The 102236-nt window shown below is 39.1% G+C and overlaps 3 protein-coding genes across 11 annotated transcripts in view; all 3 read left to right on the forward strand.

Moving 5' to 3' along the window:
• gtf3c3 (general transcription factor IIIC, polypeptide 3) overlaps positions 1-7052 on the forward strand; it is an 18001-nt gene extending 10949 nt beyond the window's left edge. Inside the window, exons 14-20 of one of the 5 annotated variants that reach the window (XR_011685330.1) lie at positions 1724-1949; positions 3187-3241; positions 3347-3482; positions 4104-4228; positions 4333-4485; positions 6163-6350; positions 6636-7052. Coding sequence is in view for 3 of the 5 variants with exons in the window: in XM_071464572.1 (XP_071320673.1) it covers positions 1724-1949; positions 3187-3241; positions 3347-3482; positions 4104-4228; positions 4333-4485; positions 6163-6285 (818 nt within the window). In the remaining 2 variants the exon portion in view is untranslated. Of the gene's footprint in view, positions 1-1723; positions 1950-3186; positions 3242-3346; positions 3483-4103; positions 4229-4332; positions 4486-6162; positions 6560-6635 lie in introns of those variants that run through there. The other 4 variants (XR_011685329.1, XM_071464574.1, XM_071464572.1 and 1 more) reach the window with 4 other exon arrangements.
• A 1188-nt stretch (positions 7053-8240) lies between these two features.
• Positions 8241-53960, forward strand: hecw2b (HECT, C2 and WW domain containing E3 ubiquitin protein ligase 2b). Of its 4 annotated transcripts, XM_071464566.1 has the most exons (32): positions 8241-8756; positions 19421-19537; positions 20397-21739; positions 26104-26211; positions 26423-26517; positions 28767-28842; positions 28933-29102; positions 29914-30056; positions 31135-31235; positions 32865-33802; positions 33887-34028; positions 37793-37912; positions 38352-38453; positions 39532-39682; positions 39949-40052; positions 40141-40265; positions 40534-40719; positions 41633-41785; positions 42050-42152; positions 42245-42341; positions 42446-42529; positions 42820-42929; positions 44413-44533; positions 44639-44752; positions 45169-45321; positions 45739-45837; positions 46042-46171; positions 46967-47113; positions 47330-47444; positions 49741-49826; positions 49962-50074; positions 51141-53960. In XM_071464566.1, the coding sequence occupies exons 3-32, from the start codon at positions 21331-21333 to the stop codon at positions 51250-51252; spliced, it is 4707 nt and encodes a 1568-aa protein (XP_071320667.1). In that variant the 5' UTR covers positions 8241-8756; positions 19421-19537; positions 20397-21330; the 3' UTR covers positions 51253-53960. The 4 variants fall into 4 exon arrangements, with proteins under 4 accessions (XP_071320667.1, XP_071320665.1, XP_071320668.1 ...); XM_071464564.1 differs by lacking the exon at positions 19421-19537; XM_071464567.1 differs by lacking the exon at positions 19421-19537 and having other exon boundaries at positions 32868-33802.
• A 1781-nt stretch (positions 53961-55741) lies between these two features.
• On the forward strand, positions 55742-92867 carry LOC139609697 (protein SON). Of its 2 annotated transcripts, XM_071464571.1 has the most exons (20): positions 55749-55961; positions 56810-57025; positions 60466-60500; positions 60881-61080; positions 63178-63374; positions 64329-64549; positions 70808-71096; positions 72723-72916; positions 73574-73726; positions 74372-74547; positions 76913-77047; positions 78146-78232; positions 80124-80339; positions 81394-81504; positions 84021-84137; positions 85018-85165; positions 87526-87594; positions 90215-90330; positions 90649-90750; positions 92103-92867. In XM_071464571.1, the coding sequence occupies exons 1-20, from the start codon at positions 55879-55881 to the stop codon at positions 92178-92180; spliced, it is 2943 nt and encodes a 980-aa protein (XP_071320672.1). In that variant the 5' UTR covers positions 55749-55878; the 3' UTR covers positions 92181-92867. The 2 variants fall into 2 exon arrangements, 1 of the variants encoding a protein (XP_071320672.1); XR_011685328.1 differs by lacking the exons at positions 85018-85165; positions 90649-90750; positions 92103-92867 and having other exon boundaries at positions 55742-55961; positions 90215-90245.
• The last annotated feature ends 9369 nt before the right edge of the window (positions 92868-102236 follow it).

Genomic DNA, 102236 nt, shown 5'->3' on the forward strand with positions numbered 1-102236 from the left:
GGTGCACAGAGCCTGTAGTTGGCGAGATATCATTCACTGTCATCACTTATTAACATTTGCCATATGTGGAGAAAAGGCTGTATATTGCTCTCTTAAAGATCAGGTGGGTTTTCTGATGCTGCCAACTTCAGTCATAAAAATTTAAAGACTGTTTTGCTGAAATTACACCAATATGTCATTACATCCAGACTGTTGCTGCTAATATAAGAGTGCTCACTTTCACACTTACAACTGTATGTATGTTCTGCCCTCACCAAGCACTTTATTAGGAATGCCACACGAACACTGGGTAGTTCCTCCCTTTGTTCTCAAAACAGCCTTTGTTCTTCATGGAATGCATTCCACAAAATGTTGGAAACTTTCCTTTAAGATTCTGCTCCAAGTCAGCATGATGCATCACATAATTTCTGCAGATTTGTCAGCTGCACATTCATGGTTCCAATCTCCCGTTCTACCACATCCCAGAGGTGTTCTACTGGGAAGGTCAGTGAAGTTCACTGAACTCATTGTCATTTTCATGAGAATAGTTTGAGATGACTGTTACTTGGTGACATTAAGCATGCTGGAAATAGCCATTAGAAGATGTAAACTGTGGCCATAAACGGATGAACATGGTCAGCCACAATATTCAGATACACTGTAGCATTCAAACCATGATTGATTAGTATTTAGGGGCACACAATGTCTCGTTAATGCATTCCCCACACCAAACCGGTGTGCAGTCTGAGAAGCTTTTCTTTTCACCACGCTTGTAAATAGTGGTTATCTGAGTTACCTGATCCTTTCTGTCAACTCCAACCAGTCTGACACTAACAAGTCACTCATTCTGATGTTTGATGTAACTATTAACTGAACCTGTATCTGCAGGATTTGATTGGCTGATTGGATAACTGCAAGAATAAGAAGGTGTACAGATGTTCCTAATAAAGTGCAGGGTCAGTATGTTCCACTGGGGTCCATGAGAAACAACATTTTGTTTCCCCGTATATATATCAAGCATGTGTGGAAATAAATCTCAACCTGATCCTACTGTTGGTGGATTAGCTGATTAATTTTTGCATTCACATTATTGATTTTTTTTCATTATTGATTAAACTGCCAATCATTTTCTTAAGCATTTAGTTGTTTTGTCTATAAAATGATAAACATTTTGAAATATATAAACATTGTAATTTCCCACTGCAAGTTGATGTCTTCAAATGTTTGTCTGACCCACTGTCCAAAACCCAATGTATTCGGTGTACAGTCATGCATGACTAAGAAAATAATTAAATCTGAGAATCTAATGTTGAGCCAATTAATGTTTGTATTTTTATGTTTAAAAAAATGTCACAATTGATTATCAAAATAGTTTCTGATAAATTTTCTGTGGATTGATTAATTAAGTAATCATTGCAGCTCTATTCACAAGCTATTTAGGCCGTTACACCTGGAAGACAAACGTAGTCATAAATGGCCCATGAATGTAAATTTGATGGTTTCTTGCATTAAAAAGATTGATGTTTGAAAAGCTGACTTTCAGGATTTCATGTTGTTGTGGTTTTGGATATGTTTTAAAAAATCTACATGTAAAGTCTAATTATGATGGTTAAAATAACTCAAACAAGATCTACTGGGCAATTTAAAAAAAAAAATAGCTGAAACTAATTTTATTCCATTCTGTACCCCTATAAGTAATGAGACATATGCTATACTGATGGTATAATCTTGTCCCCATGCCCAGGTAAAACCAATGTTCTGTCCAAAGAGGACTGGTGGCAGCTGCTTGTGAGCTGTGTGCTGACGCTGTGTGAGGTGCAGCGCTATGCAGAGGCTGAGCTCCTGGTGGAGTCCGCCATGGAGTTCTACTCCTTTTATGACAATAAGCCCAGGAGGAAGGAGCTGGAGTTCTTCGGCCTGTCTGCCACCATCCTGGACCACAACCACTACAAGGCCTACAACTACATCAGGTAGACTCACATGTACAGGTCCATCAAGTGAAGACAAAGTTGTTAACTTGTATGCTTGTGGGGTTTTTTTTATTTTTTTTGTCAATAGTTTTTGTAACATCAAAATATACACTCACTTAGTACATTAATAGGAACACCTGTACTGGTGCTTATTCATGCAGCTATCCAATCATGGTTTGGCAGTGTAATGTATAAAATCATGCAGATACAGGTCAGGAGCTTCCAATAATGTTTACATCAAACATCAGAATAAGGAAAAATGTGATCTCAGTGACTTCAACTGTGGCATTTTTTTGGCTGGTTTGAATATTTCTGAAATTGCTGATCTCCTGGATTTTCATATACAACAGTCTCTACAGTTTTTACCCAGAATGGAGTCAGCAAAAAAACTTAGAATAAGCAGCAGGTCTGTGGAGGAAACACCTTGTTGATGAGAGGAAAGGTCAGAGAATAGACTAACTGGTTGGAGCTGACAGAATGGCTTTAGTCACTATTTTTACAGCTGTGATGAGCAAAAAAGCTTCTCAGAATGAACAACACAGCCACCCATGAGGCAGATGGAGAGATGGACTACAACAGCAAAAGTTGACATCAGGTTCCACTCCTGTCACCAAGACCAGAAACCTGAGGCTGAAGTGGACACATGCTCACCAACACTGGACAGTTGAATACTGGGAAAATTTAGTCTGGTTTGGTGGATCAAGTTTTCTGCTGAGGCAGCAGATGGTAGGGTTTGGGTTTGTCCAGGCTGGTGATGGTAGTGTAATGGTGTGGGGAAAGTTTCCTTGACTCACTTAGGCCCTTAATACCAATCAGTCATACTGAATGGTGTTCATCCCTTTATGATCACAGTTTACCATCTTCTAATGGCCACTTCCAGCAGGATAATGCTCCATGTCACACAGCTAAAGATGCCTCAAACTGGTTTTATGAACATGACAATGAGTTCAGTGAACTTCAGTGGCCTCCCCAGTCTCCAGATCTGAATTCAGTAGAACACCTTTGGGACGTTGTAAAACAGGTGATTGGCAGCATGAATGTCAAGCTAACAGTTCTGCAGAACTGATGTGATACAATCATGTCAACGTGCAGCAGAGTCTCAAAGGAAAGTTTCCAATATCTTGTCAAATCTATGCCACCATGGATTGAGGCTGATTTGAGAGCAAAGTATTAGTATTCTGTTCCTAATAAAGTGCTCTGTGAGAGTGAGTTTGTTTTTTTTTTCTCTACTCAATAGATTAATGCTGATGGAAAACGTGGATCTGCCTCAGCTTTGGAATATTTTCAACCAGGTGTGCTTAGGTGTCTCAAAATATACCTTTTCATATATCACCAAGTCAAAAATGGGCCTGTTTTGTGAACAAATCTTACTAATGATTGTCTTTTATCTTCCTCAGTTGACGATAACCTCTCAGCACCAGCGTCACCATCGGTTCTGTCTACGTCTGCTGTTAAAACACCCTGACAACCATGCCTTGTGTGTCCTCTGTGGTCATAACGCCATGGTGTCCGGCAGCTTCAAACATGCTCTGGGTACATAGACTCATACTGAATGCACTGGTCATTCTGCATGTTTTAGCCACTTATTCTCAATACTGCAGTTTTTGGTTGGATTTTCAAGCATTTGGAAAGTGTTCAGGCCCCCTCACTTTTTCCACACTTTGTTGTGTTGCAACCTTATGCTATAATCAAAAAGCCCTCACTGAGGAGAGGCTTCTGGCTGCTCACTCTGCAGGCCCAGATTGATGGAATGCTGCCATGATGGTTGCACTTGTGGAATTTTCCCATCTATACACAGGATCTCTGGACCGATTGCTCAGTTTGGCTGGGCAGCAAGCTCTAGAAAGAGTCCTGGTTGTTCCAAACTTTCTCCATTTAAGTGAGTGTAGAATGATGAAGGATTTTTTTTTAAATTTTAGCATAAGGTGTAGCATAACAAAATGTGAAAAAGTGAAGGGTTCTGAATACATAAATGTGTCAAAACATTAGTTATAAAACGAAAACCTTAAGTCCAAAATGTCATCAATCTGACCAAAAAACACGTCAAGAGTTTTCAGTTGGTGTCCACACTTCCTCCACCAGGCTCCTGTTTTTAATTTTTCAGTTTGAATTTAGAAAATATTTGTTGATAACCTCTAATTTGTGTATCTTTAGGCCAATATGTTCAGGCCTTCCAGACTCACCCCAATAATCCACTGCACAGCCTGTGTGTGGGTCTCACCTTCTTTCACATGGCATCTCAGAAGTATGTAGCCAAACGACATACGCTGGTGCTGCAGGTAAAGTGTTTTAAACCCGCTAGGTTTTTTTTTTTTTCAAGGTTGTGTTTTAAAACACAGTGTACCATTGTCCAAACACTTTAAACAGACGTGTGTGTTCTCAGGGTTTCTCCTTCCTGTGGCGGTACGTGGAGCTGCGTGGAGAATGTCAGGAGAGCATGTACAACCTTGGCAGAGCATTACATCAGATGGGTCTCATGCATTTGGCCATACATTATTACCAGAAGGCACTTAGGTTGCCTACACAGAAACTGGAGGTAAATACACACACACATCACACTCAGATCACCTAACATATTTCTTCATGTTAACTTTCACTCACTTAGCACTTAATTAGGAACACCATACGAATACTGGGTAGAGTTGGTCATTGTCTATCAAACTGGCATATATGTATATATGATGTGAACAGTGAAACATTGTGATGGATGATGACATCATCAGGTAGGGGGAATCTGCAATTGATTATAATCAAGGTGGTGTGTTTTTAACAGAATGACATCCAAAAGCAATTCATAGACATAAAAAGCAAATAAATTTGAATATTTTTCCACAGCAAAATTAACATTTAGCAATACTCAATACTTACGAAAATGCTCAAAATAACACTTTGCAGGTATTTTTCCAGTTTAATTCAGAAGAAAGTACTTAAATACCAGATCCTTTGTTTTTGTGTTTTGCTGATTATCCATTTAAGTCTTCACCATTTAACTGACATGATATGCAAGTAAGACAACAGTGTGTGTGGCATTCTGTTTAACTTTATTTGATCTAGAATATAGCACTTGGTTTATTTTGGTTAACTCCTTGGTACAAGCAATGTAACCAACCCCACTGGGTAGTTCCTACCTTTGCTCTCAGATAAGCCTCAGTTCTCTGTGGCATGGATCCCACCAGATGTTGGAAACTTCTCCATGAGATTCTTCTCCATGTTGATATGATTGCAATCATGTCATTCTGTGGAATTGTTAGCTGGACATTCACGCTGCCAGTCTCCTGTTCTACCACATCCCAAAGTTGTTCTACTGGATTCACGGCTGGAGAATGGGGAGGCCACTGAAGTACATTTACTTCATTGTCATGTTAGTGAAACCAGTTTGAGACGACTTTTGCTTTGTAACATGGAGCATTGCCCTGCTGGAAGTAGCAATATAAGGTGGTAAACTGTGGCCATAAAGGATGAGCATTGGTCAGCAATAGTACTCAGGCTGTGGCATTCAAACCATGATTGATTGGTATTAGGGGCCTGAAGAGTGCCAAGAAAACATTACAGACACCATTACATCACCACCACAAGGCAGGTTGGATCCATGGATTTATGCTATTGATGCCAAACTCTGACCCTACCATCTGCTGCCTCAGCAGAAATTGAGATTCATCAGACCAGGCTACAATTTTTTCCAGTTTTCAACTGAGTCTTTGCCCGTTGCAGCCTCAGGTTTCTGTTCTTGGCTGACAGTGAAACCTGTTGTTGGTCATCCAGCACATGGTCAAGGTGCATTCTGAGATGCTTCTCAGCTCACCACAGTTGTAAAGAGTGATTATCTGAGTTACTGAAAACTTTCTTCAGCTCAAACCATTCTTCGGCCAGAGAACTGCTGCTCACTGGGTTTTTTGTTTTTCGCACCATTCTGAGTAAACACACATTTTGTGTGCGGAAAGCCCAGAAGATCAACAGAAATACTCAATCCAGCCTGTCTTCCATCAACAATCATGCCACAGTCAAGGTCACTGAGATCCCATTTTTTTCCCAGTCTGATGTTTGATCTGAACATTAACTGAGGCTCCTGAATTGCATGGTTTTATGCACTACACTGCTGCCACATGATTTGCTGATTGCATGAATAAGTAGTTTTGCAGTTATTCCTACTAAACTGCTGTTGCTCTTTTGTCTATCCCTCTTTCTATCCTTTCACCACCCATCCTGCCTGCAGGGTATCGCTGATGATCAGGTGGATCTAAAGAAGGAGACCGCCTTCAACCTGTCACTCATATACCAGGCCAGCGGCAACATGGAGATAGCTCGGCAACTCATCAACACACACTGCATAGTTTGAAGATGCCTCAAATAAATAAACAAATAAATAAAAGATGAAATTTAGGAGTTTTCAAACTAAAACAGGTCCAGCTGCATTTCCAAATGTCTCTGTTTTAGCAGCCAGCCCTACTGGTACACCTAGCTCTGATTAAAGATAGCTGCAAGATCTGTAACTTCTGCCTCCAGTCGTGCTTTACAGTGAGAATTGTGCTATCTACTGTATCATGCTGACACAGGAATACACAGATAAATACCTTTGTAGAAATAAAGACATTTATTTATGTTATGATTAATTACAAGCATTCATTACTTCCGGCAAGGAGGTTCTGTTTTCACCCATGTCTGTTTTTTGGTTTGTTTGTTTCTCAGCAGGACTTTGCAAAAGTACTGAACTGATTTCCACCAATATTGTGGAGGGATGGGATCAGGGAACAACCCATTAAGTTTCAGTGGAGATCTGGAAAATCCTGGAATTTTTCACTAAGCACTGCAAGATCTGGCATTTTTCGACATTTTCATCAGTTTCTCAGGAAACAATGAGAAATATTTATGGTATTGACTTCTATGAGTTTGTACAATTTGGTGTATATAATAATCTGGATCTGCACTAGTTGTAGCCTTCTTATTACTAATAGTAAACAACAGTGCATATGTCACCAGGAGTATTTAGGAATGGTTACATGAGTATTTCATTCAACATGCAATTAGAATTACAGAATAACAATAGCTGTTGCGACATAACAATGTGACAGTTCACATTGCTATATGATTTGTAAAATGCTGACATCATCATTTCACACAGCAGGTAATAAAATCATATAGCTGTCTTGTGTAAAGATTACAGACAAAAAATAAACAGACATGCTTTAGAGCAAGAGCTGTAGTATCATTTTGCCTTGGCAGGGGTAAAATGATAGACATTTGCTCTGAGTGCCATTCTAGTTTATGCAGTCATTTAATTTTACATTTAATTATTTATGTATTCATTTCAGCTTTTGTATATTTGAAGATTGTTTATTGAATTACATCAAATATGTTTATACATTTATTCTTTTGTCTTCCATGTGAAAATGACTTGCCTACAAATTAATGTAATATATCATTTCTGTACATTTCATTACATTACATTTCTGTTCTTCATCATCTGGGCACAGCTGGTGAAGAATATAGATTAGTTATCATTTCAACAAATACAAATAATAACAACCTTATGCAGTCAAGTACAGTAGCTGATCAGTATTTCTGACAGTATTTTCATCCAGTCCCATGCCAACAGATATTGTGTGTTCTTGTGTATTATTTGTAAATGTATATACTTCAGAAAAGATTCAGACCAATCTTTTCATAGGTCTTTATGCAATTGTGAAAATTCCACATTTCAAACAAGCAATGCCATTATAACCCATTTTGTTAAAACATGTTCAGTGTAATAATTAATATATTCTTTGTTATATTTATATATATATATATATATATATATATATACATACATATACATATAGGGATTTTTTTTTTTTTTTTTTACAATAATATGACAAAAATGGATGGACAGACAATTTCTTTTGTTGTTGCAGGGATTAAGGCAGTGGAATTACTTGCCAAATCCACCCTTTCTCCTTTCCTAACCATCTGTTTCCATCATATTTCCTCCCTGGGTCACCGTTCCATCTAGGCCAGTATGCATCTCAAGTATTTCTTTTTCACAAACCCCTTAATAGATATTATCCCCACCCACCTCTGGATGCTTTTATTATATGCATCTCTGTCTACATGTGAAAGTGTCATGAAAATAGTAATCTTCCTATGTTGTCTAATTGAAATCAATTCTAAGAAATAAATAACTGTAATTTTGTCAAGGACCTCAGGGAGCCCTTTCAATGAGCATATGAACGCCCCCGAACCTCAGTTTGGACAGTGGTGTTTGGTGATTGAGTGGAAGGAAGGGGTCGAAACAGTTATTTTGATGCTGTGCTCAGACATGGTGGACTCTGACAAGGCCTTGCTAATAAAAACAAGTTCCTACCCCGCGCTTTAAACAAAAATATCTCATAATCAGAATGCGGTTGTGTCCATTTCTCTCCATAAAGACCGTAAAAACAACGGAGAAACAAGTGTGAAACAGCGGAAACGGGGAGGCGGATGTGGAGTGGTCCAGCCAAATAAATAAGATATGAATTCGTCTTTTTATCTAGTCTGGCAGCATCACGGACAACTACACGACGATGCGGAGAGAAATAAGTTGGGAATGTGATTTAAAAACTGGACAATTTAAAAGGAGACATTTTCAAAGGGAGGTGTCCCTTTGACCGGAGGTTGGATTACAGAGAGTCAGCGGCGCTGCGCACGGGCCAGATCCCGCTTGGAAGCCGATGAAGGGTCGGTGGTGGCTGGGCCGTGTGGAGGTCTGTCGTCCATGATTAAGCGACTTGTTTGGGGATTTTTCGGCATGCAGATGGCGGTGTAAACAACGTTTCTATCGCCGTAGCAAAGGTAAGTAATATGTACCAGCTGTAAAATGATTGTTATTTGGTTTATTTTTGTACGTCGTGGGTTGCTTCGATGTGGAGCTGGCAGCCTTGTTTGCTACCATAAAGCCATTCATTGACGTTTTCTGTGCACACAGATGTATTTCATCACATATTTTTAAGATCATCAGTCTATCCAGTGCTCTGAAGGGCTACCCCGACAGAGCTGGTATTGTGAGCTGACGAAGTCATGTTTTTTATGTTCCTCGCTGGCAGCAGCAGTGAAGAATAAAGGTCGAATACAAAAAACAACAAAGTCAAAATAAAATCTTTGTCCTGCAGCGTCGTGTATTGTCAAAATTAAAAGAAGCTTCTGGCAAAAAGCGAAAGTCAACAGTGATTTCAACCTGCTCACACACATACATGCTGTTAAGAAAGTCAGTAAATTATATCAGAGCTGTAGTGTGCTCGCATAACCAGATCAGTCCAAGAATAGCAAGACAGCTCATCTTCTGTTTCCTCCCTAATAGCGTCATGGAGGATCTGACCCTGATTGTAATCTATATATCATAAATTACAGTATAGATTGAGTGTAAATTTAATATTGGCATCTGTGGGCTCCTCATTGTGTTTGCCTCATATCTGTGGATAACAATGAGGACGTGTATTTCTTTAGTATGCACCAGTAGTCACATGCACATGTGTGTTTATCAGGTCTGATACAAGTCTGAACAAACATTTTAGTTCGGACATTACTGAATATTGCATATTTTCACTCCTGCAATCAGTGTAAAACATAACATTCATGCTAGAGGAATATCAGTTATTCTTTTTCTCATTAGCATTACAGGGTTCTAGTGTCTTGCTCAAGGACACTTCTGCAAGGCAGGAGATGGGTCCAGTTGAAGTTGAGTCTGTATCTTGGATTACATCCCAATACAGGGAAGATTCATTACTAGGCCTTATTGACCTGATATACTTTTCCCTGATCTACATCCTAAAAGATCTTTAAATTTGCTCCTGGGCAAAACTGGCAGCCATATGTAACCTTACCAGTACTGTATCAGTAAGTGAAAACCTCTACACAACTGACATCCTAATATTAGTTCTCATGGAAAATACACATTTTAACACACAGTTTACAAAGTGGAGCCAATCCCAGCTGACATTGGGGGAGCACAGTGTATACCCTGGACAGATCGCCAGTCTATGATAGAAGACCCTCTAGAATAATTCCTTTTGTCTTCATGAGATCTTACTGTATGAGGTGATAAATGGAAATGTAAAGGGATACATCAGCAATGCTTACTCCTACATTTCCCATAATGCACCCCAGTCTGTTTCAGTAAACCCCGCCTGCTTGGGAAATGCCCATAACTTTGAAAATGGCATATATCCAGCTTGTAACACAAGATTTCTGTAAAAGATTTAAGGTCTCAAGTACAATCCAAGACAACCCTCAGGGTTATTTTCTCAGATTTCATAAAGTTGCATATATGCAGTTAAAACAACGGTGGCAGATTTTCTTAGAACAAGACATTTTCTTAAACAAAGACAAATATAGGCTTCTCTTTTCTAGCCAGCGGTGGTCAGTTTTGCCAACTGAAACAACTGTAGTTTTAAAACAAGATTTCTGTAAAAGGTACTAACCATTGGGTTTGGTGAGCATCATGTTGGGAGGGGTTGCTAGTGTGTCAACTTCCCCAATTCAACATATAACCCTTTTCCACTGCATGGTACCAGCTCAACTTGACTCAATTCAGTTGTCCTTTGCTGCAGACGTTTCTCTGTTATCCCTTCGATATCCTCCATTGTTCATGTGTGTCGCGATGAAAATGACTTCACAATAGCTTTGTGTGTCATCACTATAGTAACAATACTGCACTATCTGCAGTGGAAAAAGAAGTACCTGGTATAAAAAAGCAGGTGAATTGAGTTGAGTCCATACCCTGTGGTGGAAAAAAAACTAAGAGTGGGGAAATACTACAAGCCTTGCTTGGTATAAGACCGGAAACAGGGAGAAATAACCAGCCTAGCTCTGTCCAACAATAATTGATATGTTATTATATCTTGTTTGTTTAATTGGTATGATAACTGAAGAATGAAAATAGTAATTTGTGGTTTTATGAGTGTTATGTGTAGTGATGTGTAGGGTAATGATTTCTTGGAGTCTGTACCAAACTAACCAGCTGCTGGCTTTAGCTTCATAGTTAGCAAACAGACATGAGAATGGTATCAATTTTCTTATCTGACTCCTGGCAAGAAAGTGAATTAACATATTCCCCAAAATGTCAAACAATTCCATTTAAATTCTAACAATGTAATTTTAAGAAAAGCTTAGCCATGACCTGTAATGGGTAGTTTTTCACAATGTGTAAAATGTCCTTAATGGTGGATCTCTGTCAGGTCTGTCACACTGGACTGGGCTCTTTGGTCTGCATAGGGTCAGAAGTACAAGAGTGCACTGAAACGTGAACATACACACAAAGTGGCACAGTGGAATGTGATGGGTGTGTTGGCGACAGGAAGTTGTCGCCTCTGAAGGGACTGCCTCATTGTTCTCCAAACATGCTACAGCTATTTCAGGACTGTGTGTGTGTGTGTGTGTGTGTGTGTGTGTGTGTCGGTGTGTGATAGTGGTCTTATCTCAGAAGTCTGTTTTTGCACAAACCTTTACCGGATTTATACTAGGAAATTTAAGTAAATACACCTTAAAGTTGTTGTTCAAATCACACAACACCCAACAAGAAACCCTGTAAGTTAACAAAGAATAAAGGCAGTAAAAGCGACAGACTGTATTTTGTTCTCATTTCTGGCTATGTGTCCCTGTCTGCGAACATAGATGTGGCCCACCCCAATGCTAATTTGTAATTTAATTAGGATGGTGAGATGGCTCTATTTTTTTCTTTACATCTCAATCCTGCCTAGTGCAGCTTTTAAGCTTTGACACTTGCATAATTCAGTAATGTAGCTTTGCTGTGCAGGCACTGCCTTACCTCAGAGAATATCAGCATTAGCTGAGAGTTTTGGAGTCAGTTCACAAATATTTATGAAACACACTGCCCATCGCTCCTTTGTCTTAATGCCTGCTGAAAATAGTATCAAATCATATACAGTATATGTGCATTACTTCCAGTGCATACAGCCTGTGTATGAAGCACATACACCACCACTTGCTGACAGTGTATTGATATCAGTGTCTGGGTGTATTTTCACCAGGTTGTGTGTGTATTTAGTTTCAAGTCTCAACATTTATAAATAACCCACAGACTTGACACTACTACTGGAGAAAAGAGTGCACATACAGTATCCCACACAGAGATATATAATAAACACTTCAGGTTTGGGTTCCAAAATGGACAAACTGTCAGAATTAGAAATTGTTCATAGATCATAGAAAAAAAAGAATAGATATTTAATTTTGGAGGTTAAATAATTTGTTTTTGTTCTTTTGGTTTGTAAAGCTTTGCAATATTTTTATATCAACAATGGCTCAAATGATGTATATATAATGTGAATATATAATGTGAAATGTCTTGCTCAGCTCAGCTGATTGTTTTGGTTTTACTTTCCACCATGTTACTGTTTTGGTTCAGTCTCATCTCATCAGTATCATGTTCAGCCATAATTGGCGGCTGTATTCAGCTAAAAAGCTCTTGAAACTCATCATACACTACCTTCCCAGCATCAAACACCAGACAGACTAAAGACTAGCTTACAAACATAGTGAAACATCAAGCAGCTAACAAGCTAAATATTCCCCTCAGGAGTTGGTAGAGATCAAAACCAGAGCTAAAAGAGTGGGAATATTTTCTTAAATTCATTAGGTGGACACAAATATGACCCCAAATGCTAATGCTGATATGTGTCTGTTTAAATTTGTAAATAGGCAGTTGTCAGCCATATCAGCTTTACATGGAGATAGTGTAAATGTTGAGCTTATAACTTATTGTGCATCCACCATTTGGTCAAAAAAAAAAAAAATTCTGACTGCAGTCTGCAGAATCAAGCAGGATCAATGTTGAATGTTTAATCCCACCCCCATGCTTTAAATGGTTTTACTGTTAAGTTTTGCTGGAGATAAACACTGATATCATTGGTTTGGACCTGGATTTGGGCAGGGTTAAACAGCACAGTGCCTTCATAAAATGAACAGGACTTACTGGAATACATTACATAACTAACAGTGATATGAGGGGAACTGGTCTTCTGTGAATTCTGTGTTTTGCATTTTAAACAGTCACTTTTTTCCAGCGTGGCTAGACTGTATCGATAGTGGTGGAATGTAATTCAAGCACATTTACTGTAAAGTACTTAAAAACTGTAGTTACAAATCTGAGGTTCTTGTACTTTACTGGAGTATTTCCATCTTTATATGTCTACTCCACTTCATTCAAAGGGAAGTGTACTTTTTTACTCCACTATATTTAGCTGACAGCTACAAGTTACTTCTCAGATTACAATTTTACATGCCCCTCCTATCTTAAGAAATATATCTCCAAATTTGCGCTCATGAAAAGCTCATGAAAAGCTGACTTTTTAAAGACAGGTGGTTTTCATAGATGTATAGTATTATCAGGGGAGAGATGGCTATACCCTGCGTCCAAAAGTGCTTTGAATGATGAGAAATGGATCTCAAGGGTTGGACAATCAACATTATGTACCTGCAAAGACTTTTGCACAAACCACACACATAATTAAATTTAAAGACGCTTGCAGTAAAATTTCAATAGATAGCTTTGACAAATTAAGGACTTTTGGCAACTGGCAAGTGCTATGTGGAAGTTCCTTGTACCAACATTTGTAGAATTTGCAATATAACATAGCAGTATTTCCTGCCATATGTAATATGTTTCTTATTGATTTTTTCCCCCCAGTTATTACATTTTGGATATCATCCAAATTTACTACTAGCAAAGCCACTTCCAGGCGGTCAGTAGTTACCATGGGAAATGTCCACTGAGAGGCTTGAAGCCAGGCTGAGTCTTTCCACGTGATTTATTTTTGATCTGTGGATCATTTTTTGATTAACTGATTTATCATTTTGTCTATGAAAAGTACAGAGATAATCATTTAAAAAAATAATCACTTAATCTATACAACAGTCCAGTGAATTACCTTTTCCTGTCCTCCATCTGATTGAGAGGGACAGGGCACTGAGTTAATTAGACAGCTGATGAGCAACAAAAGCAAATGTCATTTTAGTTTATTACAACTAGACTCAAACTTCTTTGCAATTCAAATTATTATTTGGTTACAAAGTCATAGCTCTGTGATAAAAGCTGCTCACAAAGGGGTAAAAAAAAAACTCAAACTAAATGTAAAAAGAAGTAGGCTTACTTTTATGATGACTGGGCAGCTTCAAGGCTGTGATTGGATTACTTGGTGTCAGTGAAATCGGGCAACACTGCTCCAAGTATAGATGCTTTTTCCACAATGTGTACCAAAAAAAGTTTGTCCTCTTTTGAAAAATCTAAAGATGAGCACAGTAACTGCAGTATCATTTTGTCACTTTACTTACATTAAATGTGAGGAGAATTAAAGTTTGCAAGAGCATGGGAGACTGAGGTTTTGTTACAGGTCAGGTCAACCTTGACCTTGAATGCCAAACATAGTTTAAATTGTAGTAGGAGAGAGGCAGTAAGTTAAATGACCTCACTGCACTGACAAACCCCAGCTTTATAACTGACTCCAGATTAGTTACCCCAATTGAAAATTTAACAAACTTAACTTGTAAAGTAAGTTAATTGCATTGACATTAAGCTACTTTAAATGAAAAATTAAATCGCTTCTATATCTATTTCATAATTGTTTGTAGGGATCATAGCACAGATTTTGAAAATTTTATGATACCTAATTATAATTTTATTATACCTATTTTATACATTTAATCATTTGATTACAAATAAAGGTTAGTTATTATCACTAGGCGTTATATCAAGCCTGTGAAAACAGTTGTTACATGTCCTCTTTTGCTCTGGAGCTTTGTCAAGTCTGAGAAAATAACCCTGATGATGTCTATGAGCTAATGGAAAAGCAGAGGATGCAAGCTCATACATAAGAGTGGGGCTAGTTCTACTTAAGTATTACATGTGTGTTTTGATGTTTTTGACCATATTTCGGCCTTTAATTTTAGGCCTGTAATTGTTTTGTTTGCAACTATTGTTAAAAGTTATATATATAAATATTTTATATTTTGTTACATCGCTTAATAGAAAATAAAAATAAAAAGTTCCTTGGGAAGTACTTTTTATTTGTCTAGAAATTCAAAATGTATTAAGAAATAGGCCATCTGGTCATTTTATAGAAACTGTTTATTCATTAAATTTACACACAAAATGAGCTACAAAATGAGTTATACTGTCTGGAAATGGCTGATAACAGGATATGAGATTTTGGTCTTGTCATACAGCCCTATTCTGGGATAAAACTGAAAACATAAACCTTTCTTTTGTTCTCTGCTGTCATTTGATTTTTGTGAATTACATGCGCCTGAACTCAGGCTGCTAATACAGAATATAAAAAAACCCATAATTTACAGAATAAAAAGGCAATTATATGGTTCATTAACAAACATGAAATCACGGTATACAACAAGCTAATCTTTAGCAGCACCTGTAATTAATATTTGTTAATGTTAGAAATAAGTGTTAGCTACATCATCTTTTATAAAAGACAAGATAATGTTATCTGCTCAGTATTGTGACCAAAAATGAAGGATGGTTAAAAGAATAAATAATAAAAGTATGCATATTTACTTTTATACTTTTGTGGCAGAAAGAAAGTGACACATCATATGTCTGCATCTGGACCATCTTATTTTTTGAGCTTGATCCATACCAAGGACTAAAAATCATATATCTTGGACTCTGTCATATCACTTTTTACCATTTCTCTTTTAGTGTGTCTCTTGTTTGTCCCCTAACTTCACTGACTTTCAGGATGAAATGTACAAAGCATGGGAGATATGGGACTGACATTGTCAATGAAAATTAATCTCTGCACACCTGTATGCAGGTGACAGATGTGTGGGAAGACAGTCAAAAGGAACCCACACCCTGTCAACACTTCAAGTCAATTTATTAAGCCACATTTTATTCGACTTGCCAAGTGACGTTTATATGTTTACAAAAAGAACCAAAAGAACAAACCCTATGGACTGATCAATGAGTTATTATGAGAAAAACAGAAATCAGGTCACCCAGTGGAAGTCACATAACTTACCTGATACAAGTTAGGGTGTAATTACCTGTGAAACAACACACTGAAAAAAATCATTAGATTCCCTCCAAAAAGTAGTGAATAGAGAACAGAATAAGCACACAGTAACAACACAAAGACTGAGAACTAGTCGACAATACTGAAATGTTGGAGACAGGTTTCTTTATACAGTATACAGGTACTGAAGCACAGCTTTAACCCAGCTGATGGAAAAACCTTTTTTGAATTTTATTCACGCAGAAATCTGTTGAGTTGATACATGTTGGATAACTGGATGGAAACATAGCTGCAGAGTTAGCTGGAAGCTAGGGCTCCAGCTGCAGATTAAAGCCTTGGGGTAACATGGTGGATTAGGGAAGATATTCTGTCAACAGTTAATCCCCCTATTCTCTGTTTTAATCCTGCTGCTGGATCAAGGACACTTTCCTCCTGAGAGCTTTGTGTTGATGTGTATGTGCATTTACGATTGGTTTTATAAAGACAAGAGAGTGTGTGTGTGTGTGTGTGTGTGCGCTTGTGCAGCAGGGTTTTAATTTTTGTGACTTTTTCAGGAGAGAGTGAAGCGTATGGGAGTACAAAGAACCCAGACATTCATTGCAATTTTATGAGAGTGATTGTGTGTATGTTTATTTGTGTGGCAGCTATTTGGGCACAAGTGACTCTGCCAACAACACCATGGTTAACACTGATCTCTGCCCTGGGCTATTTATAAAAACTATATATATATTATATAACTATACTATAAAAATCTGTCCAGGTGTGTGTGTGTGTGTGTGTGTGTGTGTGTGTGTGTGTGTGTGTGTGAAACCTGTTTTACAAGTGACTTGTAGTATCTCTCACATCATTATGGGTTTGCTGGTATAAAAACAAAATGAAAAATTTTCAGGAAAGTAAGGAAACATGTTAATCTACAGCTAATAGCTTAATTATTCTGAAGGAATTAATGGAGAAATCATATTTCAAACTAAAATTAAGTATCACAGCATGTTTATTGTACTACTTCTACAAATTACATTTGACTTCTAATTGTTGGATGCCCCTATAATAATGAGACAGACTCACAGGAAGGGGCTTTTACAGGTACACTCATGCATAAATTGAGAGTCCTTTGACAGCACCTCTCCTCAACCAAAAGATGAACCTAGGCCCTCGCCTAGGGATCCTGTGCATACATCTCCTACTACACTAGGCACTGACTACGCCTCCATATCAATCCCTCTCTGTCATGGGTAAACACAGAAGCAGCCATGGAGCCAGAGTGGTTACTGTCCTTGAGTTTAGATAAAAAAATAACCTCTAAAATATAACTTAAAAATGTGTTTGGAAGTTGGATGCTTTGCCCTGATGTAGGCATGGGGCATTAGCCTGCCCCCCGAGGAAAAAAAAAATGAAATTTTCTCACATTTGATCTGACAGAGAAACATGAATGATATGTTTCTAAGTATTTAGACATCATGGCAGTAAGGTTCAGCAGCAGCACACCAGAATTGGCTTAAACTTTCTCAACATCCCATTAACTACTTAACACATTCATGCAGACAGCCTAACATTAACCACCATGCTTCAACAGTACGTGAACGTTACTTCTGAATTCTGTTGAATTCTGCACCAAATGAGACTAAATGTCTAATGTTAATCTACAGCTAATAGCTACATGCTAACAGAGCAACTTGGACTGCTGTCAATGGTGAGAGGAAGAAAGGGTGACATGGTGTGAATATGTGTACTTCGACCATGGCGTGATCGTTAGTGCCAGGTGGGTTGCTTTTAGTATTTCTCAAACTTCTGATCTCCTGGGATTTTCATTCATGACAGTCTCTACAGTTTACTCAGAGTGGTGCCAGAATCCAACCAATCCAGCTTGTGTCAGCAGTCCAGGCTGGTGGTGGAGGTGTAATGGTGTGGGAAATGTTTTCTTCCTTAATACCAGTCAATCATGGGTTGAATGCCACAGCTGAGGGGGTGAGTATTGTTGCTGACCTTTTTCTAATGGCTACTTAATGCACCATGCCAGAAAGCAAAAGTCAATGTATACTCATAGTTTCAGGAATATGTATAGTGTACTTCATTGACTCCCCTGTCACCCAATCTGAATCTAGTAGAATACCTTTGGGATGTGGTAAAACATGAGATTTGCAGCGTGACTGTGCAGTTGACTAATCTGCAGAAATTATGTGATGCAATCATGTCAACATGGATCAGAATCTTGCCATGAAGAAGTGTTTTGAGACCAAAGGGAGGAACTACCGATTGGTAGTGTGTTGTAAGTGTACACTCTGTTGTTTCCTGTATGATTTCTGTGAGTGCACATCCATTCTCATTCCAGTCTCTGACTGGTAAGAAAGATGGCGGGAGGGAGAAGGAGAGGAAGGAGGGGGTGGCAGTAATGTGACTGGTGCATACCATGGCAACCAAAGTGCGTACAGTGTGTGAGAGAGAGCAACTGATAGTTTGAAAGAAAGCAGAGAAAATGAAAAGGAGGTGTGTGTGTGTGTGTGTGTGTGTGTGTGTGTGTGTGTGTGTGTGTGTGTGTGTGTGTGTGTGTGTGTGTGTGTGTGTGTGTTTTCTATCCATTCAGTGGAATGGAACCTGTTGACCCCTCAAGTTACTGCTGGTGGAGACATCTTTACAAATTAATTGTGTGGCCTGTCTTTGTGTTTTTAAGTCATTGTAAGTAACATCAGAGTGACATATAGAAGTATAGACGTATAGAAAGAGTGAGAATTCATGTTGTCAGTTTCAAGTTGTGAAATTCTGAATTTTGGGTGAATGTGTAGAAAATGATACAGCACAGGCTAACTAAAATATTTAGTTTTGTTAAGTGGTGCAGCTACATAAAACATTTTGTAGGATATTTCAAGAAGTGCAGGCATTTTTTCAGCTGCTGTAGGTTATTCTGTAAATGTGATATTGTGGTTTCATGTAATGTGAGTGGGGCAGAATTCTGGGAAAAATTACACTTAACAACTCACTAATGTCCACTATCTAATTTCCTGGCAGAAACGCCGCTATTTTTGGATGGATTAAACAAAGAGATATAATGCATTAATTACACACTGTCTCCAGAGTGAAATAGTTACGACAACTCCATGTTAACAAATAACTTGTCATTTTTACATTTCTTTAGAGGCAGCTGTATCTTTTAACTTATTGTTTTCCCCTCCTTCAAGTCTAACTCCATAATTAATACACAAACACAACACAGGCATCGACTTTCTCATCTGAATCTTGTGAGAAAGCAAATGAATGTGTTTCAAAATGTCAAACTGTTGCTTTATCATGAAAATCAAGTTTAAGACGTGTTGTGTGTTGTGAAACCCTATTGTACGTAATAAATCATTTCTAAATGACAACAGTTCTTCTGCATTGTATTACATCAGCTGCATCAAAACAAGCTCTCCTACTTTACCCCAGAGAATCTCAAGCGCTCCATAATCCTGCATTGTCTTTGCTTTCTTGCTCAAACAGTGACAGCGCAGCTTTACACCACGTGATGCAGTGTCGCAGAAAGCTGCCAGTAGAGGAGTAGACTGAATGAGAGAGACAGCGGCGAATGAGTATGAGATAAGCAGAGAAAAGTTTGCGGTAAGGAGATATGAATATGAAAAAAAATACAAAATGAATCCAGAGGAAAACCGAAAATATCATACCGAAAAAAGGTTCCCATTCAGTGGTGTGGAAGTATTTTTGATTCAGGCAAGATGATGAAAGTCTGTCTCAAGCACAGTGCAAGCAGCGGTTTGCCATAATAGCAGCACCACAGGGTAACACCACCAATGTATACAATCACCTTAAACATCACCACAAAGCACAATATGATGAAGTTGTAAAGGGCAAGAAAACAAATGAAAATGCCTGTCTTCCGACAGGTCAAGGTCTTCTAACAAAGATTGCTGTTTTTGTTACCCTAATTTAATGGTCAACTGAATGTTTCTTTTCTGTTCTCAGAAGTTGATATATAAGGTCCAGGAACATATGTTTGGCACAATCATATGTTTTGTTGTGCTTAGTTTTGCAGGTTAATGAGAGCAATAAACATTTAAATTTGAAAAAAAAAAAAAATCATGCCAGAGAATAGTGATCTCAATTCTAAGCAAAAAAAATCGTGATTCATATTTTTTCCAGAATTGTGCAGCCCTACTGTATATCTGTATATAGGAACTACAGTACAAGTTGCAAAGTTAATGGGTTTTCATTTATTCTAAATAAGTTCCATCATATAATAGAATTTAAGAACCAACACAAGTAAGAAATTACATGCACTGATCTCTTAAAAAATGTGATGATTTGTTTAGGTCATATCATTCCAGCTCTTCTACATATTAAATATTACTAAAGAATATTGAACTTCATGCCTCTTCTGCTTCCCCTCATCTTTCTCTTTCCCATACTCACCTTATCTATATTCTCTCTCTCTTTCTTTCTCTCTCTCTCTCTCCTATAGGTCTCCAACCTAATTCCACCCCTGTCCTCCCTGTGGATTGTAGGATTGCCCTGTTATCACACTCCCCCACCCTGGACAGACAAGTGGAAGGATTGCTGGATTGCCTTTTATTCCTGCCTCCTCAACTCTCTCTCTTGATATCTTTCCCTTTTTCATAATGGATATCTTCATGGTTTACAAAGTACTTGGCATTGCTCTGCTTTTGTCAAAATGGACAGGTGTTTTAGGGTACTAAGAGGGATAAATGAAAAACCTCAATATTCAACTTGATATAAATGACTGATCAAAGAATCAGAAAGAAGGTTCAGCTCTGTTGAAACTGCCTCGTACCACCTTGAATAATGACCAGTAAAGCCTGGGAACACTGAAGTGCCTTCCCCAAATGAATACCAGCTTGGCAGAAGAAATGTGCTACGAGGAAACCAAAATACAGACTGTTGTATCAGCTGATTTTTTAAAGTAGAGGTGCGTTGTACAGTGCACTGCTCTCGGCATCACTCCACTCTTTCATCTGTATCTCCATCGTCCTTTACATTTTCTTTTTTTCCTTCACCTCATCTTTCCAACCATTTAGTGCTTCTTCAGTTTGGTTTAGTGATGGCACTTTTAGGCTAAAAGGCTTAACTTCCTTCCCCCCTCCCTCTCTGTTTTCTTTCTTTGACGCACTCACCTGGCTTCCACCATTCGCCCTTCTCTTGCAACAGCCGTCCTCCCCCCTCGCCCCCGCCCCCAGTCATCCTCCCCCTCTCCCTCCACTTTCTCAGCCCCTTCCTCTCCCCACCACTACCATCATCATCATCACCACCACCATCATCCTCATCCTCAGCCACACTCCCAGCACCACCAGCACCACCATCACCACCACCAGTTCTCCTCCTCTCCCCCTCACTTTTCACCCCCTGCCTTCTCCATCACCTCCTCCTCTGTGGTAGCCATGGCAACAGCTACCACCACCTCCTCCTCTCCCTCTTCACCATCATCTTCATCTTTGGCAAACAGTAGTGCCCGGGAGCACCTGCTGGCGGTGCGTCAGCGCACCTCGCATACTCGGCCATACACAATCGGGCCTGACAACCTCTGCAGCTTGTCAGTGCAGGGCGCAGGTGGGGCCTCCACCTCTGGGTCCTCCTCTGCCTCCTCTATGTCGTCAGGGGTCCAGCCAGAAGCAGCAGGTTTGGGACTCCAGCGGGCCAATAGTGACACGGACCTGGTCACCTCAGACAGTCGCTCATCACTCACGGCATCTACGTACCAGCTAACTCTAGGTCATGGCCACCTCGTCATTTCCTGGGACATCAAGGAGGAAGTGGATGCCACTGACTGGATTGGCCTGTACCACATTGGTGAGCAAATTCAAAATCACATCCCCCTGCAAGTGTAATTTATCTAGGAAACTTGAATATCTTCAAGGCTGAAATGTCTAGGCCTGCAACTAACAGTTATTTTCATAATCAATTAATATGTCAAATATGTATGTGTTTATATATATATTTGTTCATTTTAACATTTTTGCATTTACATGAAGAGCGAACTTATAGCAAGTAGTTGATTATCAAGTACCTGGAAAAATTCTGGTCAACTAATTGACCCTTCTAAAAGCCTCACCCCTTTTAGTTGCTGTTGCTCAGTGTATCAAGTTTTCTATTTCTAGTTATTCTATTTACTATTAAAATTCACAGTCAGTGGGTTCTTGACTTCAAAGAGAAGCCTTTATTTGTATAGGACAGTGTAGAGCAACAGGAAATGAGGAGACAGAGAGAGAGGGAATGACATGCTGCAAAGAGTCAGGACAGTCAGTAGTCAAATCTGCGACTTGCCTGCCCAGAGCACATGCACCCACATGGTATGTGCCCCAACCACTTGGTCATCAGGTTGCCCCAGATTTCTCATTTTTTAACTGGTAACCATTGCAACTGTTGCTGATCCATTTTTTATCAGCTGTTTATCATATTACGCCTGTGATTTGGTTGAAAATACTGTAGATGGTAAGGATAGTTAACCAGACATGCAAACATTTGCAGCGAATGTAAGAGCAGAGAAACACATTTAATCCAGTCCAGGCAAAGGCCAAAAAAGACACCACCCTCTCTGCTGTGCTTAGTATGATTCTGTGACAGGACTACCATTGTTGGTGGCTCGTACTTTCATGTTAACATTAACAAGAATTGTTTAACTTCAGTCTCTTAGCTATAATCAGTTTACCAAGCCAAGACTGAACTTTCATTTTAAGTTTGATCATTGTGATGTTTGGGAGTGAAAAGGCAGTATTTTACTGTGCCATGGTACCTCAAACACAAATCTACTTTTTAATTGTACTGTAACATGACAGCACAGCCAATTCTTGACATCCATTATGGTCTATTCTTGCTTGCTCATCATTATCATTCTTGTCTGTCTCCCTGCCTACTGCCTGTCTCTCACTTCCTCGGTCTGTCTGTCCACACACCTCTCCTCCTGTTTGTCTAGTGGTGTAATACAATTGCTTTAGGGCAGTAATATGATAGCACTGTTGAAGAGGTTGTGACTTGTAAATCATCTCCTCAAGGTTAGAGCATTACATCAGCCCCTCTGCTGATACATTAACTGGCTAATGGATTGTGTGTGTGTGTGTGTGTGTGTGTGTGTGTGTGTGTGTGTGTGTGTGTGTGTGTGTGTGTGTGTGTGTGTGTGTGTCTTTTCACAAGAAAAAGATGGTGAGAGAAAGGAAGTAGGCTTTCCTGATTAAAAAAAAAAGTGATTCTGACTCAGCATCAGCAGCATTAAAGAGCAGTGCTGTTACATAGTGTATCTCATATTACAGTCTTGCTCTCTCTCATGTACACACAGTTTCTTGTCCTTGTCCTATGATGTACTTGTGAATGACAGAGGCTGTCAAGTGAAGAGCAACCAGTCTGCCCCAAAACGATACAACAAAACATCTGTGAATATATGAAATTTAAGAGATAAAATATACAACCTACACAACACATTTTAAGAAACAATGAAGGACACTCATTATGAGAAGACATTGTTTTCTGCAAGGCCCTGTAAGAAAGTGTGGAGGGGGCTGTTTGATTTCTTAAAACGGCAAAACTCTCCTCAATTGATATTTTCTTTGGACCCTAACATTCTCATCCAATATCTTAAAATAATAAAGCAAATATAATCTTGTTTTGCCCATTTTAATATCTTAATGTGCACTCAACATTATGAGGAGTACCACTCAGCCTGTGAAAATAGTTGTTATAATGTCTTGTGCGGCTCTGGAGGTGAAATAATCCTCTCAGGTTATACTGAGTTTCACTTGCTCCTAGAAATTTATTATAAAAGTCTTTGTTTAGAACTGGGGAGTGGAGTTTGAAAGACATGGACATTTACCTGAAAGGAAAGTTCTAACAGAAGTAGAGTTGTATTATGGGGAATGTAGGATTGAGCATTTTTGGAGCTTGATAGAATCAAGATATCTTGGCCTCTGCTTTAGCAGACCATTATTTTTTAGATAAAAGTTCTATAATTAATGGTAGTGCAGTAGTAAATTGCAGGAGGGGCCCTTTATGAGAACATCAATTTTTGAACCAAACACAAATACAAACCTCTGAATAACAATTATAAAATAAAATAAATAAAAATATCATGTTTTGATCCCATCCCCAGATTCATCATAAATCTAACTGAACTGCACTTTTAAGTTCCTGCTATGATGCAGAATAAAGTGAAGTTGTCAGCCATTGTAGACTGGTGAAGAAATGACGCACTTGTTTTTTTTGTGTGATAAAGGAGCTTTCTGTTGCTCAGATTCAGTCAAATACAGCAAAACCCATTGGACGACATTCCATCATTCAGCAGTACAATGAACATACAGCCAAAGCAACCATAGAGCTTATCTAGGTCGAGAGGTGGAATATCCTTGCGTTGCTGGCCAAGTCAGTCACCTGATCTCAATCTGACTGAGCTGCAGTCTGCAGGCTGAAGACCAGACTAAAGGCAGAGAGACCCCACAAGGGAGACAATTATCAGGGAATATACAAAGCATCTGCTGATGTCTGTGGGGCGAAGGCAAATGTTTTTCAAACCAAATATTAAATATGACTTCATGTGCATGCGTCCAATTACTTTTGGGCCGTATGTATGAAAAGGGCTTTTATCTCCTACACAGTTCTTTCTATATTGACCTGTTCAAATTAAAGCTGTGACTTGGCACTTAAATATAGTATCCATTATTTTATTTCAAATTGTGCTGAAGTACGAAGCCTGAAGAGCAAAAAAATCTGGAACTGATCAAATACTTGTGGTCTGGACTGTATGTGATAAGTGTGCATGAGTAAGCACATTAACACGTCAAACATGTCAAAGTGCTTTTTATGACTCTGCCAATATAGCATTGTTACAAATATGATACTACCTCTGCTGAATGGTATTGTTCGCATTTATTATGATACAGTGGCATGGATTCATGTGAGAGTAAATGCTGTCTGTGATACCAGCCTGTGTGTGCTGGGATGATGGGTGATGCTCTGTACTTCTTGGGCATAGGTGTGAAATACATAGCTACCATTTTGCAAAAGCTCATCTCAGACCACTGGTGGCTGATTATGTGTGTAAGAGAATGAGTGCCTGTCCACAGTCCTTTATCTGAGAGAGAGAGAGAGAGAAAGAGAGAGAGAAAGGTGATCTCTCCATCCCTCTGACCTCTGTGCAGCTCCTCAGCAATACTGATCCAGGCAGAGGGATTTCTGGGTTTTTTCTCTCCCCAGAAGTAAGCACTGTCTCTAGCCTGGCTGTTGGCCACACTCTCCTGGAGCCGCTTAAGCTCCATAACCTCATGCTGCTGTCTGGACTGTGTATTCATACGAGGTTTTCTTTGCCTCTCAGACTGTAATGTGTTTAGATGGTTTGGATGATTACACGGTTATCGGTGCGTGCGCGTGTGTGTGTGTGTGGGGGGGGGGGTACTTATTTGCTGTCACCAACAAAGGCTCAGGGTTTATTGATGGTGAGCTGGTGTGACACAGGGCAAAGTGTTTAGATCTGTGTGGCTGACGGACATCAGAATTGATCCATTAGACCATGGGGCAATTTCTCATCCTTTACACATAAATGTTTGATGGCTCAACAGGCACAGACAGGGATGTGGTTTTGAGGTATATGCACTTTACTGGAGAATTTCCATGTTATGCTACTTTATACCTTTACACTTTAGAGTTAAGAATTTTAGTTTTTACACTGTTTTACTATTTACTTAAGTTTAGTAGGATTAAGTAGGATTCATTCAGATAAAGATTTAGCATTAAGGAAACATATGTTTGTAAAATACAATACATCATTAAAGACTAAACCTTTTTTTTTTTTTTGTAATGCTTTTGTCTTCTATCTTTCCTCCCACTCTTGACTTTAGTGAATGTCACACAGTACCTCCCAACCCATTGCATTCTGTCTCAGCTGTCCTTAGATGTTGAGTCAAGCAGCAGCTGCTCATATGTATGTGACTTTGCAAAATGTCCTATACTGTCAGTTATTTTTTTTTTTTTTTACATCTGCCTTGTGTGTAATTAACTATGAACAGCTTACAACTTTTGCTTAATTTACAGAAGCATTTGTGTTTGTTACTGAAACAGAAGGCAGAGCAACGCAAAGGAACAGCTCATGACTGTAAATGTGTGTTTGTGTGTGTGTGTGTGTGTGTGTGTGTGTGTGTGTGTGTGTGTGTGTGTGTGTGTGCGCTTCTTAGATGAGACGTGTGTGGCCAACGTCTGGGACTCCAAGAATCGTGGAGTGAATGGCACCCAGAGAGGACAGATCGTGTGGAGACTGGAGTCAGGACCCTACTTCATGGAGCGTGAGTGTACTTCATGTTTGTGTTAATTACACACTTGTACTGTTAAAGGAGTGTTCCACTGATTGTACACAAAGGTTGAGTTCACTCATCATAAGGAGCCCCACTCAGCCCTTGCAAACAGCTGATTAATGTCCTCTATGGATGTGAGAAATTAACCCAGATGATGTGATAGTGATAGTGATGATCATCTTAATGTGTGTTCTCTCCACAGCGGAGACTAAGATCTGCTTTAAATATTATCATGGTGTGAGTGGAGCATTAAGAGCAACAACACCTTGTATCACAGTCAAGAACCCGGGAGTGCCGGTATGTGCGTCTGTGTGTGTGTGTATGTTTGTGAGCACATGTTCTACAAGCCTGTTTCCAAAAAAGCTGGGACACTGTGTAAAATGTAAATAAAAAGTGAATACGACGATTTGCAAATCATGTAAACCCACATTTAATTGAAACTAGAACAAAGACAATATATCATATGTTGAAACTTTTGTTGCTTTTTGTTGCTCCTGTCCCAACTTTTTTGAAACATGTTGTTGGCATCAAATTCAAATTGAGTAAGTATTTTTCATAAAATAATAAAATTTCAACATTTCAACATTTGATATGGTGTCTTTGTTCTATTTTCAGTTAAATATGGGTTTACATGATAAGCAGATCATTGCATTCTGTTTTTATTTACATTTTACACAGTGTCCCAGCTTTTTTTGTAAATGGGGTTGCATGATTAACAGACAATTTTTTGTTCAAACCAACATGAGGACATTTTGGCCACTCCACACAACTTCAAAGGGCTATTTTAGTTTTAGGGTTAAGGTTAGAACTAGGTTCAGGTTAGGGTTAGGAGTTAGGGGTAGGCGTTTCCTTGTGGTGGTTGAGGTTAGGGTAAGAAGCTAGGCAATGGCTAGACGTGATAAGTATGTTTGTGTGTTCCATCTGCATCTTGCTCAGGTCCCTACAGTCATTTTTACATGTCTTTCATCATCATCTCTTATATCTTATTTTCTCTTACATGAAACTGTCACATCCTTAATCCTGCAATCTGATATTTTTCAAGGATTTCATTATTGGACCAAAAATTGTGTTGCACTTTTTTATACTTTTAGTACTAAGAGTACAAGCTTTTTATCAAGTTTTTTAACTTAGGAAAAGATACTCGATACTACCTGTTCTGATATTTAGGACAGAGGTATCCTAACATGTAAGGAACTGCGGGAGATCAGATTGAGATATTCTGTATGAGTAGAGATGTGTTAGGAAAGCTATCAGTCCCTAAAGTTCCTTTTTGTATTTTGCTTTTCAACAGTGATGAAAAGCACAGTAGATAACTTCTGTTATGATTTGGTGCTAGATAAATAAAAATTGACTTCACTTAATGATTAGTGCAGGAGACAATTTTTGCAGTCATGGAAATACAAGTTGCATTCATGCAAATGGCTTTTATTTAGGTTATACAATAGCTAAGAGACTTGTTCTAATTGTATACAGTTATTTTCCAATACTGGAAGAAGTAACATTTTCCCCACCTGTAAGGGCATATGAGTTAACAGAAGCTGTAGTTGAAAGGTGAATTGGACAGTGAAAAAGTAAATGGAGAGATGCTCCACAGTGCAGTGAGATTGCAGCATCATCAGTGTGTGTGCAACATACACAATGCAGTGGCAAGAAAAAGTAAGTGAACCTTTGGGGATTACCTCAATTTATTTATAGATTTGTAAATCCAAGTTACAATTATAAGCCTAATAACACAGAAATCATTTTTTTGTTTTTGTTCATATTGAAACCATCATTAAAACATTCACAGTGGGGGTGACCCAATAGCCGAGCAGTTAGGGTGCGTACCACATTTGTGCAGATGCTCTTAACAGGTGAGTCGCCGGTTCGAATTCCAAGCGGCCTGACACTTTCCTGCGTGTCATTCCCCCTCTCTATGCCCCTTTCCTGTTACTCTCTACTGTCCTGCCTAATAAAGGCAAAAATGCCCCAAAAAATATATTAAAGAAAAACATTCACAGTGTAGCTGGAAAAAGAATGTAAAATCCTCAGCTAATGGCGTTAGCAAAAGTTTACTGGAGTAAGAAATTATCAAACTTGGAGTCCAGCCAATGAAACAAGATTTGAGGTTTGGGTTAAAACTACTTTGACTTCTAAAAAAAACATTTTGAATTTTCTGTTCATGAGAAACATCTGCTGACGTGAACCATGCCTGACAAAAAAAGATGTCAGTAGACTTACAATTGAGAACTGTTGATTTGCATAAAGCTGAAAGAGTTTGAGGTGAGAGGGTCATCTCAAAGAGTTTAGATCTTCATCAGTCCAGTTAGGCAAACGGTCTGTAAATTGAATTGAATGACTTAGTTCTGGGGTTACTGCATTCTTCATTCAGGGAATGCAGAATGCTCAGTAATGTAAGAAAGAACCTCAGATGTTAACCAGCTGAATTCATTTAAGCCTTTAGCTGTTAGGGTTTTCTCAATGTGTGAAGTCAGTTCATTGTAAAAATGGGAATGCTAAGTGGTTCATGGCTCATGCTGCTCTCCTGCTGATTGTTCTCCCATCAGGTGGGCAGTGAAGGCCAAGTGGATGACCAATCAGGGACTGAGCACTGTCGGAAACTTGTTAGCTTCACCCTGTCAGGTGAGAGGACTGATTCAGTAAATTTGCCATGTAGTGTTGGTCCAGTAAACGCACATGCTTATGAATATGAATGTATGTTTTCCTCTTCAGACATCCAGGCAGTGGGCCTGAAGAAGGGCATGTTCTTCAACCCAGACCCCTACCTAAAGATGTCCATCCAGCCTGGGAAGAGGAGTGGCCTCCCCAAGTTTACCCACCACGGCCAGGAGAGACGATCCTCCATCGTAGCGAACACCACCAACCCTGTGTGGCACGGGGAGGTCAGCACAAACACACTCGCCTACTGAAGTGCATACATCATTCAATGTGAAAAAGATTATGGTGTCTTGGATTTTCTTCTGTCTTCTTCAACCAAATCAAAGACAAAGGAGGGTGGGAAAATATAATTCAGTCACTCAATTTAATTTTTCGAATAACAGAGACTACACAAGTCTGATATCCAAAGGGTCTCCAGAAATCCAATATCTCTTCTCTGACATGTTCTTTTAACCCTCTCAACCAATGCTGTTCCTAAGTGACGCAAATTACACAGGATTGGCTGATAGGTCTAACTCCAAAATATTGAGTCTCCACTATAGCAGGATAATATAACCACATGTCTTGTAAACAGCCCAACAACTCACTCTAACCAGCAGTACACAACAGTTTTGGGAAAGCGTCAGCTGAATACAGATTTAACATATAATTTTAGAGGGAACTAGTTGAAGATATTGCTGAAGGTAAATATCTGCCAAAGTTCATATTCCTAATGTATGTGGTGGTTGTGGTATTAAGACTATATCATATATGTTATTATATATGGGCAGACCTTTTTTATTTTAAGAAATGCTAGGAATAGCACCCGTAAGTTAAGAGAAAAAAGCATAAGCGGAATGAACAAAAAATGGACGTCAGTGGAATTAAAATCCAATTTATTTCTAAATGCATAATGTAAATAAAGAAACAGCAAATATGATGATTATAGTAAATATATTTTTAATTTCCCTAAGGGATTAATTAAGTATTTTATTTAGCTACCTCATCTATACCAATTTTCCAGGTAATGTAAAACTATATTTTCTTCTCTGATAGAAGTACACCTTTGTGGCTCTGATGACTGACGTGTTGGAGATTGAAGTAAAAGATAAGTTTGCCAAGAGCCGACCAATCATCAAGCGGTTTCTGGGTCAACTGATTGTCCCTGTGCAGAGACTTCTGGAGGGACCAACAGAAGAGTGAGTCCACTCACATTACTTATAAAGGTGTACATCATTAAAAACAGATATTTTAGAGAAATATGGCAGCATAGCACAACAGAGCCAACCACTGAAGCTGAAGCTTTATTGAGAGTGTTGATGTGTATTGTGTGCGTTTCATTGTTTTGAACAAGCACTCAGACAAAAAGGGTTAATATCGGAGGAGCGTTGACAGACATTTGACCTTTAGTATGTAACCACAGTGACTCAACATAGTTCGTTCAATGCCAATCAGCTCATTGTTCAGGCAATGATTTGATATTGATCTACAACTTGATGTATGGTGCATGTGCAGTGTTTCCAAAGGTTGATGGTTCATAGTGTTAGACAGTGGGGCAAGCAGCACTGATTCACAAACTAATCTCACATAAATGGCAAACTTCATGGAGCCTTAATAAAACTGGATGTGAGCAAGCCTGCTGCTCTGAGCCTCAGACCCTTATTTTTTTAAGGTTGCTGCAGATCTAATTTCTTTTCCTCTTGCTTACATTATAAACTTACCCATGTTAGTCAAAGCCAAGCAGAAGAGTGATTTACTAGTTATCAGATAGGACTATAATGTGCTTGACCTGCTTTTATTTTCTGTTTATATCAATCATTTAGGTGTAAACGCAGATGAAATAATGTCAGTGATGCAGCTGTCTTGCGTAAGGATTTAAGTCAATAAATAAGTAAAGCTATACTTAAGAACAAAAGACGTGTGTAGTTTGGCTTTGGTGGAGATATGTGCACTGTTGAATGCTTTCCTAGTTTTTGTTGTATTGTCCTGTTTTAAACCTATAATTTTGCTGTCCTGGTCAGGACCCCTTGAAAAAGAGAACGCTAACCTCAGTGGGATTTACATGGTTATATGAAATTAAATGTTATACATCAAAAATACTGTGCATATATAGTTGTGTGAACCTATTTGTACTTTTTTTTTAAGTGAAAATGTGTGTTGACATTTGTGATTGTGTATCATGTAGTAGCTGAGCTGCCATGTGTCAGTAGCAACATAGTGTGTGTGTGTGTGTGTGTGTGTGTGTGTGTGTGTGTGTGTGTGTGTGTGTGTATTCAGTGATCAACCAGTCAGCTACAGCCTGTGTCGTCGCCTCCCTACGGACCATGTGAGTGGGCAGCTTCTGTTCAGAGTGGACATCACCTCCAATGGACATGAAGGTGTGTATATGTTTGTATGTGTTTATAGCAATTTTAGTGGTGATGTAAATCAGCAACACGCCCTTTAGTAAAATGTAACATGCCAGAATTAGATCCCTCTTTCAGTACCGTGGATAGCGCCACTCTGCCAGGCCAGCACACTCATTTGAATAGAAAATAACCTTAAAATACAATGAAGAATGTGCTGTGCCAGGTAGCTTGTATTTTTTTACAACCCAGTTTAGATTTAAATGTACCTACTTTAGGTGGATGCTGGATTGTAGCTATGGGCAAAGAGAGGACAAAGTAAAATATCTGACTTTTATTAAAAAAAAAAAAAAAAAGACATTGTAATAACTTTTTAGGACATCTCTCTAACAAGAAAACATTTCTTTAAATATCTTCAATTGAGTTTTATACACACACACACACATATACATATACATACATATATACATATATATATATATATATATATATACTGTATATCACACATGTAATCAACCCTTACTGACGTGACAAATGAAATGTCATACAGTCACAGTTGGTGGAGGGAACACAGGCAGGGAGGACCCAAGCACAGACACACATGTTACTGTAATAGAACAAGTGATGAACTCTAACCCTGAACAATGAGTTGATGAACCCTGAGATGGGAAACTGAGTTTTCGGTTCCAGAATAGCTGATCTGAGTCAGTTCAATCAACTCTGAGTATGTCTAAGTTAACCTTGTGCATGAGGAATAGAAAAAGCCATCATCAATGGAGCTCCAATTCAACGATTCACCATGGTAATAGGTAAATAAAGAGCAGAGCCTCCATTTTAGTCCATTGGAGTCAGAAAAATTAATGTGCGACATGAAAGCATATTCATCTTAAAAAAAAAAAACAACAGCAAGAGTCTGAGCTGGAGGAAAGCACTAATAAGGTAAAACAGTCACATTTCATTCCATATCATATCAAATCATTTGCAATATGATGACAGCTATGATATGACTGTTCATCAGTGAGACCAATCAGAACATGAGAAATTATTATTATAAAGATTCCCAAAAAAAAATTATTTACAATGATGAATATATAGTAAATGTTTGAGTGCAGATGAACTGATTTACGACCTGACAATTGTCTTAATGTCCACAGAATTTCAGTGCTATAAAGATAGACAGTGCAGATTTTAATCTTACCTGAGGATTAAACCTCCATGTGTAGCCTCAGAGATCTGTTTTTGTCCTCACACAGAATTATCGATTATGAAAGAGGTTATGTTCGTTAAGACAGGTCTTGGGTAACAAACTAATGTCTAATATTGATTTTAATCGTCTACCAATGTAAATTCTTTAAATAAACACACTCCGATCAACACTCCAGTCAAAGTGCTCCGATCTGCCTTTGATGTAGACAGTATTACTGAGAAAATGACGAGTTTGAGTGAGATTAAAGAAAAAGTTACCATGTTAACTGACTCAGAGTTAAAGTTACCTTTAGTCAGGAGCAGAAAGCCTAGAGTTTCCCCTAGGATGAAGAAACTCACTAATCTCACATTTTGGAATAGACCCAGATCTCCTAATGTTCCTTTAACATATTTTCAATCACATTTCTTCTTTCTGATATCCCCCTTATCCCCCTGCTCTCCTCTCCCTTCTTTCAGAAGCCTCCCCAGATGCAGTGGGAACCATCTTAGGCAGTGCAGTGAATGGTGACCCTGGGAGTCCCTCTGATGATGAAGACCTCCCTCACCCCTCCTCATCTTCGCGTGTCACATGTGGACCTTCTCCCACGGGCTCTGACGAGGGCTCCCTGGTAGTCAACGGTACTTGTTACTACGTTGACGATAGTGTATGGCGGGAGCCTGGACGGATGGGAGAGGAGGATCTGCTTCCTGTGGCCCTGGGTGGCCACACCCACAGGCAGGTGTCACTTAATGACTACCTGGATTCCATTGAGGCTCCCAGGAGCCCTGGGGACCAACCTCTGGCAGGGCCTTCTCCAAAACTCCGCTCTAGCTTTCCAACGGACACGCGGCTTAATGCCATGCTACACATTGACTCAGATGAGGATGAGGAGACAGCAGGGCAGCAGAAGGACCAATCACAGGAGATGAAGACACAGCAGAGCACAGACCTATCCTTATCAAGGAGCTCAGCTAGATCTGAGTCTCAACAGGGGAATGAGGGCTCAAAAGGAGAGCCACAGAAGCAGACTGGAGCTGGGACTGGGCCTGGAGCTGGAGCTACAGTAGAGGCAGTTTCATCTTCTGGTGCTCAGCCTGTGACAGAGTCTGCAGGGGCTGAAACTGGAGCTGGGGCTGCAGAAGGTACAGCTGGAATTCAGACACAGACAAGAACATCAACAGCTTCTGAGACTATAGCTGGGACTGGAGAGGCTGCTGGTGCATCAGCTGAGATGGTACATGCCACTGGAGAAATCTCCACAGTATCCTGCCCATCTCAGGTATCAGGGGCTGAGGCAGCTGCAGTCACTGATCCATCTGTGAGGGATTGTACCAGTCAGGAACAGAGCAACAGGATGGGTACAAACCAAGACATACTCTGCAATCCTGCACTTGGTCTACTTTCTCTCATTCAGGTGAGCATCTCTAAGAAAGATTAAAAACTGGAGCTTTGACAAAATCTGTCATTAGATGGCCTGACTGTTCTCTTCCCTCCTCAGGAGGTGGAGACAAAAAAGGAAGTGGCTCCGAAGGCAGAGGAGGAAGGGGCAGAGTCATCAAGCAGCGAGGCAAACGGGCCAGTAGCAGCAGCTGCTCCTACCAGCACCAACAAAGCTGACCGAGGAGGGACCTCTGAAGCTGGTAGGTGGTAAATGTTCTTATTAACGAGCAAGGTGATACAATTTTAAGGACTTACTGCCCTTTTTTAACAGTGAAATTTAATTTGTCCAAATCAAAGTTTTAGGAGAAAAGTGGCACAACTTAAAATTGTGTCTATGAAAATATGTAAGAAGGGAATGGAAATTTATACAGATAGCTGCTGCACCTGATTTATTACAGCAGACTGTGCACAGCAGCAGGAAAGTCTGAGATTAAACATATGCAGCAGCTGTGCTTCACCGATTTATCAGGCACACACTGAGGGACAGAGACTAGCCAGGTAAGGTGAGTAAGAGAAGATAGTCAACATATCTGTTTTAATGACAGATGTCTAATAAAAAAAAATGTGTTTAATATATTACATTTATATATGCGAGGCTTCTGATATGATATACTTGAACAATCAGATTGGATGCTCATTCTTTGAACTCATGAAGAGAGGGTAAACAGATATATTTCTTATATAACCAGTTTGTATTATGATCACCACTGTTTCCTTTATCCACGATTTTATTTTATATACTTAAGTAACACAAATGTCTTCTCTTTAAACGCATGTAACTTCTGCCACAAGGGGAATCTCAATCAAAACAATAACAAACCTCCTCCCCAATCCAAATTTAAAGCACTGAAAGCAGTTTCACATTCAAAATTGGTGTTTCACCAACAGTGTAGGGTGGACACAGGACATTGGGGAAGGGTTGGGATCTTAGACAGCTAATCTAACTAATTGCTAAAATATGAACCAGACATTGAGATTTTTACCAAAAGCCAAATTAACCACAGGTGTCCTCCTCTCCATATCAAATGGACCAGGGGATTAAAACCAGTAGAAGCACAGAATCAAGAGGTGTAACTTTAAAAATCAATGATTTGCCGATGCTTCTCGGCAGACACAACATCTTGGAATGGCTTGAAACTGAGACTCCTTACTTTTGTTTCTTTGATAACTTATGGACTAGATGTTCAGAATGTCTTTACAGGCACACCACATAGCTGCTAATCCACCAAGCAGGCAAGTCCTGGCCAGGACTCTTTACTGCATGTAATTCCCTTTTTCTCTGTCACTCTTTACCAGTTTTTACCAGCAGCCAATCAACAGAGGTGTACTCTTCTCCATAAAAAACGGACCAGGGGGTTAAATTAAGCAGTTTCACATTATAATCAGTGATTTCTCAACACTCTTCGACAGACACAGGGCATGTCAGAGTTAATGCATGGACATCTATGAATGGATGAGCTGCCATTTTCCTGGCCATTTGCTCTGATAACTTAAGATCCAGACATCCTATGACTAAAATTCTTCATCTGTTATCGTTAAAATATACATGGCAAGCAATATTTGGCAAGCAACTGCCATGCTTTTCAAAAAAATCTTTATTGTAAACATTAAGTGTAACCAAGGCGATGATGTGTGCACATAGGGGATATGACATCAATGAGGCAACCAAATGAAACAGAGGACAGTCTAGAGACTGGGAAAACAAAGGACATCTGCAAGGATGTCTGCAAGGACATCAACAAGGACAAAGACTGGATTTCTCCAGAGGTCAAGCAGGAGGCCAACGATGAAAACTGGGTCTCTCTGGCGGTCAAGCTGGAGGCCACCAGCGAAAACTGGGCCTCTCCAGAGGTCAAGGGTAGATCCTCTTGGGAAGCTCAGCAGGAGGGCAACATCGAAGGCAGGTCCCCTCAGGAGGTCGGGCAGAAGGGCAATGGTGTGGACAAGTCTCCACTCGAGACTGAGCTGGAGGGTGGAACCATGGGCAGAGCCCTTTTTGAGGTCAAGCAGGAGGCCAATGTCGCAGGCGGAGCATGGACAGGTGGCTGTGGATTAGGAGCTGGAGATGGCCGGAGCACCAACAGGAGATCAGGAGCAGGTGGCAGCTGAGCCGCTGATTGGGAATCCGGAGCCAATGTAGGTTGGAAACCAGGAACTGATATTTGCCCGGACTGTGAACTGGGAGTCAGGAGCTCAAGGTAGCCAGACAGCCAACAGAAGGTCAGAAACAGAAGGTGGCCAGATTGCTTGCCAGAAACCAGGAGCTGAAGTTGGCTGGACTGACAACTGGGGATCATGAACAGGAGGTGGCTGGACCACTGACCGAAAACCAGGAGCCAGCCGGGCCACCAACAAGACACTAAGAGCAGGTATCAGCCAGATTGCTGACTGGTATCCAGGAGCCAGCTAAGCCACACACTAGGAGCACATATCGGCCGGGCCACTGACAGGACACAAGGAGATGGTTTAATGTCAACTGGAACCTCCGACACTGGAACAGCTGATGCGTCAGCCAGGGCGGTTGACTCAGGAACAGACAAGACATCGACCGAGAAAGGAACAGATGAGGTATCAACTAGGTTGACGTTGACCAATGTTTGTGACTCAGGAATAGCCTCTAGAACAGACAAGATGTCAAACAGGACCCCGATGCTGGAGGAGGCAATGTGTCAGCCAGGGTGATCGGTGGAGGTTCATTGTCACTGAACAGCTGAGGTTCTGGATAGCTTGGCAGCTGAGCCTCTGGATAGCTTGGGAGCTGAGGTTCTGACTGGAAGCTGAAGACCTGTAGCTGAAGTTTGGGTTGTAACTGGAAACCAGTGGCTGAACCTGGATTGGTAGCTGAGAACCTGGGGCCAACACCTGGCCTGGGAACTGAAAACCTGGGAATTTCCCTCATCCGTTGCCGATTCTACAGCTGCATCCTTCTGCTTAATGTTGGTGGCACTTTGACAGTAGATTTGAAGTCCCTCAATGGAGTGGGTCACCTCAAATAATTCCTCCATGGAAAAATAAGTCTGTTGGGTCCATTTTGTGGTCAGTTTGTACCGTACTGTTCGTGCAGACATGAAAACAAAACTTGGACTGGTAAAGTTCAGTGATTTAACAAAAGAAAAACCAAAGAAGAACACAAAATCTTACTTAATTCAGAAATAAAGCCAGGCTGGGAAACCAAAGTCCAAAAAACAACAGCACAAGGAGACACTGAGGATTCTCAAAACTGAAAAGCTAAACACAGAACAGGAGCAAGAGACAGAGGAAAATCCACAGGGGCCAAACACAGCAAAACTGACAAAGTCAGCGGGGAAGACAGAGACTTAAATACACATGGGAATCAAGGATAATTGAACGCAGGTGAAACACATTAGGGCAAGGCAAACAATCACTACAGCGGGAAAGCAAGACAAAGAGAGGAAGCAAAACAACAAACAATAACACAGTGTATTGGATTAGAATCACATAGTCCACCTTTAAGCTGACTTCAGTTGACAAACAACCTTCCACTTGTTGGATGAACCCTTTTCCTGTTCCAAAAGTGTTTCGTCAACCATTATACCAAGCTGAGCAGCAGAGACCATGTTTTGAGCAGCATTATTTCTAGTTCAAGTTTGTCACTCAACAAACCACACAATTTCCCAAGCAAGTCAAAATACAGCAGACATATAGGAAATACACAATGAATGTATAAAAAACTGTATGTTACGTATTAATAAAATCTTACTATGAAAATAATGATTTAGAGTACCTGATTAATAGACTCTTTAATAGTAAGGTCGTAGAGTACCCTGCTTGATTTGTTATGCCATTTGATTTTATGTCTGGAAACCATACAATATTGTATATGTGTATAATATGGCTTCCAGGACCATGCTCAGGTGGCCTCCAATTGTTATTCTGCTGTTTTTTATCTGCCTACTTGTTTGGTTACGCATAAAAAGACCCAAAGTCTTCTTGTTAATTATAGGAGCTCAAGCCAGTGGCTGGGCCAGGCAGGAGGAGCAGGAAGAAGAGGAGGGAGGGGAGGTATGGAGGAGGAGGAGGTCCATGCAGTCCTCCGGGAGCGTGACCCAGAACCAGGAATTGTGTAGGGCTGAGATCATCTGTATTTTTCAGTTTCCTGCTGCAGTCATTCTGACTTCTCTTTACCTCAGACTGTGTTCACTTTTATTATCTGAGACATTCAACGGCTAACTAGGTGATGTGGTGAACAGCCAGTTAATGTCTGACACTGACCGTTTATAACATTTATATGTTGCTTTGCTTTTTATCTATTCTTATTTATAACATCTATGAAGTCAGAATATGTTATTTATTATTGAAATGAATTGATTCAACCACAACTATTTATTGTATTCACAAAAGGAAGATCCCTTTTTAAAATCGGGACCAGCATCTTTCATTCTTTAAGTGAAGCAAAAATGTTTCATCTTTAAGATAGCTTATATCTGTGCTTCTGTGTGTGCGTGTGTGTGTGTGTGTGTGTGTGTGTATGCGCGCACGCACGCACGCATGTGTGTATGCAGGCCCCACAGCTCAGGTGAATGGTCACCAGTCTGTTCGCTCCCTGCCATCTGTTCGCCATGATATCAGTCGTTACCAGAGAGTGGAAGAGCCACTGCCACCAAGTGAGTGTGTACTGCAGCACATTAGGATTTAACCTGGGGAGAAAGATTCTGATTCAGTACAGAAAAAGTGACCTTTCCTCTATATTGCATATTATCCCCCTTTTTACAATTTGTGAGCGGCATATAAACATGTAGTAAATAATTTATAACACACTTTACTGTAATTGCAAGCAGGTGAAGGGATATTTTTTTAAGTTTTTTTGGGTGCCATAGCAATACAATACTTGTAAAGGAATAGGGTCTTTCACAACATTGTGCAAAAGTTTTAGACACTTTAGATGTTTAGATTCTTATCCATAATGCAGCACTAAAAGGGAGGTGTCTGATTGGTCCAAAATTCATTTTCCAGCACAACAACAACTTCAAACATGAACCATAAAGTCATAAAGAACTATCTTCAACAACAACAAGAAGTCCAGCCACAGAGAGTACAGCCTCCACAGAGCCCTGATCTCAATATCATCAAGACAGTCTGGGATTAGATGAAGAGACAGAAGGAAATGAGACAGCCTGCTGTACTTTACTGTAATTTGTATGAAGTCAGCTTATAAATAAAAAATATTCATTGCATTATTTTTGAAAGCATCCTCACTTTGCTTTTAGTGCCTAAAACTTTTGCACAGTACTGTATGTCATGTGTTATGTCTTAGAGGGATATTTATATAATAATTTTTTTCTAGTATTGTTCATATCGTAGTTGAAAGGTAAAGGTTACTTTCCCATGGAGTTTGTTTCACTGATAACTGCAGTCCAGTCATGTGTGATGGCTTTATTCATAGCAGCAATGAGAGATGAGTCATCAACCTATCAGGGAGTTTGCACAGATTCAATGGAAGAAAAGAGCAGTCACTCTAACAACCAAAAGATGTATGAAAGCAACTGAACATTTGTTTGTTGAGATACCACTGGCCTCACTATTGTGTGTTCTTACTTTTGTCGCTGTGTGTGTTTGTGTGTGTTTGTGTGTGTGTGTGTGTGTGTGTGTGTGTGTGTGTGTGTGTGTGTGTGTGTGTGTGTGTGTGTGTGTGTGTGTGTGTGTGTGTGTGTGTGTGTGTGTGTGTGTGTGTGTGTGAACCAGACTGGGAGGCTCGTATCGACAGCCATGGTCGGATCTTTTTTGTGGACCACGTGAACAGAACAACAACTTGGCAGCGTCCCACCGCTCCCCCTGCCCCACAGACCCTCCAGAGGTCCAACTCCATACAACAGATGGAGCAGCTAAACCGCAGGTCAGAACACACACAAACACACACACACACACACAAAAGCACAGATATAAGCTATCTCAAAGACAAAACATTTTTGCTTCACTTAAAGAATGAGAGATGCTGGTCCAGATTACAGATTACTGTAAGAGATACTGTATGATCAGCTTCAAAATGTAAATGCAAAGCACAAAGTTAAAAGATGAAGCTGAATTTTCCAATTTTCCTATTATTTTATCATTTCAATAGTCACTCTGGTTATTAATATAAACATGCACACACCTTTCCAGGTATCAGAGTATACGTAGGACAATGACCAATGACAGCAGACCAGAGGAGCAGCCAGCCAGTGAGCTGCTGGCAGACGAGACTGACATGCAACCATCCATGCCAGGTAATCCTCTCACTGAATTCGGGTCAAGGACCTTCAACCTTGATTTGTGCACTTTTTCTGATACTGCATGTGTGTGTGTGTGTTGCAGAGCTGCGTAGGGACAACAGTGTGGTTCAGTCCAGTTCCAGGTCGCGCCTCACCCTGCTGCTTCAGTCTCCCAGCGCCAAGTTCCTCACTAGCCCTGACTTCTTCACTGTGCTGCATTCCAACCCTGTATGGACACTCACTTTTTCCTTCCTTCTCCTCTCTTTTTTTTTTTTTTTACATCCTTCTCATCGGTCACACTGGTAGGCTACTGCTAGCCTTTTATTCAAGCTCTACTGACCACAGACTTAATTAGGGACTTTATGCAAATGGCGGGGGGGGGGGTCAGTCAGTCAGTCTTCTCAGTCTCCTCCTCTGGTCTGTCTCTTTACTCTCTTATAAACTTTCTCCTGCTTGTCTTTTCCTTTCTCCGTCCTTCACCATCTCTCGCTCTCAGAGTGCCTACCGTATGTTCACCACCAATACATGTCTGAAGCATATGATCAGTAAGGTTCGTCGGGATGCTCACCATTTTGAGCGCTACCAGCACAACAGGGACCTGGTGGCTTTCCTCAACATGTTCGCCAACAAACAGCTGGAACTGCCCAGAGGCTGGGAGATGAAACATGACCACACTGGCAAGGTAGGGCAACACCCGTATCAACCAGAGTATCTCAAAGTCTCATGTTCTAAAACCTTGAGGGGTTAAAGTGTTTTGGATTCATTCAAATGTTATATTTAGTAACTCCCATTTGAGGGTGTCAACTTGTGCAGATGTGATCAGCATTCAACATATATTAAAACAGATCTTTCAAAATGCCAAAATGTAACTTGATGATGTATTTGGATGTGAATTCATTGAAAGCTCTCTAAAACAGATTTTTATGTTTTGTGGGCAAAATATATTTTGATGATGTAACAACAAATTTTTGGGGGAACGGTGACTGTAGGTGCTGTGTATATTATGCTGTGTTCATCTTAGATCTTGTAATGTCACATTCCTTGCCGTGGCATGCATTCTGTGCTGCAAAATGTAGTGCTGCAAAAGAATGTAGATCATCATTACTATGTTGATTTGTCCAATTTTTTATTTTGTGGCATGAAAAATGGCAAAGGGTGCATTTCCTGCAAACAATGCATTTCATTCCACAAAACTTACAGTCACCATTCCGTCAAAAATTTGTTGTTTCATCATTTGGATTTTTAGCTTTATTGTACAGAATGATTTATGTGACCAACAATTTAAGGCTATTTTCACCTTCATCTGTTGAAGGGCAGAGTTTGCTCAGTTATGTGTATTTACAAATTTTTATTGCGAGATTACAACCAATTTGGCAGCCAGTCATCATCTGATACACATCTTACATGTGTGATGTGGAAACTTTTACTGAAACAGGAGACATCTCGTTCATCATCTCCTATTGATGTTTTGAAATGAAAATATTAAAATATGAGAAAAAAAATATTATTCAAGCTGATTATTTTATGTGTTTTATGCGATATCTTTGTATCTATTATGTGTGTGTGTGTATCTATGTGTGCGTGCACACATGCAGCCTTTCTTCGTGGACCACAACTCCCGTGCCACCACCTTCATTGACCCCCGGCTGCCTCTCCAGAGCTCTCGGCCCCCGAGCCTCCTGGCTCACCGCCAACACTTGACCCGCCAACGCAGCCACAGTGCTGGTGAGGTCAGCCCACGACGACTGGTAAGAAGACAAACACACAAACACACACATGCTGCAGGTATGTAGCTGACATTCTTATCCTGGGCAACTTGTTAAGGCTGTTATAACTTTAACACTACACTCTTTAGTAACTTAACTGTTGCTTGAGCTGCTCCTCTAACTATCCAGAGCTGCACAGTCACATGCTCTTTAGATGGATCAGATGCCATTCAAATAGTATTTAAGCAAAACTGTCCTATTCAACCAGTAGAGAAAAATAAAATGTTCTCCCCCTGTCTCTGTAAGGGAGGTGAAGATGCTCGACACACTGGCCCACCCGTCGTGCCACGGCCTTCCAGTACCTTCACCTCTGCCAATAGGGGGCAGTGCCAAGACATTGTGCCAGTGGGTCAGTAAATACACCAATACACACACACAAACACACAACCACCCAGAGATTATAAGAACTGACCAGTAAGTTTGTGTCCACTTATCTTCTAGCTTACAATGACAAGATTGTGGCATTTCTTCGACAACCAAACATCTTTGAGATTTTGCAGGAGAGACAGTCTGACATCAGCCGGAACCATTCACTCAGGTACACACACTATAGCAGTTATCAATAGTTTCTATATGGAGAACTGATAACTGTAGGATACAGTCACCAACATCATACTCAGCTGAAATTTACTGTGGCAACAGGGAGAAGGTGCAACTGATCCGAACAGATGGAGTGTCAGGATTGGCCAGGCTGTCAGGAGATGCTGACCTTGTAATGTTGCTAAGGTGAGATGTCCTTCCTTCCTTCCTTCCTTCCTTCTGTCCTTCCTTCTATTTCTTGATATTTACATTCTTATTAAATTCTTAGTTACTTTTTTCTACAGTGGCAGTCTTTCTATTATTTCTTAATTTATTTGTACTTGTCTTATTGAATTAGTTGTCTATCACTTTCCCTCTTTACTCCCTCATTTCTTTCTTAATGTATTTCCTTATTTCCTGCCTTTTTTTCAGCCTAAGATACTCTATTTAGTTAATTCAGTTTATTTAATTTATTTCTTGCTCTCTCTTCTCTGCAGTCTGTTTGAAGATGAAGTAATGTCTTATGTGCCACCTCACGCCTTACTTCACCCCAGCTACTGTCAGTCACCTCGGGGATCCCCTGTCTCCTCCCCACAGAACTCACCTGGTAGGAAAGATGAGTCACACACTTACATTCAGTTTGTTGAAAATTGGTATTAAGGTAGATATGTGTTGGCCACCTTACTGTAGTAGGAAAACATGACAAGTTTCTCTTACAGGCTCATAATTCTTGCACTTCTTCCTTGGGTTCCTTAGGTTCAAGACACACACTTGCAAGCATGTTAATAGCAGTGGAGGTGAAGAGAGCTGTAAACTGCATAAGCAAAATGACAGTAATAAACCTGAAATATTGGTTGTCAGTTGTCCATGTGCCCAACCCACATGGACAAATTACATCAAGTTGCATAGTTAACAACCTTACTTTGTCACAAAATGATCACATTACACATTATTCTCTGAAGCAGTAATTACATTACTTTACTCTTTACTGAGCAGGAAAAGTTAAATATTACATTACTTGTTACTTTCCTTTCAGTTATGTTGAAGGTGCCTTTTCACAACTCCAAATCCTCCATATGGAGCAGCTTTTGTATTTAATACACGTAGAAATAGAAAACAAGATATTGCAGTTTATGAAGCAAACAGTTTTACTTACCATCCCTAAGCTCTCCGGAAGTCCCGCCCTCAGAACCCTTGAATTCTAAAAAAGAGGTGACTCCTAATGTATGTGCACCTCCTCTTTTGATAGAGGACACTGCCTACCCAACAACTTAGCTATATACCATACCTAGGAACACAGAGGTCAAACTGATCCCTCAATCAAACTCCCAGTTAGATAGTGAACAAATGTCAAAGTAACAGAGTGTTCTGGGATCAGTAACTGTAGTAATCACATTAATGATGTGCTCCTTGGCCCTGGAAGTAACACTAGGCTACTATTACTAGTAGTAAGCTATTTAGCCGGACATGCTAACAAACAACAGCGTTTCTTCATGGTGTTCTTGTTTATGGAAACTTTAAAAAAAAGATGCAACCCTCCTAACTTTTTCAGTGCTGAGTATCACTCTTAATATCAGCCCCATGCACACCACTTAAGCATGTGGAGAAATCCATAGACGTCCAGGCCATGCCTAGTTACGCTTGTTAAGCTGTGAATGGAAAGTTGCTGTTGGGGAGAGGGGTTTAGCAAATGGGCAATTCTGCCAAATGTCCTTTTGGTTTACTTCTGTTACAACTCTTAATATCAAAAACATTAAAGGACAAGATTTACTACAATGAGATTTGAAAATTAGTGGAAAACATCATTTAACAAAGTATGCATGGATGTTGGTCACATGAGGAGAATTGAACCAATGATCCTCTATGTGGCAGGTAAAAACCCTCACCACCATTCTGGTAAAGGCAGTTAAATCTCATTAAGATAGGAACAGATCAGGCAGGGAAAGCAGGAACAAGAAAAAAATAAACAGCAACACTTAATCACAAAATAACTGCTGGTTGACACAGACCATCTCAGATTGCTAACGCACGTCACACATTTTTTCTTTGAGTGTCCTTTTCCACTCTGTTTCCTTTCCGTCTTTCTGTAGGCACTCAGAGAGCTAATGCCAGGGCTCCAGCACCCTACAAGAGAGATTTTGAGGCCAAACTGCGCAACTTCTACCGGAAACTGGAAACTAAAGGTTATGGCCAAGGACCAGGCAAATTAAAGTAAATGCTATGTATTTATCTGAAGACAGCAATCTTTCTCATGTGTTTCTGTGCACTTACATGAGTGTATGTTTGTCTGTCCACTTGATTTTGTGTATGTCTCAGGTTGATCATCCGTCGTGACCATCTGCTGGAAGATGCATTCAACCAGATCATGTGCTATTCACGTAAAGACCTGCAGCGCAGCAAGCTCTATGTCAGCTTTGTTGGGGAAGAGGGGTGAGTATGTGGGACGGCGGAGGAGATACACTTGTTCATATTATCTATGGCTCATTTCCTTGATAATCTGGCTAATATGTCATATCTTGACATTTTAAACCTCTAATCAACAATAATTCACAGGGCAATAGACTCCCCACTTTTAATTAATGATGTGAGGTGGTAATTGTTTGTTACACATCAACCTTAAAACACTCAATACCACTAAATGACACTAAATACCATCACTGACCTGTAGTTAGACAATGTAGTGCAAAGCCCATTGAGGTCAGGAGGAAAGAAGTGATTGCTTCTAATCTATACTAATGTATTTTTTTATATTGTTCAATGAATTTGGTCAGTTGGTCTTCCACAATAATGATAGTTTAACAAAACAATAAAAGCTCTGTTAATTACTGTTTTATTAAATGTTGCAGATTGGACTACAGTGGGCCTTCCAGAGAGTTCTTCTTCTTGGTATCCAGGGAGCTGTTTAACCCTTATTATGGTCTGTTTGAATACTCTGCCAATGACACGTACACTGTTCAGATCAGCCCCATGTCCGCCTTCGTAGACAATCACCACGAATGGTGAGATTAACTGAACACACACACGCACACAGGAGTCACACAGTTGAAGCCTGTGCACAATAGTGTATATAATGATAATATAATATACAGTACTGTGCAAAATTTTTAGGCAGGTATGAAAAAATGTTGTAAAGTAAGAATGCTTTCACAAATATAAATTCTAATTGTTTATTTTTTATCAATTTACAACAGCTAACAGAAGGTAAAGTGTGGTCACATCAAATATTGATTTGATTTAGATTTCTCTTCTGTTCATTCACTTTGCATTTTGTTAATTGATAAAAATAAACAATTAACACTTCTGTTTGTGAAAGCATTCTTAGTTTACAGCATTTTTTCACACCTGCTTAAAAATTTTGCACAGTACTGTATATAACATCTTTATAACCTTTATGTATGCTAATGTGTGTGTTTCAGGTTTCGGTTCAGTGGTCGTATTCTGGGTCTGGCTCTAATCCATCAGTACCTGCTGGATGCCTTCTTCACCAGACCTTTTTATAAAGGCCTACTGCGCATGTATGTACAGTATGCGTAAACAATGCACAAATGCATGGACATGCATAAACAAATGTGTTTATAACGATTTTAAAATTATTTACAGTATACTATATATGAAATTGGACATATATTTTCTTCTTTTCCTCAGCTAGTGTGTACAACATATGACTAGCTGTTTGACACACACACACAGTATATAACCTCACATTTTCCACCATGTAGTCCATGTGACCTGAGTGATCTGGAGTATCTGGATGAGGAGTTTCACCAGTCCCTTCAGTGGATGAAGGACAATGACATTGAAGACATGCTGGACCTCACCTTCACTGTCAATGAAGAAGTCTTTGGACAGGTCAGACTCTGAGGGTTTAACCAAAAAGAATTGTACTCAACAAGACACAAAGAGAAAGAGAAGGGGGGGGAAATTATGTCTTCTTGTTGGCTTCCTCTTCAGGAGGAGGACATTATGGTAAATAAAGCTCAGTGGATACATGCAGGGGAAGAAGTAAACGACTGAGCTCATAAAATCCTCCCCACAACATAAAACATTCAGTCAAGCTTTAGTCATGCTCAAGGCATGGTAATGTCAGTTTGTTTGTGTTTAAGTCAGACCAACAGGAACATCACCCTTAGCTATATGTTAAGTCTGTTGGTAAACATGGTAAACATTACACATGCTAAACATCAGCATATTAGCTTGATCTTTGTGAGCATGTACAGACTCACAGAGCTGCTAACATGGCTATAGACTCTTCATCTTGTTTAAAGTCTTGAAGACATGTAAGTGGATGACATTTACAAACAGTTTCAGATTGTTACAGAAAGGGATCTCTATACTATAAATATTCAGAAGTACAACAGTAGGTAAAGTAGAATTCTTTAAAGACAGAATATGAAAGACAATCTGAAAATTGATTGAAAACATTTTGGTAAACATCAGTGAGAGCGTTAGGTACAAAGAAATACTTGTAGACTCTCATACACAATGTACGTATTACCACTTGAATAGTGAACACTGAATAGTTAATAAATTAAATTTCCTAAACAGCAGGATGGATGGTTTATTGGTAGTTGAATCGATTAAATCGATAACTATTTCTTATGGAGGAAAAAATACATTTTGTGTGTGTGTGCGCGGTTCCCATAGATAACAGAGAGAGAGCTGAAGCCCGGTGGAGCCAGCATTCCTGTCTCAGAGAAGAACAAGAAGGAATACATAGAGCGCATGGTAAAGTGGAGAATAGAGAGAGGAGTGGTGCAGCAGACTGAGAGCCTTGTCAGAGGCTTCTATGAGGTATGGCTTTAATGTGGCATAACTCTAATATAAATGCTATCCAGACATGAAATGAATTCCAATTATTTGCTCATCCTCAGTTATTACATTCCTTATATTTTGACATCTTTATGCTTTTTTCAAAATTATTAAATTTCAAAATGTCTAAATCTCTATAAAAATGTAGAAAACATGACACTCCTTTTTAATATGTAATGTTCTGTATGTGTTACCCAGGTAGTAGATGCCAGATTGGTGTCAGTGTTTGATGCCAGGGAGCTGGAGTTAGTGATTGCTGGCACTGCTGAGATTGACTTATCAGATTGGAGGAACAACACAGAGTACAGAGGAGGTATGGAAAAAAGAAGGATGAGTGTACTGAATTTATTTTAAATCTTGACATAACTTTTTATTTTGTTTACTGTAACGTCTACAATGATAATGAGGAAGAAGGGAAAAGTTTTCCTTATGCAAATACTATACATTTTGTTCCTCTTTACTATTCCATCAATCTTGGTTTTCATACACCTACTGTATACCTTGGCCCTTGTGCGTCCAGGGGGCCCCACCATGCCAAACTTGCGCAGTTCAACATGGGGAGGAAGGGTTGGGTCTCTTTACAGGGGTTTCCCTCTGTTTCTATTTCAAAAGGACACACCACAGTAATTCATAAAGAGAGGTCAATAGCCATCAGAGTTTCCAACAAAGACTAACAAAAACACAAAAATTATGCACTTATACAGGTCTAGTCTGTGGAAATTAGGTAGAAATATGTCTGTAAACATAACTAAATTTGAGATATTGTATAGCATGGATGTGTTTTACTTGTTTGAAATGTGAAACATTGGAATTTCCAATAGAGCTGAAAAAAGGGAAGCATGCAATTCAACCAATATGTTATCTATGTCAGGTCAAAGTCATGAAGAATTGAAATTAAGAACTTTTGTTTCTCTTTCCAGGAAACTCAATGGATATTGCCATCTGAACTATTTTTCACTGATTAACTACATAATTTCCTATTTGGGTGGTTCCTATAAGTGTGGTACTTAATAACTGTAGCAACTAACTCTTCATTTTTCAAGTACCGCATTGTGTAGGGCTTTCTAGCAAATTTCCTAGTAATTAATAACTAAATATTCTGAAATCATGAGGTAAGTTTCCAGGAAATGAGCTCTAAAATATGGGGTCTGTAAAATAAAGTGTTACCCAGCATTCAGCAGTACATGAAATCTACAGTATGGGCATGCTAGGTCTGTTAGTTGGTCTTTCAGTCAGTCCACCACTTAAGTCCAGAGTGAAATATTATAGAATCTATTTGATGGATATCCATGAAATTCTGTACAGACCTTCGTGGTCTCAAGAGGATGAATTCCTATGACATTTGTCATCGCCTGACTTTTTCTATAGTGTCACTATCAGGTCAAAAATTTTTAATTTTAATCAGCTGTAGCCTAATAATTAGCAACTGTTAGCATTCTGACAAAGATCCTGGTTTGTCTGGGATTGTCCTGGCTTCGAGCTGGGTGTCCTGACTCCCAACAAATATCTATAAAACGCTAAAATGTCCTGGTTTTCAACATTCATTCAAATTGTCCCACTTCTCACCACAATTAAAATAATTATTATTATTAATATTTTTCAGTGCTTGCATAGACATTTATCAACAATGCACCATTGGTCTGAACTGCATCTTCCTAACTCCCATAATACTTATAAAAAATTAAAATAATGAATTAATCAAATTGATGCAGCAGAAGCAGAGATATCGTCTTTGATTTTCCATGTATTCATTGTCAAAACCTGGTGCTTAAATTACAAACAATGCAACTCCCTGGTTGGATGTGTCATGTTACTGGATGAGGGTGACTCAAGCGACGTCACTTCAGGGATATTTATCAGACTCCAACTGGAGACCCAAAGGCCCTATCCCAATGTGCACCCTTACTGACTCACAGACTTTGAGGTGCATGCCCAGTAAGTCCATGATGGCTCAGGACTGTCCCACTGTAAAACCATCAAGGGCCTAAGGGCTCTCTAGAAGACATTTTCAGCCATGTATGCACACTTTCCATAAGTCTGCATCTCTGCAGACTTTGCCTGAAGGAATTACCCAAAGTTCATAGCTTTGTGACAGAAATCCATTCCATCTACTGTTCATTTTTTTGTTTTGATTTTTAATACAGTTATACATATACCTATACATTTATGCACACATATGCATACCCAATAACCAGATGCCTATCTTTTCTTGAACTTATAAAATCATTCATTAGCTAGATTGATTTGTCAACTATATTTCCTACTGCTCTGTGTGAACACATACACTTAATGCTTAAACCACTGTAATAGTCAATTTTTTCTTTGTTGTCCCCAATGTAAGTATGTTCAATTTATGTCTTGTTATGTTTTTTGTTAAATCACCCTACAAAACCTACTGGAGTTGGGGATTATTTGCCTTGTCTTTAACATCTGTTCTCCAGGTTTTCATCTCTATTGTGTTCTTTGCTGCTGCAGTGACAGCTCTTAGTTCAGTTTGGACAGAAATGTTTCTGGTTGTATGCTTGACTGAGCTGGAGTACCTCAGGTCAAGATCTTGTTATACTTCATCATGACTTCCATAGTTACATGATATGGTTTGTTATGTTTAGGTTACCATGACAACCACATAGTGATCCGGTGGTTCTGGGTGGCGTTGGAGAGGTTTAACAATGAACAGAGACTTCGGCTACTGCAGGTAGGCGTGTGTGGGAGAGAGACAGAAGGTTATAACTTATTGATGAAGTTAAGGTACAGTCTCTTTTACTTTGTGTGTTACCATGTCACTCCTATCGTCCTGTCCTTCTCTTCCTCGTCTTCTGTGCATCATCAGTTTGTGACTGGGACGTCTAGTATCCCTTATGAGGGCTTCGCTTCTCTGCGAGGAAGCAATGGACCACGCAGATTCTGTGTGGAAAAGTGGGGGAAGGTCACCGCACTGCCCAGGTAAACACAGCACAAATCTCATCATGGTTTGATTTTGGTCACAATTTCATGCCCTCACCATTTTTACTGTGATTATGGAGTCTCATGAATTCAAATTTAAATTGCTGACAATTACAATAATCAACATTTAAACAAATTTGGAAACAACACTTCCAAATGTGGCTAGAGCATGGGCTGGAGTAGTTAAAATTGTAATAAAGTACAAGTATTGTTTCTTTGATTAAGAGTACTTGTATATGTAGAGAGAGAGAGAGATAGAGAGAGAGAGAGACAGAGAGAGAGAGAGAGAGAGAGAGAGCTCATGCAATGCATCATGGGAATTCCCCAGCGGTCGACTCTATAGCAGCATAACTAAGGGATGGTTCAGGACATACCCGAGCCAGCCCTAACTATAAGCTCTATCAAAGAGGACAGTTTTAAGCTTGATCTTAAAGCTAGAAAAGGTGTCTGCCTTCCGAACCCACTGGGAGCTGGTTCCACAGGAGAGAAGTCTGATAGCTGAAGGCTCTGCCCCCCCATTCTATTCTTAGAAACTATAGGAACCACAAGTAGACCCGCATTTAGAGAGCAGTGTTCTCTTATGATAATAAGAAACTATAAGCTCTTTAAGATACGATGGTGCCTGACCATTAATGGCTTTGTAGGTGAGGAGGATTTTAAATTCTATTCTGGATTTTATAGGTATCCAATACAGAGAAGCTAACTCAGGAAAAATGTGATCTCATTTCCTAGCAGCATTTGGATCAGCTGGAGGTGTTTCACTGAGTTACAGGGAAATCCTGATAATAAAGATTTACAGTAGTCCAGTCTAGAGGTATGGTAAATAAAAATAAACAAATAGACATACTTGGTGTTCAGGTCAGGTCTGTAACACAGATTTTTGCTTCACCAATGTATGCTGTATTAAAACTTAAAAACTTACTTTATATGTTAAACAGTAAATGTAAGTACTCCACAATGGTGATTAATGTACAAGCCAAGCGCAATCCATATTACATGAAACAAAAAATGACATATAGCTGGTGTCACAGATTGTCTAATATCACTTACTGTGGCATCTCTTCAGAGCTCATACCTGTTTTAACCGGCTGGACCTGCCACCCTACCCCTCCTTTTCAATGCTGTATGAGAAGATGCTGACTGCTGTGGAGGAGACTAGTACCTTTGGGCTGGAATGAGACCCTCGACTGCCTACCTACCCCATTCTCAGCTACCTTTGAGACCTCTAAAGATTGCTGTTGGTAGTGAATTGAGGAAACCATGATAGCAACTGGAAAAGGGTTCAACATCTGGGTTTTAAGTCCAATTTATGGTTTGTTTTTAATTTACAGCAGGCTATATTTTTTCAGAGAAGCTGATGAGACAGAAGGCTGCACTCTGACCTCTTGCAACGTGTCATGTAATTTTTTGTTGCACCTGCATGTATTTTGCACCTACTTAGTAACACATGTTTTCCTCTGTGTGATTTGACAAATAATGACCCACAATGCCTTCAGGACTGGGATTGTAAACTGCCAGGATTTGACCAAATCAGTGACCAGGATGTCTTTTTTTTCAGTTTCTCTTTCATACCATGTACAAATGTACAAATTACAAGAAGCAACCACTGCCTTCACTGCAAAAGCTGACTGGATTCAGCCTCTTTTATTCTAGTTTTGATGGACCTAAAAGGATCATAAGGTCTGTCAAAAACTGTGTGCTTCAGTGATGCACTTATTGTAGTGCAGCATCCCCTGTGGCGTGTTAGAGGAACTGCACTCATGTAGATGGTGCTTTTCTTTCTCAAAACCTTTTGAGAAAGGGGCAGTTACCTGCCTGAGGTATCTTTTGGTAAGTTTGTGGGATTTTTCAGAGAACTTTACCCACAGCTGATTTTGGAGTCCAAACAGAAGCTTTGGTATTGTTGTTACAGTATTTTCATCTAAAAGAAAAAGTGATTTTCTAATGATGGTGGTGACATGTTGTGATTTGAATGTAACTAACTTTATGATGTAGACTGTGTGTGGAGTCATTTTTCTACCAGATCTGGATCAACTGGAAAAAATATTTAGTACTCCTTAGTTAATGATTAATTTAAATAACATTCAACATGTAACTGTTTCCTTTTATTTTGAATGCATTTGATTGGTTTGAAACTAGCTTTGATCCAGGTCTATTCTCTAAAATTAGTTGAAAATAACCCCAGTATCAAGATGTGTACATTTAAAGAAAATTGTATAGCCAAATATACAAAGGAAATTAAATGTCCACCCAACAGTAAGAAATCTAGGAAATTGTACATGGGGTGACAAGGTTTTGGCAGAGTAGCATGGGAGGGTGGTGGCGGGGGAGTCCCCACACGAAATTACATACTCCTACTTCTCTGTATGGTGCCCTCAAAATTCTGACAATGGAATAAAAGTAGTAGCATGTACACCACTTTCTGCTAACAGTCCCACCATGCAATGTGTCACATTTTAGAGATACTAAAATGAAAAAAAAAATCGAAGGGTTATGTGACAAATATTGCCATCCCTAAAGCTACACTAGCATGGCAAAATTCTAGGGATGAATGCATCAGCTCACCTGCAGCAAGCACTGTAACATTTGGCTGATGTTAAGACAATGGACATGCTTTAATTATCAGTTACGATTTTCTCCATATGCCTTGTCTGTTTCAGTGCTTTGCACAGCTGACTGAAAATTCATTATTTTACAATTACAGCTCTAGAGGCTAGGCCCATAGCAGTGAGCTGGCAGCTGCTACACCAAATGCCAACCCTGCTGCACACATACCCAGATCAGAAAAGAACATTTTCACCAAGCTCAACTACAACTGCTGGTGTCAAAAACACAGTGAGGTCATATGATTTTAAAAAGCCATTTATTTTTGAGTCCATTGAATTACATTATCTACTCATAGAAAAGGACTTTAGACATCCATCAATGTATAAACTAGCATAAAAATATCTCCTCAGCATATTCGCTGCTATTGAATAGAAGAATACATTTTCTTTTCATTGTTATTGCTTGTTGTTCACATTGCATACGATGACTATAATTACCAAGGGAAGCATGAACATTTTACATGAAATCAATTTTAAATGAGTTTGCAGTGAATATTTTCTCTTTTGTACAGTAAGATACTTGTTACTGCTCTCTTCAGTGACATTCCACCCTGCACTATGAATGTAAACACACCTTGAACTGCCACATTGAACTACAACTGTACAACCACATACAGGCCTACAACACTTTAAAGTCAACTGCTTCAATCTTGAGCTAACACAACCCTTCTCAATGCCTCATTGTATACACACATCAAAATCCAGACCATATGGAAGTCCATTTCTGCCAAGGAAAAAAAAAAAAAGCAAATCTCATACTTTAGACTTAGTAAATCAAGCTTTTCACAGTCTCATAAATTTTTGACTTAGTATCTCATACACAGTAGTATCTTAGTATGACTTTGTGTTATCATGAGCATTTTTAGTTTCAACTTTCATAACTTTTTCTATTTGTCCTGGTTGAAATTGGCTTCTATAAGACAAAAGTTACTACAGACAGTCTGATACTCTACAGACAGCTTCAGCTTTCATCTGTAACAGTGTTTAAAAAAAACAACAGGGCATTTTATGCAAAGTCAGGGATGGTACATTTGCATAATTTTTGAATTTTGTGAATTCAGTTCAGTTCAAATGGGATCAAACTGTTTCATTCTCATGATAAAAATAATTATATTACTTCCTTCACTGAATGCACTGCCCAATGTCTGTCTAACCAAAGTTATGAGCCTTAAGCGGCTTACTCACATTTAACACTCTTGTCTGTACAGTCCACCTCACTTTTAAATATGAATGTTTGTCAGCAATCCTCTCCTAAAATAAAATTTCATCTCTCTATGCAAGCTTTGTCTTCTTATTTCCATGTCACTTTGACTGCAATTAGCAGAGCAGGATAATACATAGAAATAAATATTTGTGTCATGTCTTTTTTAAAAACATAAAACATATATTCTGCCATGCATTTCCAGTTCTAATGGTTATCTTGCTTTCTCCCTCTCAGCCCATGAGAGGAAGAAAGCAAAGTATGCAGACTTGGTGGAGGAGTGCAGGGAAAGCAGATAGAACACAAGACTTTTCCCAGTGGGGATTGGCTCAAGGGGTTTTGTGGGAAGCTAAGCAACACATCCACAAGATGTAGGGCTACTGGTCAAGGAGCTACACAAAGCTACTAGGGAGCTCTCCAAAGAGGCCCAGAAGTCAAACCTTTAGCTATGAATAAGAAGACAGGTTAAGGCATAGGTGGCCAGCAATTCCTGAACACCTTACCTGCACCGGAATAGGTTAACTTCAGAGGATCAGATCAAAACCTGTCAACAGCCCAACTACTGACAAATCACATACCTGGAAAATCCATGGAAGGATCCCAACCGGAACAAAAGAGTCTAAAATTAAGTGACAAATAATTTTGAGCAGTAGATATTTTTATATCTGTTTTTAAAACAGAGCTTCTGACAAACAGAGGGAGAGTTTATCACACTGAATAACTACATAATAACTATCATAACTTAATTTTAAATAGAACAAATATTCTTTAATCATGACATTATTCCTGACATTGTTGATGCTTTTAACTCTTCTTCCAACACTGTAGCTGCGGAGTAACATGAGGAGAATTATTGTCCTTGTCTCTGCTTTGGTAGCAGAAACAGTCCGACATTACTTTAACTTTCATCCATATAGTTTGTTCATCATCAAACCAAAGGTAAAAATACTCACTCAGTAAGATACTCAATTCCTATATTCATTAGAGTACATCCTTAGCCTTACTTCAATAATTGCCTTACTTTAATAATTGGAAATAATTTCTATTTATTTATTTTTTTTAGTCTAGTTTGTTTATGTTACACCTAGTTGAAAATCACTTTTGGATGTAGCTGCAACCAAATACCTGCCAGTAAATTCGGTTGTAGCAACATTCAAATGTGATATTCAAATGAAATGTAAACAATATGATCAACATAACTAGAATAGAATTTAACACTTCTGTCTGATGATGAACAAATTATATGTGATGTAGATTAAAATAACAAATTAAAGTCAGACTTTTCTGTGGCCAAACCAGAGAAAGGAGAAGTTGTTAACGTCTGATGAGGTCAAGCTGACAGAAATATTCATTTGTAATCATGGGAAATATTTTAACATTGTTGATATTTTTTCTCATGAAAGACATCAGAGGGTTTAGGTTTTTTCCACTTATCATCATAAAGTTTACTCATGTTATTTGTGCAGCTGTAGTGATGGGAGAGTAAAACTACCACACTGTCAAGGAATCCTGTCGTAGTTAAAGAATCTTTGTTTAATAAATGCTATAATAGTTATTATGTAGACATTCAGTGTGATAAGTGGACACGTGGAAAGTCTGGGACAGCAAAACTGATTTATAAAAATGTCTGCAGCTCATTATTATCTGTCACTTCATAGTAAACCCGTTTGCTCTCGTATGGATCCTGTGGAAATGATGACTCAGTGTTTCCAGTAATCTGATTGGTCTGAAATTAACTTGCTCCGGAGCAGGTTAGGAGTTCAGCATAAGTTACTATGGTGATTTACCGCGGTAAGAAGTGAACCATTGTCGTAACACTGAAACCCCAGAGTTAAATCTGAAGTTACCTCGTTTACTTCAAATCCTGCTCCAAAGTAAAGGTCGCTCCGTTACTGGGGTCTAGCGAGCAACTCGAAATGGAAATAGACTGAGACCCGGAACACAGGGGCAGACAAAACAGATCCTACCCGGACTTAGAACGAGATGCACACTGAAACATGGCGGCCAACATAGAGCAAATTTTCCAAGATTTCATATTGAGTAAAATCAGAGAAATTGAAGACCAGAATGAAGACAAATCGTATGTCAATGTTGTATTTTGTATAAGTCTTAGCGGTAGTTAAATACAAATAGCTAACTAGTGAATAAACTGAACAAACATAATAATATTGCAGCTATAGAGGCCGGTTATCGCTCTGGTTGCCAAACTTAACAATACAAGCTAACGTTTACTATATATTTACACATTTAAACGTAGAGATACAACTAGTAGCGGTTATTAGTGGGGCTTGCTGGGTGTAAATGAAGCCCTGTTCAAAATAGTACGTCAGGAAGGGAGAGGTCGTTTTTGTATTTATTGTGGCAATAACAGGCTATTCAGTCGAAGTTTTGCTGGTTAGCCAGCTAACTTACATTGTACGTGTGTCAGCATACATAAAGCATTTTCCCCTTGCGAGAAAGAAATGCATACTTAAAGATAATGTATGCGTATGACATCTCACAAATCTTCAGGCACCCTTGCAAATAAAGTATTTTCTGTTCGAGAGAAGTTGCATTGTGAAATTGTGTAAGTGCAGAATAAATTCTGCATTCTTCTGAGAAGTAGCTCCAGGTTTTAATTCCAAGCATCTGTTTAAAAAAACGTTTTGACTTATCTGGATAACTTTTAACAGTGAAACCCAGCATTCTCTCAAATCTGGAAAATGCTTTAAACATCTCTCCTCTTTTACTCAGCAGATTTCCAAATAGGTAAACCTACCGTCTTCTTGGGACAGTTCTCTGAATGAATGAATGAATGAATGAATGAATGAGGCCAGGTTCCCCATTACTGGACATTTAACAGAAATTGTGTGAGCTGTGTTGGGCAGTGAGAATAACAAATGCAATTTAACAGTTATATCTGTTTTTCTGCTTCTGTATGTCTATCAGTACTGGTGAAGGAGTGGGAGCTGGCAGTGAAATGGTTGGAGAAATCAAAGCCACTTCAGAGAGAGAGAAACAGGAAGACTTCAGGGGCTGTAGCTTACAAAAGAAACACAAGAAGCACAAAAAACACAGAAGTAAGAAGAAGAGGCGGAATCGAGAAAAAGAGAGCAGTTCAGAGCCTGTGACAGAACTGGAGGGAGGAACCAAACATCAGTCAAGGTGAAACTTATACTTCAATAGTACTTTTCATTAGACAGGTATTTTGTACCGCATGCACAGAACAGTATTCATCAGTATAGCCTTATTGCCCTAAAAGCATAAAACTTTCAGTACAGTTGGTGACCAACAATAAATACAAAGGGCTTTTGACATCACAGCGGGTTCAACACACTTAAATAGGTTTCATACATCAAACTGCCTAATGCTTGTGATGCAAAAGCAGAATAAAGCCAAGTGAGACAACACAGAGGGTAAGCAATCCAAACACAAACAGCAGCTGCCCACACTCAAGAAAACCAAAACAAAAGCATGCACAGTTTCCGCACACTGCAAATTGCACACACTAAAAGTTAGTGAAGTTGGCTAAACTACTTCTGAACTGGATGCTCCTCTACTGCTGTATTATATAATTGACTCTATGGCTGACAGTGCTGTCAGCAGCCTGGCAAGAATATGCTGGGCATACTTTAAGGCTTTACCTTTTCTGACTGTGAAAATCTAATCACACATCACACATGATGAACAAAGGCATTAAAATGTGAGTTTGACACATAAAACGTGAGACTCACGTAGGCTGTTATATGAGAGTGTAGGCCGGCTGCTCTGCAGGTGTGCTGATCCCATACCATCTGGAACAGAAACAGCAGTAACTGAACAGTAGATTTTTTTTTTAGATTAATGAGATTAATAAACCCATACCTTTGCATTTTTTATCACGAGGATTGATGAGGTAAGATATTAACATAACTAAAAAGGTAACTGAGGTATGTACATTGCATCCCGGAAAGTATTCACAGCGCTTCACGTTTTTCACATTTTGTTATGTTACAGCCTAATCCAAAATTGATTAAATTCATTTTTTTCCTCAAAATTCTACACACAATGCCCATAATGACAAAGTGAAAAAAGTTTGCTTGAAATTTTTGCAAATATATTAAAAATAAAAAACAAAAAAAATCACATGTACATAAGTATTCACAGCCTTTGCCATGACACTCGAAAATCGAGCTCAGATGCATCCTGTTTCCACTGATCATCCTTCAGATGTTTCTACAACTTGATTGGAGTCCACCTGTGGTAAATTCAGTTGATTGGACATGATTTGGAAAGGCACATACCTGTCTATATAAGGTTCCATAGTTGACAGTGCATGTCAGAGCACAAACCAAGCCATGAAGTCCAAGGAATTGTCTGTGAAGACAGGATTGTATTGAGGCACAGATCTGGAGAAGGGTACAGAAAAATTTCTGCAACATTGAAGGTCCCAGTGAGCACAGTGGCCTCCATCATCCATAAATGGAAGAAGTTTGGAGCCACCAGGACTCTTCCTAGAGCTGGCTGCCCAGCCAATCTGAGTGATCGGGGCAGAAGGGCCTTAGTCAGGGAGGTGACCAAGAACCGGATGGTCACTCTGACAGTGCTCCAGCGTTGCTCTGTGGAGAGACGAGAAGCTTCCAGAAGGACAACCATTTCTGCAGCACTCCACCAATCAGGCCTGTATGGTAGAGTGGCCAGACGGAAGCCACTCCTCAGTAAAAGGCACATGACAGCCTGCCTGGAGTTTGCCAAAAGGCACCTGAAGGACTCACAGACCATGAGAAATAAAATTCTCCGGTCTGATGAAACAAAGATTGAACTCTTTGGCCTGAATGCCAAGCATCATATCTGGAGGAAACCAGGCACCGCTCATCACATGGCCAATACCATCCCTACAGTTAAGCATGGTGGTGGCAGCATCATGCTGTGGGGATGTTTTTCGGCAGCAGGAACTGGGAGACTAGTCAGGGTGGAGGGAAAGATGAATGCAGCAATGTGCAGAGACATCCTTGATGATAACCTGCTCCAGAGCGCACTGGACCTCGGACTGGGGAGAAGGTTCATCTTCCAACAGGACAACGACCCTAAGCACACAGCTGAGAACAAAGGAGTGGCTTCAGGAGAACTCTGTGAATATCCTTGAGTGGCCCAGCCAGAGCCCAGACTTGAACCCGAAGGAACATATCTGGAGAGATCTGAAAATGGCTGTGCACCGACGCTCCCCATCCAACCTGATGGAGATTGAGAAGTTGTAGAGGCTGTAATTGCTGCCAAAGGTGCTTCAACAAAGTATTGAGCAAAGGCTGTAAATACTTATGTACATGTTATATTTTTATTTTTAATACATTTGCAAAAGTTTCAAGCAAACTTTTTTCACTTTGTCATTATGGGGTATTGTGTGTAGAATTTGGCAGTAAAAAATGAATTTAATCCATTTTGGAATAAGGCTGTAACATAACAATGCGGAAAAAGTGAAGTTTTATACACAGGCCTCAACTTTACTTTCAAAAAAGTAAAGTATATGTTTGCAGCTATGAGTAAATCTAGTCTATTGCCTGTCAGCTCTTGCTCAAACATTGCACACTTTTTCACAGTATAATCTTCAGAACACAGGTAAAATGGGCTTGAACATGTAAATGAAGACAGTTGTGGAGGTTCAGTTGCAAAGGCATGCTGTAGGGATGTCCTGGGTTGAGATGAGAGAATATGTACAGTTAAAGGCTTAAACACACCCACCCACATTCAGAATAATTTCTAGTCAGTTGAATTCACCACAGGTGGACTCCAATCAAGGTGTAGAGACATCTCAAAGGTGATCAAGAGAAATAGAGACACCTGAGCTGAATTTTAAGTGTCATACCAAATTGTTTGAATACTTCAGCTCATGTGATTGTTCATTTTGGTCATTTTAATAAATTAATTTATAGAAATAAAAAAAGGCTAAAATATTGTTTTTCCCTTGTCATTATGTGTAGATTGATGAGGGATTTTTTTTTATTTTAGCCTGTGGCTACAACATAACAAAATATGAAAAAAGGGTATCTAAATAATTTCCAAATGCAATAAGCTACCCTGAGCTATGTCAGCCAAGCCAATTTATTGGCCAGGTTCTAATATATACATACTGTATATTAACGTGACATGACACAGTTCTGCCTTAGGTTGGAGAATAAAGTTGCTGTCTTTGGTTGTAAATCTTTGATCATCTTTGATTTTGAAATGACACAACATAGCAAACTATGTATACTCATTAAAAGTGTATAAAATTGGTAAATGTAGAACCTTAGATAAGATCCAATAGTTTGGTAAAAACATTTGCAGCTGGGACAGACACTGGACAGGCATTAAAAAATAAAAAGGTTAAAATGTTCAAGTTTAAATTTAACCATGGGTTCTCAGGGAAAGGGAAAGTCCCAAGGCACTGCTTGGTTTCTCTGTTTAGTATCAACATTATACCAATCAACTGTATGTATGCAAAGTTTTGGTAGTGTTAATGCTTGGGTTTGTTTTGAAACCTTTCTGTCATAGTGGACTAAAAAGAAAAAAGTTGATTTCTTGCGATTTTTACTATTAATACCTGCCTTTCAAATGTGCCTAACTCAGGTTTTGTCTTTGCTTCATAGAAGAGGAACACCAACAGAGGTGAACAAGGAGCAAGGTGAGTCTCTTTCTTATTTCATGCGGTGATGTGTTGATCAGCTGTCATTGAAAAAATACTCAATCTAATCTTTTACTATAGTGAAAGTACCAGTACCACCATGGAATACTACTACATTAAAAGTAACAGCAAAATGAACTGAAGAATCAAAAGTCACTATAAAGAATGTGATATAGTGTTACATCATTGTTACCCAAGGGAGTGTTCTCTTAAGGACTATTTTCAACTGGGCCAAGCATTTTCAATTAGTTATTTTGCTGAGGCTCAACAAATAAACATTTTAACTGCCTGTATCTCCATACTCCCTAAGACACCATAATCTGTTGATTATCTATACGTAATTTCTTTAGTTCAAGACACTGTATGAGCTTTTTGTCCAGGTGAGGATAAGAACAGTAGGTCCAAATGCCACAAGCGGCACTCATCAGGAAAGAGGAAGAAGAAGAAGAGAAGGAGAAAAAGTGAAGAGAACTCATCAGATTCTGACTCAGAGTACGTGTTAAAGCAGAGGGATAGTAAATGTGGCCAAAGCTTATCACCAAGGCGACGAGAGGAGTTGCCTGATATCATCCCCAAACAGGTAAAAACACCAAAAAAACAAACACATGCAGACTTGATAATGTTGGCAGAAATATTTGACCTTAGTTTACTTATAGTAAAATTTAGATATATTTCCTTTGAATTGAAGGTGAATAAAAATATAAATATTGGATCTTTTAAGGAGATACTTAATGGTCCTTAAAATATTAACAGAGACCTGGACATCACAAGTGACTGAACCAAAAAGGTCACTCATTCAATTTTAAGGCTAATCTTTCCCTCAGAGTGCTATTTAGCACATTAGTGTATTTACATACCAAATCCTTATTGCACAGTTTAGTTGGACTAAGCATCCTGTCTCATCCTATATGTGGCTATAACTGTATTATTTATTTATGTTTTGAGTTATACTTTAATTTGTCAGATATTATATTACTGCTTTGTTTTGCCTTTTGGGTCTCCTCAAAATTTCCAGGACATTTAAAAGAATTTGGGAAAATAACAAAAAAAAAAATGCTTTTCTCTGACAATATGGTTCTTTTTTGGGGGGAGAATTGCTAACCAGAGACTGCAATGCATGAGACAATTACATCTATGAAACACGTACTGTACTTTAACCCTAAATATAACCTCTACATACAGTGCTTAAAATTTTTGCAAATTTATTAAAAATAAAAAAACAAAAATATAACATGTACATAAGTATTCACAGCCTTTGCTCAATACTTTGTTGAAGCACATTTGGCAGCAATTACAACCTCAAGTCTTTATGAGTATGATACTACAAGCTTGGCACACCTATTTTTGGGCAGTTTCTCCCATTCTTCTTTGCAGAACTTCTCAAGCTCCATCAGGTTGGATGGGGAGCGTCGGTGCACAGCCATTTTCAGATCTCTCCAGATATGTTCAATCGGGTTCAAGTCTGGGCTCTGGCTGGGCCACTCAAGGACATTCACAGAGTTCTCCCGAAGCCACTCCTTTGTTATCTTGGCTGTGTGCTTAGAGTCGTTGTCCTGTTGGAAGATGAACCTTCTCCCCAGTCCGAGGTCCAGAGCGCTCTGGAGCAAGTTATCATCAAGGATGTCTCTGCACATTGCTGCATTCATCTTTCCCTCCACCCTGACTAGTCTCCCAGTTCCTGCTGCCGAAAAACATCCCCACAGCATGATGCTGCCACCACCATGCTTAACTGTAGGGATGGTATTGGCCATGTGATGAGCGGTGCCTGGTTTCCTCCAGATATGATGCTTGGCATTCAGGCCAAAGAGTTCAATCTTTGTTTCATCAGACCGGAGAATTTTATTTCTCATGGTCTGTGAGTCCTTCAGGTGCCTTTTACTGAGGAGTGGCTTCCGTCTGGTCACTCTACCATACAGGCCTGATTGGTGGAGTGCTGCAGAAATGGTTGTCCTTCTGGAAGCTTCTCGTCTCTCCACAGAGCAACGCTGGAGCACTGTTAGAGTGACCATCGGGCTCTTGGTCACCTCCCTGACTAAGGCCCTTCTGCCCCGATCGCTCAGATTTGCCGGGCTCCCAGCTCTAGGAAGAGTCCTGGTGGTTCCAAACTTCTTCCATTTACAGATGATGGAGGCAAACTGTGCTCATTGGGACCTTCAACAGTGCAGAATTTTTTCTGTACCCTTCTCCAGATCTGTGCCTCGATAGAATCCTGTGTCGAAGGTCTACAGATAATTCCTTGGACTTCATGGCTTGGTTTGTGCTCTGACATGCACTGTCACCTATGGAACCTTATATAGACAGGTATGTGCCTTTCCAAATCATGTCCAATCAACTGAATTTACCACAGGTGGACTCCAATCAAGTTGTAGAAACATCTGAAGGATGATCAGTGGAAACAGGATGCATCTGAGCTCGATTTTCGAGTGTCATGGCAAAGGCTGTGAATACTTATGTACATGTGATTTTTTTTTTTTTTAATCAATTTTGGATTAGGCTGTAACATAACAAAATGTGGAAAAAGTGAAGCGCTGTGAATACTTTCTGGATGCACTGTACGTATCTCCAACCTTAACCTATAAAGCCAAGTCTTATATATTTGTGGGGTTCATCTTTTTGTTAGAAGGTGACTTTGTGAACATACATATCTCCTCATAAAGACATTATTGCTTCCTTACAGGACAGCTCCAGTACAGGAAGAAGGGATGAGGAAGGCTGTGGCAGGAGGAAGCGTTGTTCCCGTTCACAGTCACATTCCAATTATCATTCACATTCCTGTTCAGTGAGGAGGAGCTTATGCTCTAGGTGTAAACGCCACCACCAAAGATCTAGGACTTGCTCCCTATCCAGTTCACAGCGCCACAGGACCCGTTCCAGGTATGAAGGAAAACCTTCAGTTTATTGACTGATTCTTGAGAGAAATGTAAATCATTAAGAGCTGACTTTAAAGCAAAACTATGTAACTTTTAAATATACAAAAAATAAATAATTCCAATAAATTCAAAGCAATAAAAATAATGTACCACACCTGCTGATCCCAAAACTTCAGTTTTGGCCATTACAGCCAATTTTTCTAAAGTGGTCAGGTACAACAGTGGTAAGCAGTACACAACTGCTGTAGGTTCAAATGTCAGTCAAGTTAATCAGTTCAACACAATAAATGGAAATTCACAACAGTAGACAGAAGACTTCTCAACTCAGTAAAAGACATGTTTCCTTTCCTCTCTGTACACATAAAAGTGTGCATGGTGATGAACTCAGTTTGCTAACAGTTTAAAAAAAAAATTGCCAATTTGCAAATTTAAGTTTAAAATTTATTTCTTTTTAAAGCTATAACTCCCAACGTGTTGTCAGGTTTATGCAATGCTAAAGTTAGCATATTCTGATACAGATTTGCTGCAAGGATGTACACTTATTTGTTTGGCCAACACATTTAAAGTCTGGATGACTTTGCATGTGTTTTTTTTTTTTTTTTCACACAGTGCTAATGTTGGTCTTATGGTCTTCATTGATGAAATATTTGATTACAGCTTGTACATTGAGATTTTAAATGTTTTGGAAAGTGGTGCTATGGTGACATACAACAAGGTGTATCACACACAGTTCTAGTTGGTTAGAAACAAAATATGATTGTGAATCACTGGGTCATTCACAATATGATACTAATACAAGATGTGCATAGTAATGGTACTGCTGTAAATACTGTTGAAAAAGCAGCAATCCATCCGACTTACATGGTACATTAACAAAGAGGTCTTCATCATAATTCCATTTTCCTCATTGTTATGTTGCTTTATCTTCCCATGATTTGGTTAACATGGCTGCTGGTAGCTCCACTGAGAAGAGGGGAGCTTTAGATGAATCCATACAGTCCCCCCAATGTCCTTCAAAAAGCCTCCAGCCACTTCAGCTGGCCTCCAGCCCTATCCGAAGAAATATCATAGCAGAGGAGCTGACAGAGTCAAGCACTGCAGAGCTGCATGGCCCTGACCAGTGTGAAAAGCCAGCAGAGAAAAAAGAAGAGAAAGCAGAGGACACAACACATAAACTAGGTAGGAGCTGTTCGATGTCATTGTACTCATACTGTACATGGGGTACATGGGGTCTTGTGTTGATATCAAACAGGGGTACTGGCTTGAATACTGATTTTATTGTATTTGGTAAATGATCTGTTTTTTTTGTTAAACAGAGAACAAACATAGCAGTCATTTAAGTTGTACATGTCTCCCAAACCAAATTTTAACTGTCCCCCTCATTCCTAAACTTTCCAAACAAAGAGCTGAGCCCAGAAAGGAATTCCCTATGGCAGTTTGTGTTAAGACTAACTGCCCTCTCAATCACACTTTGACCAATTTCACAACAACACTGCTTTCCAAACACTAATCAAAGTAAACCAATTATAACACATTATCAAGAAACCTATATGAACTGGAAAGAAGAAACTAAAATTCAAAGTAGATCAGAATGTTTCTGACCTATCAGAATATTTCTTAGGTGTCAGAGGCAGAAATCAGAGGTAGATCCTGACCAAGTCAAGGCTCATGACCACAAACTAACAGTCGAACAAGGACAATAGAACAAATCTTAGCAGCTAAAAGAAAACAGAACATGGTCAATGTTCAACAGGTGAGGCTGCAACAGATGCACTTCCTCTGTCAGTGTAAATCATCAATGAAATGAGGATTCCAAATATTAATGAACCAAATGACCTTAAAATGAAATTAAAACTACTCCTTGGAGAAAGAGACATGGCATATCTTGCTGCCCAGTTTAAATCAACATGCCACACACTGAGGAACAATGATGTAGGTCAGTGGTTCCCAACCTTTTCCAACTCATGGCCCACTTGAAAATCTCAAAAATGTTGGCAACCTACATCCGATCCCATAACAATTTGGAGGCCAAATATAGCCTTCTCAGAGTAGTTTTTATTTTAATTATAATGATCGCATATTCAGGACTGAACTGAAAGCAGGGGGAGATCAATTTTTCTTTTTTATTCGACTGGTTGATTCACCACCTGTCTCTTAACTCTCTTTCAGCTGTCTATTTTGATACTCCAGTTTTTGCCATGGACGTAATCTTGTAGCACACAATCAGACTGAGACAGGAAACAAGTATATGATGTGGTCTGACGGTGACAACATTGAAGTTCCTATCATTGGCTTATCGCAGTGATAGGCCTTAACATTTTTTAATGTCTTTAAGACCATTTCATTTAAAACATTGAAAGCATCATATATATTTTTACTTACTTTTACTTCTTAGATCCTTCCATCATAACCACAAAAAAGACAAAATAAACAGAGTATAATTAAATAACGATTAATTGATCACAAAAATTCACCAAAATTGTACTGATTTGAAAATGATTTGTCGGCCCACTTGCAATACCTTTGCAGCCCACCAGTGGGCCCAGCACGCAGGTTGGGAGCCATTGACCAAAGCACATACACACATACACAGAGTAAATTTTTTTTTCACCACCATCTTGAAAAACAATTTAACCGTTCCAATGTGAGTACAAACTGTCCCAAAATCAAAATGCCATACACACACACAGACAGAGATTCTTGGTTTATAGATTAGATAGTTAGATGTAGGCTGCCTGCTGCAGTCCTGTTTCTGCTCCTGATAAAATAAACTAAGCACAAAAAGTAAGGAAATTTGTGTTTGGTAGATTATTTCTTTGTCGTAACAATACTTCTTGGCAATAAATCTTATATCATTGGAAAGCCTGTTTTTTTCCCTTTTAAATGGTGCCACATTTGTAAGGTACATGTATTTGTGGGATGAGCAGCAGAGTTGAGTATGTGGGTTGCACCCATGAAAGATTTGCCAAATCTTCTCTGCCAATGCCAAACAGCTTTTTTTTGCTGTTGACTCTTGTTTGGCATTGTTTGGTGGATTGGATGATTGAAGTCTGAAGAAAAAAGACATATTGGCAATTTAACAATTTGAACATGTGGAGGAACGTTATGTTCAGTGATGGGTCCAGATTCTGTATACAGCACTTGGATCGTAGGGTCAAAGTGTGGAGAAGATGCAGAGAATGCTTTGGTGAATGCTGGACCGATAGAGTATCGTCTTTTGGTGGAGGCAGTGTGATGGTGTGGGGCGGCATCTCCCACACTGGAAAAAACAAGGCTTGTCATCATTGGAGGCAATCTCAATGCAGAGAGTTATCGAGATCTGCAACCAGTGGCAATCCCATATCTCCATAGTCTGGGACCAAATTCTATCCTCCATGATGACAACGCTCACCCCCACAGAGCGGGGTTTATCAGAGACTACCTCCAGAATTTGGGAGTGGAGAGGATGGAATGGCCTGCCAGCAGTCCTGACCTCAACCCCGTTGAACACTTATGGGATCAGCTTGGGCGTGCTGTTCATGCCAGAGTGACCTACACAACCACGTTGGCTGACTTGCGACAAATGCTGGTTGAAGAATGGGATGCCATCCCACAGCAGTGTGTGAGCCAGGCTGTTGTGGCTGTGTATGGTTTTTCCACACACTACTGAGGCTCCTGTTTCTTAAATGAATAAATTGTTAAATTGCCAATATGTCTTGTTTCTTCAGACTTCAATAATCCAATCCAACAAACAACACCAAACAAGAGTCAACGGCAAAAAAGCTGTTTGGCATTGGCAGAGATGATTAGGCAAATCTTTCATGGGCGCAACCCACATACTCAGCTCTGCTGCTCATCCCATAAAATACATGTTCCTTACAAATGTGGCACAATTTCCAACAGTATAAGATTGATTGCCAAGAAGCATTGTTACAACAAAGAAATAATCTACCAAACACAAATTTCCTTTCTTTTTGTGCTTAGTTTATATTAGTATTTCCTAATATTCAGGGGTGGAGCGGAAATAAAAATCGGTCTAGGATTTTTGACTTGGATTGACTGACCAGAACCACCTGGAGACACCTTCACATGTAGGCCGTGTCACACTTTACAGGAATCATATAGTAAACAGAGGATGAATTAGGATGATTTCCAGAACAATACTTGAAATAAAACAACTGGTACATTAAACTGTACTATACTTTCTTATTTTTATTTTACACTGTACAAGTTTGTAGCTATAGAGAGTGAGATATAAGAGTTTACATCAGTAAATTCAGACACATTTTTTCGTCTCTCACTGGATCTTTCCGTAATAAAATTCATTAGATCTGAGCTGATCACACAGACTCTGAGGACTTTGGATTTTTCTGGATCTTAACTTTTCTCAGAGATTTTCAGCTATTTAAAAAAAAAAATCTTATTCATGTAAAATTAGTCAGACAGTCTACTGCTGCTTCAGTATTCAAACATTGATGAAGATACAAACACATGCACGGTGAGCGGGTGGACGGAGCCGCGGGGCCGAACCGAACATGGTTATCTGTGGACACAGTGAGGGAGATGAGGCCACACAGAGCTACAGTGTCACTCTGTTCCACCGGCCTGATCGTAACCTCTCTCCCTCCCTTGTCCCCAAAGTTAAATCAGCCCAGCAGGAATCTTCCCGTGTCTCCCGATCAGCCGCTGTTAGCAGAACATTAATCTTTTAACCACAGTCACATTCACACATCCGCTACTGATCAGTAATATTTTTATGACCAGACCCGCGGGTTATCCGCGATGAACGTGGATATAACTGGGGTCACTGTTCACGTACAAATATACCACAATGATATATTGAAATTGTCTACATATATAGCTAATAAGCACACACACACAGTCAAGGCACCACCTGTAGAGTTTGCAAAGAATTGACGTTACCAAGCAGTTGGTGACTGTTTTAATTCAATGGTTAAAAAATACGTCCATTAAAATGTGTCCAAGTTTCCTCAGACTCAGGTGCTCACTCAGTTCTGTTCAATCTGCATGACGTTTTAGTGAGGTCCCGTTAATGAGCTGTGACTGAGGGGGTAGATGGACCGGTGTTATTAGCGCAACATTTCAGCTTTCCCCCTGAGTGAGAGAACACACGCTTCAGCTCGGCGCTCGGTTCGGTTTGTCATTTGCCGAATAAGCAAGTGATGGGTTACAGGCTATAGATCCTTTCGTCCTGGTGGCGTCCCGGCTCGGATCTCTGTCCTGAGCACATTTAGTCTGGAACCCTGCAAAAGACCCTCATGTGATGATGATGTTACCGCTTCTATAAGTACGGCAGGCATCGGTATAGCTGCTAGACAACAGTCAATGCTCACCCAGTCCATTGCCGCATCCAATGATCTGTTGTCGGCTAAAGTCATTCCATTTCAAATTGCTTGCTATCCTGCGTTTTTGCTACACAGCCTTTATAGGGCTACTGCATTAAAGTTAAGAGCCTCATTACTATGCCCTGTCATCATGGGTCTGTAGCGGCGGTTTACCTTATTTCAACGCTGCTTAGTTGGGAGGATGACTCGGTTTTGACTCGCATTCCAAACAAAACAAGAAAAACTGCGACTTGACTTGCTTGAGAAAATTCACTTTAATCTAAACAGTTCAGCAAAAAACACAGTTTAGCTGTACTGTCCACTACTGGCTTGCTGTCACGGTCAAAAACTTATTCCGTTCTATTCCTCCCTACTTCTCACTACCTGTTAGCTCCTTTTTACATGCCAAAGAGGTTCCTTCATTACTTATCACTTTACAGCTCTACACAACTATATGTACAAAACAAAAGCTTTACAGCAATAGTACCTATCATAAATCACCTTCAGCATACAAATACAATCAGCATAACATAATAATAAATTTACCAGACAAAATGGCTCTTACAGGGCCTACCTGTGAAACTACTTAAATTAAATCTTGGAAATAGGATAAAATATTATGGAAAAGTTATGGAAAAGTTTTGAAAATTCATTGGTAAACATGTGTGGGACCCCTGTATATAATTACCAGATAAACAAACTGGGGCCTTACAGGTAGTCTGAGATCCAGGATGCAGTAGACCTGCTAACACCCACCCAAAACAGCTTCTCACACAACAATCCTAACATTATATGTTATTGACAGCTGTTTTATTCTGAATGCCCTCAGCTGATTAAATCTTTGTGGCCAATTTAGACAGCAGAACATCTTAGTGAGATAAATCTGCAGCTACCAGGTGAAAAGTGCTGAATTGCTCTAGAGAGCCATTAAGCTTAACTGTCATGTGTGTTTACCATGATTACATAACATTTAAACAACAGCAAGCTGCTACATAGTCCTGACACTCCTTCAAACACAAGACTGAATCTAGTGGGTAGGTTGAACAGCAGACTAACATTTTACTAGGAACGTTGGCTTTTGTATTACCTGACAGCAGACATTTTCCACATCAAGAATTTAACACATTTCCCAGATCTGCAACTTTCAACAGGGGCATATATAGGAAAAATTATATACAGATTGTGGTGGAAAGACTAAGCCCATCATTATGTCACACAATATAGATGTAACATGCATAATATTTATCAAACAGAGATATCCTGCTGTAATCTTTGTTGCTGTATGTCTTCATGCTGTCCACTCTCATTTTCTATATCAGATTCAAGCTCAAACATGTATGGACAGATTTGAGAAGTTGCTGTTTCCAATCAATTATGTTATGCTATTTAGTTTTAGTAAGCAGTGGCATGGGTGCTCCAGCGCTGGTAGACAGCAGTCTCACCTGTCCTGTCCCGCCCCCTAAGGCCCTAGTGTCGTGTGATATCTAATGTGCAATTAAAATTGAGGAGCAGCACGACAACAATAGCAGGGCCGGTGGGCAGTCCTGCCCCCCAACCTGCCCCATCCCCGTACCACTCCTCAGACACAACCATAGGCTTAAGCCCATCCTAAACCTGAAACTGCAGCTAAGATAAAGACAGAGCAACAGCTCCTTTGAGAGTTTGTTTCCATTTATCCTTTTCTGTTGTTTTTTCACCAAAAATTTTGTTTTGTGTTAGTGTTAAAACAACATCTAACATTCTGCAGACTAAACTGAGGGAAAACTCTTTCAGATTGTGGTCCAACAAGCATCAAAAAATCTTTGGATTAATTGTTTTAGATTTTCTACATCCACCTAATACCTAATCCCCAACTAGTACTAGTTTAGCATGATAAGAATTGAATTTTACTCTGTGTATGGTCTAATGCACTCAAATTTCTCATTCTTTTATGGCTACTCCTTCTGTCCTCATTGTCTATTTTGGTGTCTAGCAATATACGAAGGTGTTTTGATTACTTGTGTTGATTACTGTGCATCTTTTATGCCAATGCTTTACCTAACACACAAACAAACATTTTAAAATAGTTTTATTTAGTTCATATGTCCAAGTAATGTCTGGTTTAATATTAAAGCTGCAGGTTGTGGCACATCCCAATCCGTGCTGAACCAGTCCATAGTGAGTGAACATGACCAGGCAGTGGAGGGCAGTTTCCTTCAGTTTAAATCATCAGAATACCCTAGGTACCCTGCCACCAACGCTAAATCACCAGCAAAGAGGAAGAGGAAACCACCAAAGTCCCCACAGAGGAACAAAGAAGGAAAGTCATCAAAAAGGCAGAAAAGATCCAAGTCACGATGTAGGAGCCACAGGAAGGGATCCAGATCCAGGAGCCCTTCAAGGAGGACAAGATCACGATCGAGGTATAGTAGTTATATCCCGTTGGTATTTTAGCTAAACATAATTATTAGTTAATAATTTAATTAATGATATCAATACCAAAGAGCTGAGAACATTGCCCAGAGCATTGTCCATCACTTGAGCTCAAATTATTAGGATGACATCATGATCCACAGACCATCAGGCTTTCATTCATGCAGGCTAACAGCACTGTTCAAACCTACATACATACATATCGTACATACAAGTCTATAGGCTTTCACCCATGAAAAACCTACCAATGAGATGATGCTACCAACATGTTCCGGTGTGGATACAAATTAAAGTCGGTGAACTCCTTAATTTGAATCCTACGCACCCGTCACTAAAACTTTATGGTAGGAAATGGAAGTTTTTAAAATCACATCCTGAAATATGGTTTCAACAATTGTTTCATTGCAGATTTGATTTGCATCCACCATTTTATGCTAATTTATACATCCACTGCATTTGTTTGACAGCTTTAGTTACTAGTTACTTTTAAGATGAAGATTTCACACAATGGATAATATAACAAGCTTTAGAAATAGAACACAGTGTTAAACCAGTGGTTTCCAACCTTTTGGCTTCCGATGTCTTACAAAAAACTGTGCATTAAAAGAAAAAAAAGGGTTAGAGAAAAAGTCCTGATATCAGAAATTTGTTTTCTTCTTGTCTTCTTGTTAATCATCTCAGGACTCTTCAGATTTATCTTATGTGCTTTATATAACACTGTTTATAAAGTAGTTAAAGCAGGCACATGCTTCTTACACACTGATGCTTCAGTATTAATCATCTAATGATGTTATCTGTCATAAGACAATTTTTCACTTTAGTGGTCATTAAAGATTTATTCTATTCTATTCTATTCTATTCTATTCTAATGTATTAGTCAGAGGGACCAAACCTGAACTTTAATATGTAATGGAGCAGGGCTGCACAATTAATCGAAATCTCAATACAGCCAACTGCAATATCTGAATGTCAGGAGCTGCATTTCTTTTGATAAAGGTAAAATGTATCACAGCATTGTTGTGCATTATTAGTACCATAAGAATTGTAGTGCTACAGAGATTCATATCGCCATATCTGCCCAAATACATTTACATTTACAATATAGTGTATTACATCTATATTTATCTGAATACTTCTTCCACCACTGAACTCCTGTAGTCCTATACATTACTGTATCATAAAGGCATATTATCGTTTTGCCAAGTGAATAACAATGGTGAGTGCACTAAAAGTATTTATTTGGAAAGAATATGTTTTCACTCTTGATGTGTATTTCCATTGAAATTTTGGTCTTCTGAATTAACCAAGGGATTAATAAAGTATTTTATTTATCTATCTATCTATCTATCTATCTATTAAACTTCATTTAAAGTGGCATTTAAAAGGTCTTAAAAAGTCTTAAATCTAACTTGTTTGTATAAACAACACCCTGTGTGTGTGTGTGTGTGTGTGTGTGTGCGTGCGTGCGTGCGTGCGCATGTGTGTACAAATACAAACACACACACACTAACTCTCATTCCAACTGTTTCATACTTGCAGCCACAATGCCTTGGAAATCATGGTCTGACAATAACAACAGAACTCCAAATAAATTGAACTATATGTTGTCTTTGCAGGTCAGGAGGCAGGAGATCAAGGAGGTCACGCTCATGGTCAGCATCACGGGGGAGGAGGAGGGCTACATACAGCCAGAGGGACCGCTGGAAACGAGAGCCAAGTCATTCCCCTGTACTCATCCTCCGCAAAAATAGATCCCCCACCAGGAAACACTGCAGTTCGAGCAACAGCCCTCAACGCATCAGTGAACTGGGTCAGATATTATGAAATCACTGATTTCAATTCTGTACAGGAATTGTGCTGTTTCTTCTTTTTTCATTTGGCATTATTATTTATAATCAGTGTAATCAGGATATCAGTGTTATGAAATCAGCATATGCCATGGTCACTTCCCTTCCATGGTCAACTTCTTTCATGCAAAGAAAAACTGAAAACATTGTGATGAAAAGCAGTGTTAAAAGCTGTTGGACACCCAGCTGCTTAGACATATTTGGAAATTAATACCTTTAAGTGTAATTTCTAATATTACTTGCCTAAATAATTTTCAATTGAGCAACTTTCTCAAGATTTTAGTTTTTTCTCTCAATAGCACACCAGGTTTGGTGAGGAGGATGATATGTGAAAATGATCATCCATAACCTCTTCAACATTTTTTGAAAATGTTGAAGTTTTAAATAAAATCTGACTTAATTTATAGCTGTCATTGCAGTTTCAAGTGTGTTATCAGTCTAGTCATATACTGTATATTTGCAGCACCTGCTCAACCGTCCTTTTTAAAAAAAAAAAAAATCTTTAATTAATTAAGTTGGTTTATAAATAGATATTTCAATATATTCAGTATAAAGAAATTTCATCAGTTTAATTCATTGTTTCTGTGATTGATTTATGTATATTCTTTTTGTTTCCTCAGATAAGGACCAGTTGTTGGAAATTGCCAAGGCCAATGCTGCTGCTATGTGTGCCAAAGCAGGTATGCCCATCCCTGCCAGCCTGAGGTCCACAGTGCTTCCTCTAGCTCTCCCAAGTATGGCCATGAATGCTGCAATGGCCAGTATGACTGCTGGTATGATTTTGACTCTTGTCTTTTCTCCTGTCTTGATTTGATTCCCTCTGCTTGATGTTTTTTTTTCCTTTTTATGATCACTGATCCATCCACTGTATGTATCTATCCAATGTTATGGTTATCCCTTTGGACCTCTGTTATTGATTCAGTACCAGATTTTTTGGTTTGATGTTATATTTTTAATATAGCAAATATTACATTAATATTACATTAATTAAATTACCCCTCCCCCAAGAAAAAGTTGACTCCCATGATTGTTCTTGTACAATTCCCACTATTCACACCATCACACTAGTCATGCATCCCAGTCGCGACGTCACATTACCATATGTGATTATGCACAGGGAAATTTTATTTCTAAACTACTCAAATAACCAGCTCAACAAATTTTGACATAATTTTACCGTGACGTGTATATGTAATAACTGTTCTCTGTATTTGAATACATTTTTTGTGGAGCCTCACATACCACAGTTTGGGAATCACTGCTTTATATCTCTATATTTAATTTATTCTGTTTCCAGTCAGTGCATTTTATTAAGATTGTTATTACAAGCTTGAATCTAACTTGAATTAGCAGCTCTGGTTGTTTTTTTATTGGCCTCTGTCTTGCTGTCTTTCTCAGTGTCTCTATGTCCCTTACAGCCACTATGACAGCAGCCTTGTCTAACATGGGTGCTCTGTCTTCACTGCTCTCACTGCCATCCATTACCAACAAGCCACCTCCTGTTGCTACCCAACCCAACATTGCTGCTTTGGAGGAAATGAAGAAGAAAGTAGTGAAGCAGGCCAACAGTATCAGCATTAAAGAATTTACTGATGTAAGAGCACAGACCTTGAATCGCACTTGTTAACCATGTATTATTTACTGGCGTTTAACTGCACACAGAAAAGAAATTGATGTTACAATTCTATTAATTTTGTAATGGTAAGAGATGTAAAAAAAATTCTCTAACATATGTAACTAATATGTGGTTTCATAAAATATACAAACATTACTAGCAACAACATTACTAACACAAATATTAATCAGTCTAGAAAAATAGTCAGGGGCAAGAACTGAGTAGGCCAAACTTGACACAAAATGAAAAATAATTTCTCCAAACTGAGAAATTTTCTAATTCTATCCTTTGAAGTAAATTACAGTAAAACTATTTATATTATAAGATGTTTGTGAAAGGACACATTTAATGTTAAAAAAGATCCTAGAGAAATAATAACAAGCAGATAATGCTTCTAAAAAGGTGAGTTTTGAGTAACCTCTTTAACGTGTGTCTGGGGAGAGAACTTGACAGAGGGTGGCAATGGAGAAGGCACTGTCACCCCAGGTCCGGTGGTTGGTCCTGGATCAGGGATGTAAGGAGTGAAGGCTTTGCAAATATAGCAGTGGCAAAAATCTTGAGGTAGGAGGGGGGGGTGGTTATGGAAGGCTGTGTAAGAAGGAAATTACTTTAAATTGAATCTATTGTGGGATGGAGAGCCAGGGGTGATGTAGTCATTGGACAAGAGTGAGTGAGCAAGCAGCAGGGTTTGGATGTACTGGATCTATGATGTATCTATGATGTATGCACAAAGAATCCTATTGCAGTAGTCAAGTCTGGATATCATGAAAGAATATATCTTAGTTTCAGCGGCAGAAAGGGAGATGGATGGACATAGACAAGCTATAAAGCTGTTTTGGTAATAAGATTGGTGTAATGTTTGAATGAAAGATGGCTCTCAAAATTACTCTAAGGTTGCAGATATTTGGGAAGGGAGATGGTGTGGAGCTGTTGATGGTGAGGCAAAAATTATGTGCAGTTTTTGGGACTAATGATTGTGTCAGATTTGTCACAATTTTGCTTGTGAAAGGTGGCTTGCACACATGATTTAAACCAATTATGCTTTTCCATATTTTCTGTCGTATATATAATGTTACAGAGTTTGGTTAAACATGGCCAGATTTTCAAATAATGAGGACACATTGCATTCAGGCTTAAAGAAGAAAAACTCTGTATTGAAAGATTTGAAAAGTTGCCATATTGAACATGTTATGTTACCTGGTTTTAGTTCCTAGTTACTTAGTTTTACAATTTGCTTTGGTGGTAAGTGGTTCCAGTAAGCAGTGCTCACAAGTGTTGAGTGCACTGCCCCTTAGGCGAGGGGGCAGTTGCAGTGATGTCTAGGGATTATTTAAGGAGGGAGAAAGACGTGGTTTATAGTGTATAAAGAAAGCAGTGAGGTCAAGGAAGATGAGAATGCAGAGATGAGTAGCCTCTGAAGAGAGGACACGGTTACATGTGAATGTAACAAAGTGTTTCCATGCCATGTTGTGTGCAGAATGCAGATTGGGTCAAATTGTTCAAATAGCTTTTTGGAGATGAAGTGGGCCATGAGGTGTGAGGCAATGAGGCGGTCCAGTATTTCTGACAGAATGGGGAGACTAGAGTTTGGTTGAAAGTTGCTGAGGCTATCAGGGTTGCACCCAGTTTTTTCAGAGCAGCAGCCAGTTTAGGTGGTAGAGGACAGAACCCGAGCAGAGAGGAGTTTATGATTTCTGTCATAGTGGGGAGATAATGAGGAGACGTTTGGGTTAGGTTTAGTTTATAGTAGAGAAGAGGACTTTGGGTGTTGATGGTGTCTTAGTATGGCTGAAGGTAATCTTTGTAGATATGAAGATGTTAAACCAGTTTTATTGCTAATTCTTTTTAGCTGGCTGAGAGTGTAAATGAGACTGTGGCAACCACAGCCACACAGAGGAGGAGGAGAGTGGGTCACTGTAGTAGTTGAAAAGGTTAGGGGGGTTGGCAGACACTTGGGAGGGGATACAGATAAGCTAAAAGAGCTGAAGGGCTGATGGACTTGAGACTTTGGAAGGATACTGTGTGTTTTTCTTTTGGGATGAAAATTGGGATGTCAGTGTCCTGATGTCACTTCTGATTGCCAGGTGGTCCAGTACCAGTAGTTACAGTTATGAAGAGGGTACAAAAGTATGGAAAATAAGTGGATGTACAATCCCAATCAAGTGCATATCCCGAATTGATCTAATTACTAAAAAAAAAGAGTATCTTGAACTGCAGCAGTAAGTAAAACAAAAAATAAGTAATTATTTTGATAATTGATTAAGTAATATTTTGTACAAAAATGTCAAATGTGTGTGCCTCACAGAACTTCAAATTGTGGTGTTTGCTTTGTGTGTGTTTGTAGAAATGCAAAATGATCGTGGACAGTAAAGGAGAGCTGCCGGTGGCAGTACCTCATATTTCAGATGAAGAGGATGATGGGAAACCCTTTGGAGGATCAGCTCTTCGAGAGCAAAAAGCCATCAGCTTCAGCATCAATGTAACATCCATGCACTGGCTACACATTGTCTTATATGAGTTTACATATTGTGTATACACATGTGAATGCTGGTTCTTACTAGTGTATGTGAATGTGTGGTAAACCCTACTTAGATGACAGTGAAGTATATATGGTTGCATATTGGTGGTTTCATATTAAAGCTCAGAAATTACAAGGAAATAACCTGACCACTATTTCACAGTAATTAAAACAATACCTCATTATTGTTAGTATATGTTAGTATATTATTACCTCTTGTCCATCAAAAAATGTTACCGTTTCTTAACATTACCCCCATTACAAATATATTACACTGACTTAACCCCCTTATTTTGAGAGTGTGCAACCCTTAGAACAGTGGTTCCCAACCTGTGGGCTGCGGCCCACTGGTGGTCTGCAAAAGCAACATGCAAGTTGGTCGACAAATAATTTGCTAAATATACAGTATAATATACAATATAATATAACAGTACAATATAATATATATACATTATATATAATGTTTAATAATAATCTATAATTAATAATCTTTAAAAACATTAATAATTAAAAACTCCTTTCATTATGTCACTGTGATAAGCCAATGTTGGGAACTTTTATGTCATCGCTGGCCAGACCGCATCATATACCTGTTTGCTATCTCAGTCTGATTGTACTTTAAGGCATTACATCCATGGCATCCAGCTCGTTAGAAACAGATAAAATTAGAAGGAAAGAGAGTCAAGAGACAATGACTAATCGACAAGTGATTTCCCTGTGTCAAACAAAAAAGAAAATTTGAGCTCCCCCTTGCTTTCAGTCACTTATGCGATTAAAATAGGGCCCATAGTCAGATTACTTTCACCAGTGACTTAAATGGTAGTGTAGAGTCGGGCATAAGTATTTTTGCTATGATTTTTTGCAGTGTAGTATACCATGCACCATGATTTATTGGCTCTGTTTGACATATGATTTGAACACACGCTAGCCAGCCAGTAAATGCATTCTTCTTCATTGTTACAAGGGGGAGTACCTTCTTAAATGTAAATTTTAAGTACTTGAGTGACAGGCTAGAGAAAAACTAAAATGATGAACACTTTTTCCTTTTTCTCCCTCCAGAACACAACAGTTCGTCCAGCAGTGCGTAGTGATGCAGGCATCGCCAAGGAGTTTCCTGTGTCTTCAGGATCCCAACATCGTAAGAAGGTCAGGTTTTAATCTTATAACACTAGTTAAAATTTTAGATTTAAAATCTGCTAGGTAAAAAAAAAGTTAGGAAACCTACTACCTACAACCATTCTGTTGTAGACCTGAGGCGTGTATTTATAGTGTAGTAATTTATATGGCTGCTAGAGGTAACAATTCTTTTAGTCTAAGATGAGTGATGAAGTGAGTTGACATTTATTCCAGCTTTTCTACTTTTTATTAGACAGAGACAGTAGAGAAGGACAGAAAATACAGAGGAGAGAGAGAGGAGATGTCAAAGGGGGTAAAGTCAGGTGGTTGTCTGGGAAACTTGAAGAGCCATGCTGCTAGCATGACTAAAAATCTAGAAGCTACAAGTTATATCTTTTACTGCTGTTGATACCTTAGTAGCTGCACCCTTCATATCTGTGTGTGTAGTGTTATTGCTGAGATTGTGTCTTTTTAGGCGTTTCAGTTAGTTTATTCCAGTGGGTGGAGCATTTTGCTTGCTTCTCATCTGGTCCCAGTTGGGTGTTTTATGCTGGTCTTTCAGAGATGGCAAAACACACATAAAAGTAAAGATGAATTTGACTGATAGCATTTTCCCTCTATAGATATTGCAATGATAGTATTATTATGAATTCTTTTGGCCATGATAATCATGTAGTGAAAGTGTGATCTCATGACAGCGCTAAACCCAATATATAAATATAATATGAATACAAAATAAAATAATGTGCCTGTGGTTGTGTGTGGCTGTGGACAAAAGTGATTTCACACCCAACTTTCATGTCAGTCATCCTGAACAAATGGGCTGTGACATTATTGTTACCTCACTTTGGTATTTGACTTGCTGGCCAGAATGAATTTGTTTTCATCTGCTGAAGGAGGAAGGTTTCTCTGTGTTGTGTACATAATAATGACTCCAGTGCACATACACTGAGAATGAACTCCTCAGTGAAGTAGGAGACATATTGTGTACAATATATTTGCAAATCTTCTCAGTTTCTGGATTTTTTGATAAGGGAGAAAAATGTGATTAGCTATTACATAATGCTGATTATTTAGTAGATTATTTATTATGTCTTAAACCTATGTAAAGAGGATCTTTTAAAGTAGATTCACCACCCACCCACTGTTTGCTAGTGTGCTGATCCTCACATCCAAAATGAATGAGAAACCCTGAGCTATGTTTCCGTTACAAATTATATATTTAAAATAGACCGTCAAACAATTAATTCTTTCTTAATTGCAATTAATCACTCAATTTTAATAATCGCGATTAATCGCATAATTTTATCACATGATTAAAATTTTATTATTTTGCATCTCAGAACTGTTTTCTCTTGCTTGACAACACATAACCGTCAGTCTGTCCGAACTAGAAGCTAAGTTACCATTTCTGATGTGTAATTATGAAGATGTGTGATAATTTATTTATCCGTGATAATTTATTTTCCAGCTCATTTGATCTTCACCAACGATGATTCAAGCATTGGATTTAAACACTTTGGGTGTCCCGACACGCCCCTTTATGCAAACCGGAGACATGCCCCTTTTGCTCCCATAGACATGACTTGCCAAGGTCGCTCCGCCATGTAAAATCTTTGTAGGAAGTGTCTGTGGCAGCTTGACAACAAGTAAGGATGCGTCAAAGGGTCAAGATAGTAGAAGCCAAAGATTCAAGAACGTGGCACTCTAGAATCTCTGGTAAAGGACCAGTGACTGTGTAAAATAAAGAATCTTTGGTGACATGCGATTAACACAATTTTTTTTTTTTTGAATAGCGCGTTATGCTCGGCCCTTAATCTCATCGCAATTAACGTGTTAATGCTGACAGCCCTAATTTAAAGATGTTGTCATACAACAATGATAATGCCTAATGAGCAATGTGATGTGTTATACTCTCCAGGAGGGCGAGGTATTGGGCGCCTATGGAGAATGGGTTCCGGTTGACAAAACAGCAGACAAACCTACAACTGCCTCAAGAAAGACCCTGACCACTGTTCCTATAGTGACATCCACCTCATCCTCAGGTGAAACAGTGGCAGCAGGGTCACCAGAGGCTGTCGATCAACCAGCTTTTGTGCCAGTTAATGACAGTGTTTTTCCTGACCCACTACTGCAGGTGAGATATGGAAGTATACTCTATACTGATTGTATTCTTGTATGTAATGGAGAATCCTAAAAAATGTTGTGAATATATTATCTAATCTCTGGGCTCACAGTTTACGTTTTTATATTGACTAGTGCATCTGTAACTACACAGATAATGTGGAACATAAAGGTAACACTGATAATGCTGATGTACTGTGTATGTCTAAGTTTACTACTCCTTCTTTGCTCATTTTTTTAATCCAGCTGTGTTATTGCTATAATTACAAAGCTGTAGTTTCAAATCTGATTTTCACTTAATTAATGTAGTGTAGAACCCTGGGCTGATAAATACTGTGAATTGGAATAGCTACCATGGCAAGCAAAGACACAAGTAAAACTAGGGCAAAAAACATGATTATTTATTTATCTTTATGAATCTTTCTACTGTAAGGGTAAGTATAAGTTGTTCTTGTAACAATACACTAAGCTTCACTCAGCTGGAGAAGAATTACTCCTGTGACATAACTGTTGTGCCACACAAATAATGAAGTTGTGCTAATCCCAGCTGACATTGGGTGAGAGGCAGGGTACACCCCGGACAAGTTGCCAGTCTAGGGTTGACAGGGCTGACATATAGAGATAAACAACCATTCACGCTTACATTCACACCTATGGGCAAGTCACCAATTAACCAAACCTGCATTAGTTGGATTGTGGGAGGAATCTGGACTACCTGGAGGAAACCCACACAGGCATGAGGAGAACCCATTAAAATCCAGACAGACAGACCCCTGCTGAACCAGGGCTCAAACACAGAACCTTCTTGGTGTGAGGCGATGAGTGCTGTGCCGCCTTTGAGTTTTATATCTGTCATCTTAATTTTGTAAGATTGTCTAATAATAACTGTGTTTTAAAAAGTTTGTTTACACAGGTCTGTGCTTGTAAACCTGTCTATACGCCTTTGACATTTAACTTCACAGCTTGCAAAGTAAAGTGTGGCATTTGAAAACCTCTGTTCTCTCTCTCTGCCTCTCTCTCCTTCTCTCTCTCTATCCCCCTCCCTCCCTCCCTCTCTCCCTCTCTAGCCAGTAGATATCTCTCAGGCCGTAACTGAGAGAATCAAAGCTCAGAGACGTTTGGCTGAGAACCCCTACGATGTCAGTGCCATCTGCATGCTTAGCCGGGCACAAGAGCAGGTATAATTCACATATCTTATTGACTATTCGTTAAAGGCTCAAATGTCAGCCAGCCGAGATACTTTTGATGAAAATATTAACATTTTGTTGGTATTTGGTCATAAGCAAACAGAGGTGGAGGAATTATTCAGCCCACACTGTACGGGTAGGCCATTACAAGTAAAAGCCAAACATTAAATTGGTACTCGAGTAAAAGTATGTAAGTATTATCTGCAAACTGTACTTAAAATATCAATGTCTTCAAAGTCTTATTGACTTGTGGCCCTTCTGAGTGCTAAATATATGATATAAATAAATTGTTATGACTGATATGTTAACAGTATTATAATGTTGTTGCTTTTCACGGTGGAGCTAATTCTAACTATTTTATTTACCTTTGGCTATTTTAATGCAAAATTGTATTTATTTGTTTCATCAAATGTAAAATCTGAATTTTTAAAGAAAATAGTAACAATAGTAGTCAAATTAATGTAGTGGAATAAAAGTACAATAGTTCCCACCAGCAATGAAGTGGAATTATAAGATAGCACAAAATGGAAAGTTGTATGTAGTTAAGTACAGTATTTGAATAAATGTACTTTCAACTGCTATAAACTAAATTCTTGGACAGGGGAGATGAATGTCTGTAAAATAGTTTTGAGACATTTCTGTGAGTTTAATTTTGCCTGTTAATTAAAAACACAAAGGATCCATCCAACAAAAACTGCAAACCAACATTACTGTAATTCCCAATAGAATCACAGCTTCATTATGACTACATTGCCTGTCTTGTGTCTTTTGGTTTGCAATTTAGTAAAATTTTGGCTGTACTGTTCCTTCATATTCCATCAATATTTATGTTAAACACTGAACACGGCGGGACACAACCTCTCATCTGAGTATGCACAGAGATTAATATGGAGCATGTCGGGGTGGAACTGATACAGAGAGATAGGCACATTTCTCTGTTATCATGCTTGCATTCTTTTGAAGCACAGACTAGTAGTATTAAAATGCACATGCATAGCAAAACTATTTTGTCAGAATCAAAAATTTGATTTGAATGAGTCTTCTGATTTTTGGCCTGCAGCCAGTGCTTATAGGAAGCTCTGTTAAAGTGACTGTTGGTTTCCTGACATACAGGTTGAATTGTGCGACCTTATATACACCAAGTCTGTGCCTTTCTAAACTATATCCAATCACAGGTGGACTTCAGTCAACTCCTAGATAAGTCTCAAGGATAAATAAAGCAAATAGGATGTACATGACCATAATTTGGAGCCACAGCAAAGGGTCAGACTACTTTCATTATTGAGATTTTTTAGAATTTAAAAATATTTCTAAAAATTGTCATTATGGGTTACTGAGTGTAGATTAAATGCCATTTGTATCCATTAAAAATAAATCTACAGTGATTGTAGAGGCAAATCACAATGCTCTGTTGTATTTTGGAATGGTAGTAATTTTTGGTTGCAGATTTTTTGGACGGTTTGCTATCCCACATTTCTTTGCTTTTCTATTAACAGACAAAATTAACCCCATGTAGTTAAAGGAAGCAAAATCACCTAAGGTATTAGAATTATTTGTCCAGAAGCCATGGATGTCTGATGTGTGCCTATCTAGTTATCTAGTTAATGTCAAGATAAATCACTGGTAAGGAAAAAATTAAATCGTCTGTTGGCGCTAGTGAATATGTCCAAAGATCACCAAGGTCATGAGGAATCATCATCTGGGCACCATGGATATCTGTACCTAATTTCAATGCAAGTCACTAGTTGTCAACACATTTCACTTAACATCAAAAATATCACCATGGGATCACCAAAATCACACACACACACACACACCCTTTAATGGGGAAAAATGGAAGAAGCCTGCCCATGTAAACATTTAGGAAGGTCAGTTATGTTATGGGGTTGCTTTACTGCATCTTTCACAAGGTTCCTTGAATCAGAAGATTATGAGGGGATAATCTTGAATCTGTTTCTCATTACAAGGGCAGTTTGGAGTGAAACATACTGACCAAACTACTATTTAAGAAGAGTAGACATCTCATTAAGATCTATAGCTTGATTGCAGTGATTACCTTAAAATGGCGTGATAGAAGTTATTTGATATTGGGTGCCAGTAGTTCATCCATGCCATTTGACTTTGGTGTATTATTTAAAATAATATGTAAGAACAAAAATCAAAAGCAATATGTCTGTTCTATCTGCAGTCAAATAGTGAATGGCAATTGGTTTTTCCAGTTTTAGTTCCAGTTCTTGAAATTTTAACCTTAATGGATTTCAGTTCTGATTTTTTGTCTTTTTTTGATTAGTAATTTCCCATTCTCATGTTCAATAATATAACACATCCATTTGTCACTTTTGTTTCTTAGAAATGTGATAATCAATCACAAATTTCATGTTTTAGGCTGATGAATAATAATCATTTTGTATGCACACAATGCCGATGAAATGTTTCCACATTGTCTTCTCAAATATTGGATCTGATAAATACTTTGACTGTCTGATCTACCTGTCCTGTTTTCATAGGTCGATGCATGGGCCCAATCCAACACTGTTCCAGGTCTCTTCACTGGTTCAACAGGAGCCCAGGTCCTCACCTCAGAGGAGCTGTCCACCAGCGGACCACAAGCATGGCTGAAGAAGGTAAGACACACGCACACAACATACATAAACAAGCACATAAAACCATTGAGATAGATTTAGCAAAAAATGAGAACTTGTCTTGCCTGATTCTGTACTGTAAACAGACATAAACAGACATATTTTGACATATTGAGGTCTCTGTGATCTCATGCTTAGTGATTACCATCAAGACTCACAAGTTGAATCATGACAACATACTAAAATTTAGCAATAACACATCAGAATTACCATCAGCTATCTCATTATGTCTCAACAATTTCAGCAGAGCAGTTAGTGCTCATGGCACTTTAAGGCACCCTTGTCACAACTAATTCCACTGCAGATACAAAGTTGTTCACCCAGCATCCATGTGAAGAAAGTTATCCCTCTTCTATTTTGAAACCCAATGTTACATCGACATTTGTGTGTTTCTCCCTGGTTCCTCTTGTTTGTCCCAAAGATGAGATGACATCACACACTTTAAGTATAATAGCTTTTCTAATCTCTCATGCAGAAAAAAACTTCACCAACTGTTGCAGCATGACATTTGTTTATTTACAGTCTGGTGTGGTCCAGGCTGTGTCTGATCTGGTTAAGTGCCATCTGATATATTAAAGGGTGGTGTGATTTGTGTTTGTAGAGAGCTTTTGAGGTGGGAGTTTCTCTGTGTTAGGATTAGGTTCTCTGGGTTAGGGTCCCTAATATGGGATCTCTCTGTTGTCAGCATGAGGAAGGGGTGGACAGAAGGAGCTAGGTTGGTACCTGTTTCCTCCTCAGTGCCTAAGTTGTCCTTATTTACCATCAGTCACTGTTTGTCACTTCCTGCTAACACTTTCTTTTCTCTCTTTCCTCCTTTTCCCCTTTCTGTCGCTCTTGCTGTGTCTCTTTGTGTGTCTGTTAGGACCAGTTTCTCAGGGCAGCTCCAGTATCAGGGGGTGTCGGGGAGTTCCTGATGAGAAAGATGGGCTGGAAGACGGGAGAGGGCCTAGGGAGGAACCGTGAGGGCACCGTGGAGCCAATCATTATTGACTTCAAGGTCGACCGCAAAGGTCTGAGGCCACAGAATACTGGACCAACAACACAGTGATACAGATTTTGATGAGTCTTAACAGCACATGCTTTACAAGGGTGGACAGTGAAGGCAAACTGGTGATGTGGGGGAACAGCTACATACAGTGGCAAGAAAACTGAACCCTTTGAAATGACTGGGTTTTCTGTATTAATTGATCATAAAATCAGATCTGATCTTCATTTTCAACATCAAAAAGTATAGACAAACACAATGTGCATAGCTAATAACACACAAACAATTATAATCTTTCGTGCCTTTATTGAATACATTTATAGTGCTGGTGGAAAAAGCAAGTTAATCCTTGGATTTAATTACAACAAAACCTCCTTTGCCAGGAATAACCTCAAACAAGCTCTTTCATTAGCTGCTGATCCATCCATCCATCCATCCATTTTCTTCTGGCTCCTTTTGACATGAAAGAGCAGCGGCTCTATTCGAAGCTCCCTTGGATGTCTGAGCTGTCACCCTGTCTCTAAGGCTAAGCCCAGCCACCCTATGGAGGAAACCTAATTTCAGCCGCTTGTATCTACAATCTCGTTCTTTTGATCACTACCCACTTGGTAGCATCTACTGCTTCTGAAGACCCCTGGGCCAACCATGGTACCTAGAACCAGGTCCTAAAGACCCTCTTCTTCAGCTTGATGGCTTCCCTCACCGCCAGTGTCCACCAGGGTTGCCACCTCGGCAGGCATCAATGACTGCCGAGGCCACAGCTCCCAATCACTGCTTCTGCAATGGAGGCTTTGAACATAGCTCACTCAGACTCTATGTCCCCAACCTCCTCTGGGTCAGAAATTCCTCCAGATGTGTGAGTTGAAGACCCCATGGACAATCTCCACCAGACGTTCCCAGTTCAACCTCACCACACATTTGGGTTTACCAGGTCTGTCTGGCAGCCTTCCCCGCTGCTGATCATTGGACCATTTTTCCTTAAATAAGTGCTTCAGATATTCTCAGGATGTCTTTGTTGCAACCCTGGCTCAAAGGGAAGCAACACAATGAGAACACGAAAACAAAGTTTAACTTAATGTATTTATTAAACCCAAAAAGAGAGAGGGGGGGGGGGTCTGTCCAGTTTTTAAAGGCAACTCGCACCTGCAGGTGACCACAGGTGATTACAGGTGAGACTCCTACCTGAAACAGAGAGAGAAAGACACCAGGCACAAATACAAGGCCTGTAACAGTCTTGTGTGAACAGCTTTCTCGTTGTAATTCCAAAAGAATCTCTACTAGATCAAGGTCTGGGCTCTGACTGGGCCACACCAAAAGGCATATTTTCTTTGTTTAAAGTCATTCTTTAGTTGATTTACCTGTTCAGTATCATTATCTTGTTGCATTATCCAATTTCTACTGAGCTTCCACTGTCAGACAGCCACCATGACATTATCCTGGTATATACCTTGATGAACTTTGGAATTCATTTTACCCTTGAACGTCGAACTGTCTAGGCCTAGAGGCAGCAAAGCCCCAAACCATGATGCTCCGTCCACCATTGGGATGATGTTTTTTACAACATTCATAGTGCTGCATGTCCTGATTGGACTTCAGGTTTGGTAACTCCTGAGTCCAATTAGCTTTTGTTCTAATTGGCCAAGGGGTTCACATACTTTTTACACTGTGAATGTATGATGTATCTAGTATCCAGTCCAGTGTTTACAAATTTTCACATAAATGCAGGTAATTCCAAAGTGCTCATTTACTCTCTCTTCACACTCTTCATGAATACTAAGAATACTGTGAACACTTCTGAATCCAGGCCTGGCTGTGCTGTGCTACATGCCTACACTGCTATTGTAAAGAGACGTGGTTTTACTAAAATCAGAACTGCCATGATATCCCTACCCCACTACCAGAATAGTGGAAGTTTCTGCAAATTCAAGCCCTCTTTACTTTTTACTTTATTCGTACTGTTTACAATAATGTGAACACGGAATGGGGGTCATTGTTGTTCCATCTTTATGCTGGCAGTGGAGGTAGTCACAGAGCAGGAACAATGTATCTGTAAAAGGGAAACAGGACATCAATGCTGTTGTGTTATACGTCACACCTGATTCCAGAAAATCAGCATGTTGTCTAAAATCACACACTTGGATGGCATTATATCAGCTTGGTATAATGAGGGGTTAACTAATTTTCTCTCAGTACTGTGAGGCTGCAAGTACTGCAAATACTGGTTGACAGTAAGTATCACACTGCTGTAATTCCATTAATCCCATCAGCCCATTCTGACTGATGCTTACTCTTCACTTAGATGGGGTTAAATTGATGACAAGAATAATGACACTAATGCTAATGATTGTGGTGGTGGTGTTGATGATGATTTTTTTTGTGTTGCAGGGCTAGTTGCTGAAGGAGAGAAGCCACAGAAGCAGACGGGAGGCCTGGTGGTAACCAAGGATCTAATGGGTAACAGATACACAACAAACACAGTCACAACATGTTCAGTGAAAATAAACCTCTGGCAGTAATGTTATCTGGTGTTACCAGTTTTTGGACTAAATTCATCTACAGTTCACTGAGAATTAGATAAGCAGCAACAAAACAGCTTGGACAAACTACAAAAACACGTAGCCGGCACAGCAACATTTTTAAAAAGGTACAGTGACTTTTGGACTTCACTGTAAGTTAATGCAACATTATCAGGTGCTGTGAATGTAACATTAGTGTTACTTTTAGTCAGCTATCTTTTTTGTAGCTACCAGCTAGAACATTTTAGCGTGTCCTCCCAGTCTAAACCCAGACAGTGAACAGTATCATACCATCATATCAACAAGTAGCTGTGGTAATGCTAGGTGAGCTAGGTGAGCTCACAACAGAAAGAAGAGTACAAAGAGCGTAATGACAATTGCAAGTGCCAAGTCTCAACTTGGGTCAGTTTATGTCAATATTGAAAGAACTGTGTGAAATATTGCCCTTTAAACACATAGTCCTGCAAGGCCTATGCAAAACCGCAAGTGTTCAGAAGTAATGGGGCAACTCCATGCTTCCTGGACAGCTTTGTGATACATTGATTCATCATTTCAATTCATGCACAAAAAAACTAATGTGTGATGATTGATGATGATGAGGTTGTCTGTCAGTATGAGGAGTAAAGAGGTGACCATGGAAGTGAAGGTAATAATGAAGCTCAAAAAAAGCTAAAAGATATTAAAGATAGTTGGTTTACCAAAACCAGCATATGGCACTTTGTAAAAAAGATGGCTACAGAAAAACTAGACAATGCAAACTCCCAGAAAGCCTCAAAACAGAAAGGTTTCAGTTTGCAAAAAAGAAACTGGTAGTGTTTAAGAGTAAATGAAAACAAAAACGAATTTCTCCCAGAATGGCAGAAATTCCAGAAAAGGAAAGTGATAGAAAGAGAGAGAAAAGGAGCATGACTTGGACATGTATGGCTGCCAATGAATCTAGCACACTTTATTGAGGATGTAGTCTCACATAGACACTTCAGCATCGTGTAGGCACTGGAAAATGGTCTGTCTGTTTGATCAGAATTTTGGTGTACACACTGGCTTGTTTGAGTCAGACTATTGATGATTTAACTCTTGACAGAAGTAACAGAATGAATGCAGAGATATTAAGGAGCATTGACTTGGCTCACCCAGGACTGTTCACCAGATTTACTGTCTTCTCCACTCATATGCTTGGCATGTACAGGGGGATTCAGTGCAACATAGAACATTGAAAACACTAGGGATGCCCAAGTGATCGGCCACCAACCATGATCTTCCAATTTTCATAAAAAAATATGTGATCGGTGGATGAGAATTAATGCTACTAGTCATTATCACCTTTCAACCAATCACCTGTGGTTAATACTTAAAACAAACCATGTCGGTGGTGTAGCGCTAGTGTAGAGTGATACTGAACATATAACATATATCATAACATATACCATCTGCAAAGCATGCCACAATAAAATACCTCTTGGGGGAAAATTGAATACACAAACGGCTGCAACCCATGTTCTGAAGCATATTTATTTTATTTGTTACATTTGTTACAATTTGAATGCAGCCTGTATCTGACTTGAAATACTCTTATTTTTTAGTTTGCATAATGCAACATTGCCTTTTATTTATTAGACTATTTGCACTTTTTAGTCTATTGAAAAGGCTTAATAATTTTTTTCATCAGCCAATCTCACTCATAGATGATCAGTCGGCAGCAAAAAAAAATAATAATAGGGGCATCCCCACGAAACACCATAGCAGATCTTCATGTCAGGCTGGATAGTCCATTATACTCACTCTGCCAATTTTGAAAAGATTGATTTTTGCTTGACAGATAATACATACATATCATCTGTACAATGGCAGTGGCAAGGAATAGTATGTAAAAGCTTTGCAATCACCTGGTGTTAGTCAAATGTATAAACAAACACAATGTGCATAGTGTCTGAATAACACACAAACAGTTATAATCTTTTGTGTCTTTATTGGCCACACTTATTAAAACATTCACAGTGCTTTTGGAAAAAGTGAGTAAACCCTTGGATTTAATACCTGGTGGAGCCTCCTTTGCCAGCAGTAACCTTGAACAAGGGCTTAAGTAGCTGCTGACATTATCCTGTAATAACCCTTAGTAAAACTGATGATGACTCGATGATGGTGAGCTGTCCAAGCCCACAGGCAGCAAAGCTCCAAATCCTGATGTTCCTGCCACTGTACTTCACCATATGAATGATGTTTTCATTTGGCATATGCACAATTTTTGATCAAAGCTCTTCTGAGACCTATTTTAAGGCAAGGTTCACAACAGCAGATGTGTTGAATATGTTTGAGAGTTGTCAGAGGAGCTGTGTCATTATATTATTTATTTAAAATGGATTGTGTTTGTTCATAATTGAAAACTTAAATGCAAAAAGACAAATTTACACATAAAGCTAAAAGCAAATAATACATAGATACATGTATAAATACATGTATGTGTTCATAACTGTACTTTTGAACCCCTGACCTTTTTTTCCTGGCTCTGTTAGATGTTTGTATGCTACTTCATCTTATTCTGCGCTCTTGTCTGTGTAAAGGGAAGCACCCAGTGTCTGCACTGATTGAGCTGTGCAACAAGAGACGGATAATGCAGCCAGACTTCGTCATGGTTCATCACAGTGGTCCTGACCACCGAAAAAATTTCCTCTTCAAGGTGGGTAATTTTGATGCTGTGCCAGTTTTACTCCTTTTCATTAGCTGGTGACATGTTGGACCTTTGAGGTTGGCCCACACTGTTAAAAGACTCTGCATCTATGATATGATATTATCATTTCTCAATTTTTGAATTTTGTTGCTAAATGAAAATGTTGACATTTGAGTTTCAAAACAACAAAATTTAAGGATTTTTTTTTCAGTTAATGCATTAGGTTTGCTTCCATTCCCTAATCCCCGGTCTTTTTGTTTTTATTGTATTTTCTGATGGTAAAATTCCGACATTTAAAGAGGGTGATGCATATTGTCTTGTTTCCAGGTCACGGTGAATGGTGTGGACTACCAGCCCCAGACTGCTAGCCCTAATAAGAAACATGCCAAGGCCATGGCAGCTACAGTTGCCTTGCAGGCTCTGGGAGAGGTAATATTAAAATAATAACACAAGCAGAACAGCACAACATAGAGGGAGTATACAAGTAACACAACAGTTTTCTATTTTGTAAAGCACTGTTGTGTCTAGCAGCTAATAGGATTGTGCAACACTTGATTCTTCCTTGATCAGCTACTGGCAATTCGGGAGCTGCATTAAACGAATAGTCTTTATTCTACTACCATCAAGATTTAACAACAATCTTCAGAATGGTTAGATTACTGGAGAAGTAGAGGTGTGTTGGGTTGGGAATATCGGGAAGTTGTTCGTCTTTGTGAACGTGTGAGGGTGGTTTCTGGAATAATAAAACAAACAGTTATTTTTCCATTCATTACAGCCTGCTGGCCATTTAAAGTAATTAACACCAATAGAAAACACTCCAAATTGTAAGGCACTAAAAGTATAGATAACAGAAATAGCAACCAATAAATGTAGAATCAAACTACCAATGAGGGCAGTACTTACCTACCAGTGCCCACTATAAGGATCATCACCATTGAATTGAATGTGACCATAATAGGTTAAATAGTTAGCATAATTTTTCGGTTCTAAGTAACAGCATTACCCTGCAGTATCCTAGAAAATGGACAGTGATTTCTATGTCTCCTCAAAAGCAGCCACAAACCTATTTGTAAAGCTGTAAAATTGTATTGTAGCTTTACGGTCTGATTACGGTTCTTTGCTGAGGATCCAAATGTAACTCAACTATTTACAGTGACATAACGTTAATAATGTAATAAAACATAATTAGAAGTGCACAATAAACAGGCAATGAAATGAACAAATCTTGCTGCACCCTTTGCCTCAAGGCTACACTGGAAACTGCTATGTCAACACAGTATGTCAACTAAAAATCAGCCCTGGCTGGCTTGCTTTAACACTGACATTATTTAAACTGTGATAAAATTATCAACAACACCATCAATACTAACATATTCTGCTTAATTGAAAACAAAAATGAGTTAGCAGATATGCTGAGTCATGAAGCTACATTTGGACTATTGGAGGTTGTGATACTTCACCTGAAAGCCGTGTACACTGTTTGAAGTAAAAAACTTAACTTTTCTAAAAATCTGAAAAAGCTTGAAAGGTGTTAAAAAGTTTTATTATACAACTATACTAATTTTATTGTGTTGTGCTGAATGTCCACTCACATTATTCCCAAACAGGTTTAATAAATCCTTTACATAAAGTTTGACTTTATGTATTACATTACATTATATATTACATACATTTTAATATTGCATTTGATGACCACTGTTCATCATAGACTAGCATGCTGATCCATAATATATTTATAATATATTCAAATGTGTTTCAAATGTGTTTTATTTTGTTCCTAGGTTCCTGTTGATGGACCAGGACTCTACACTGGCCCTGTCTTCACTGCCGCTTCTACTGGCCCCCTGTTCTCAACATAGACAAACACACAAGAGGGGGGCTGACTCTTAATCACAGTTTAACAGTTTGACTCTACTCTCACGTCAGTTGTGGGACACAGACAGAATGTTTTTTTTCCCATTAATTGGCTGGTTGCCAATCATTTCCACTCTGGTGGCTTATTTATATTCTAAGAAATGAACAAATGTTCGAGGTACACAAGAGTGAGAACCATGAAAACCACTCTGGCTTCAGATGGCCCAGACTATCTTTGAATCAAAGCTACTAGTGACCAATTTTATACTTGCAAAACCACATTTTTGGTTTTTTTAAGTCACTATGTTTAGTGACACATATTTTTGCCAGGCTTTTAGGATTGAGAAAGCGTCTCCATCTCATATTAAAAGTTGCTTACATGTATCTATATGTGTATGATGAAGTTTATAATATAGTAGCATTTCAGCCTGATATATATTAGTTTACTTTAATCTAACCCTAGACCAGACAAAAGTTTTTTTGCAATAGTTGGTCACAGTGAAGCAAAGCTAAGTTGGGCTGCTAAATGAAAAGCTATATCTGTAAATGAGTGTGTCTGTTGGTCCTGATACTATATTTGTGGCCTAGTGTTCTTCTAAAAAAATGTTTCTCATACAAAATGCTGTTAAACTTTGTGGAACTGACCTTCTAAAAAAATGTGTAAACACAAAATAAAGATTATATTTATATTATATCATAGAAACTGCTTCTCTGTAACAATGCCCCCACCCACTCATGCTTTTTTCTAAAGGCATCATTTATTTTTCTGTACTGACAAATCTGATAAATTCCTACACATACAGTTGTGTTCAAAAAAATAGCAGTGCCGAGTTCAATTAGTGAGGTCATTGATTATGTGAAAAAAAATAGGTGTTAAACAGGTGGCCCTTATTTAAGGATCAAGGCAAGTGATGCCGCATATGTTGGTTGTGCATTTGTCCATGAAAAACAGTAAAATGGGTCGTTCAAGACACTGTTCAGAAGAAGAGCATTCTTTGATTAAGAAATTAATAAAAGAGGGGAAAACCTATAAAGAAGTGCAGAAAATGATAGACTGTTCCGCTAAAATGATATCAAACGCTTTAAAATGGCAGCCAAAACCAGAAAGGCAAGGAAGAAAAACAAAAATGACTATTCAAATGGATCGGAGAATAACCAAAATGGCAAAGGCTCAGCCAATTATCAGTTCCAGTAGGATCAAAGATCTAAGATGGCCTGTGAGTACTGTAACAATCAGACGACGTCTATGTGAAACCAAGCTACCAGCAAGAATTGAGTGGCCAGCACAATCCCTGGACCTTAATCCCATACAAAACTTGTGGGCTGACATAAAAAATGCTGTTCATGAGGCAAAACCAAGAAATGCAGAGGAATTGTGGAACATAGTACAATTGTCCTGGGCTGCAGTACCTTTTGACCGGTGCCAGAAGTTGGTCGACTCCATGTACCACAGATGTGAAGCAGTTATCAGAAACCGTGGTTATGCAACTAAATATTAGTTTATGATTCTCAGGAAAGTTGAATCTTCAAGCATTTATACAGTACATTTTTGAGTTTGTAAAGAAAGATGTCAACACTCTATTTTTTTTTAACATTATATTTCTTGACTTTCTGTAAAATATTATCAAATTCAATTACTTTTTCCAATTTTCTTGCTTTGAAATAGAATTTGCAGTGTCCCCAATGCATTTGTGTTAATTAAAATACAATTTATTTGAAGAATTTTGAGGTTTACTCACCTTTTTAAACACACTGCTATTATTATGTTCAACTGTATATTATGATAATTTTTTGTACAACCAGGCAGTAAAAAATGTTTTGGGATACCCTACCCAGTATTAGAATGATATTCCTAATAAAGTGCTTGTTGAGCAATTGAAACAGTTACATGATGCTAGCATCACATATCCTGGCATTTTGGAGACTGTGACATGAATGTTTCTAGGCAGGTGGAACAACAATGTAACATTAAATATTCAATCCTGGTCAAAATTATTGGTACATGGGAATTTCAACAACAACCAACAAAAGTTTTAAAATCCCTGTTTCTATCATTTGTAATATTATGAAAAAGTCTGCAGTCCTGCTTGTTCCCTGACACCTCATTGATGCAGCATACATATGTTTTTTCTGTATCTTGTCTATATGTAACTTTACTTTTATTTCATGGGTTGTTCGTGGCTTTTGCTTACTGGTAAAAAAAGAATAAAAGTCCATAAATCATCTTCTCAAACTGAAAGCAGACATATGCCTATTACAAGAAACTGACCTAAATAATTCAGGAGTTTCATCACTAATCTAAATTTTAATCTCCATCCTGATAGTGAATGCTGCTAAACCACAATCAGCCACATCTTCATACTCAGAATTCATCCATACACATGCAGTGATATATGCATCATACACTCTATTTCACTATCACACATTTCTTCCTTCAATCCACTAACACTCTACTTCCTTTTCTTTTCTCCCTCTCTTTTCTCTCCTGCTCTATAAGCAGACACTCCAGCAAACTGCTCAGACAACAAAACAAGCCCAGCCAAAAGGGGAAAAAAACAAATGTGACACAATGGACGATCTGCTCACAACTGAGAGTGACACATAAAAAGGTTATTCCTTGATAGACAAACTCTTTCCCAAAATGTTGTGGGTCCAAGGCAGGACAAGTCTTGCAAAGGGCCTCCTCAGGGCATGGGTGTGACTCAAAGTAAGATCCTCTTCATTCTAAAAACTTAAGGCCAAACAAACAAAAAGTTAAAATATAACAATAATAACAATATCATTATTAATAACAATAATAATCATCATCATAATCATAACCCGCCAGTGCCCTCACCTCTCATTGCCATATAAATGAAATATAAAATAATAGTGATTATTTTGGAAGTCACTAATATTATATGAGTCATATATAATGATTATTATAGTTATATTACTATCATATTATTTTGTAAATATTATTATTCACTTCAATTTTATTTGTATAGCGCAAAATCATAATATACATTATCTCAATGCACTTTACAGTGAGGTCAGGGTGAGGTCAGAGAAAAACCCAGCAGTTCCCACAAAGAGCAAGCACTTGGCAGCGGGGGGGATTGACAGCAAGAAACCTCTAACAGAACCAGGCTCAGGGTGGGTAGGTTGGGTTTCAAGAGGAGGGGTGGGGGGGAGAGAGAGACCAGGAATAGCTGTATATACTGTATAGCTGTATATACTATGGGTAATTGTTATCAATGAACATACTAAACATACTGTTGGTGCAACATACACACACACTCCCTGACTTGTCATACATCATCACATACACCATATAACAGCTTCATACTATTCATACTTCTACATACTATTATATGTATGTTGCCTGTATATATATATATATATATATATATATATATATATATATACCTTCTGAAAATACTAATTTCAGGCACCCCTAAAGAGGATCGCAGGCTTCGAATTCGAAAAGTGGGGGCAAAATGTAAAGTTACATTATATTTCTCAAATCCATGCTGGAAAGAACCTTGTAATACGATTTCAGACACCCCCACCTCTACCTTGATAGACATTCTGCCTGTCGCTCTCTTATCAGTCGATCACGCTGCTTTTATGCCGATGTCTGACCCTCTGACACTATAGGTCAGCGGCCCGCCGGCCACCTATATGTGGCCACCGAACTGTTATTTCTTCAGTATGTGTTTTGGTTGGGTCAACACGTATACCTATCGGGACTTGTCTCCATGCCAACGATACACAGACAGCCTGTTAATGGGTCGCGCTGCGAGCGCATTTTTAAGTTTCGCTTTCACTTTTGAAGCCGTTCGCATTGTCCCTTTGCCAGAGAGCAGGGGAGGGAGCCTAGGTTGCGCACGAAAAAAAAAGGTTGCACGAAAATGGCGTGTTCCAAATTATCTGCCAAACGAAAGATGGATAGGATATCAGAAGTAACTCTTGGGTCCATTTAGATATGGACCATATATTTTGTCTCAGCTTCATGACACCAACCTATATAAGCGGGATGTTAGAGCTGATACAGAGGAGAATCACTTTGGCTTCGAGTCCTCTCTCAGGCAATCCATGATGCTTGATTTGATGCTGGACGTCTTTGTAATAAACCTCTTTAGGTTGTCCTACTCCACAAGTAGGACAGCGGAGGTTTCTTCATCATCATCACATCATCACTAGGCGAATTCCGGTCAGTTCAGGAACTGGAGGTATAGAAAGGAAAATTCAATTGTAAGTTCCCACTCGAACACCAGTTGACGAACAGTGTCTGAAGCAGCCTCTCATTGAGTAGCATAAATTTAGAAGGAAAAAAGAGAGAAAAGAAGCGGTGAAAAAGCATGCTATGGGAAAAGTGTAAGAGCCGTAGCCTATTGCACTGATGGATGATTCGTCTCTTGATTTGTTTGGTCTGGTTGCCACGGTAATGCACAGGGTTTGGGTCACGTGGGCACTGGGGATGATTGCCGTAGGTGATATAGGGAGCTGGTTCACCGGTTGCACAGCACATGACACCCGTAGCTAACGTTCGCAGCACCCGCAGGTACTTTTCCGAAAGCGAAAAGTTATAAAAAAACAAAAAAAGAAACGGCTCGCGGACGGACGTGAGCCGGCTCCCATCGTTCACTTAAAAGAGCCGGCTCTTTAGTTAGTGATGTGTCGCGACATCACTAACCTGCACTGGGGGGGAGAGAGGCGAGTGTGGGTAGCCGCAATTTTTGTTGACCGCTTGTTGTTCAGTCTGTTGTTTAGTTACACACGCCACTAGTGTACACGACTCCATCTTGTAGCTGTGCTGTCTTTATTAAATGATTAAAGAGCTCACTTGGACTCAGCGTGCTCATATGAACTCGGCAGCAGCGCGTCCCACAGTACAGGCCCTCATCTCATCCTCTCAAACGACTTCAAAGAGACAGGCAAGTCGTTATAAAAAGTATGAATGAGTTGACTTTGAGAATTTAGGATTGAATGCTGTTTGTGCTTTTGGGATGATGTTAAATTTGCTGTGTGTTTTTATTTTGTGAGTTTGCTCTGTGCCTTTGTTTGTCGGCCTGTGTGTCCCTGTGTGTGTGTGGAGCGCTGTTTCAGCTGTGTCTCAGCTGTGTGTGAAAGGCTGCAGAATGGGTTGGTTAATGTGGTTTATGTTAATGTGACAGATTTCATAGGCATATATAGGTTGTGATTGAGAATAAGAGATTTAGTAATTCATAAGGAAAGATATTTTGTCTTTTAGTGTTAAAATATATGAGCCTCAAAAATAAGAGGACTTTATATATGTGACTAAAACTTATGAGCCTTTGAGGGGACTTTGATAATATCTATGAGCCTCTTTCGAGGGGACATTTTCAAAACTGTAAGAACGTATGAGCCCCAAAAAGGACGTATATGATTTTGAAGAGAACTGGAGAGATCAGTTAGGATATTTGTGTGCATAAGCATGGGTAAAAAGACTTAGTAATAGAAAGGGAAATAAAATAAAATCTTTTGATGAAGTTTATTGATTTTGAAATGTGAGTTTTGATTAAGAATTAGCGAATTGATTGGTTGATAAATAGATGTGTAGTTCTTAGCTGTCTTTCTTTCTTTCTGTCTGTGAGTTTCTCAGTGAGTCTGTATGAGTGTGTGATTGTATGAAGTGGATTTGTCCGTCTAAAAACATATAGTCTTATCCAAAATAGTGGAGAAGATAGATTTAACTGTTAGCGGACGTTCTGCTCTGGCTTGTGTGTGTGTTCTTTGTTTCTGGCTCTGTGCCTTCCGATATGGAGTCTGGTCTTGGATCAGGCCCTCATCTCATTGGGCTAGATGTTCACTCTCTGAGAACTAGAATATACTGGAAGTTCTTGCTAATTTTAAGAGGTGGAGCAAGGGGGGATACCCCACATAGAATGCAAATAAGATGGCTCTCTCTAGTAGTGGTGAGGGTGCTCCCTCCCTTCTCTCATTGTAAGGTACAATATATGAAGATGTTAGACCATTATGATTTGGCTCTGATATTCAATCAATTTGAATTAAGAGTACTAGGAAACACAGCTGGTGGGGTAATAGTATACTATTGGAAGATTTAAGATGTTATTAGAGAGAAACAAACTAAAATACCCATACTGGTATCAGAATAGACACCTATTGCACTTTTGGGAAGTGATGCTTTGTTTAGATTGAACTGTACAATAAAGTGTACAGTTAGATGGCTGTCTGGTGGAAGTGCCAAATGATGTGGTTCACCAATTATTGATGACAATGGAGACTGAAGCTTCTTCAGTATTTTGGATTGGAAATCTTTGTGCAGATTTTTTGGAGCCAGCGGTGTGGGAGAAGTTCATTGTAGCAAACGTCTGGTGTGAAGCTTCCGGAGTATCCACTCCACTGCATGCTCAAGTATTTCAAGAATGCTGCACAGTCGAACTCAGAGGAATGGTTGAGTCGTCAACCAAAGAAAGTTCAACTCAGTTCGTGCTGTATAATTTTGGGATCACAAGGAGCAGCTATGAAGATAAACAGAGATGAACCACAAATTGAAGGACTTTTGAAAGCAGATGTATAACACTGAATCCTCAGAGTAATACACCTTTGTTGCCTGTGAAGAAACCATATGATTCTTATCGTCTGGTACATGATTTGAGAGCAGTGAATGAAGTGGTAGCTGATTTTCCAGCAGAAGTGCTGGATCGGCACACTTTGTTAGCCCAAATTCCTCCAGATGCAACACATTTCACAGTGTTAGATTTATGTGGTGCATTTTTCAGTGTTCCACTTAGCATAGAAAGTCAGGGTTGCTCATAAAAACCATTTTACAGCGATTCTGCAGTAAAACTGCTATTTCAAGCCAGAAGTGCTCAGATACTCAATTGTTGTGTAGAAAGACTAAAATATGAAGGAAAACGAGTTTTAATGCCAGAATGTGTGAAATTCTTGCTAGAAACACACAAATGTTGTTTCTGAGCTGTTCTCACTGAAAGCAGAACATCCTCTGATGTTGTGTCTGTGTCATCCACTCGCATAGATTTGCAGACTAGTCTGGCGCTGAATAGCGTTAAAAACACCAAGCATATGAGGGAAAACACTGATTAACGCAAGTTCATGTAAGTACTCTGTCAGGACATGAGAAGTTTGTCTGTAGAGTCACTTTTCCTCATAAAAACCATTTTACAGCCATTCTGCAGTAAAACTGCTATTTCAAGCCAAGAAGTGCTCAGATACTCAATTGTTGTGTAGAAAGACTAAAATATGAAGGAAAACGAGTTTTAATGCCAGAATGTGTGAAATTCTTGCTAGAAACACACAAATGTTGTTTCTGAGCTGTTCTCACTGAAAGCCGAACATCCTCTGATGTTGTGTCTGTGTCATCCACTCGCATGGATTTGCAGACTAGTCTGGCGCTGAATAGCGTTAAAAACACCAAGCATATGAGGGAAAACACTGATTAACGCAAGTTCATGTAAGTACTCTGTCAGGACATGAGAAGTTTGTCGAGTCACTTTTGCTCATAAAATCCATTTTACATCGATTCTGCAGTAAAACTGCGATCCAAGTTCAGAAACTCAATTGTTGTGTAGAAAAGACTAAAATATGAAGGAAAACGAGTTTTAATGCCAAAATGTGTGAAATTCTTGCTAGAAACACACAAATGTTGTTTCTGAGCTGTTCTCACTGAAAGCAGAACATCCTCTGATGTTGTGTCTGTGTCATCCACTCGCATAGATTTGCAGACTAGTCTGGCGCTGAATAGCGTTAAAAACACCAAGCATATGAGGGAAAACACTGATTAACGCAAGTTCATGTAAGTACTCTGTCAGGACATGAGAAGTTTGTCTGTAGAGTCACTTTTCCTCATAAAAACCATTTTACAGCCATTCTGCAGTAAAACTGCTATTTCAAGCCAAGAAGTGCTCAGATACTCAATTGTTGTGTAGAAAGACTAAAATATGAAGGAAAACGAGTTTTAATGCCAGAATGTGTGAAATTCTTGCTAGAAACACACAAATGTTGTTTCTGAGCTGTTCTCACTGAAAGCAGAACATCCTCTGATGTTGTGTCTCATCCACTCGCATAGATTTGCAGACTAGTCTGGCGCTGAATAGCGTTAAAAACACCAAGCATATGAGGGAAAACACTGATTAACGCAAGTTCATGTAAGTACTCTGTCAGGACATGAGAAGTTTGTCTGTAGAGTCACTTTTCCTCATAAAAACCATTTTACAGCCATTCTGCAGTAAAACTGCTATTTCAAGCCAAGAAGTGCTCAGATACTCAATTGTTGTGTAGAAAGACTAAAATATGAAGGAAAACGAGTTTTAATGCCAGAATGTGTGAAATTCTTGCTAGAAACACACAAATGTTGTTTCTGAGCTGTTCTCACTGAAAGCAGAACATCCTCTGATGTTGTGTCTGTGTCATCCACTCGCATAGATTTGCAGACTAGTCTGGCGCTGAATAGCGTTAAAAACACCAAGCATATGAGGGAAAACACTGATTAACGCAAGTTCATGTAAGTACTCTGTCAGGACATGAGAAGTTTGTCTGTCGAGTCAGTTTTGCTCATAAAAACCATTTTACAGCCATTCTGTAGTAAAACTGCTATTTCAAGCCAAGAAGTGCTCAGATACTCAATTGTTGTGTAGAAAGACTAAAATATGAAGGAAAACGAGTTTTAATGCCAGAATGTGTGAAATTCTTGCTAGAAACACACAAATGTTGTTTCTGAGCTGTTCTCACTGAAAGCAGAACATCCTCTGATGTTGTGTCTCATCCACTCGCATAGATTTGCAGACTAGTCTGGCGCTGAATAGCGTTAAAAACACCAAGCATATGAGGGAAAACACTGATTAACGCAAGTTCATGTAAGTACTCTGTCAGGACATGAGAAGTTTGTCTGTAGAGTCACTTTTGCTCATAAAAACCATTTTACAGCCATTCTGTAGTAAAACTGCTATTTCAAGCCAGAAGTGTTCAGAAACTCAATTGTTGTGTAGAAAGACTAAAATATGAAGGAAAACGAGTTTTAATGCCAGAATGTGTGAAATTCTTGCTAGAAACACACAAATGTTGTTTCTGAGCTGTTCTCACTGAAAGCAGAACATCCTCTGATGTTGTGTCTGTGTCATCCACTCGCATAGATTTGCAGACTAGTCTGGCGCTGAATAGCGTTAAAAACACCAAGCATATGAGGGAAAACACTGATTAACGCAAGTTCATGTAAGTACTCTGTCAGGACATGAGAAGTTTGTCTGTAGAGTCACTTTTGCTCATAAAAACCATTTTACATCGATTCTGCAGTAAAACTGCGATCCAAGTTCAGAAACTCAATTGTTGTGTAGAAAAGACTAAAATATGAAGGAAAACGAGTTTTAATGCCAGAATGTGTGAAATTCTTGCTAGAAACACACAAATGTTGTTTCTGAGCTGTTCTCACTGAAAGCAGAACATCCTCTGATGTTGTGTCTCATCCACTCGCATAGATTTGCAGACTAGTCTGGCGCTGAATAGCGTTAAAAACACCAAGCATATGAGGGAAAACACTGATTAACGCAAGTTCATGTAAGTACTCTGTCAGGACATGAGAAGTTTGTCTGTAGAGTCACTTTTGCTCATAAAAACCATTTTACAGCCATTCTGTAGTAAAACTGCTATTTCAAGCCAGAAGTGTTCAGAAACTCAATTGTTGTGTAGAAAGACTAAAATATGAAGGAAAACGAGTTTTAATGCCAGAATGTGTGAAATTCTTGCTAGAAACACACAAATGTTGTTTCTGAGCTGTTCTCACTGAAAGCAGAACATCCTCTGATGTTGTGTCTGTGTCATCCACTCGCATAGATTTGCAGACTAGTCTGGCGCTGAATAGCGTTAAAAACACCAAGCATATGAGGGAAAACACTGATTAACGCAAGTTCATGTAAGTACTCTGTCAGGACATGAGAAGTTTGTCTGTAGAGTCACTTTTGCTCATAAAAACCATTTTACAGCCATTCTGTAGTAAAACTGCTATTTCAAGCCAGAAGTGTTCAGAAACTCAATTGTTGTGTAGAAAGACTAAAATATGAAGGAAAACGAGTTTTAAT

The sequence above is a fragment of the Trachinotus anak genome, unplaced genomic scaffold, assembly GCF_046630095.1.
Source record: "Trachinotus anak isolate AG129_WGS33_773 ecotype Australia unplaced genomic scaffold, CSIRO_AGI_Tana_v1 ptg000026l, whole genome shotgun sequence".
NCBI lineage: Eukaryota > Metazoa > Chordata > Actinopteri > Carangiformes > Carangidae > Trachinotus > Trachinotus anak.

What these genes read in the sequence shown, in the direction of transcription:
- LOC139609697 (XM_071464571.1), top strand. Translation starts at nt 55,879, where the DNA reads ATGGCGGCCAACATAGAGCAAATTTTCCAAGATTTCATATTGAGTAAA. An exon ending in AGGACAAGATCACGATCGAG is followed by an intron (nt 71,097 to 72,722) that starts GTATAGTAGTTA and finishes TTGTCTTTGCAG; the next exon opens with GTCAGGAGGCAGGAGATCAA. An exon ending in TCAACGCATCAGTGAACTGG is followed by an intron (nt 72,917 to 73,573) that starts GTCAGATATTAT and finishes TTGTTTCCTCAG; the next exon opens with ATAAGGACCAGTTGTTGGAA.
- hecw2b (XM_071464566.1), top strand. Translation starts at nt 21,331, where the DNA reads ATGGCAACAGCTACCACCACCTCCTCCTCTCCCTCTTCACCATCATCT. An exon ending in TCAAGAACCCGGGAGTGCCG is followed by an intron (nt 26,518 to 28,766) that starts GTATGTGCGTCT and finishes TTCTCCCATCAG; the next exon opens with GTGGGCAGTGAAGGCCAAGT. An exon ending in CATGCAACCATCCATGCCAG is followed by an intron (nt 40,053 to 40,140) that starts GTAATCCTCTCA and finishes TGTGTGTTGCAG; the next exon opens with AGCTGCGTAGGGACAACAGT.